Raw genomic sequence first — 136,756 nt, forward strand, 5'->3', positions numbered from 1 at the left:
GCCGACTTGCAATTTAAATCACTCATCATAAATTGGTTTAACTTCATATTTTTTTTAATCATAAATAACTTAATTTTTCAGTCATATAATTCATGTATTTATATTATTTTGGGAAATCTGACTTGCCAACCAATAAATCCATATGCGAGACATAATATTTAGGCTAAAAAGGTCATACAAACTCCAAAAAAATTGTCACCATTATCCCTTAATCTCAACAGCAACGCCTTTCATCCATTAGAATCCAAATGGATAATAATACCTTCTTTACGGGGGTGTTAGGTTTCTTCTTCTTCTTCTTCTACCTTCCATAATTAAGACCAAGCCCCTTTGGAGGATATATGCTGATTTCCAAGCCACAGCAAGGTCAAGGTTACAATATGATTGGTTAAAAAAACTCATCAAAAGCCTCTCTCTAAGTACTGGGATTCCTTTTGGCACTCGCTCTCTCTCTTTATTTTTAAAGGGAAACAGGCTTAAAATATGATGGAGTGATCTGTAATGTGTAGACACAGCCAAGCAAGAGCGATCATATCAAAAAAAAGAAGAAAAAAAAAAAATGTGATCAATTTCAATTTGATCAGGGTTGTGTGCACGACTAGGCCACAGAAGGCAGGTCGGCTCCACAAACAGATGCGAGGAAAGAAATATTTAAAAATTAAAAGGGAGTGATTGTATGAAGAAAAAAGAAAACAATTTATTCAACACTTTGCATCTGTTTGCTATTGTAGTAGGTTTTAAGTATTTTTTAAATTGATTTTTTTCAACGAACATACATATTAATATTTTTTTTAAAATTGTTTTTTTTTATATAGTTTTGATACGGGGATATAAAAAATTTAAAATTTAAATATAAAAAATATTATTTAAATATATTTTTAATTAAAAACATTATCCCCAGCAAACCACCCAAAAAAAAAAAAAAAAACCAAAAAAAAAAACCATCTCCTCCTCCTGGATAGAATATACTACTACTAGCTAGCGAACATGCTGCGAAACACGAGGCAACAACCAACCATCTTCGATAAATTTTGTGGGGAAAGCTCTTGATTGGATAAGAAGAGATGGAGACCAAGAAGAAGAAGAAGAAGGAAGATTTATATATTATTTATTCAATTGCTATTTAAAAGAAAATATATAGTGTGATGCATACATACTATTTCTTTTTCTTTTTTTGTATAATGGTATTTTATTTTAGATGAATTAATTATAATAGTCAGTCAAAACTTCTAGAAAGTGAAAAATAGAGAGAGCGAAAAGAAAAAGGATCGTGGTTTCTGTAAATTTTGTACATGGATGGTGGAGAGGAAGCTACGTATACCCAATAGTTAAGCACCACGACACCACTCTTTCCTGGATTAAATTAGATATTAACTCCACTAATCATGGGACACATAGCTTAATTTATGCTATCTTTCTTTGATTTTGATCATCACATAGCAATATCATGCTCTTGAAAAGACTCCATTTTCTATTCATATATACTTTAATTTATCATAATTAATTGTTTATCTCATTTCTGGCTGGTTACATGACAAGGATTCGGTTCAAATCTATATATAGAATGGCCATAAAGGCACATCATGTGAGTGACTGCAAATTGACTGATTAGATGCTCCAAACTTTGAATTAATCTAGTTATTTAATTAAAAATCTGATTTGCCTGTCCATACCATCCAAGCTTTTGCTTTGCTCGGTTATAAAATGGGTATGATTTTTAGAAGTTGTTTGGAACACGGCACAAGCAGTGTTTCACAAAAAATTTGATTATTTTTGCTTCAAATTATATTTTATTTATATTTTTAGATTTTTTTAATGAGTTAATATAAAAAAAATAAAAAAATATTATTTTAATTTATTTCTAAATAAAAAATATTTTAAAAAATAATTTTCTATCAAAATGTCACCCTAGTATGTGTTTGTCCTTGCATTAGCTATTGTGGTTTAATAAAATAAATTTTAACTAAACAATTGTTTTTTTTGCCGTGTTTAGAAAAAAAAAAGAAAAAAGAAAAAAAGCAATCTGTCTGAAAACACGGACACAACTCCAGTGCAACTCGTGATCAGAAACAGATCTCATTTACTTTCTTTGTCCATCCCTTTCTCATTTCTGTGGTCAAAAGGTCCGTAATTTTTGTGTCCAGAAATAGATTTCCAATCGATCACCGCCACCTGTTTCTTGCAAGTTGGGTTATAGTGTCGCATTGAAGAAAAATAGTGGCTAGTAAAAGTGTAATCTTTAACTATAGGAATTGTCTTTGACAATGTTATCTGGAAGTGATCTCTGTTGGCCCGCAACCAGACGCAAGACATATTCCATGATTCAAGCTCCATTTGGCTTTGAACTTTTACCCAACAAGGGCTAAGGTTAGATTGTCGGCTTTTCTTCTCTTGATCGTTTTCATGTTGTTCCAACCGACTTTGACTTCAACTATTTTGATTTAATTACTATACCCGTCTCAAACTCGTTAAGATAAATTTTACACGAGTAGAGAGAGATAAATTAATCAAATTTATAAAATTTGAATTAATAATATTTAAAAAAACAAATCTAAAATCTAATTAATTAGGCTAGAGCTTTTAGAATTGTTATCATTCTTTTTTGTTTGGTACAAGAAGAGAACACTGCTGACATCTTAAGAAGCATTTCTAACAGCATCAACATCGAGACATGTCGTGTTTGTCATAAGTTTTTATGAGTGATTCCATGGTTTTGATGTTATTAGGTAAAAGTAATTTTTTTTTAATAAAAAACCAGAGTTTCAACTTTATTGCAAACAAAAGGCTTAAAAGTTAAAACCTTGGTGGTGTGGTAGGATTCGGAATTGCCTGATTTAGGGCCCCTACTCATGGACCGACGAAAATCAATGTCAAGATTGACTCAATCATAACCTTTCTTGTTATTCCCTTCAAAGTTCAAACGGGCAGAATTAGTAGCAAACAATCCACTGTGATCGTATTAATCTATCCACAAGCATATATCTTCGTCAGGAATCTCCAGGCAGGATCCTCGAAGACTACTGTCAAGTAGTTGACATGGCCAGTGATTGGATGGAAGTGTCAAACTTCAGTGCAGTTGAGCTATAATGGTGGAATTTACTATTATTCTATAGCCTCAACTTGGTTTCCTCTATTTATTAATCTCTTCAAACTGCATCCACATTCTTGGCCATGGTTGCAACTCATACCCATGTACTTTAATATTCATTGGAAAATCAATAATTTCTAAGAATAAAAACATCGAGTTTTGAGAATTCCCGAACTGTTAATATGGCAAGAAATTTTAAAGAAAACCCCGAATTTTTTTTCCCTGGGAGCGAAATGAAACAACAAGGAGTTGTGACTTGAGAGACATTGAAAAGGCAGTTGAAAAATGAAATTAAGGGAAGGGAAGGCCCATTCTGTGTCTATTCAACCCTCGGACAGTGGCAGCTATGCAACCACCGTTACAGCTGTGATGGGTAATAGAGTTTAAATCGGTAGGTCCAGCTCGTACGGACCATAACATTCCGATTCCTCTTCCTTTCAAGCTTGAGAATTGAGATGGCTATTGGCTAGCTAAGCTTCGTGTTCAAGAAGAGTTCATGTGATGTGCATATACCTGGTCGTTTCTTGAAGTGGGACAGCCTCAGCTTCACATTTTCACGTGCACTCCATGAGCTTTCCCACAGAAATGGTGATTACTTGTCTGCTTGGCAGTTTTCTACAAATATAAAAAATAATAAATAGAGATTTTGCAACCGATTTTTTTTTTTTTTTCCATAGCAAATTGATATTAGCAGGCACACAACGATTACAACCTCTGCAGCCTTGAATATAGGAATAAAGTCTCCTTATAGTGTTGATACATTAGAGACAAATCAGCCTCCATAAATAAAGAATCCTGCAACTATGGAAATATAATTAAACGAGAAATCCTATAGCTATGGAAAGTCAATAGTTGCTTCTTTTAAAATATAGAATATCATATGCAATGTAGTATATGTAGTGTGCTCACGTTTGGAACAAAAAGTGTGTGCGTGACAGAAATAAAAAAAAATACAATTAAGTCTTTCTTCATCCATTTTCCATTATATATATTTTTTCTCTTAGCATCAGAGCTCTCTAGTGAGCACACACAAAACAGCACCATGATGAAGCCTCCAAGACTGTTCAATTCAGAGCTGGTATCTCAGCTCCAAAATTATGACCAATATGGTAGCTGGTTCTCATCTCATATAGACATGAAATAGAAACAATTCACTTAACAACTTGAATTTTATAAGCAGTAGCAACAATGCAATAAGCATCGCACACAACAACCCTCCTTAATACTTCGCAATAGCTCACATCAATTTTCATTCAATGGGAGAAGGTTTCAAGCCTAGCAACCCAGAGATCAAAACATGAGATATTTCACACCTAATACTCAACAATGAAACCTCCACCACTAGGAGAATATCGATCGTATAACCCAAACAAAAAAAGATCTTCATCGTTAATACAAATGCCAATATTGTTGCATAATGGATTATATTGCTAAAATCTGCTGGTGGTACCTAAACAAAAAAAAAATCTAGGATAATGAAATCCCACAAACACTAGCAACTTTTACACTAGAAAACACCGTTGCAAACACATAATAGACATCAGACATTGATGCCTCAAATTACATGACATGTAAGCCAAGTATATTAATTGACATGCAATAATATTTTGGTACTGATTCTATCATTATTGGTAACGAATTGTTCAACAAGTATTTTACCTTTACACTCCTGAAAAAACAAATATGGTTAAAAGTTAACACAGAATTACAAGAGAACTAGATATGACAAACATGGTAGAAAAGGTCGATCAGGCTATGTTTTTTTATTCTAATTTAGTTAATTTTTATTTTCTAAAGTGTTTTTTAAGGTTTATATGGTGTTCTAGAGGTGTTTTCAAGTAAAAATTAGCTAGAATTGAGTTTTAGGATCCAAAAACATGAATCCTGATTTTTCAATTATTTGAGGTAATGTGTAGTCTGTCTTTAAAAAAATTACAAGAGGGCACTTGAAGGAAAAAAAAAAAAAAAACACACTCGAGCATTTTCATTAAGGCCACATATGTAAGCCTAGCACATCAGCACTTAGCTTTTTTGTTTTTTACCCATTCTCATTAATTATTTCTATTTAGATATTGGTTTATATCCTCTCTCTTATTTCTTAAATAAATTGATTTTTTTTTTAAATAGTGATTGATTTGTTTTATATATTTTTAGTTGCATGATATTTCAAAGAGATTAGTTTGATTTATATTGATTTTTTCCTTCTTATTTTTTATAAAAACAGAAAATATTTGTTATTAGCAACAACTTTTAGATGCTAAGATAAAATGAATTAAAATGGTTAAAATAAAAGGAACTACCATTATAAAACATTTGTGGGTGCATTTATTTTTTTATTTCTACTATGAAGATTAACCTTTTGCTTTAATATTTAATTATTGCTAACAAATATTTTGTATTTATCAATTTATATATTTTTTTAGTTTATTTTATAAGGAATAAACAACATCTTTTTGTTTTTCATTTTTTTTAAATATGATATATGAAAATATATTCATAATGTACTCATTTTTTTTCACGTTAGAAGTTGACTTGAAATCCTACTCGCAACATAAATAATATGTTTACATTTTTTATTTAAGAAAGAATAATATTTTAAAAACATATCCTTAACATTAACATATTTTTTTATTATGTTCAAAAATTCATTTGGAATTCTATCAACAACGGCGGTGATAAAACTAGTGATGACTACTTAAATATAGATTTAAGCATGTATAAATATTTATATTTAAAAAAAAAATAGACATAAAAATTGTCATCTTAGTGATTTTGTTTGTGCCCATTAATTTGTTAATGGATTAGTTAATGATGATTCAAGTTCCAAGGAGTTGAAATAATTGGCTTAAATTAGAATACAAGTGGCATGTCTTGATGGGAAGAACGTATGAAGTTATGGTAGATTCCAATTTCCACCACACCAAACCACACCCATAATTTATAGGTTAGATATCTTTAATTAGGGGTTGATTTCATGATTTTAAGATATATATATATATATATATTCCTGGCTACACCTTTACCTACCATTATCCCTGTCCTGGTGGAGATCCGTTTGCCAAAAGAAGCACAGCTTTTTCCTATATTTTTCTGGTCCCTTTTCGGCCTCAATTTATTTTTCTAGCTAGTACGTGAGGTCTTGCAGCGATTATATAAAGAACATGGCAGTGCTAGTTTTTCCAATCAGAAGGAACGATAAAAGCTTGTGGCTGTGAGTTTTTTCGTGGAGAGAAAATTGAGAGATTTATTTATATCTTTCTCTCTAGGAATATCAGTGTAATTAACTAGGGTTTTGAGTTTATAGGTCTTTAGTGATTTATGATGGGGAGGTTATTTTCTTGGAAGGATTTTTTGAAATTGTATGATTATGTATTAATAATAATAATAATAATTGAAGTTTATGGACGTTAATATCTTATCAATCAAGTGTAATACCTTTGATTTTCCTCAATATTGTATTTCAAGTCTTACAATTCAATAATTAAGCCCAAGAATTCTTCTAAATTAGTAATAAAAACCACATGTTAATTATAAGCACCACTGCTTGGCTTGATAGGCAAATTATGACACATGAGATTACGAGGCCCTAGTCTTTTTTCCTTTAATATTCACTCGAGATTCACGTGTACGTAAATAATAACATCAAGGTAAACCATTATTATTATTATTATTATTATGAAACCTCCATCTTAACAAGTCAAATTGAATTTCGTTATGAATTGGATTGCTTTATAATATATCACGATATGATGAGAAATTGAGTGAGTGACGTTTGAAGCGTGTAAGTGCGGGGCCATCGATTTTCTGATATAAAAGGAGAGCAATGGCTCCATTTTTCTTTCCCTTGCTTTTGGCCATTGTTTTCAATACATAGCAGCAGACTACCCTTTTGTCCAGCACTACAAAACGCGTTCTCTTTAGCCCCTCATCTTTCTTTCAATCTCTTTGTCCCAACAATACATATTATTGCCGATTAGTGTTTTTCACCTATGGAAAATCAACAACAACGTCAGCCTTCGATGAAATCAAGATTCAGACGTGTCTGTGTCTTCTGTGGCAGCAGCCCTGGCAAGAATCCTAATTACCAGCATGCTGCTATTCAGCTTGGCAAACAACTGGTATGCTACAGTATACTACTACCTAGTACTTGCTACTTAGTACTTACCCTCTGCAGAAATAAAGCATCAGCTCATGTTACTGTCAGGGCTTCGACCTGGGCATGCCTTTCTCAAGAGCCTAGTCCTGTGTCAAGAACTTGAAATTAATTTGATATTTTGTTATTTTCCTATTGAGCAAGCTGCTTGAGGTTTGATAAAAGAAGCTGAGAAGCACAGTAGAGCAGAATAAGATGACCAGGGCTCCTCCTTTCAGGAGAAGAGGAGTCCTCTGCTTGTTCTGCTTTGCTAGAGTGGAAGGAAACTTAACAATTTTATCTAAATAATAATGGAGTATGGTTGTAATTATATTGTCTTGTAATGGACAGGTAGATTTTAGACAAATTAAAAAAAAAATAAACATTTTCAGGTTGAAAGGAACATCGACTTGGTTTATGGAGGAGGAAGCATCGGTCTCATGGGTTTGGTCTCTCAAGCTGTCTATGATGGTGGCCGCCATGTGTTGGGGTAATTCTTTAGCATCTGGTCTCCCTCTCCCTCTTTCATTCCTCTTTGTTTTGAGTTCTCGCTTTCCCTTTTTTTGCTGCAGAGTTATTCCCAAGACTCTTATGCCAAGAGAGGTAATTACTTTAAAATCATGCTGCTTGAAATCACTTGAAGAACAGGGAGTGTCAAGTCTAAGTCTATATATTCAGACCATTTGAGCACAGAATCTTTCTTAAATAGTGTTATAATCTCAGATTACAGGAGAGACTGTAGGAGAAGTAAAAGCTGTATCAGGTATGCACCAACGCAAAGCTGAAATGGCTCGTCAAGCTGATGCATTTATAGCCTTACCAGGTAACTTAATCATACTAAAAGACATTAATTTCAAGTTATAATTATGTTGATGTTAAATTATCTCGTACTGGTTCACGTGCACCACAGTTTCTTGTTTCTGTTATCTTCTTATTACATGATGAAAGCCAATCATTGAGCTCATAGATTTTACAATTCCCGAGATATAACTGTGAAGACATGTTGGATATCAGACATCATAGTAAATTTCACTCAAAATTCTCCGACAGGTGGGTATGGAACCTTGGAGGAACTCTTGGAGGTCATCACTTGGGCTCAGTTGGGAATCCATGACAAACCGGTAATGAAAACTTTCTCTTGGATGGTATATTTCATGCAAAATTGAACTTCAACCATAGAATGGAGCTCAGTTACTATGAGATTTTTTCAAGAAGTTATCTTCAAAAGAATGTTTTGTCAAAGTTATCACCCCATTTTAGTGGATGACACGAGTCGCTGATGAGTTGATTCAAGTTATTTCAAGATTTTTTTAAAAGAAAAGTTAAAATTGAAACTCAATTTTGATTAATCTGGCCGAGTTATCCTGCCAAGCGAAAAGAATTTAACAAATTAACATTACTCACGAACAATTACTGTGGAGTTGTGGTAAAAAGCAGCAAGAATATCAAGCATGGACAGGAATAAACAAAACAAAAATACCTTTCAATTCACTGTGGTAAGGGGGCTAAAAATAGTAAAAGAGACATTACTTTTTTTGAATTCAGGTGGGGTTGTTGAACGTTGATGGATACTACGACTCACTGCTATCATTCATAGACAAGGCTGTCGACGAAGGATTCATCACACCAGCTGCCCGTCACATTATTGTTTCTGCCCACACTGCCCAGGAACTCATGTGCCTGCTCGAGGTACAAATTTTCTTATCGTGATTCGTGCAACACCATTGTTTGTACTCATCAGAGCAGTCAAACGATCTAAACCGTCCATTCCTATGATAACAGGATTATGAAGCAGAGCATTCTGGGGTGGCGTCAAAGCTAAGTTGGGGGATGGGGCAGCAGTTGGGTTACACAGTAAAGTCTGATATCTCTCGTTGACTTGATCAGATAGATATATACTCCTAGACATGATGGAGAATTATTGACCATAGATTTTAGCAAATCTTTTAAGATACACACAACCATGCAGATGCGATTGTGAGCTCGAAGTGCCACCACAGTTTCTTTTAGTTTGCTGTGTGGATCAGATCATGATGCTAGCTATTTTTATTTTATTTAAAAAAAAAAAAAAAAATCTTTCCTGTTCTTGTCATTGTTTGTTTCATTTGTCAAGTAGAGTCTGGCCTGGCTAAACCAGGCCAGTGATTTTAATATTGCTAGTTTCCTATGTCGGTGTTACCAATTGTGTAATTCTATATATTTGTTGTTAAGCTCAATAAAAAAGAAAAAGAAGAGGAGAGAGCAGATTGTTGTTATATCTTGAATTGATTGGTTGTTATCTATCACTTTCATGGATGGAGATTGAAAGGGATTGTTCAAGAAGGGATGTTCAAGACATAATCAAGACAAGGATAAATAAGGGTATTAGAAGTTTTTATGGGCTAATAAAAAAAATATAAAACAATAAAAAAATATTTTCTAAAAATATTTTTTTACTTAAAAAATATTAAAATAATTGTTTTTATTTTTATCATTAACACATCAAAATCATAAAAAAATACTAAAAAATATTAATATAATACTTCTTCAAGATAAATATATTTTTAAAAAACACCCATAAACAAAAGTTATTGTACTCCTAAATAGGTGGAAATTAACCTTGTCTTAGTTGGATTTTAAGACATTTTTAAAAAGCTAGCATAGATTTTTCAAATTTTTTTTTTGAAAAACTAACATAATAAAAAAGATTTAGGAAATAAGAAGGGTAGAAAAATCGCAATTGAGAAATGTGGTATTTAAAAAATATATAGCACAACCTTGTTTGAATAGAGTATTTCTCAATTCTGGTTTTCCGGTGGTTGTGCTATTTTTCAATTTCTTTTTTTACCCGTGTTAGTTTGGAAAAACAACCGGATTTTAAGCAAATTTTTCGCAATCTTCACGATTATAAAGGGATATGAGTATGCAAATCCAAATTAATACACTGATAGACTCTTCTCCATGAGATGCTGAGACTAAGATAGCCTTTAAACGCCATGTAATTGCAATTGCTATTTTTCTTAGGCAGCAAAGGGTTTAAATTGAATTCGTTTTTTTTTTTTTACTCGGAACCGCTTTTCGAGAACTTCTTGAACGTACAAAAAACATCTTGAATGTTAAGTCCCAACAAACGTAAGGATTGTGATAAAGTAAAACAGATGTGGTTCACAGATGAGACTTTTTTGTCATCAAGATGGAGGCTTCACACAGGAATCGAGCTAGGTGGGGTGTTTGGGAGTCAAAGGATTCGGAAGAACAAGCTGTTCAAGTGAGTAATTGAAGGCACAAGGACACCTGTCCTGGACCGTACCAAGAAGGGCCATGGACAAGTGACTCGACTAGAGGAGGAAGGAGGAAAGGAATGGTGCCGAATGGTGCCGAGTGTTGTTGATTTGCCCTTTAAGCTCGGTGATGGTTCTGTTGGTGTTGTTAATAAGATTTAAGGCCTAGGGACAATGTACTTGTTAGTGCACGTGGAAATGAGTCAATGACATTTGCTTACAAGTTGCTGTGGAGAGAACCTTTTCGAACTCCATGGTGATCAACAGTTTTAATGGCGGGTCACGATTCTTGGTGGCGATGGTAGCTGGTAGCCATTAATAATAAAATACTTGTCAATGGATCTCTTGCTGCATTTGTTAGACATTTCTTTTCAATCAGCTCACTTGAGTATCCATTTCGACTTCTTTTCCTATTTTGATTTCTGGTTTCGGACAAGCATGTACTTGATAGTTATGTCGGAGTTTTGTATTCATAGTTGTTGATGGTATATGACAATGCTGAATCGGAGGGAGTCTCCATCAATACCTGTGTATGAGTCATCATGGCCTTGGTACCACAAATATCACCGAATCTTTCAAGAAGATGCAACTTTTCTCGGAGCTAAGATTTTTGCTTCAAAACTTGTTATTAAATAAAATGCATGATTTTTTTTTTTGTAGTAAAGGTTTAAAAATATATTAAAATCATATATTTTTTTATTTTTTAAAATTTATTTTTCATATTAATACATAAAAATAATCTGAAAATATAAAAAACTATTTTAAAACAAAAAAAATTATTTTTTTTAAAAAAACACTTTTAAAATATAAAAATAAACAAAAAAAACAAACAAACTTGGAATTCAAGCTTGCTTTCGTCGAGGAGGGTGGAGGGAGAGGCACTTTAACTTGTAACAAATATTTGTCCTACGTAATTCTCAAAAGGGAAACTAGAATGGTTCTCTCCTGCTGATGCATGGCGTGTTCTTTTTAAATGAAACAAACGTCACCTTAATCTAAAGACTAAGGGATTCCCCCACATATTTTCAGAACTTAAATTTTAGTTTCCAATTTGTGAGCAAGTTTCCTTTTGTTTTGTTTTTTTTATTCATCTCGTTTTATCAAAAATAAAATAATAATAATAATAATGCAAATGCTGTGCTGCCCTGCTCTTAAAAATCTTGTCTTGTGTTTTCAATTTCGACAGCAGAAGTTTTAACTAGAAAGGAGCAACAAATTGACACAAAATATACAGCATAAAAGCACAACACCATACGATTCCAACAAAATTGGCAGAAAACCACTGCAAGAACAACATTTATATTCAAGGCACTCCCTCAACAAGGAAAACGAGCTCCAAGCCCTAGAACCTGATCTCAAACCTCATTCTATGACAATGAAACAAATTAATGGACACTTATTTTGTGTTGAACAGCTCACAATCACAGCTAATATGACACAAACAGTGTGTACCTAATTATATACTAGGATTGATTCAGGTGAAAGATTGAACCACAGAAGAAGTGGTGACAAGACCTGACAGCAGGCCAACAATTAGAGCACTGTTATATGTGCTTGGTTCCGCCTGCATTGAGTTGTTGCGATCATTACTGATAAATGTTTCATTTAAGAAGGGACCACCAACAAGTGCTCCAGTTGCTTCGTTGGGATTCGGTTCCTTACTTTCAAGCCATTTCCAGCCATCCTTGCAACGAGTTGTTGCATCAGTTGGAATTGAAGCTCCCCTATGATGCACATATTGTGGATATTTATCACCATAACCGACAAGATAGCTCATTTTCATAGGATTATTTCCCAAGACATAATCAGCCTGGAAGAGAAAAATGCTGCATTATTATGTTTGCAAGGTATCATGGTTCTTGGACATGGTAGTTCATCACATCTTAAAAGTCTATAATGAGTAAAAACAGGTAAAATATGGGCATCGTACCTGAGATTTAGCAAATTTCCGAAGATCTGAAGGTTTATATGAATCTCCATTGCAGGATATCTTTGCAGTTCCTGAACTAAGCATGTAATCGCTGTAAAGAGCAGCTAAAAATGCAGAGGCAACGGGATGCTGCAAAGCATTCCATTGACTGACCCATATAAGACCACCTGTACCAATAACTGGAAATGAGGCCACAATAATTGGGTATAAAATTTTATTAAAAATTTGAACATGTGCCACCCATTTTGTATCTGAAGAAAAGTTGATGGCTCTGAAAAAGAACATTACCATCTGTTCTGCTCTTTGTGGCTGTTGGAGAATCTGGGATGAGACCACACATAACTGCCTCAGCCGTTTTCGTATACATTTGAAGGCCTGAGTTTGAGGTGTCTTTGTTGCCAAGGAAAGTTAGTCTGGACAACAAAACCTGCATCCAAAATAAATGAATCATTCTCTTAAGAAAGACAGTGATTTCAAATGCTGTTGAAGTATTCTACTTCACAGTTCAAGGCCAAGTATAACACGTCTTAGTTTCCCAAGAAATTAGACTGTGATATGTATCTGAAAGCATTCCAAGCAAAAGAAAATCTTGACTTGAGAAATTTTAGAGATGGTATCTTCAGGAAAGAAAACTCATTGAACACAAATGACACCAATAATTTTGTAAATTTTGGCATGATTTATAAGGAAAAGAAAATAACTCTGTCTTGGAATGAAATTAGTATGATACAAACATTCGTATGAATGTACCTGCGCTCCTGCAAGTTTGTTATCCCAACTGAACCATGTCGGACTTCCCCATTGAGCAAAGAGTTTACCACTTTGCCCAGTCACGTATTGAAGATATGATTTATCTCCCGTTGCATGATAGAGCCAACTAGCTGCCCACAAGAGCTCATCTCCATATCCTGTTGAGTTGTAATATGTGGCAACTTCAGGGATACTTTCACTATATAAACCTCTGTATTTGTCGGCAAACGTAAACAACTCTTTAGCATGCCTAAGAAGCGTGCTCGAATATGTGGAGTCGGATTTAAACACCAAAGATGCTGAAGCCATGGCTGCTGCAGTTTCAGCTGCAACATCTGTCCCTGGAAAAGATGTATTAACCTGAGTAAGTGGCCTCTTCTCGGTCATGTCTTCAGGTCTGTCCCAACAACCATGATCAGTATCAGGGTCACCAACCTGTTACAAAATGATAGCCAATTATATATATTAAATAGTTCACAGGTCGGATTCTGCATATAAAAAATAAAGTATACTAACATAGCTCTGGGAAAGTTTGCAGGTCACGTCATGATTCATCACTACTACCTTAATCAAATAACATAACTAGATTGGTTTAATCTTTTTTCAGCAAGGGTCCAATTTCAAGGAAGACCTTGACAATGGCATGAAAGAATGCCAAAACTTTGGAGCTCAAATAACTCCAGACAATCAGCCTAAATTTTATTCCACTGTAAGGGTTCTGGGTATAGCTTATTAAGGCTTGCAAATGGCATCATAACTTAAAATAGAAACATTTAGAGGCCATGGTATATGAACAAACTTGAATGTAGAGCACATTCGCTTCAGGATGCGCATTGATAAGGTAGTCAGTGATCCACTTGAGCGAATCCTTCGCCGGTTCCAACTGATTTACTACATTCATTTGATCTCCATACTCAAGGATGGCCCATGACAATACTGTAGCAGTAAAAGCCATTGGCAAACCAAACTTCATATGATCCCCAGCATCATACATGCCTTTTGAAAGATCTAATTTTGCTTGACTTCCATCTCTAAGAGCTGAATCCCCTCTCCAACTAATCTTGTTGTCTACCAACTTCCCAGCTGGATTAATCAAACAGCATCTTAGTGTCAACAATCATAACAAATAAGGTAATTACAAGGTACGAAATTTGCAATGCAATAAAAATAGACATGACCGGAGTTATCAAGACTAAAAAATTCAAAGAATAAGCTCAAGAAAATATCTTAAGTTGTGTTATCAATTCGAAACAACAACAATCAAAACTGAACACAAGTCGATTTCCTTCCTTCCTTACATTGCATCTTAATTTAAAAGAATCAAAATTGAACTCGTGTTCAAGAAAAAAGTTACTTTTATACTATATTGACTGAAAAAAAAAACAAGGGGCGGGGGCGGGGCGGAGAACTTACATTTTTGAATGTCAAAAAATTGCGTAGCAATTTTGAGAGCATCAGCATATTTCTTATCAGGAGCGCCAGGAGGCCCTGGAATTGGAGCAGGCCCTTCAGACTTCTCACTTTTCTTCTTAACTGTATAAACAATGGCACCAACAATCAATGCCAATATTACTGCCACGATAAACCACCCAAAGCACCCTCTAGAACTTGGCTTCACTCCCATTTTAACACAAATCAATCAATCAAGATCAAATCTTTAACGTCCAGATCTGAAGAAAATGAAATTCTAAGATAAAGGGCACTCCCAATGTGCTTGCATTGAGCGATGCCAGGAATAAATCTGGGGTTTTGAGAGAGAGAGAGAAAACAGAAATGACTCTGCAACTTGTTTCCTTTTTCTTTTCTTTTTTGCCTTTTGCTGGCTTTTGGGTGTTCAGGGGTGTTTGTTATTACATGTAAGCGAAACTGTAGTGCTAGAAATGCTTGCTTTAGGCGCCAGCAATCCTAATTAAGGTAGGTTAAGGTAGATCTAGGTCCGATTAGGGTATATTAGCCATTTGGCCCAATCAGAGCGTTTTGTTTGTAATCTTTGGCTCAAGACAAAAAGATTTTGTTTCCGATTAATCCTATGATTCAACCATGTACATTTCGGTCCCCATAGTTTAGTATTTCTCAATACCAATCCTAATTTAGCTATTTACTATTGAGTAGTTTACGAGATTAACCAAAACATTGTTACTATGAAACACGGCCTTCTTTTTCATCCGATTCTCTCTTACTGTCTTCCTTGCTTTTATACATGTGACAAGATTATTGTTGTTTTTCTATTAAAACTATGATTCAACAATGTTTCATTTCGACCCCATAGTTTAATATTTTTCAATGCTAGTCCTAATTTAGCTATTAATAAACTGAAAATTTACAAACTTAATACAAAATTTGATTTATTAAACACTTCTTTTTCAGTATTTTCTCTCATGCTTTCCTATATACTCTTATGCATGTGATAAGACACGACATATATTTTATATCATAATTTGGATGGAGTTAATTTGCGAGTGTTATTTAATTAATAATTGATGAAAATTAATATTGAGAAATTATAAATTGTACAGACTGAAATGAGACTTTACTGAATGTACAAGGACCAAAGAATATGTTTTTTCTTTTTTAAAAAGAAAGTTTTTGAAAGTTTCTGCATTGCGACTCATGAACATGGATACTGATCGTAAGGGCCGGATTTGCGCAAGAGATGGATGCTGACTTGGTCAATGGAGTACGGACTCATATCTGCCGTTGAACCATTGGACGGTTTGATATGGGCCGTTCAAATGGGTCACCGACAACTGGTGTTTGAAAAAGACCGTCGATCTGTTTATTCTTCGAAGCTGATCTGTGGATGATCCGTGTTCTCGAAGCAACCACCATAGGTGGGTATAGGCTTCAATGCAAGAAGTTGGGGTCAGATGTTGTGGTGTCCATTTCAGTGAAAGAGACACAAGATTGGAGCCTGCTTTTTTTTTTTTTTTTTATTAGAGTTGGTAAAGTGTGACGGTGACCCACTGCTTGGTGGTGAATGATGAGGTCCACGAAGATTAGCATGGTTCTATTGAAGTAATGTGGAGATTTGTTGGCCCAAATATAAAATCCCATGGGCCTTGCGCCTGAAACTTTTCTTATATTGGGCTTCTTTGTGTATATACTCTGTAAAGCCCGTTGTGTTGTCCGATTTGAGCCCCCACGACATACATAGCTACCTGGCCCAGGATCTAGCACATAAAAAGATCCTGACTTTTCGTTTTTATTTAAAACGACATCACTTTAATTTTTTTTAAAAAAATTATCGGTATTTATCCAACCGGTCCAGATCAAATCAAGTTCAACCAATCGAGTAGATTTTGATTAGATTAATTTAACTTAAAACGCGGTGTAAATTGGAGTCTAAATCTTGGTTTTTCTTAGCCAACCATCCGACTGGATTGGATTTACCACCTATGCAAAAAACAGATAAGTTAGTTGGTAAAGGACAATGTGTATTCTCGCAATTGAGGACGTGGGGTATCACGAGACAATGTGTTGGGTGGGAGGAAAATGACAGACGGTGCTTGCATTATATGGCAGACACAGTTCAGGATCTGAGATCTGTCCATGCGCATGTAAAACACTGTCCAAAGCTATTTCCTACTGTAGAGGATAAAAGTTAGCACAGTATGACGTCCATAAACAAAGAACATGAATTTGTATATCACTTGATCCTGAAGAGAGTGAAGTAATTGTGAGCCTCACCAGATTCTCCACGATTTTGCTCAAATCTCCAAGAGCTGCTCGATAGCAGTATTTATGGTCAGGAATCTTGGTTCTTCATGTTGCCTCTTTCCTCTGAGCCATAGATGAAAAGTAATAATCAGTACTCTAGCAATAACATAATTGTAGAGGATTGTCCACAAAGCCACAGACATGAACAGACCTTCACAACAGCACCACAAGGATTCCCATGTGAAAGAAGACACGTCATCCTTGAAGTTTTTTCCACATCATCAGATACCGATAATTTGAAAACTCGAAGGGTTGTGACTATGTGCATTGTTTTATCATTCCAAGCAACCCCATCTATGCTGTTGCTAGTTTGATAATTTTCAAGAATTGCTAGTTTGATAATTTTCAAGAATCGCCGTCTAATATAGCTGCAGTGCTGCACTGCTATGAAAATGTGATTCTGTTTGCGTGACTCTTCTCTATCTCCCCTTGTTCTTCTTTTTTGTTTAATTCCTTTCAATTATCATAACAAGAACACCCCTGCTTCTCATTATTCCCCAGTAGAATCAATACCACCTGACTCCCAGCAAATTGAGCTTGTGGACATTAGACAAAAGAAGGTGAAAGAAACGATGGAATCTGAAGGTGTTGATACAAAGAATGTTGATCATCTAGTCTTTCTCATTGCAAGCTGATTGGATCAACTTCAAAACTACTGCTCCTTCAGAGCTTCAATCATCATCCTTGAATTCTCTGTTCAAAATAAAATACACAGTTATGTTAGTAACACAATACAGACTTTAGGCATTCCCTAACTTACTGACTTGGATAGGATAAACTAGTTTAGACACAGTTTTCTTGTCACTTCCAAGAATTTTATGGAACAATGTCTGATTTTTCCTTGCCGATGTTTGCAAGGATGGGATTAGTTAGAGTAATTTAAATATACAAAGCAGCCATTAGTGTTTTTTTCTGTGTATAAGGGACGTGATTACTAGACTCGTACCTGCGATCTAGATACCGGGGTTGAATGCCAGAGCCTTGACATGTTGTGCATGTCAAAGAACCTACACCTTCACAATTGATGCATGGAGAGACTTCTTTGTCATCCCCACCTAGCTCCACTGTCACTGAGCCAGTTCCCAGGCAAAATCTGCATTTCTCTGTAAAAAGTAATCCAGTTACAAAGAACAACCATCAGAATCTGAACATGACAACATCATGTGCATATAATCGTCCAAATTCAGCTATGCCTCCACTCTCATTTGAATTTAAATCTAAATTTGAATTTCACCATCCCATCATTTCTTCTAATTAAAATTAATTAACAGCGCAGCTCACATAAATAAATAAATAAAATCTCGAATTTGGATTATTGTTACTCACGGGCACCACTACCACTGCAAGGGAAACATGGCTGAGTATTTTCTCGCTTTGCCTGCAACAAAATAAATCAAAACCATAAGGTACGACTTAGTGTCTGAAATATGAAATCATGCTGGATTGGCAACTACAAGAAGACTAACTTACAGCATTATCAATCTGGCTTTCATAGAAAACTGGAATGCCTATCCCAACAGCAATGCTCACGACCCCGACAGAAATTGCAACTATCTGGTTATGTTTTTTGTTTTTTCCAGAATTAACACTATTTACAACATTGCTACAACATGTTAAAAATTTAGGACGGAGATAAGGATAGAGAAAGAACCGTGTTCTGATCAAGATCAACAGCTCTGATGCATGGATGAGATACTGGTGACCGTTGATGATTGTTTCTTGGAGACTTGAAGGATGACAATGAAGAAGAAGAAATTTCTTGAAGATGGCAACATAGAAATGGTGAGTGAAGACGAGGGATTGAAGGTGCTACTGGCATTTCTGTTTCTTGTTTTCTCCAATTTTCAATGGACTGGCTGCCTCTGTGGATAGCATGCTAGAGCTTCGTCAATTGCAGCCTGGCGGGTGCCTCTGGGAGTTTTGGATATGTGGGGGACCGGGGACTGCTTTAAGCATCAACCACCAGACAGTTGTGAGTGGAGTGAGTTGTCCATCAGACACACTGTCCACGTGGCATTCATTCTATGGAGAATATTTTTTTTCTTTTTCTTTTTTGACTTTTGGACTATTTCTCAGAGCCCATGAGCTTGTGACTTCGGTGCTCAACGGCCCAAAGCCTCTGAGATTCTAACATGTGGATTTCAAATCAGAGTTTCGCAACCCAACTCGATGAGTGGGATTTCGTTTGTTTATTTATCAGGAGATCCTCAAAGTTATTAGGTCTATCACAGGGCAAGTTAAGCAGAGTTAATTCAATACTAAGCGTTTCGTTTTTTTCAAGTTTTTTTTTTAATTCCAATTATATTTAAATTCTATTAATTCTCAACTAGTTTAATTTAAATTTTAGATCATGTCAGATTTTAAATTCATAAATTATCTAATTGACCCATTAAATCAGGCTGAGTTTAATAATAAAAATTAAAAAAAAAGTCATTTTTCATTTCTAAATTCATTAGAAGACCTAGATATTAATCATTAAACTGTCTGATTGAGAATCAGTGGGTTACCCGAAAATTATTATATGAACTAGATTCTCGTGGAGTAAAATAGTTTGATTGGTGTAGCAAAATCTAGCCTTACTGCTAGCTGCTCAGGCAGATTCCTGTAGCTGGGTGGTTTGGTTTCTTTGTAATAATTCTTTTAGTGGAGGGTGATTTCTTTAATGCCACGAATAGTTGACCTTGAATAGTTGTTGAACACATCACGGGGAGATTGTTGCCAATCCCACGACCAACGGCCATAAAAATAAACGCAATGGGTCGTCTTATTTTGACCTTGGCATTGAGTAGAAGAATAATTGTACGAATATGATGACTTTTAAAAAAAAAATTTATTTAAAAATATATTAAAATTATTATTTTTATTTGTAAGAGATTAATTTTTTACATTAAGATATAAAATGAACCGAAAACAATAAAATAATATTATTCTAGCGAGTTATGAATTCAACACTCCTGGATATGATATACAGGCAAGCACAAAGCATTCATTTTATTTTACCGTTATCATTGTGTGCGTGCCGGGGGAGAGAGCGCTGGGAAAGAGTGAGAAATGAGAGTGACAGGGACACACCACCAAGCAGAAATAATTAGACGCACATGAGAGAATGACCATGATGTTGAATTGGGTCTCATGGCATTGGACCCTTGTCCCTTAAGAATGGACGTGGTGATGGACCAGCATATTTACTTTGAGAAACGTAGAATCCTAGGCCTTGGAAGCTTCCCTCCCCACATGCTTCCTTTTATCCTCTATCGTCCCTGAGGTCTCTCCTGGCTTTTCCCCTGGTTCTTCACTACTCAACAATGGCTACTTTTATGAGTTTTTCTTTTGGTTTGCTTGCAGTTGACACGCCATCGATCTCCCATGCCCTGAGGGACAGATCAGGCGTTGTGCAAAGATGAGGACTAGTGTCACAAGTTTTGCCTATTTCCCACACAGTAGCACCACTGTTCTAGCTAGGTACATGGTCTTCGATGCCATTTCTTGGTATTTCAAGTGAAGACTGTGCTCATCAAAGAACATTTTCCTTGGTTAGCCAATCCTCGGTGCTCAAACACATGCACCATGTCGGTTTGCTTCCTACCCTGTTTTTGGTGGAATATGGACTGAGCTTTGCCCATGACGTTCCATTAAAGGCGCATAGTGGCTCTTGTCCAGTGGACCATATGGCCCCAAGTAGGTGCTTAAGGTGAGTAGAGGCACTGGCTGGTCAATCCATCCACCCTCACAGCACTAGATATAAGTAAATGACTATCTATCTGCCCATGTGTGATGATAGATAAATTAACAGATATCACCTTTCAGTACAGTTAGGGCTCGAAAATGAAACGATAGGAACCAATTAAAGCTGACAAAGCAAAAGTCATCTGCCGGCTGGGAGCCTTAAAGGAGAGGTCACATTGTGCTGAATAAAAGTGATCCTTATTATCATAATTTACAATGGTAACAACCTATCGATTATTGGATTAATTTATGGATTACCAAGATAACTTGAATCGATTGTTTTTAGTTAAAATAATGTTGTTTTATTGAATTTATTAAACGGGGTCAACTAATAAGTTAGGAATCTATATATTTTTTTTTTTTAAAAATTCATGTTGATATCCGGAATAGCTTGCGTATACTATCTTGACTAATCTTATAGTCCTGAAGTTAATGACCATGTAAGTGATTAATAATAACCCTAAGATATATGGAATTTAAATTAGTAATTTTAAAAAAAACAAACTCAAAAACTGATCAATTAAACTATATTTCTCAAAATAATTAACTGAATGGTGTTATTTATATTGAATGGTGTTATTTATATTGTGTACTAACCCACTTAGCCAGTGAATGCCATCTCAAAATTAACTCACATCACCAAGCAGGCATCAAGAACCTATAGACGTTCTTGGTAGATGAAAAATTAATGGGCACTCAACAAGAATGAATTCGGGCAACTAAAGTTCCATGAGCAAGATTTAAAGCGCTTCCCACACGGGCCTGCCAAAAAAAAAACTAAACTTGGTGCCATATTATCACTGCAAGTGCTTTATATGTCATGCTTCAAATTATTGGACAATACCATATATGAAATAGTGGGCTTGATAATCCGTATCGACAAGAAAGCAATTAAGAAATAAATTAACAAGAGATTAGTTTGATGTCAGTTGGTGTAGTGACTGGTTCCCTTACAAATTGAACGGTGTAAATTAAAGTGGGAGAATTACTATTTACTCCATAGCGAAGAAATTCTACCCAAACCACCCTCAGAGACTATAATCCAATGCCATTTCTGAACAGACAATAGAATAAAGTATGGAGAAAAATAAAACTATGTTATGTATATTTAGAGTTAATTTGAAAACGCGAGCTCATTGGAAAATGCAAGCTCAACTGCGATGCAATTCACGTTTCCAGATTAACAATATTTCATGAATGCAGATTTTACTATAGTCGTACTCGTATTTTTAAATATATAATTAGCCGTAAAGTTAATGTTATAGATCTAATTAAAACATGCAAGATTCTTGATAGGAGGCAAAGCACTTTAGTATTTTTCACGCGGGAGTAAAGGGAAAGCAAAGAGCCAAAAAGAGTGAAATGAATAGGACTGAATTGAACCTTCACCTCAAGAAAGGAGGGCACGATAGCATTTTAAAAATAATAGGGGAGGCTAACGTTATTCTAGAGACCCCACTTTGTAATCTTCTAGAGTTTTTTTCTTATCCATAAACGATTAAATACTTTACTCATTAATAGGCAATTTATTCTCTTTCACACTTTTGCATATAGTAATGATAATAACACTGGCTGGTGATTGTCTTAGGTCACGTGGCTCACGATTAGATTAAATGGTTCAGATCCGGAAGCAAATGCATTCTGACTAAAGTCAACACACCTCTTTAGCAATGGATAAACTATTTTTTAGTCCCTGTAATTCCATGCATGTTGCATATTGGTTCCTAAAAATTGAAATTCAATCTTATAATCTTCCACAAGCCTGCATCCACATCCATGCTCTCTAATAAAGCCCTTTAGCTATCATAGATAGCATAAATATATTTTACCTAGAGCATTGATAGTTTTTTAAATGCCTCTTTAATTTCAGTTGTGTGAAATATATAGTAAACATTATAAGACTAATTAAAATTCAATTCTAATAATATCAAAAATATTACTCTAATTAACAATATCGACATTTCTTATATTCTTGTAAGAGCGTGTTTGAAAGTGTGGTAGCGGTTGCTTTTCAAATAACTTTTCGTGCCGAAATGTATGTAAATGATGTTTTTTATTTTTTAAAAATAATTTTTGACATCAACATATCAAAACGATCCAAAAAGTACAAACCGCACTCAATTTTAGTAAAAAAAAAAATTCAAATTTCAAGGGAACGCGGTTTGCACCGCGTTCCCAAACATATCCTAAGAAAACAAGTAGCGTTTGCTATAATCACTTTAATAGAAGATCATTTATCATTGAAGAAGACTAGCATAGTAAACCACTTACACACATATATAAAAAATAACAAAATAATACTTGTCATTTTATATCATAACCGGTATAAATATGATAGCTTTTTAAAAATAAAATTTTAGTTATTTTAATTAAAATTTAGTTAAGAATTAAAGAATATAAATGCAGATGCTTTTAAAGTAATATTTTATATTAAATAAGTGATGAAAACTTAAAAAAAAAATACTTATTTTTATAGATATGATAATATCTGTAAAATTTCCCTTCCACACTTAATCCATATTCATGACAATGCTTTGCAAAAACAAATCGTAAAATTCAAAACCACTAAAAATATATAAATCAAATAATGGTCTCGCAATTTGTTTCCATTAACTATATATATAAAAAAAAACAAGGTGAAACCTTCTCGAAACTACAAGGAATAAAGGATTATAGTACGAAGTTTAATTAAAGAGGTCAAAGTGAAATTATGAGAAATCTACAGGGGCTAAAATAAAATCTACCTTAAACTTTATTTTGCTATATACCCGTAGATGACAGTCCTGTCGTCCTTACACGTAATCAAATAGTAAAAAAAATTCAAACTTAAAAGAGAAGCGATAGCATACAACAACGTTACTTTACACTTGTTAAACCCTCTCAGATTCTAGAACACGTAACCAATCCGTTCATATTAACGGTGATCGAGCCCTAACGGCCACACCATCCTCGTGTATCTCGATCACACAAAAACATCTCTCTCTCTGCGGCTAAAATTAAAAGCTTTAAAAACGACTCTGCTGCTCTCTCACTCTCTCGCTTCCCCCTCCTCTATTTTTTCTCTCTAGCTCTCTATCTCTATCGCCAAGCCGACATCCTAACGGTTCGCTGTCGTAAAACGGCGGCGCCGGTATTTCCCTACGGAGGAGTCTCGACATCCTTTTCCATTTCTCGATCTCTCGAACTCGTTCTGTGCTCTTTACTAACTCACATTTTTTGATATCACTCTTTTTTCTGTGTGTGCGCCTCAAATTAAATTCGCGATAATAAAAATCGTCTTAAAAAGGTATTAAATATTCATATTTTATTATTTTTTTTGTAATATTATCTGAATGGCATTGTATTTTTATACTAGATAGATCGTTGCGGTTTTAAGTTTTGTTTTGGAGAGGATATTGGCATTGCGGTTGGATTTTAGCCTAATTTTTGTAGCTGTTTTTAGTATAATTCTGTTTTTGTTTTCGATTTTGATAGAAATCAAGTGTAGTTTTAGATAATTGAATTCCAGGTTTTTAATCGTCATAAAAAGGTATTAATTTTTTGGTAAAATTGAATTTTTGATATATCTATTTTCTGCTTTGTATTTTAAGCAATTCACTCTTTTTTGTGCGTGATAGGTATACAAGATGATTGGATCATTTCTAACAAGAGGGCTTGTGTATGTTTCCGGCGACCTAATTAATTCTTTTTCGCATTTGAACTTTAGATATGAGAACTAAAATGGTTACAATGTATTGGCAGGATGATTTTTGGCTATGCTTATCCAGCTTATGAGTGCTATAAAACGGTTGAATTGAATAAGCCGGAGATTGAGCATCTTCGCTTCTGGTGCCAGTATTGGTATTACACTGTAATTTGATGTTTGTGAATGTTTGAGTGTATTTTTCAGTGCTAGAAGTGGGTTTCATTTCCTCTATGGTTGCAGGATTTTGGTGGCTGTTTTGACAGTTTGTGAGAAATTTGGAGATGCTTTTATTTCATGGTATTGATTCTTAGCTTGAATCTAGATGCAATTTTTGTGTTCAACATGTCAATTGGCATTTTCATTTTGTTTTCTGTCTTGGTGGTGTCTTGAAGGGTTCCAATGTACAGTGAAGCTAAGTTGGCGTTTTACATATACTTGTGGTACCCTAAAACTAAGGTTTGCATTTATAAAGTGCTGATTAGAATGTTTTGCTCATGTATTTAAATCCTATCCTAATCTTCATTTTAATTGCCCCTCCTGTTTTCTCTGTTTCAGGGAACTAGCTACGTGTATGATTCCTTCTTCAGACCATATGTTGCGAAGCATGAGAATGAAATAGATCGCAGCTTGTTGGAACTGAGAACAAGGGCTGGAGATATGGCAGTTGTATATTGGCAAAGAGTTGCAAGTTATGGTCAGACGAGAGTTTTTGATGTTTTGCAGTATATTGCTGCACAGTCAACACCAAGGCCTCGCGCTGCTCAGGTAATGTAATTAGGAGTATATGATGTTATACTCTTGCCATTATCTCTTATATACAGTTTCATTGTGCTTATAGGGGCATGTAAATTAAACTAGCCAACCAAAGTAAGGTGCAATCCAATAGATGTATTCAAATATGGACTGCTTATAGGGGCATGTAAATTATAGTTGAAAGGTGTTCTCTCTCTGGTTTATAAGATGCAATCATGTAGCTGTCTTTCGTGGCATGACCAACTCTACTTGTCTTTGAGGTTTGACAAGGATCTATCAGCATCAATTGATGAATCGCTGCGCGGCTAGTAAATAACGTGGAATTAAATATGACCTGTCCATTTTGAACCTTGCATGTAGGAGATGGGAAGCTGCAATTGTGGAGTGGTGATTGAAATGATCCGTGCTGTCTTGTTGAGTTATACATGCTGTTACACTATCAGTTTTGTACTTATTTTGACTGTTTAAATCACAGCCACAACAGCAAGGTGCCAGGGTTCGCCAGCCTCCTCCTCCCAGTCGTCAACCTTCTACAAACCGCCAAGCAACTCCTGCACAAGCAGAGACCGAGGAACCTCCATCTCCCACTTCTAGCACGTCTTCAAGTCAAAACCAAATGGAAGTGGCAGAGGTGGCAGCAGGTCCTTCAAAAGTACTTGAAGCAGCGGTTCCTGCAACAGCTTCTTCAAATGCCCAAAAAGAAAATGCTGCTGCGTCTGAGGTTTCCAGCGAACCTAAACCAACCGAGGAAGAAGCGGCGGAGACTGAAGAAGCGCCGCCATCATCTTCAGCAAATGAAAATGAAAACACTGCACCAAAGGAGACTGTGATGGAGCAAACAATGCGGGTTACACGTGGCAGATTGAGGAAAACCCGTTCTGGAACAAACCGTTGAAGAGCGGTGTCAGCTCCCCCCTCCCCCCCAATTTTAGCACTCAGAACTAGCATGTAATCAGTTGGTTGATGGTGATGGGTATTGGATCCTTTGTGACATTGCTGTAAATTTGTCACCTTCTGTTTACTAATTCCATTTGTTGCTTTATTTTTTGAACTCAAGTTGGCAAATGTAAGGGTCTTGGGTTAATTAAGAGCTGATTGATGCAACCCTAAAAAGTGATGAAATAATTACGAAAATTTAAGCCGTTGAAAATGGTATATAAAGCAAGTTCAAATAATTGCATGACACCTGTGATGAACTCATGTGGTTGACCATGATTCACCCATTCAAGCAGACTTAGCACTCTAAAGAGAGTGCACGTATACCAGGTTACCAAAGAGAATTGCTATGAATTTTTTCATGTTAAAGAATATTCTAAGTAGGTCGGTTCGAATGAAAATGTTGCTTTAGGTATGGTGGCGGGTTAGAGATCCGGTTGTTGAGGCTAACAAATTTCACTGTTGATGGTTTGATTACGGTTGCTATCAAAGTTTGATTTTGATTTATCATTTAACCAAAGATGATGCTTGATGTGTTGGTATAAGATGTTTTTTAAAATATTTTTATTTAAAAATATATTAAAATAATATATTTTTATTATTATATTTTTATTTTGGACTAGTAAAATTACTAAAAAAAATTATTAATATGAAAGTTTTTTAAAAAATTCAAAATTTTTAAAACAATATAATACAACTACACTCCCAAAAGTTAATATCGACCAGTATAATCTGCGTTTCGGTGGAGGCTACATGCCATATGGACCTAATCTATGACATGAACTAGAGCTGTGGATTGGTATCGACCTCTGTAAATTGACACAGCATGGTGAGATTTTGATATCTCATGATGGAGCATGCTCGACGGAAATTTGGTGGATGGCACAACCACAAAGCCTCAACATAAAGCAAAGGCATCAAGAGTCTTGAAAGATTGCAGTTCCAATGTCTATTTTAGGCTCAACTAAAGTGAAATGCCTGATCATGCTATTTGATGATGCTGTCTGCTTAAGCAATTTAATATCAATAGTAGAAAAATAACAAGCTAGGTGAAGGCCGCTTCCTTGAAAGGTAAGGAGGACAAACACAGGATCTTTATTTATTTATTTTTTTTTTAGGGTAAAAGGAAGGGCTGTTATAAATTGAACTTTCCCTGATTCAAAACAGTAAATCAAAATTTTCTAGCATGCCATTGACTTTTCCTCCAATGCATATCGAAAATAATTATAACGGTAACAATACCTAAAGGAAGGACTTTCATGAATTTGAAAAACTTTTGACGTGCACAAGGTACGATTTGTAAATGGTTTGGCTTATGATTACTGGATAATTTAGTATTAGCACGGGCTTGATTACGTGCTTTAATAATTTTTATTCAATAAACTTCGAGCGCGCCTCGCTAAGTACTGCCTACAGTTCATTGGTCTGCTAGTAGAGTCAGTATCTGGGATGGAACTCCACTGCCATGTAAAAAGGGCTCAGTATTTACGGTAAAGTCTCCTTTTCGGGGAGGTATTGTTAAGCGAACTAGGAGGCTAAAAGCCTTCCTTTAGGGCAAATGATATTTTGCAGTGGACTGCTGTTTATCCAGAGATGGTGAGCACACTCACTCTCGGTGATGAGGACAGCTTCTGCAAGCTGCTTTGCTGCACTGTTGCGATGTGAACTTTAATCTTGATAATAAAAGCCTGCTCTCAATTGTTACCCCAGAAGAGGAGTAATCAGGATATGGAAATTCTTCGGAATATGGCATGAAAAATAAAATGATTTTTTGCGGAATTCAGTGATAATTAGAAGATTAGGCTGCTGACGGATGCAAGAGCCCAGTAGCCACACCCTCAGCTATTGAGCTTCTTTAATAGTGTGGTTGCGGTTACTTTTTAAATAGTTTTTCGTACTAAAATGCATGTTAATGATGTTTTTTTATTTTTTTAAAAAAATTATTTTTAATATCAGCATATCAAAATGATTTGAAAACACAAAAAAATATATTAATTTGAAATTAATAAAAAAATAAAAAAAATTTAAATTTTTTTAAAAATATTTTTGAAACGCAAAAACAAACGGACGATAAATTATAACCCATTAACACTACAGAGCTGTCGAGAAAATGGCCCATTTTTCCAACAAGGATTGTCTGGGTAGCTGATCAACACGAACAGGTAGATGGTTAAACGTCCACTGGCTCTTGAATCTCCAAGCCCAACATAGAGACCCAAGGCCGAGATACGGTCCTTCACATGGCGTTGCCTGATGATTAGATTCTGCTGGGCAGCGCCAACATAGTCACTAATCTTTTAAAAAATTAAAATCATTGCCATTAAAGGGAGAGAAAAAATCCAGCTGTAAAATTTAGACTTGCAAAAGTGGAGGGGATATAAAATTACCCTTCCGGGCATCTTGAAAGGCCTCCTGCCTGATTTTCATTTACACTATGAACTTCTCTTGACGTTCATTGCAGAAGCGACGAGGAGGCCATCCAAGAGGAAAACAATCCTCGATGTCAGTGGTATAGCTTGTGATAAACAATACGAAGGTCAGCGGTGATAAGTTAAGCCTCCGGATTCCTCATGGCAGATCCAGATATTTCAAAAACCAGAACTTAATGAATCAAACAAAGTTTTAAGAGAAACTATCAAACCACAATTCTGAAACGCTGACTGAATCATCTGTTGGGAACCAATAATAATCAATAATCTGCAACAGGATGGATCACATTCAAACAGGTTAGTCAAGTTTCCTTCCCCATATAACCAAACGCAAGAACAAGTGTATAGAAGTGCATGTGGAGGAGCAAAACTACAAATTAGTAAACTGTTATGAAGCCAATTTGAAGCTTCCAATATTTAATTTGCGTGGTCTACGAATTAACTTATAAATCCCAGATGCTTCTAAAGTTAGTGAGCTGAATGTCTCACAACTGTTTTTGCTACCCTGACACTCTGAAGACAACACTGCATCTTGCTCTCTGCATTGAATACTGTTCCAAGCAGTTGTATCCATTGGTTCAACATGCTCAGCAGTTACATCCTTGCCTTGTTTGGATTTGCTACGAACATCATCTAGTGGGCGTTATGAAACTGCACATCTGTTGTGAATGTTACCTCAAGAGATACACAGACAAGGGGTCCATTGGTGCTTCTAATAGTCATTTTGTATCGAGGGGAACCAATATCCTGCTCTTGTGAAAAAGGCATTACGTCAGATATCAATACATTTCAACAACTTTTAAAGCTCCACACTTGATAGTTGATACCTCTCATCATTATTGCAAGAAGTGTTTGGTTTTGCAGCCAACACTAATTGTTTTTGCGCTTGGGTGCATTTTAAAAATGTGTCTGGCTTGAAAAGGCACTGTATTAATTATTTTTTCTATGATTTCCGATGATTTTGATGTGTTATTGTAAAAAATAATACAAAAAAAATTTTAAAAAAAATTATTTTAATGTATTTTCAAGCGAAAAGCATTTTGTATCACAATACCAAGCACACACAAAATAGCCACCTAGAAAGTATCACTGAATTTGGGAAAGGATACCACAGAGATTTCAAAGAAATTCCCAGATTTGTGTACCTGGAAGCATGGAAGGCTGGTAATATCTTCTTCCATCAGAACGAGATAACTGAACAAACCAAGTAGGCAAATAAATCAAGAACCAATTTATATTGACACCTTAAATCAAGAACATTATTAAGGTAATTGATCTAAGATACCCAAATGGTCATGCTGGTATTTGTTGCTATGATCTTTCACTCTTCCATCACCTATGATGTAATTTTATTTTTGCTTGAACCATGTCATATAACTACTTAAAAACCCTAAGCTAGATAATCTCTCTTGCAATGTTCAACTTCAAGAGAATAAATATAGCATGATAAAATAAAATGCTTCAAAATCATATCAAACTAACTAACAAAATCCTGAATAATGAATATTTTTATAAACCAAAATCAAATAAAATAAATCATGTAGTTAATTAGAATATAAAAGTACCCGATTCTATTTGGGTATTTCTTGAAGTAAGCCTCGCATATGCTGAAATAAACAAGAATGATAATATGTCAGTGTATAAAATCAGGTGACCGAACATTTTCACACAATATTCATCAAATTTTAAAGTCACTTCTTTCATGATGAAGCTTATCATAGAAGTACAAAACAGGACTCAAGTTAGCAATTCAGCCAATTCCAGCAAGGTAATGAAAAAGATAAACTCATGAGCGATGAAGCAAGAGATTACCTTCTAGCAGAAGGTCACCTCAAAAGCACTCTAGGGGCATATTTTTTTTCCTTCTTAATCCTATATTTCTCCTGCAACCACACGGGACACAGCATATCAATTAATGACTTTTTGGCCGACCAAAATTTCATTTATTAAACAGCAAACCTACTTGAGAAAATGCTGTTTTCTTCTCAAATGTTGCACTGTTAGCAATGAGAGCTTCAATAATCTCATCACCTTTCGCACCCTGCCTGCACCAAACAAAGTTTATGATTTCTATCTTAAAGAAACAAGATCACACATCATGCTGTATAAAAACTGTAGGCTACAGCATCAATGTTTTTCTGGGACACCCTTATTGTACTCTCTATGGCTAGAATTTTCCGCAATGGAGCATTGAAGTAGTAACTGATTTGGCATAAAACCCAGAGAAGTAGTACCCGGAAGCAAGGTTGTTAAAATCGCGTTTTGACTCGTAAAATCGTTCGATTTTAAGAGTCAAAACATGCTTTACGTGCTGAATCGTTTGAAAAAATCGAAAATGAGTGAAATCGTTGAAATTGGGCCGATTTCACGATTTTAACAAAATACATGCACTGAAGTAAAATTCTCCCCCCATGCTCCAGCTGTCCGGCGCCTATTGGTTGTCTCATCCACAATTGACGACGACGACGCCTCCACCTCGATCGAGCTCCCTTTATTTTCACCATTCAGCTCCAACTCAAGCGCATCAAAATCATGGTCCACATCACCAGCTCCATCATCATAAGTACGCAACAAACCATCATACGTTAACCCTTTCTCCCCTTCAATAAACTCTCCCCTTTCTCCCCTTCAATAAACTCCCCTTCAATTTATTTATTATTTTATTTTCTGGCTGATTATTAATTAAATAAATGGAGTGGATTAATGAGGGCGGTAAGGTCATTAAAACTATTTAATAAGAATTACTTTAAAAAAAATTAATTGAAAATATAATAAAATAATATTTTTATTTTTAATATTATTACATTAAAATATTTAAAAAAAAAAAACTTTAATTTAAAACAAAATAAAAATTTAAAAATTTAATTTTTAAAAAATATTTTTAAAACATGAAACAAACACTTTAACTAATATTGTGAAATTTGATTGGTTCAACATTCTGATTAGAATTTAACCGACTCAGAATCTCAATATGAATTTTTATTTGAAGGCTTGAAATATGTATGAAGTTTTATTTGAAACATGTTTTTTAATGTGCTTGAACTATGTATGAATTTTTATTTGAAACATGAATTTTTTTAATGTATTTCAAAATTCCTTACAATTTTACGATTTTACGATCCGTTTTTACGATCCGATTTTGTGAAGGGCTTTCTGTTTCGTTCTAAAATCGTGATTTTTAAAACCTTGCCCGGAAGGTTCAAAGCTAGTTAGGAAAGTATAGACTTCAGGGTGATGAGAGTTTAGATTGTTTTCTCGAATATAAGTGTTTTTCTTATTTAAAAATTATTTTTGATATTATAATATTAAAATATTTAAAAATAAAAAAATAAAATAAAAAATCAATTTTTTTATAAAAACACTTTAAGAAAATAATAGCAAGCCGGCCCTCTTAAAAAAGAAAAACAGGCTTTTTTTAACTTTTATTTATCGGCCCAGACTAATTTCGAGTTTCATGGTATGGGCTTGTACAGTTATGGTCACGTTAAGTCATCGGCCCTCTCTAAACAAATTTGGACCAAGATTTCTGTCCTAAATCCCACGGTTTTTATATCATATCAATAGTCTACAAGATAATTTATAAATTCTAGATATTATTCTTCTTTTTAGATTTGTATTTTTATGATAAAACTCGTCGTGAGATTATAAATCCAAATATAAAACAATAGTTTTTTGAGAAAAAAGATATAACGGATTTAAGTTAAATAACAATACCAATATGTCATATCAGCTAAAATTCGATGACTTAAAAGCTACAAATATCATATATATTTTTAAAGTATTTTTTCAGAATAAAACCTGCTGTAAACAAGAAATAATATCTCTTAAATAACTAATCATATTTTGGGCCAACATGGAGTATTATGCCTCTTGTCCCACTACTCAAGAGTACAGATGAAGATAATTGGCCTGAAGGCTATTCCTTTTCTTGTCTTGTCTTGTCGCCGTCGCCGTCGTTGTTATTACTATCGTTATATTGATGTGAGAAGCCGATGCGAACTAGTCACGTAACCATTATTAGTTTTCAAAGAAACGGCATGGTGGCCTTTGAGTTGCAATTCCTGCCATGTTTTGCTCCCTGCGGGCCCTTGACCCCAAGAGTGAAGCCTGAAGGGAGCAGACCACTAAACCCCAACCGATATCTGCTAGTTAGACGAACCCCTTGAGGTTGCTCATAATAACAAGTTGTCTTCAAGCTTAGACGTTCACATGGAGGGCTGCAACCTAGCATTCTAGACAAGTTACTTTCAATAACTGGCACGATTGGTCGTGATCTCTCAACAAGGGCCAATACTCAACATTAATTACTGCTCTTAAGCACTGGTACTTCTATATAGACTTCATTGCCTCTGTCTCTTAGCAAAGAACGTGATGTTTCAACTAACAGTACTGGGAAAATACAATTACGATGCACATGGGTTCTTACACCAGAGCTTTATGCAGAGAGAAATTCCAAGCAAAGCCTTGAATATATAACGCTAGTGAAATAGTGATGCGTATCTGTTGAATTCAAGGCCAAGGATGGAGCTGAGAGGTTTAATTATCATAAATGACACCAATCATCAAACAAGAATATTTTATTTTCATCTGCAGACACATGACCAGCTCTATAAATTATAAAGTGAGTGATAATTAATTAATTGAGAGTACAGAGCTATGGCTTCGGTATTTTAATGATTAGGTTTTGATGAATAAATAAGATAAAACGTTTGCTGTACTTGCAAGATTATCATCTGGGTTGGTTCTTTAGGTGGAATTTTTTTTTTTTGTTTGTTTAATAAATAATTATTCCATAATGGTTCAGATACAGAGTGATCTGGTTCCCTGAGCTGGGGATGACAAGTGAACACCGCTTTCTCTATTATTATTTTTTTCCTTCTTAAGAGAATGGTTGGCCAAATCTATATCTGACTTCTAACAACTCTAAAGATGCCCTATTTTGCTTTGCTGTTTCTATTTTCTGTCCGATTCGCCTTACGTACAAACATACGCTTGGAAACATGAGATTTTGGTCCAATGGATCAAGTGCCAAAACTGTTCATCCACCAGTTGGCTTAGACTCCCTAAGCTGGGGAGGACATCATGCTTCACAATGTGGCAATGCTTGAGTATAGATTCGAGTCAAATTCCGTCACCTCGGAGTTGTTTCTAGAGGAGAAGGCTCTTTGTTTATCATAAAGAAAGATTTGATTGGAAAGTAAATGGAATTTAATCAAATCCCATTGTGTGGTCGCTGTAGTGTGTGCGTGTGGGTATACTTGATTGATGCTAGTTAACTTGTAGCCCATCCGACAAATAAGCTTTTCTTCTTGAAAGATTTCGGGTTCGAAGTTGAAAAAAACGCTGAATTGATCGAAGCATTGAACTATACATCACCAGCAGGTCATTTAGGCTGGGATTCTGGCATCGTAAGTGGATGTTTCTATTCGGTGAGCCATGATGTTTCTTTTCGGTGAGCCATGATGCCGAGTGGTGGGAGGCAATGCTGCCCAAAGTTAAAGTGACTGCTAGCTGGGTTGCTTTGGGCATTGGAGGAGGAACCGGGGGCACATTGCTCATTTTGTCCAGGGAAGTGGATAGCCGGAGACATAAAAAGAAGCGTTTTTGCCTCGAGGATTTCTATGCTTTCTCCTGTTTTTTTATGATGTCTTTGGCTCATGCTTTTTACCTTTAGCTTCCTTCGGAATCTGGACCCCACCAGGCTATGATTTGATGCATAAAACAACCAATATCCACGACTTTGGAGAATATCGGCTTAATACATGATAGGAACTGCCCGCTCGATCGAATTTATTGTTTACTTAATGGCAATGCTAACATAAAGTCATCAAGTCCACTAACCTGAAGAAGTAATCGAGAGCCAAGTCAACATTGCCGAAGTGTGTGGGTTGGAACTTAGGGAGTGTTTCATTGGCTTGTCCAGCATTCATCTATTTTGTAAAGCAAATTAATATGTTGTTTTACCGGTTCATTTTTACACATGAACTTTACTTTGTTATTAATTAACAAATATACTAAAATAATTGGGATTTTTCTTCGACTTCTTCGGCTCCTCCACTGATCATAATAATAATAATAATAATAATAATAATAATGAAGGAGCTCTCCCTTTTTTCCTCTCATTTCCATCCTTTTTTTTTATCTATTTGTCTTCTTGGACTTTCTTTTATTTAAATTAAATTTTTTTATGACTTAATTAAATAAGATTGAGTTTGAAATTATGATAGAAAGATCAAATTAAAAGTTAGAGGATTGAAATGTAAAACACATATAAAATATATAGTTAATTCTAAATTCATAAAAAAAACTTTATTTTGGTTTGAAAATTCATTTCATTTATTTGCAAGTCACTGAATTTGAGAAAGGAGGGAGAAATTTATCGATTGTCATGATTCTGATAATTAAAATGGTTAAATTTAGAGTTAAAGAATTCAATTCAACTATACTAGCCTGAAGGTGGTGGTTTATGACCTTCATCTTGCAGTAAAATGTTTAAGAGAGCTTGGAAAGTTTGTGATTTTGAGTTGTTTTTATGATTTTTAACTGATGCTTTATAATTTTAAAGTCATAAATAGATTTATTAAAGTTCTTATAGTGTTTTCATGTAAAATAATTAGTTCAAAGGGGTTATTTAATTTTAAAGTTGGAATCTCGACTTTCTAACAAGTTTTCAATCACCTAATAAAAAGTTTCAAGAATAAGGAAGATATATTTATGAATTATGTTTTATGAAATAAAGATTAAAAGGTTTAAAATACAAAATGAAAGTTATTAAAGACCACACTTGTCAAACATATATAAAATAATAATAAAAAATATTTCTTAAATATTTTAAAATGTTTCATTTATAATTTTATCAAAGACCACCTGTTCACCTTAAACCGGCTCCGGAGAGTCGTGTAACCCTAACAATATGAATTGCTTGGATTTATAGACATGTATTGTGACTGTTGGGTGCCAGATGAGATTGATTGTACTGGTGGCTAGAATTCATGGGGTTGAAAGCTCAACATTTCATAAAATAAGCAAACGTGGGAATATTATCTAAATCATTATTTATGGGCAAATATGATGAATTCATGAAAAAAACCTCTAACTTGCAAAACAAGTTTATGTATCAAAATAGAAGATCTTCCCGATACTTCGATTGATAAATATAAAAGGGGTGAAATATATACATAGAGAGAAAGAGAGCAGATGTGAAGTAGATAAAGTGATATATGGTATGAATTTGTGTGAGCCTGTATGAAATTCTATGTTTAAGACTTATTTTGCTTATTTAGTAATTGGGTGTATTTATATTATCAGTTATATGGAGATACATTATGAATACATAAAAAATATTTTTCTAAAAAGGTGTGTGATGTTGTTGGTTAGACGGGGTAATATATAAAAATATTTATTTTCTAAAAAAAAAAAGAAATCCTACATCAATTTATTTATGAATTTTATTGCTTTTCTTTTTTTAAAGTTCTCTTAGCTAGCAATTTCGGATCAAAATAATAACATGTCCTGATATCCATCTTATCTAACCGAACCCGAACCCGAACCCGAACCCGAACAGTGGGCCACAGGCTTATACAAAGCGGTCACAAAAGGGTCGTAAACGACACGACGAACCTGCTATAGAAACCTGGCCCATGCACAAAACGGTCAACCATCAAGTTGGGATTATTTTAGCAGAAGGCACCCTCACTTGTGTGAAAAAAACAGTAGATAATGCAAAAGGTGGAGTGAAACATAACTAGAGATCACTAGTTAACAAAACAAAGGCAGACCCACCCGTACGACACTCTCTTTGCCTCCTTATTACATATCCCGGATCCTCTCCATTACACAAAACTCTCTCATTGTTTCAAGCACTTTCTCCCTCCCTCCCTCTCTCTCTCATGTCATAATTAGTGCCAGAGATAACTCTATCTGCTACTCTTCTCTTCTGTCTTCTAATCTGCTATTGATGGCTGCACTTACCTTCTCACAAGAACAGAAAGAGACTCAAGAAAAACAGCCGTCCAGGCGCAGGCTAAAGCTGCAAAAGCAAAAGGAAAAGCAACCATCTTCATGGGACCAAATCAAGAACCTACTGACCTGCAAACAGATCGAAGGGTCAAGAGTACACGACCCATCAAAGAACCCCATTGGATACCCAAAATTCGGTTCTTCCTGCAGCTCAATATGTAGTTTCAAAGCCGTTGTTCATGGCAACACGAGGGTTGTTCATAGAGCTGACAACTCACCTGAAAGCAGCACAGTGGGTCAAGAAACTGGGCTACTGAGTCGGAAAGATGTAAGCGCCGGGTCATCGTCAACTCGGTCATTGGCGGGGTCAGGGAGATCCAACGGTGGTGTAACGCACTCCTCATCCTCTAGAGGCATGCAATTCAGGAAGCTTTCAGGTTGCTATGAATGTCACATGATCGTTGACCCTAGCAGGTATATTTCGCTTTCATATTCATTTTTTCCTCTTAATTTCTCATTTTCTCTTGAATATAACAAAAAAAGAAAAAAATATATAGAATATTATTTATTAATTTTGGGCTAAAAAAATCCAGATACCCATCTGCAAGAACCACAATTAGTGCCTGTGCTCAGTGTGGAGAGGTATTTCCAAAGATTGAAAGCTTGGAGCTTCACCAAAAAGTTCGCCATGCTGGTAAATTTTATTTTCATCTTAATTACAAGGAAATTTATCATTGATTACATTTTTTTGCAGAATTTTCTTATCCATTAGTATTTATTCACAATAAATGGTTGAGTTCTTTGTCCACGGAATTAAAGTTCCAACTTATTCAACTAATTTTTTTAGATTAATCAATAAAACCATTTTGCTCATGCAATTTTTTTTTTTTTTGAGGAGTATGAGCTTAATTGTAATTATCTTTTTCCACTTCACCTGTTTTTTTCTCTCTTTTTTCTGTCTCAGATTTTTTACTAGCCATTCACTCAAGAGCAGTGTTAATTATTTCAAATAATATCAATTATTTGATTGCTTTGCTTGCTTATTGTATTATAATAATAAATATATATATATATATAATAAAAACATATATAACTGAAAAAAAAATATAAAATAAATTTATATCATTATATATATAAAAAAAACATGTTCTTATTATTCTTGTATCGTCTAGCTCAAAAATTCAAAATAGGAATCAAACACTAAATATATAAAATACACTTCATCTTCATCGAGCTATTTATTTATTTATTTAAAGAAAAACTAATCCTTGATATATAGCATTACTGTTTAGGCAAAGAATAATTGTCACTTTGATGGAACTGTACACTATTACATAGCTTTTGCACTCAATCAATGAGTTAAACCTAGAGTTTGAAAATTTAACACAAAACCTTTCTTTTCATGATTGCTGTCTCCATGCTTTATTTCCCACCAAATTTGCTCAGACAGAACCCGTAAATTACTTTATTTTCCATAAATGTACTTTTAGTACATCAGCAACTTTGCCTTCATTTATTTAGAATTGTGACTGTGTTTAGTTTTTAAATAAATTTTATTTAAAAATATATTAAAATATATTTTTTTTTTTTTATTTTTTTAAAATCAGTTTATTGAAATGATCTAAAAATACTAAAAATTATTAATTTAAAATAAAAAAAAATATTTATAATTTAAAAAAAAAATTATTTTAAAATACAAAAACAGCTGCTCTCCTATAAAACAATTTTATTTTTCTGCCAACCATATAAGATGACATATATATAAAGTATTGAGAGATTGATTGATATTATTATTTTATAAAGCATTTTTTATTTAAAAATTTATTAAAATAATAGATTTTTTATTTTTTAAAAAATATTTTTGATATGAATATATTAAAATAATTTTAAAAATATAAAAAATAATATATTTTTAAAATTTTAACGAAATATTATTAAAAACACAATTCCAAGCAACGCTTTCAGACTGGACTCACACAGCTGTCCTCTGATGACAAAAAATTAATGGCCTGATTTTTGTCATGGAAGTAGCTGTTACGTCCCGTAACGTTAAATTTGCACGGACACTGAGCCCAATTTATTGCCATATATGTCCAGTATCGGAGCTGGGGCCAGAGGATTCGGGCCGAAATATCGTGGAGATCATCTTCAAATCAAGCTGGGTCAGAAAAGACAACCCATGCTGCAAGATCGAAAGGATATTAAAAGTCAACAACACACAACGAACGATCCAACGGTTTGAGGACTGCAGGGACGCAGTGAAGACACGTGCACTCAGCAGCACTAGAAAAAACCCCAGGTGCGCAGCTGACGGCAACGAGCTTTTAAGATTTCACTGTACAACGCTAACTTGCTCTCTCGGCTCACGGGGTTCGTCCAGCTTGTGCGGCTCAATCCCTGGCTGTGGAATATGCACCATAATAAGACACGGGTTTCAAGGCAAAGAGTGCAAAGGTGTACGCACCACGGCTAGTAGCGGTAGGGCCCATGACTCCTTGCTGGGATGTACGGACGAGCGCAGGGCCATGTTGGTGTGTCGTGTGATTGCTGGGAGAGTGAAGCGCGTGGCGGAGGATGCGCCGCCACCTGAGGAGGATGGGGCGTCGTCAGCTGCTGCTGGCTCATATGATTCTGTAGCCGGGTATGCTGGGATTTACTCGAATCTCGAGGAGTTATCTGTGTTCAATCCGAGGGCTATATTGCCTTGTTTTGTTGTCATTTACAAGGCTCTCGAGTCTTAGATTATTTCTTTGAGCTTGTTGTCTTGTTGTTTTCCCCAAGTAGTTTCCCTTCTCATGCTCAAAACCTATTATACCTCGAGCAACGGTTAGCGTAACTCTGCTAACCTCTGCAGGTATTTGTGTATATAAACCTTGACCGGAAGACTTCAGATTGGAGAGATTATTCACTATATTTCTTTTTCCGGTCAACGGTATTTTCCATACAGGTTTCGTCGAGTTAACCCCCATTGCTCCGCAAAAGCTCCTTCGATATCCTAAACCTAACCTCTTAAAAAAATGTTGCAATACCACGTAGAATAGATGCTTCATGCTAAAAGTTCAAACCAAATGATGGTTGCCTGGAAGGATGCTGAATTCAGACTTCATGTCGTGAGCATCTGCCTCGAGGAAAATAGAATATATATGCGTGCGTGTTTATCATTCCTGTATCTTAGCTAATTGGGCTGGCATCTTCAAACTGTTGGCGAGCTTCAATAAATTTATATAATAAGGATGCTGAAATCATATATTGCAATTTGATCATGTGGTGTTCAATCAGGAGAAGGAACAGAAATTTTTTTAAGATTCCGTTTGGCATCGTGGTTTTCATGTACTTTCATATTTATTCTAACTCCAAAAATTATTTTTTTTCATTTTGAAAAAGTTTATAAGAAAAAAAAAACTGTTTTTTCAGATTACAACCACAGATAAAATAAAATATCGGCACAAACAAACACACACTCTGGGAGCTGGAAACAGATTCATTGAAGTGTCACCTTCAAATGGACACCTTTCATTGTCTAAATAGCTCACCCAAATCTCTTTATTTGCCGGTGGGTCTCTTCTCCTATGATTTTATTCGAGACATTTACAGTAACTTGTCATGAGAAACAAAATTGAAGTCTTAAAGGGTGATTAATTAGGAGTGAATTATTTCAGAATGGATGGATTAGTGCAATCTTTTCATTCTTTCAATTAAGTGACATGCTCCCATATGCGTTCTTGAGGAGAGTAGTGGACCAAAATTATGAAGGGCCACGTGAAATTATCTTGAAATAATTGTTAGATGAGATGAAAAGTGGTGGGGAGGGAGGGTGTTCTTTGACCTTGACCAATCAACAATAGCCAAGAGAAGACTTATGCGTGCTGGCTTTATATAACACACACAGTGACTCGATTATAATTGCCTGCACATGCTTGAGCATATGCACATTCATTGTTTCTCGTTGTTTGCAGTGCTTGGATTTTGCAGGAGGTGATTAGAATATAGGAATAATTAAGGTCATGGCATGGTGTGTTTAAATCGAATGGGAGTTTCCTAGAATCATGATCGATGTAATCCCCGGTGAGATCACTGAAAACTTAGCACACAAATCAATATAATAATTTAAGTGACGAGGGTCCATGTATTCTTGTCTTGTGTGAAAGACAGACCAGCTAAACTTGCCTGCATCGGCTCGTAGCTAAGAGTCTAAGACTCGAGGGCTGTGAGCAGTAGCACGCGTTGACAGGTTGATGATTAGCCATTGATCTTAGATCGAGGCTTGGCCTCGCAGGACAGAACCTTTGGCTAGTAAACCAAGTACAAAAATATTATTACTATTATTATTAGAGGAAAACATTTAGATGCAAGATATTATTGTGCTGATTATTGCAAGATATTATTAGAGGAAAACCTTTGGCTAGTTAACCAAGATACAAAAATATATAGTTAATAAATAGAGATCATAGTTTTACTGAAAAATCTTTCTTAAAATCTTGATAAAGAACAAATTATAATTTATAATTTTTTTAAAAAAATTATTTTTTAAGCTGGAACTACAAAAGTTATTACAGTGACAAGCTCACACTAACGCAACTGCTGTGTTCTAGGATTCCTGTTTAGAAATTCCTTCTGTATTGACTCGCTATAAGATGTTTTGGGATCCTCCATCTCTACGGATTTATTTTCTGGGCTTTCAGCCTCACAAACCTAAGGCCTTCTAACAGGCCCGACTGTGTAAGGTTCAGGTATTACCCTACCAGATTGGCCCATAAAAAGCCCGTTTACTAAGCCCAGTTTATAGACTTTCTAGCAAATTTCAGTATTGTATCGAGGAGGAACTTTCGAGTGATTTCTATGATTAAGAAAAAGGTGTTGAGTATCCTGTTAAGCCTATCATGGCTACTTAATTAAGAATTAAAGTGAAAGAAAGGTGGTTAGCTACAGACCTCATTATTGTCCCGCCACTTAGATTATAGAAGAAAGTACAAGACACAATCATAGTTGTCTTGCAAAGTCATCATCTCAAGCCCTCCACTCTTAATGATATCATTGAACAGACTCTTTTAATCTCATCATACATGTTCTGTTCCTTTCAATTTTAAATTTAGTATATTTTTGTGTTTTAAAATATTTTTAAAAAATTAAATTTTATTTTAATTGAAAAAAAAAAAAACCAAAGGCTATTAATCTTTTCAATCGAGCTTTTTCATCTACTTTTTTTTGCCTTTCATTTCCTCGGGCCACTTTTGTCATTGGTCTCTTGATAGATGCATGCACAATCAAGCCAAGCTTTGGATTTTATGTAGTATGGACCACAAGACCAGTTGAACTTCAAATATGAAATACGAAACTGTTTTTTTAAATACCTTTTAAATTCTTTTTTGCTTTTTAATATATTGATATAAAAAAATGAGAAAATTAAAAAGATATATTTTAAAATAAAAATATTTTTGAAAAACAGTGAACACCATTTTATCAAATACACTATTCGTTGCTTGGATTAGAATTGAATAATCACAACAATTTCAGCTTTTGCTTATTCCCAATCAGCAGTGAATGATCAAGAGGGAGGTAGGTAGTTAATTACGAAGCCCTTCATTGAATGAACAGTAAAAATCTTGTCATTTATCAAGTCAAGGGTCATTTAGTTTCACATCATGACATTAATCACGAATCACTAATTCATTATCATATGCAATTCTATGCATGATTCAATCTATAATCACATTTAACACCATAAAAAGAAAATAATCACAGGTGGCTAATTATTAATCTCTCTAAAAAATAATAATTCTAAAATCATTTTATCTACTTGCAAATTGCTAACTAAATGACAATACATAAATGGTATATTCATTATTTTTTACTTAGTGTAATTATGATTGATTTTTAAAATCGTACTGTAATTTAAAAAAATATATTTTTTTATTTTTTTAAAATTACAGCATCAAAACAATTCAAAACATATAAAAAGTTAATTAAAAATTACACTCTTAAGGAAATCTGGTTTGCACCGCATTCCCAAACATTAGTGATTGATTCAATTAATAAATTTTGATATTTATACAAGTTTTGAATATTTGATTATTTATTATCATATATATATATATATATATATATAGAATACCAAACACCATAGAATACCAAGTTTGGAAACAAACGTTTGATATAATTTCACTAGGTCATAAAAACCTTTTTTTTTTCCTGATAATATAACTCTGAACCAGTGAAGAATCATGAACAGATATTAGTAATATTACATTTCTTACATTTGGTGAGCTTTTACATGGAAGCATCTTTATGCTTAGTTTTGCTTCGATAACAGGTGATTAATTATGAAACAAAGAAGGCCACGGCCATCATTCACCATGGCTTTTACTCTTCGTTTGAAGAAACCCCATCATACAAGATTACAGATTGGTTTCTTTTGAATGGATCGCAAGGAGACAAGACACATTTGATCCTTCTGCTGTGCTGTGAACTCGAGCCTTTCACCTCGTTCGAATCAGTAATCATTTACTACTCCCCCCCACCCACTATCCTCATGAGTTTGAAGCCGAAACCACGAGTCAAATTATTCCCTTTTGATGGAAATAGTTAAAACCATGAACCATCCGAGCTTTTTAGGTAATGGGAAGAGCAATCATGTTCATGAGATATCTCTCTAAAAGATCGTTTGACTGCTACATCATTGGTGCTGGTGTTTGAATGCTCGAGTTCTTAAATTTATTCTAACACTTGGGTTTTAACTTATGAACGCCAGTAACTTTCTTTCTTTCTTTCTTTCTGCGTAACTACTGGCCCTCGTTCAGTTACTAATGTTAGTTAATCATTAATATTAAATTCACCTCACCGAGTTGATTTAAGAACTAACTTAGCTGAGTTTTAAAAAAAAATATTTTCTAAAGAGTGTAGTATAGAAACAAAAAACATTGTTTGCATGAATACTTTGTTTGCATAGAATTGTTCTCTTAAAAAAAAATAAAAAAAATCTCATGTATTTAATAAGTGAATGTCATAATTGGATTTATATATATATATTCGGTTGGATTAGCATACTAATTTTAATTTTGATGGGATATTCTTCCATTAATCAAAACTTACCTTCATCTAATTGAACTCATGGGTCCACCATCTGGTTTGAGAACATCATTGAGAGGTAGGCAAGTGCCTTTGAAGTTTTCTTAAACTGCTTTAATCAGTTGAAGATAATCAAGAACAAACCCTAATAAACAATAACAACTTTGTCAGGACAAGTGAAGCCCATACAAATGATTTGGGCACATGCTACCTCTTTTCCCTCTCCTGCAATATGCTCTCTTTGAGCCTTCCCAAATAGAATAAACCCAGTGCTTGAAACCCTTCCCTCTTTTTATATCCCTACACCCAAACGACATACATGATTTGATTACACTTCCCGGAGGGTATCTGTCAAGCCAAGAGAAAAGAGAATTAATACCATGCACAAGCCTCAAAGAGACAGCTTTGTCATACAAGTAAGAGGCAGTAGTATTTATTCTGAAGCCCTTAGTGACCAGGCCCCTCAAGCTAGTAAGTTTAATTTCTCTGCCATGAAGCTTTTCAATCGCTTCAGGAAAATTCTCATGCGACTCGTGTTTTCGAGTCCAGCTACGTCAAGCATGGCTTCAAAGCAAAGAAGTTGTGAGAGATTTGATCCACCAAAGACTTCATGTAGCTCTTACTACTCGTCCAACTCACATTATAGTGAGGCTATTGCTGATTGCATTGAGTTCTTCAACAAGTCATCTCAGGAAGGGATTTTAGATGGTCGAAAATCTGATGTTTGGGTTTGATTATGTTTCCTGATGATTACTTTAATCACTTTCTTGCTTGGATTTTATTTGTTCTTGCTTTGATATATAATATACACGGTGGATACAAGAGTTAGGCATGCTGTTCTTGTTGGTTCTGTCAAGCACTTCTCTTCCCTGTTCTTTGTGGGCAACGTTTTGATGGTTGTGCTATGTTGTAAATCAATAATTTTGAGCTTGATATGAAGAATATCCTTTTCTTTTTCTTTCTCGTTTCTTTTTCCCTACATGGGCTGCCGTTTGTGGCCCAGATCTTTGTCTGAACACTGGATTTCTAGCAAAGCCGTCTCTGATGGGATTCCTGGCTCAGTAATGCATAGTTCAAAGTGTCCATAAGAGGCTTAGAAGTAAAGACCCTGAGATCCTTTAGCTCAACAACTATCAGAAAATGGGCCAAATGTGGCCTGTGACTCGTCTAAGATTTGTCTGCATACAATAAAAGGTAGCTCTTCCTCTTCCATCATCATTGCATAATCTCTCTCGTAGCTTGTGTGAACCTGCTAGCAAGCACCCACTTCTGATTCTTTCTTTTTTTCCTACTGATACAAAACTGTAGATATGTTTTGAAATTTCTTTTTCTTTTTCTTTTTAATGTAAATTTAAGATCCATTTAAGTTAATATAGTTCAAGAAGTAACAAAAACATAATGATTTGAACGTATTTTTATTACATAGACCTCGCAACCTTTTCAAACATCCATTTACAAGTCAACTTCAGCTACAATGGAAAGGGACTGAAAAGGTTGTATGAAAACTTTGGGGACTAGATTATCATTATTTTTAGAGCTGAAAGTATGTTAATTAAGGATGTGCTTATGCTGCAACGCGTGGAGATGAGCTTCATTTTCCGAATTTCTTAGAGAAAATCCCTCCTATTAGAGGGATCAAAGGCTTCTTCTTCTTTTTCCTTAGAGAAGGGTGCCTCTCTAGTGCTTCAACTCCTTGTGGCATTAGAACTTGTGTCAAGGAAGACGGATTAGCAAATGTCACATATCTCTTGTTTTGAAACTGTGTCCCTTCTTCATTCGATGTCTGCATTTTTACTTCAAATTCTGTTGTGTCTTCAACAACCTTGACAACTTCAATTTCAGATTCTACCAGTTGCCTTTCGACCTCACGTTCCTTCAATTGTTGAAGCTCTCTCCTTGTTCTCTCAAGTTCTTCTTGAAGCGAAGAAAGGCAATTTGCCATTAGCGTCCTTTGTTCTTTAGCTTTTTCGAGACTTTGTTTCGTCTCCTTTAGCTCTGCTGTGACTGTTCCAAGCCTGGAAGTGCCCTGCCCATATTCAATTCCTCTAACGTGCATCTACTTAAACAAAAAAAAATAAATTGAACATCATTAATCAATTAGAGCAACTCTAATAGAATCCATCCATCACCAATGTCAAAGATGTCGTCACCAATGGAGCCTTGGCTCGATCGAGATCTTCTTAGGTTCGAGAACCCATAGGATGCTTTGCTTACCGCCCTCTCCAATTAGACCTAAAGTGGTCACAGCCTATTCTATGACAAGGTCGCATGCAGGATGAGTTGGCTTCTCCTTGTCAAAAGCAATTGAGATTGATTCTTAAAGCTCTAAATAAACCCTACTAAATAATAAAATAATATCGCTATTGTTTATCAATTGGAAAAAACATTCAGTATATTTTTAACTTTATCCTATCACATGACAAGGAATAATTAAAAGTCTTAAATTCCGTCACAAGCAAGCATAATAACACTATGATCAAGTGAATGATAATTAACGAAATGTTAATAATCTCATCATCAATTACAATGAAAACATTCTAGTGATCTTCTCCATCTGCTCTAGCCCCATGACAATGTCAGTGTGTGTTCACTGTTACAGTTGTTAAGGGAGAAAATTGAAAGGAAAACAGGCAAAGTCTCCAACAAGTAACAACTAGTTCCATATAGGAACATAGGAGCAACACAATAATGTAATAGAATCATGAAACAAAAGCTAACCTCTTTGAGCTTATTGGCATAGAGCTCCTCAGCTAAAACTTTCTCCCCGAACAATGTGACGGCCTCTTTAACTGACCTGAAGGGTGCTCGAGTATCAATCTCAGCCCTCTGGAGTACGATCACTCCTTCTTCACCTTCCATGTTCTATATGTGCCTTCTTGTAAGGGAGAAATTAAGAGATCGAGAGCTAGAGATCAGATATTTCTGGGTTGAAGGAAAGATGGGAACGAGGATGCAGTTTTAATCTAGAGAAAAAGACAGAGACAGGGACAGGTTGGTTACAAGTAGCTAGGAGTGAATCTTGATTAGGGGAGACAATAATGTATGATAAGTAAATGTCTTGCGGGGGAGCTTCTTTTCTTCGCGTCCACTTCACTGGAATTCTTCAACTTCTGTTAATACTATTTTCGAGCGTGGAGGTGGTGGGTGGATGGACTTTTGCACAGTGGCGTCTGAGGAGCCCATGTTGATTCGGCAGAGGAGAGGGACTCTTCACCAAGAGCCAACGTTTCAAATGGGGCAATGCGTGCGTGTTAGGTGTTCCCCGATCCACATTCAAATCCATAATTGTATCAAGTTATCAACTAAAAAGCCCAATATAGCCATATTAACTCTAACCCATGATTATGGGTCCTAATTTGGGCTCTCAAGCCTGTACATATCTTCTGCCCAATAAAATGTATATTTATAGTAAATCTTTGTTAATAATTTTCAATAATATTTATTTACTGTACCACAACAGCTGTTCCCCCACCCTTAACAAATCCATTGTCCGTGACAATAAAATAATAAGTTACCACATACTACAACACTAAGAATCCAGTTAAAGTTCAGGTTTTTTAGGCTCTAAAAATTATAATTGATACAAGTTGATTAAAATTTTAAAACCTAACTAGAAAAAAAATATAATGATAAAATTTTAACTTGATCCAGTAATAAAATAAAAGATTATGAACAATTTGATTAGAAAAACCGTTTTACTAGCAAGAAATTCTTGGCGTAATTCCTTGTCACCGCAACCTATGATTTGGAGGCAATGAGCTGCATAATGTTACACAACATGCCAAAGAGAGCTAAAACATCTGAAGAGGACTCTCCAAAGGAGAACAAGGCACAGATGTTGTGTCAACATCGTCTTGTCCGCCCATTCCCCAGCTTTGTCCACTCCACCAAACCTATTTCCTCTAGCTAACATCGTTACATAAAAAATAACTAAACTAAAAAAAAATTTAAAAAAAAAAAGAAGAAGAAGGAAAAAACCACCGAAATAAACTAGAATGTAACGACCTTGGTTGTTAAGCTAGAAAAGAAACCGTTAACGGATTATTTTTATTTATTTTTTTAAAATTAAGTATTTTACTATTAATAATAAATCTTGAAACCTAACTGTGGAAACCTTCCCGTCAAGAAATAAAAGAGAGAAAACAACACTCACTGTTCGCTATGCTTTCTGTGTCCCTATCCCTGTCTCGGCCTCACATATTTATTTTTCTTTGTTTCTCTTTCTTCACGTTCTTTGATCTTACCGTCCACCCAAAATGTCGGTTGCCGCAACCACTTCACCGGCCGTTGGAACACTTTACGTTTCCCCTTCTCCTAGGAGCAGGGGCATGCCTCGAGTAACGATGGCTCTCCGATCTAATGTTGTTTCGGTAGGCTCGATCTTGACTAAGTTACAGCAAGACTGTGCAACTCCTTTACCGATCATTCGCGACGTGGCGGATTCCATGACTGCTGACATGCGAGCTGGGCTTGCTGTTGATGGTGGCAGCAATCTGAAGATGATACTCAGCTATGTTGATAGCTTGCCTAGCGGGTATTTCCAAAGTTAAAAGCTTAATGTTAATGTTTTTTGCTTTATTTCGTTGGCTTTTTGCTGAATTTTCTTCGCATGGAATGTATTTATATCTTATTCATGGAGCAAGCTAGGAAAATATTAAATTTCCAGTTACTTGATACAGAAAGAATAGCTATTATTGTAGTTAGTTGTTAGGTAGCTTGAAATTCATACCCAGAAACAGAGATGCCTACTAGAATTAAATTTTATGTAATTCATTGTTTCTTTGTTTGAAAGAAATGAGAAGGGATTGTTTTATGCATTGGATCTTGGAGGCACAAATTTTCGGGCGCTGAGGGTGCAGTTAGGTGGGAAAGAAGAGAGAGTTGTTGCCACGGAATTTGAGCAATTATCGATCCCTCAAGAGCTTATGTTTGGTACATCTGAGGTCTGTTTTTGCACAATTTAAGTCTGCCAGCACATTTGTTTATGCATTCCTTTTAATTGTTTTGTGTCTTGATACAGGAGCTTTTCGATTTTATTGCATCCACACTGGCTGGATTTGCAGAAAAGGAGAGCGAGAAATTTCACCTGCCGCATGGAAGGCAAAGGGAAATTGGGTTCACATTTTCTTTCCCTGTGAAGCAGACATCCATTGACGCTGGCATATTAATGAAGTGGACCAAGGGTTTTGCAGTCTCCGGAACGGTTTGTAACTCTGTATCCTTTAATTGTATATACAAGAAATACTTCATAATATTTTGGTGTCTCGACAATTCTTATCTTATTTCAAATGGGTTTAGTTTGAACTTATTTGATAGAATCTAAAGTAGAAGGATGTTTGTGTCGATAACTCATTTGTCGTATATAAAAATGGTTCACTTGTCTAATAAGCCTTCTATCAACTGGATTGTTGCAAACTGTCCCAGTTTAACCTACGTGCTTGTCTTCAAGTTCATTAGTTAGCTATAAACATAAACTTCCACTCTCATGTCTGGACACTTGCACTCTGAAGTAGTATCTTGCGTTAGAGCAGTTCTTTGTTTTACAGCATGAAGTGAACTCACTAATTCAAATTATGGAATAACCTGGCATGCCACGGTCTTTACAGGCAGGGCGAGATGTCGTTGCTTGTCTGAATGAAGCTATGGAAAGACAAGGAGTGGATATGCGTGTGTCTGCGCTGGTATTTTGTGCTCATTCCAGCATTCTCCAGGATAAACTTTCTGGCTTGATGAAATAATCTTTTATTATAAATTCATGCCAATTAATTAGGTTAATGATACCGTGGGAACTTTAGCTGGAGCAAGATACTGGGATGATGATGTCATGGTTGCTGTTATTTTGGGTACTGGAACTAATGCATGCTATGTAGAACGGACGGATTGCATTCCAAAACTACAGGGGCCCAAGTCTTCTTCTGGAAGAACGGTGCGGAAATTTTCCCTCTACCTCTTCTCCCTTCCCCTCCATCTCTTTCTATTTCTCTCATTTGAGGTTCTAAAACCATGGTCTTGATTTGAATCCTTAATTAGATGACATTCCCTTGCCTCAGATTATTAACACAGAATGGGGAGCGTTTTCAGATGGTATTCCTTTGACCGTGTTTGATAGAGATATGGATGCAGCTAGCATCAATCCTGGCGAGCAGGTAACTTTAGTTTTCTGTGTCATGGTCAATTATGTATACTATGCTGTCATAATTGGTTAAAATTCAAAATAACTTATACCTGGACAGATATTTGAGAAGACAATCTCTGGAATGTATCTAGGAGAAATTGCACGGCGAGCTCTAGTCACGATGGCTGGAGAAGGTTCTTTGTTTGGCAGGGCCGTCCCGAATAAACTATCCACGCCTTTTGCACTCCGGTAACTACATCTTGAAATTTCCTCCATTGTAATTTTAGAGTTTAAAGGTTCAAAAACTCACCATGAGTCACACTAACACACTGTTACTGTCTGGTCCAGTTATATACTTACATGCGATTAGCCCAATGTATTTCCTGCATGCTGAAGCATGTTCTCAAATGTATTATAGGACACCAGATATATGCGCAATGCAGCAGGACAATTCAGATGATCTTCAAGCCGTTGGTTCAATTCTACATAATGTAGCTGGGGTAACATATACTATTCTGCCACTCCTCTGATATTCACCCTTCTGACGAAATTGAGCGTAAAAACAGAATTTGCTTCCAGTGTGTGTGGATGCTCACGCTATCAATCAAGTGGGTTGATATTCAAAAAACAATTAATTAGTAACCTCTCGAGGTGCATTGTGCGTACACCTTGCTATTTAGTAGTCCTGCTTTTTATACAGTATGTTTGAACTAATGCCAATTGTTAACATCTGAAGCATGCATATCTGAACTTATATGTTCTTACTCAATCACTATTTTATTTAATCCCTTTTCAAGTTCAGGTTGAATCCAGCCTAAGTTCAAGGAAGATTGTAATAGAGGTTTGCGATGCCATTGTAAAGAGAGGTGGACGCTTGGCAGGTGCAGGAATTGTTGGGATTCTTCAAAAAATGGAAGAAGATTCAAAAGGTACCATCTTCAATAAAAGAACAGTGGTTGCCATGGACGGTGGATTATATGAGCACTACCCTCAGTACAGAAGTTACCTTCAAGATGCTGTCACCGAGCTTCTGGGATCAGAAATTTCAAAAAACATAGTCATAGAACATTCAAAGGATGGGTCTGGTATTGGAGCTGCTCTCCTAGCAGCCACAAACTCCAAGTATGATCATGATTTTTAGGTCAGCCAGCAACCGGCTAGCCATGAAGGTAATTTACTCCTATGTAATTAGTCTTTGATTAGAGTGAAGTAGTTGGGATTTGTAATGTGTACTTGAATTCGGAAACTAGGTTGAGAATAAGAAGACTTGTCCACGATCTCATTGTAATTCAAGAGAAATAACTGTGAGGTCACATTTCCTGGCTTATATGCACCCTAGCATATGGTGCAATTTTGTGTCATGTGTAATTCAAGTCAAGACCATATGTAATAAGAGTGTGATTTATGTATCTTCAAAATCAGATGCCTCATGCTTGCTCAATCAAGTCCTAAGTTTTTTCGGATAGTTTTTGGTAAGTGTAAGAGAAGAGATGAAGTGCATGTTTGAACTTGTTTTTTAAATGAATTTTTATTTGAAAAAATATTAAATTGATTTTTTAAAAAATATTTATTGATAATTTTGATGTATTAATTTTAAAAATAAAAAACTAAAAAAATATTTTTAAAAACCATTATATGATGCATTATTAAACACAAAAAATAATAACATATATCTATTTAAAAAATAAAAATTCATTTTAAAATTATTTAAGAATCAAATTTATTTTACTCATTCCTATCTTTAATTAAATATTTTTTATTTTTTATTTATTTTATGAAGCAATTATAAAGTGACTGGAATTCATTATTGGTGTATATTATTTTGATAATATATAATGAGCACCACTATATGTTTTAAAAAAGAATAAAAATAAAACATACCGATATTTCTCAATGTAAACGTTGAGATTTATTGAATTCTCAAAAACATTTTCCTAGAATAAAATCATATGACTTTTCACGAGGTGTACAGACTACAAGCAAATATTAAATTCTGAAAATTATAATATTGGAATTTACTTTCTTAGAAAATAAAAAGGCAAGCTGTCTGCGTTTCGTTAGACAAACACTGCGAAACGGCTAACATCAGGCTCGGCTCATTCATGTACTTGTGAAACACTTATACCAACTTTATGTGTGAACATCACGATAGCCGCAGATTAATCATATGAACACAAAGGGACAAAATTAGGAAATACATCATCGAGAAAGATAATAAGACGTCAAGTATCAGACGATTTACCTGTATGATGTAGTTACACGCTAGATCTCTCACTCTCGCCTCCTTTCCTTCGGCATCTATTCAACCTCGGAGACTCCCTGCGAAGACGAAAGCAATTCACGAGAAAAATCAAACATTTCTGCTCTCATCCCTCTCTAGATTCACTCTCTGCAAATAATAATTCTTGGAATTTCTTCGTTAATTCCTCTTTCGATCTTTCTAACAATGGTACTATTTGCAATTATCTTGTTAATGCATTTCTGCTTGATATCATGTTAATGACTGGTTTTTGACTTGGCAGATCCGGTTTATACTGCTGCAAAACAGACAAGGCAAGACTCGCCTCGCCAAATACTATGTTCCTCTCGAGGATTCCGAGAAGCACAAGGTCGAATACGAGGTTATGATCTTATTCATACTCTTTTCCTTTTGTTTTATTTTTTTAGGTTTTTTTTATGTTTTTTTTTTTAAATAATTTACAGGTTCATCGGTTGGTTGTTAACAGAGATCCCAAATTCACGAATTTTGTTGAGGTAAGTGATTTCTGATTCCTTTTCAATAGTTGAGCAAAATATTTGATAAAGAGAAGAAGCTAATTGTGAAACGGGAGCCTGTGCTTAAACAAGCCTTAATCCAATTGATTTGACTAGATGTGCTGAGGTTTTTCATTAATGAAAGCCATTAAGAATTGAACGTTTGATTGCTTTTCCCACAGTTAGTAATGAAATGGTTGTTTTAGTTTTACCTAAGGAATGTTTTGGTTGCAGTTTCGGACACACAAGGTCATCTACAGGCGGTACGCTGGATTGTTTTTCGCACTGTGTGTCGACATAACAGATAATGAACTGGCTTATTTGGAGTGCATTCATTTATTTGTGGAGATATTGGATCATTTCTTTAGCAATGTGTGCGAGCTAGATTTGGTGTTTAACTTTCACAAGGTTTGCAATTTTTCTTTCTTTTTGTTTTGATACTTTGACTTTAACCATGGTCGTCTTTTCTCTTGAAATTCTGTGTGCGTTGCATGCATAATTGATGTTTCCTTTTCCTACTTGTAATCATTGCCTTCTGGTCAAGTTAGCAGATCTATTACTTTATCACGAGTCCCTCAAAAGGAATTCACAGGCCTCATATTGGCTCTGATGATTCCCCTCACATGCGCACGCTTGCATGCGTGTTGCTATTGAGTAATGTGTTCTTTGCTGCTGTTTTTCTGATATACTGCTTTGTTTGATTTTCTGTTTCCTCCAAGGTTTATCTGATACTTGATGAATTCATTCTTGCCGGGGAGCTTCAAGAAACAAGCAAGAGGGTGAGTGTTTTCTGGAGTTTTATTTCTTCCTGGCATATCCAGCTCATAGGGAAACAAGTTTTTGCCCATTTCACACTGACATGTATAGAGTGCATGGTCTTCAAACATGCAACTAATACTTCATTTGTAATGTGCAGGCAATCATAGAGAGAATGGGAGAGCTGGAGAAGCTGGAGTAAGCATCTGCTCTGCAGTGAAGAGTGTTTATGAGTGTCAATTTGATCTTCCATTTTTTCCCTCCTGTGTTTGTTTGCCTTGTTCTTTATTGTTCAGCTGTTATTTCTTTACCCATTTTGCACAAGCCAGTTCTCACCTTGTAACATTACAGATTTTAGACAGAAATTGCTTCTTTTATCCTTCGTTTTCCATTGCCTCTGTGTCTCAATCTGCCTTTATGGAGTGAGTTTGTGTGAGGTTACTGGGGTGTTCATCTCATGTTCTTTCTTATAACATTCTGGATGTCTATAAAAAATTTGCAATCGTCATCTCCTGTAACTCGTTAATCTCGTTCAAATTGTACCTTTATTTCAAGTAGATGCCAGAGATTTAGGAGCCTAAAGCTGTGGCAATTGCCCAACAGTGCTCAGGAAAACGAGGAAAGTAATGGGTAGGTGAGAAGTTTGATAATGAATTTACCAAAGCAATAGCAGAGCTTTCTTGGCCTGCCAATAATCTAGCAAACACAACATTATAAAAAAGTTAGATCCTGAATTCTAAGTAGGAATAAATGCTCTCTGACAGCATGCCCAGTCCCTATAAGCTCGAATATTTTTTGAAAATTAGAGCTGGTTTTTTTTTTTAATGGTAAAATAATATAGTTTGAAAAAAATTGATAAAATAGTATATCATGGTTAAAAAACATACATTTCAAAAAAACAATTATGAAATTTAGGATAAAAATTAAAATAAAAGGAACAAAAAAAAATACTGGAAGTAAATTAAAGCTTTGATAATAACATTATTTGTATCATATATAGACGAGATGAATTGAGCAGCATCAAAAAAAAAAATCACCAAAAGTAAATAATTTGAATGTTGAGTTTTCTAATTACAACATGTACTAATTATTTTTCAAACTATATTATTTTATCAATATAAAAAAAAAAAAAAAAAAACCGTGGTAATAAGCAAAAACCATAAGCTAGCTTACAGGATTGAGGGTCCTCAAAAGAGACAACGACATTCTACAATTTCCTTTCTATTTAAATTTTCTTTGAAAATGATCAAGATGTACTACATGTACTTGTAAAAAGGCGACAGTACTAAACGTCGTCACCACTTGATCAGCTAGCTTCCCCGGCCTGCTGTCCTCCCCATTTCAATTTAACACCAAAGGATAACTTTGATGTTCATTCCCCATTTGATGGTGCCGAAGAATCACAGGTATTAACACACAGAATAAAATTATCTCACTGCTCATCTAATAGACAACAGCCTTCAGCCACCCCCATTCCCATTTCATAGGCTCTCGTTACAGAGTAATTGCAATGGCAGTGCACCACCAGTTCGAAACCCACCTCCAGTTTCTTCATAAACAGAGGAGAGATGGTGGTCTTGTCTTCTGACCCTAGCATGAGGAAATGTAGTAATGGTCATAAGCTGCTGCTGAGAGATTTGAGCGTACTTGGGACCAATTGCTTCTTGAGATGACGATGGAGGGATGATGGTTTGGGCGAATGATATCTGTGCAGGCGAGTCTTGCCTTCCATTTTGCCAGTTTGGAAATTGAGTCATAGCTGTGGAATTTCCAACTGTCCTATATTGAGCTGCTGTTAACTGAGCTGCCCAAAGCCGGTTTTGTTGTTGCTGTTGGTGCTGCAACTGCTGCTGCTGCTGGTTCTGTTTCTGTTGCTTCTTTGTGAAGCCCGTAGGACTTGCACGAGTACCACAGTTCAAGTTGCCAAGGTAGGAGGGTTGTTGAATCTGGGCCTAGATCAAGAATTGCGCCGTAAGTTGGCATATGACTCGAAAGGCAACTCAGTAACTCAATCAGGATTTGACTAAATCATGTATAGATGTAGTAGAATTTAGTGTGAATTTGGAGACCACAGATAACTCAGAAAAGGGTAAGGAAAAAATAAGATCATGTTGAAAATAAGATCACCGATTGGCTGGCTCCCTACGTTCACTAAAACTACCACGGCATCCCCATTTAATGGATGTAATATTGACTAGAATTGAGGGAGAGTTTCAAAACCACTTGTTCAATTTGTTGTTGAGTCATCAATGTAAATGCATACATGCAATCTAAGAGGCAAGGATAAAAACCTGCTGTGCTGCTGCAGGCTGATCAGGGTGAGATGAGGATGAGTAATATGTTTGGGACATAGGGAAAGGCACGGGTGTGGAATGTTGCTGTTGCAAATGTGAGTGCAGGTAAGGAAATTGCAGCTGAGCCGATTGTTCAGACCTCTTTCCAACCCCACTGGAACTGTTATTAGCTTCTAAGCCGCTCCCACCAGTTGACAAGGACAAGAAATTGAAAGTCTGCAAGAGAGTACAAATTGATGAAAACCAGTTAGAAAATATTAAACCATAGCTAAATTGACATCGCTAAATTTACCTGCTTCTGAGAATTGTGCACCCCAGATGCTGATGAAGCCTGTGGCTGATCTTGGAGTGTTTGTTGTAGAAGAGTACCCATTTCAACTTGATTTGAATTCTTGTCGCCTATATTAATTATGGCTCTAGCAGATGTAGCTCCATTCAAACCATTCCTGTTGCCATTGAAGTCGTTCATGGTCATGAATGCACCTTGCCTTAATATATCATTTGGCCTCGGTTGATTCAGATGTAGTGGCAAGCTGTCTTTGCTCTCCGGAATTTGTAAAACCCGAATGAGATGACTTATGTAAACATGAGTTGTGGACCTCTTCAATGATCTTTTATCGGTGCTGACTTTAGAAACCTGTACAAGTCAGAGTCCATAAGATAAACCGGTCATTAAGTTTGGAACAACCAATTCATGTGGGCAAGAGAAATAATCATTAGACTCAAGTCTTCCATCACCTTTCCAATAGACGAACAATTCTGGAATGAATTGGGCCTGGTAGCACCAAGAGCAGTATCCATCCAAGAAGGAAATTTGGTGGCAGAGGATCTGAGATAGGGAAAACTGAATGACAAATTGCAAAGGCATGGATGCTGTAAATGTACAAGATCAAGGGCATGGAAGAAAATTACTGTGATGAAGAACCATGATTGCATGCACCACTTGATACAGTTGAAGACAAACCTGGCCACAATGCTGGACCTTCAAATGAAAAAAAAAATCAATTATTTAATGTAGTCATAAACATGACAAAAATAATCTAATATCAAAGCTATTTCAAGCACATATGAGTCATAAGATGATAATTTCCCAGGAGCAGAAGTTTTACCATTGTTCTTGGATTGACAGATTGTGTGCCGTTGATCTAGTTGACTTACAGTTGTTGTCAGCCCCAATGCAATGTCTGGCTTTCTCTCAAGTGAGGTCTCCAACCGTGTGGAGTACTTCACTTTGCTGCAAGCTCAAAAAATGTAACGAATAAATAAACAAATGCCTTGAAGCTATAAATAAAGAAATGTATTTAACATAACCACCAAATGAAAAGGGAAAAAGAAAGCATACGGAGTATCTCGGTATTGCTCAGGGGCAATGAAAAGATTGATAGAATTGCACGATGACTTTAGCTCCTCCTGTTTAGCCAAAATAGTGGACAGATTCACTTGAGCAACACGACTGCCTAATTCACCTTGGATTTTATCAGTGGTCAAATAAGGTCGTTCTTGAGAACTAGGCTTGTTCAAACAATCAACTTTAGGAGTTTCGTGAAGCAATGTTTTCTCAGCAGCCTCGTCAATTCTCGGGAGGAAAATTGGATTCAAGTCCTCTTTTACAGCTACAGAATTCCATAAACAACATACTTACAACACAAAAGGTACAACAATAAAAAAATGGAGAAAAATAACAAAAAGAATCTTCAAAATCAGGGGAATTAGTCTCACTGGGCTCTTGCAATGTTGAAGGACTTGCATCCAAAGAAGTATTATCCAATTTACAGTCATTTTTAGGTTCTTCGTTGTCAGCGAACATTCCTGCCAAAGAATATAAGGTCTCCACAACTTCTTCCTCGTCTTTGGTTATTGGCCCACAGACAATCTGTTTTCTGGACCAGTCTGGGCTTTGTTGTTTCTACAAAAGCATTTTTAGCTTTATGTAAATTAAAGTGCTTAATGCAAAAGGAACTGGAACTTAAGAACTGAAATTGGGAGCTAGATATAACCACATTCAGTCTCGATTTCTTTAAACCATCCCTTTTGGGTGATTCCACTCCACTGTTAGGGTGGTTCAGCTTCTTTGAATCAGGAACATGTGGAGAGATAGATTCCCGATTGCGCTTCTTCATGGCTGAGAATGAAAATGGTCATATATCCACAGAATTAATTCCACCAAAATCGTGAAGAACTGATATTTAATTTATTGCTTATTCAGGAAAAGAGAAATGAAAGAAACTTTTCTGATTCATAAAAAAGCTGAAAGTATCTCCCTCGGAAAAGCAAGCTTGAGAATATTAAAGAACAAAAAGAAAAATCCCAAACACAATAACATAAAAAACGACTTGAAAAGATTCGATACACCATGAAGTGGAAGCATCAACATAATAAATAGAATTAAAAAGGACAACACAGAGAATCTTGCTTCCATAAAAAGAAAAGAAAAGGCAAAAAGCTCCAGTTTTGCTTCAGCTCCAATCCAAAATTCACTATGCCAAAAACAAAACAAAACCATCCGGGAAAAAAAAAGAAAAAAGAAAAGAAGAAGAAACTTCCAAGAAATACCCCCCACCAAAAAACACTTGATATCAAAAACCAGACATCCAACCAAATAGCCAAAAACCCCACCAAGAAAAATGAAGAAGCATTCAATTTCTGAATTGACAAACGAAACATCACACACCTGACCGTAGCTTCCTTGGAACAGTTGCATGATCAACACCATCGCAATCATCCAAAAACTGCTTTGGAATTCAACCAAAACATTAGAAAAGAAAACGAAATTATGAAGTGAAATTCGTACAGAAAAAAAAAAAAAAGTAAAATTCAAACAGGAATCTAATTAATGAAAAGAAAAAAAAAACGAAATTAATAAGTAAATTCCGTACACAAAAAAAGTAAACTTCAAACAGGAAACTAATTAATGAAAAGCACCTAACTCATAATTAATGGACTTACCTTTCTGGGAAGCTTGAATCTTTTGTTGCTAGTACTAACAGCACCAATAAAAGTAGACGGTGCTTGAACTTCTTCTTTGTCAGACTCCTCACAACCACCACCACCACCTCCCATCTCACACTTCTTTTCTTTCTCCACCTCGTAACTACAACTCCCTTTATTAATATTATTATTAACAGCACTCAATCTTTTAATTCTCTTCGATTTCTCCAAAGAAACAACAAAGTCACCACCATTCGAACCTTAAAAAAATCATAAAAAATAAGAGACCAGATACCTCTACTAGGAATAGCTAACAAAGCAGAGAGCATGGAATCATAGACACGCATTATCAGTGGAACTCTTATCACAAAATCAGAATATGAATAAAACAGAAAACGACAAATCTTCATTTGGGGTTTTGTTTATTTGTTTTTAAGTAAAAGACATGAATATTTTTTTCCTTGGGGACCAGAAATAATTAAATTTGAAATTTAGAAAAAGAAATCACCAGAGAGAAGCTTGTGTCCAGATTGCTTAATCTGTTGTCTTGAGAACCGACTGGCTCTTGGCCTCACGTCTTTACTCTTGTCCATTTCTATCATCTTTTAACCATTTTAACACACCACCACCACCACCACCAGCTCTACTTCTGCTTCCTCAAAGACCAAAAAAATCAAGCCAAAATAAGCCAAACCCAGATCTTTTCTTATCGTTGCTACTGTCTTTCTCTTCGCAATTTAAGCTTCTTCAATGGAACAAATACAAGTTAGATAACATTGACTATTGAGAGGAATACTGAAGGGGAGAGAGGGAGAGTTTTTGGTGTATTAGTTAGTAAGCGAAATGCAAGGCTGAAAATAACCGAAAAAATGGCATTTGGGTTTTTTGTTTTTGTTCCAAAGAAAGAGAAAGTTAATCAATTTAGTAGCCAGATATCTCTCCTCTTCTCTCTGTCTCTCTTTGTCTTGAAGAGCAGAGGATCTCTGTTTCTCTCGGAGAAGATGGAGATGAAGATAAGAGATAGAGAGAAATATAGCCGAGACAAAAAGCAAGAAAAGCCAAATAAAAAAAAAGAAGAAGAAGAAGAAGAAACAGAAAAGTAATTCGTTTCCTCGTGTTTAGAGAATCAGGTTCTTCTTCGTGAAATAAAGCACACACAAGACACGAACAAAGAACAAAGAAAGAGAAAAAATGGGACACCAAAAGAAAGTCTCAAAGCAGAAAGAAGGAGCAGAGCAAGCAAAAGGCAAAGCTCTTGAAAATTTTAAAGAGTGGGTGGATCTCACTCCTAAAACTTCTCCTTCATTACAATTAACATTAGCCCATCAATGCCATCAATCTCTCCTACACTACTCTACACACAATATCCTACCTAGCCTCCATTTCAAAAATCATCACTCCTTTCACTCAAGCCATAAAAGAAAGAAATGGGAAATGCGAGCAACAAGTAACAACCTTTAAATTCGAAGGAAAATCGAAGCCTTGGGCACACTAAAATCGTCTTCGTTAAAGCTTTACTTGAGAAGACGTCGTCACTTACTTCCAGCATTCCTTTATACACACTCCCAATTCTCTTGTAATTCCCAATCTCAACGGTTTCTATTCTCTACTCATCCGAAACCGTCCGATCAGTAGACTTGGGCTACTTACACGTGTCAGCCACGTCGGATTTAATATGCCCCCATCGTTTTCTTGTCGCTCCTTGACACTCTGGAACTTTATTCTCTAAGGCTACGGAAAACCTTGATGTAGTCCCCAAAGTTTTTAAATTATTAATGATTAGGTTAATTTTGATATCTTCGATGAAAATATTTAATTATCAAATTTAAATTTCATGTAAACTAGACTAAATTACTTAAATTACCATAAAATTTTAAAAGAGCCTATAAGAAGTCGAGAATTCAGCTCCTAAATATTTTTTGAATGACTCTTGAAGAGGTAATATTGTCTGGTATTTGTAATTTGATTGGTTTTGGGAAAATATTGACAATATAAAAAGATTTAGGGATAGGTAGATAATGAGGGTGACAGTTAGGGGCTAAATTGAAGGTTCCTCGATAAAATAATCAACGCACCTGATTCACTGAAAAATGAGACTTTTGATTCATCGATCAACGGTTACTATTGAAAAGGTCAAATACAATAGACACGAGGCACTGCCGTATGTCCGTACGAGAGATCAGTCTGTTTCTACTGTAAGAAAAAGAAATATACTGTATAAATTTTCTGCCTTTCTACGAAATTTAGATACTTAAAAAGGCCTGAATTCAGTCGCTGGTTTCTGATCTGACCCACACGCAAAAGAATTTGAAGGGAGTGCAGCGTGAGGTGCATTCACGCGCTGTGGAGAGAATTCGTGTTCGCTACTGGGAGAAAGAAGACGAGGGGTTCTAGAAAAAGGTAGCGCTCACGAGGGAGTGGAGGTGTTTTAGAATCGGCGATTAATCGACGTTGATGTGGAAATCGGTAATGCGTGCAGTGATGATGATTCGATGCTGTGCGTCTCAGCGTGGCATCGGGTCATGAATTATGCGTGACTTCCATTTCTTTTCAGCTGGTAAGTTTAACTTGAAATGACAGAAATAACCCCAGATGATAATTCACGTTTTCGCATAGCAACGGCTACATAACACAGAGTAGGATTCAACCACTTACGTAGTGCGAATTATATATTTTTATTTTTTATAAAAAAAATTATATTATATATTTTTTTAATATGTTTTTATAATTCCAAAGATATAAATTTAAATAAAAAAATAATATGTAAAGTAAAGGTCAGGTGTGGTGGGCTAGCAAGCCAGCCCGCTTGACCCATTTTATTAGGGCTCGCACGCGAGCCTTCCATGGCAGGCAAGCGTGATGCAACTTTTCAATTTTTCTGCTTGCAACTAGGCGATTTGACCATAATGTTTTTGAAAAAAAATCACACGACATATTGCTTGTTGAAGCAGATGACATGTTGTCCAATTTGCTTGGATTTTAGTCATCACAATGATCGGAAAAATCGAGGTTTAAATTGTTTTTTTATTTAAAAACTCATTTTCAACTCATGGATGACACAAAACACTTATAAAATATTGTAATAATAGTGATAAATATATATATTGCCTAAAAAAAACCACCTTAAAAACTAAAATAATCTCAAAATAAAAATAAACTCAAGCTCATATATGTGTTGTCATGAACTTTTAAGTTAGAAAAAAGATATAATATGAACTTTTATTGGTAAATAAAATCATTTGACACGGATATTATCTATTTTAGTGGTTTAAATCATTGTTAATAATATTTTTTTTCTTTACAGTTGGAATTTGATGATCTCTCTCCCCTCTCTCAATTAGAGATGAAAAAAATAAAAAAGGTTTATCAAAATTAGATTGAAAAAATATTAATATACTAAAATTATATAATTTATGTGATTGTTGAAGTTCAAAAACCAACATGCATCTTTTGTAAAACTTATGATATACCTATGTCTTTTTTATTTCAATTTCTCTTTTTATAATCTCACCTTTTTAGAACATATGAAAATTAATTGGTATTTGATTACAACTAAATCATCAGGAAAAAAAGTTTGAGAACCAAGTTAAAAAAATAAAAAAGAAATTACACAACTCATCTCAGTAAAATGATGAACAAGTGAACCTTGCATGGTAAAATACTAGGCCTTTTAAAGTTATACTTAATTGCATACTTTTTTATTTATTTTTAATGATAATTCGTAATTGAATCTGCTCTTGAATAATTCAGATGACCATCTCAACTCGGTCAGACATGATCAACTCAATTGTTGTTGTAGAGATCCGGCGAGAGGGATCCCAGTAATCATCATTTATGGCTATAAGTATAACGACTAAGGGTTCTAATCTCATTCGCTCTCATAACTTTTGTTTTTCAGTGTCAGTGTGAGTCAACCAAAATATATAATCGTTAAGTGTTCTTTTCAATCTCTACGCATTTCACCGGTCCACTGTAAATTCCTTTTGCTCCTGCCATCCCATAGCTCGGTAGTCTCCATCGTCTACCCAGTATTGAGCCCTGAAATTTGATGCGAATTTGGTGTATTGATTTTATTTTATCTTATTATACTAGCGTTACCTTGGAGACAATTAAAAAAAGAAAAAGAAAAAAGAGGAGCATTAGTTGATAAAGGCACATAGGCATGACATGGGTGTTTGTTTACCGGTAGCTTCTGCTTTAAAGCTAACCGCGTAAACCAAGCGTTTGTAACGTAAGAAAAGCTATTTTTTATTTAGTGGGTCCCATAATTTTTCCCATCAAACCATGTTTTGCAAAGCAGCTGAGAGCTGGTGCATAACAGTGTCTATTGCAGGTAATGACAGTGAATTAAATTCACATGTGAATTTAATTCACTTGTAATGCGAAGCATTAACCTGTCTGTTGGAATTTTTTTACTATTCACGCAAGCATAATTCATTGGAGTAGTTTTAATTTTTTTAAAATTATGCTATTTAATAACGTTACGTAAATTAAAAGAATATCGCATGATGACGTAGTATTTGTGGAATTTGATCACAATTCTAATTTTGTTTCTGATGATATTTTACCTGATTTTGTTGGCTCAAAAAACCATGGAAATAGTCCTTATTGGGGATGTAATATGTTGAAAAGAATTTCAACCACAGTTTTAACCAAACACCTATTTTTTCAAACCAACCTCAATTTACTTTTTATAAAAAAAAAATTACCACAAAAGCTACCGCAATACCAAACACACTTATAAGTAGCTGCATTATCTGATAGGTTGGACATGGCGCGGTTAAAGTGATGAGATTGCAGATGTCTACTGTTATAGGCAACGTAGCAAATAAATGGCAAGTGGGCCATGCTTGTATTGGGCTTGGAATGTTTATGATACTTAATTATGATCGTTACGAGTTTGATAAATTTTTTTGGTATAAAATAAAAAATAAATATGTAAATTTTTCTAAAATTTTTAATTATAAATCAAAAGGTATATGACAGTTATTTGTGTCAATAAATATAAAAAAATAAAATATTGACATGTTTATTCAACTTATCTAGCTGCAGGTAGAATAATTTTTTTTCAACATAAAAAAAATTAATGTGGGTATTATTAATAAAATTAAATATGTACTAAATTTACATAAAAACCAACTAAAATTAAATGTAAAGAAATTTAAATGAAATTAAATGTTTAGAGATAAAATTAAAATAAATAATTAAAAATAATTAAAAAAAAAACAATTAAAAGAATTGGCACTGAACTTGATATAAAAAATTCAATGAAAAGAAATGATCAAGTATAAAATCAATGAAAAATAAATAAATCAAGAAAATGATTGAAAACCAAAATAATAATTAAAAAAATTAACAACATTAAACAATCATGGATGAAATTAAAAGTAAAATTCAGTTAGAAACAGTCAATATAAATAAAATAATTACAATTAAAATAAGAATTACCAAATCAAAAGAAAAAAAAAAGAAAAACAATTCAACCCATACGGTATAGAATTTTAATTAATATTTTCTGTCTTGATTTTACGGGGCTAAGGCTTCCGAAGAATACAGCAACAGTTGATGCAGATAACGCTTTGATTACCGGAGCTAGGGGTTACCGGCTAGCGAATAGAAAGTTAACGTGCAATATATACACATTGTAAAGTCAAAGAGTGGTTAACTAGTTTTGAATTAACTAAAAACCCTGTTGATCGGTGCTCAGTGACCTGCCACTGGATTTATATCTGACTTTGTACTTGATCTGATCGGATCTACGCATCCTCGCTCGATTGATTTAATGGAGGCTGGGACAAAGGTCCTTCATCACAGAGTTGCTGGGACGTAGATCAGTAGCTGTGCGGTTGATAATGGAGGCTGTGTCAAATTACTCAGATCCGAACTTGTCACCCAGCTTAGTCCAAGCATTAGAATATCGAATTCCAAATCATTGCTGAGAGCCTCCAATTCGAAGGTTTTTTTTTTTTTTTTTTTCCTGGTATAATGACTTTGATGAATGCAAATAATCTGTGAATTTCCATTCTCAACATATTGCTAGGGAAAAGCAGTGTCAAGAAAGTGGAAGGAGAAGCCCTTGGCAATCTGTTGAAGATCACGAGCCTGTGACCACTGATCGTATTCTCACTGTCATTTTCATGCTGTCAATTTTTAATTTTTTCCAGCAACTTTTCTTTTCTCTGGGCAGACCCTTTTTCCGTCCTGTTTTCATGTTTGATGATGCAATCATTAGAAGACGAACGTGCCTTTAAATTTTATTTTTTAAAATAATTTTAATATATTAATTTTAAAAATAATTTTTACAACATAAAAAAATATTATTTTAATATATTTTTAAATAAAAAATATTTTAAACAATTCCAAATCAACATAGCTAATAATAACATCAATCTATCGTAAATGTGAGAAAAAATCTCTTGATATTCAATCTATATATAAAAATCATTTAAAAACATTTAAAATTATAAATTTAATATTTTTTTAAATAAATATATTTTTAAAACACATGTAAACATAATTTTCTCAAAAAAAAAAAACCTTCTCTTGAAAAAAAATGATAGGCCCATATTTTCTTTTCTCCACTTTTGTCTTACAACTTGCAGGCCCAATGGACCAATGTAGGAAAAGAATAAAATTGGTCCTTCCACGCTTGTACATTGCCGATTCCCATTCATAAATTGACATGGTCCCCCATCATTGCCCAAGAAAAATACAAACCTTGTAATTGGATTTTCTTGAATTATGCTCTCCCCTTCAAAACATACAGCAGATATGATTTCTATGCATAAAAAGTATCTCCACCCTTTTCTTTTCTTTTTCTTTTTGCAGAAAGCTACACCATATACCATAAAAAAAAAAAAAGCTAAATCCACAAATATATTCAATGCTTATCTTCACGTCCTCGTTCTAGTAATTCTTTATTATGTTTTTTTTGTATAAACGTGGTCGTTTTGTGCATCCTTATTCAGGTAATTGCAATCTCCATTATATTAAAGCAGCAGCAGGATGGCCAAAAGCTGTTCAAGGGCACTTGTGCTGGCCATGGTGAGTTGTCATGTTGCCATAGCAGGGACACACGTCATAGTTGCCGGAAGTGCCCGGAGGAACGCAGTTGCATCGATCACAGCAGGTACCGCACGCTCGGTGGCACAGGTTTGGCCTTGACGATAATTGGCACCTCACAGCACAAGCCGAAGCACAGTCTACAAGAAGAATTTGAGAAATTCATAATAAAATCTGTCGAATCAAATCAATCTCAGTGAACTTAATATATACCTATCTGCGGGGATGGGTCACTCTCCACCAAGCTCTTGATCACCTGGAACACAAGACAATAATTGGAGTGAATGGAGATCAAGAAATCAAACTGTAGGCAACATACAGCATGCTTCATGTGCTCAGACATGGCATTCAAAATGCTTAATTACCATATCAGATACAGCAAGGTTGAAGACGATTCCTACGAGGAGGACAGCAGCTAGAATCTTGAAGATGGCCATTGCTTTAAGACACGACTTTAAGGTTACCTTCTACTTCTAATGAGGTGTATTTATATGAAAGAATTCGCAAGGAGGACGGTAATAAACGGGGTGGTTGGTTTCTTGTCAAAGTAAAAATGTTGGTTCGATTAGGACTACTTAGTTTGATTGAAGTTAGGAGAATCACATGTTCGACAGAGACGGCTTTGTATTTGATTACTCTTAACGAACGATTGAAGGTTTGATTTCAGAGGGCGTTTATTTTCACGGTACACTCTGTTTTTTAAATTGTTTTTTTTTTTTTTTATCTAAAAAAATATTAAATTAATAGTTTTTATATATTTTGCAATGATTTTAAATTATAGATGTCTAGAATTTTAAAAAAATCTAAAAAAAACTGAACAATACTTTTATAAAAACATCTCCGTACGTACAGGATTCGTTTTTTGTCACTTTTACTGCTGCTTAAAGCATACGGGCGGAGCAAAAACGCAAGAAACATCTGTAGAACAGTAAAAGAGAACATCAAAAGTTTCCTTTGCCTTGGAGAAACCTCCAGGCAATAGGCATGCTAGGAGGTTTCCCCAAGGCAAAGGAAATCTTCAGTCTTTACATATGCATCGGTACATTTTCACTGATGAAACCCTCCAAGTTTCAACGCTGACATCACAAAGAAATATAAACAAGGAGAGTGCTGAGGATTCAAGTCTTCACCCCACTTTGCATGAGGATCAAGCTTGCTCGAGGTAATCTGCTCCTTGAACCCTATCATCTAATCTAATTCGATATTTAGCCCAAACTCTTGGTGCTGGACCTAGATGATAATTGGTCGGTAAATGACATGTCCACAACATGCCCACAAGAACATGGGCTTAGGCTATCAGCAATCGTTATGAGGCCTTCAAAATCCAAAATTGGGCTGCCCTGGGGGCAGAAAATCCCATGAGTCTGAAGACGGGTAATTACATAGTACTCTAAGTGTTTTTTATACCTTTTTTTTATATATATAAAATTTAATTAACTATTTTAATACGAGTAAGTTAAAAATATAAAATAAATATATTTTAATATAATTTTAAACAAAAAGCATCTTAGGTACCTTAAAACCCGGCACAACATCCCTTTGGGCTCGGGTGTGCACCTTGAGCCCAACATCCATACAACGTATTTGGATTTATTTTTTTTATTTTTAATGTGCTCAAGCCCAACACTTATCAAAAATTTTTTCAGGATCCCACACGTGTCACTTAATATTTTATATTGATTCAATATGAATTATTTAGAATATAATACAACTCAAAATATCACAATGATAAAATTACACTTTAGCCCTTTCTCTTAAAAACAAAACAAGAATCATAAGTTATAAAAAACTATGAATCTTTTAAATCAAAAGTTTATAATTTTTTTATTTTTAATATTTTAAGCATATATATTTTCAGAGTTTATTTCTTTAAAATATCATTGCAATTTCTTTCTTTATTAACTTTACTATTAGAGAATCCTCACTTCATTAAAAAAGACCCTTTGCAGGTACCACAACTACCGGTCACCTTGACTTACCGATTATTATCCAATACTAGTTATCAATTTTCTGGACTTTTCATATCAAGTTACCAGCTAAATAAATAAATTAAATTAAATTGTTTAAGCTAAAAGACCAACCATTTATTCAATACATCAATTTATTTTTAAACATTTTAAATTTTGAGACTCGTCGAAATGCAATAAGTCATGGACAAACAATAGAGAAACATAGAGAGTGTGAACAACATGAAGGGTGTAATAATTAGAGCATAAGATTTAGCATATTTTGATCAGCTTCAACGAGATGGAGAACAAGAAGAGAAATCATGAGAATTGAAGCAACCAAAGATTTTGAGATGGCAATCACTACAGGGTTTTAGATTAACTATAGCCCTTTGTTGTTTTAACTTCAAATTTTAGAGGAAGACTGCTTATTTATATCAAGGGAGTGAGGCACGGTGGTGAATAGGTTGTGTGGCCGCTAGCTAGCTAGCTGCAGCCGCAAGAGGCAAGAGCTGCACCTTCTCGTAGTGCTAGATAGTAAACGAAAGGTGGCGTGCTTCTTGGTGTCGTGATTTGTCAAGAATGATAAAATCTAAATGGAGAAAGCGCAAGCATCAAGGATACATGTCGTCTGAGTTATATAGAAGAACATATATACTTTGCAAGATCTAATCCGGAATTTGACCTAGTTTAGAATTATGATAGTTTGATTGATAAGTTAATATGTGATTTATTGAATAAATCTAAGTTAATTATTTTATTTAATTTTAAATTGACTCGGTCAAGTTTACCAAATTAAATTTAACATCTACAAATGTGTATATTTCTAGAAAGATATTTTTGCTCCACATTTACACAGTAAAAATGGATGTTGATATATTATTACGTGTATTATTTATTTGATGTTTAAGAAGAGACAAAATGAGTATTATATCTTTACATAATTTTGGGTTGTTCAACTATAATCAAATTAAATGTTTAGTAATGCTATACTTTTTAATTGAAAATATATTTTTATATTTCCTTTTGTTTTTAACATCAATATTTTAAAATAATAAAAAATATCAAAAAACATGAATTTAATATTTTTTAAATACAAAATAATTTAAAAATCAATATTAACCACGGAAAAAAAAAAACGCTCCCTTGTTAAGAGATTACATATCGAAAACAAGTACAGTTTTTAGATAATAGAAAACAGTAAAATTACAGAAACTTCATAATTAACAGTAGCAACCTGATTTTCCGGTTTACATATAAGAGCAGCATATTTTCTTGTATATTATTAAATCATGAGTGCTCGAGATTTGCTTCAAGGACACTTGCGTCTGCCGCCATGGGTAGTCAAGCTGGCGTAGCAGGGGCAAGCGTCATAGTTACCGGCCGTTCCCGGAGGCACACAGCTGCATCTTGAACAGCAAGTCCCACATGCTCTCTTGCACAGGCGTGGCCTAGATGATAACTGGCACCTCGCCTCGCAAGCGCTACCACAATCTGAGAAACGAAACCAGACGAGCATCATTAAGTATTAACGTTCTTTTTTTTTTTTTCAATTTTATCTCTCGCTAATCAAAATATTCATAATTGCATGTTTAAACAAAAAAAAATTGCAATTAAACCGAGTTTAAAAAAAAAAAATTTGTGGGGAGGCACAGCTGATAGATCATCTTTTAAACATTTAACTTGGCCAGTAAATTATATTATGAAGATTGAGATTACCGATTTTCGTAGGAGGGGAACTCGCAGCCAGATTTGAGCTCACCTGCATCAATACCAAGCAACATACTACTTAGATAAATGATATATAGCTAGCAAGACTTCACGTAGGTGAGCAATCAGTATAAAAATTAAAGGGAAAAACAAGAAATCAAAGAAAAGATAATTGAAGTGAAACACTACTGTATCATGATCAGCCTCGGCAAGTTGGAGAACAAGAAGAGAGAAGAAAAGTAAAGCAATCAGAAACTTGGTGATCATAGCCATGGCTAGAGAGCACAAGTACTGCAACGGAGCTCTCAGTCTCAAATTGAAACCTTAAACCTTGGCGTGCAAACCAAAGAGAAAGGGCCTTGGTATTTATAGCCATATGATGGTAGTAATGAATAAAGAGGCCGAGGTAGGTTTATGGAGGGACCAAATATTCTCGAAGTATTATTCCTATTTTACGCAGGGGGGAAAAGGTGGTATATAAGTATATGATCAGTATTGAGTTGTCAGGGACGTAGAGTGGAGCAGAGCCCTCGGAATCATCTAGGATGAACGAGGAAAGGGTTGAAAGTTTTCATGAATGAATTTAATTCAATAATTTAAGTTGTCAGTTAAGGTTTCAGGATATAATTTATATTATTATCTAACACATTTCTTTACGTAAAAGTCTTTTGGACTTGAAACTTGCATATGTATATATCACCTTATGTTTAATTTTATCAAATAAATAAAGATGGTAAGATTTGAAATCGTGATCATTAGATTATCAAGATTCTGATATTATATTTAAAAACTAATTTAATTTAATAATTTAAATTATTAAATAATATTTTAAAATATGATTTATATTATTATGCAATGAATTTTTTTTTTTTTTTTTTTTTTTTTTTTTTTTTTAGATTCCTTAGTGGATGCTCTTACTATCAAGAGCCCTGATGGTGTATACTACTTTTGCCTTCTCCAATTATTGTACTCGGAGATGTGGCACATCTTTCAGCATCAGAAAAGGTGAAAAAGGAAATCAAAGCTCGGGATGAAGATTGAGAATGCGTGAAAGACTAAAATACGGGTAATGGATCAAGGAAATAATTAAATAATCGAGAGGCTCGTGTTTAATGTGATTTTAGATATATTTGTGATATAATTATTTATATTCTGAAAATTCCACAAGATAGCAGACTAACAACTGTAGGATTGAAGTGAAAAAGCTTGCAAGCAGCCACATAAACGATTTATTTGAAGTAAATTAGAGATATATATGGCAATTAAGATTTTTTTGAATGTTAATAATTTTTAACTGTCATGAATATATGTTCAAATAATCGTTAATTAAAATAGATCTAATTAATAGAATCTCAACTAAATAAAATTTTAAAGAAAAAATATGAAAAAAAAAATAAAATAAAATATCAAACAGTATTAATTTGAAATCACAAAACAAGCCGTGCGTCAATCTATGTCATCAGTATGGTCTTGTGCCAAACCCCCTGTTCTTTTGTTGAAGTCCAATCTTTTGGGTGCCCTAGCAAAAATCTGTACTCCTGAAAGAGAAGCTGTCCCGTGCTTAATGGAGCCAAACTATCGACGTCCTTAGGAGGTCATAGACTCATAGCTAGGTTTTAATTTAACCAGCACAAAACTTAAGTTTCTGACAAGCTGAGAGCCCAAAATTGGCGAGCCTCGCTCGTTTTACCGATTCTATTTATGAAAGAAATATAAAGAAATGACAGGCAGCTATCACCTTTGCACTTGAAAGCTTCCTTTAAGAACCCTCCGAGAGTGACTCCTCCAGCTGTTCGAGATCATGGAACACAGGTGTGCTGTGTTCATGCACCGATGCCAGCACGGACGAATTACATTAATCTGGTAGGAGCCTCGAATATCATGCTAAAGTGTGTTTTTTTAAAAAAAAAATGGAATATTCGGATTAATTTATATGTATTTTGATTAATTTTTTTAAAATTTTAAAATTAATAATAATGTAAGTCTTCAATGACTCTAAAATATATAAAATTCAAACTGATAAATTTTTAAAAAGTAAATTTAGAATTTAATCAATTAAACTATACATTTTATATTACTATTTTGTTTTTCTTTCGGATAATAATGGACCACCTTGGGAATTAGTTAGATAGTGAAGGTGCTTTAATAATTGTTCCTAGGCTAGTGATTTAGGATGGGGATTAAGGTACCTATTGGATGATACTTTTTAATAATAAAAGAAAAGCACTGCTCCTAAGAATGGCTTATTTATTGAGAGGTGAAATAAAATATGCAAAAATCTCACTTTCTCATTTTTTATAGTTCATCAAATCACATTCACAATCACCTTCCAACCAGACAATCGCGTATGTCTTCTTACAAAAAATATTCAATCCTCAGTGGCAAGGTATATGATCCCAGTTAGTTTCATATCCCAAAAACAATTAGGAAAGAAAAGAAAACGAAAGCACCGGGGCAAATTTTTATTTTTTAGTTATGATTGGTTATTATCTTTATATATAAAAAAACATATTTTGTTTTAAATAATTTAATAATTTTTCAAACCAAAAATATTTTTAAAAACATTTAAAAATAGAAATAAAAATTAATTATATCAAACACCTCCTCTCAGAAGCGATGGGAGATTTTTGACATGTAAACATGGAAGTAATTGACTATGATATTATTTTAAAAAAACCATTCAGGTCAAAGTTTATTTCATCAAACTATGCTATGTCGGTGACTGCTCGAAACATTTACGATTTGAAACTAATATTAATTTCTCGATTGTGATTTGTCTACTATATATATGATAGAGCTAAACCCTGTCGTCTTTAACTCATTTATAGAGCGATGTGACTTGAACGGTATTCTTTGTATCAGGCATAAATCTTGGATAAGATTTCGAAACTAAATCCCAATTTAGGCTGCGTCTGTTTTTTGAAAATTAATTTTAAAAAAAAAATTAAATTTTTTTATATTTAAAAAAATTGATCAAAGAAAAATATTTTTCAATAAAAAAAAAATTAGCTTAGTTTTCAAGAAAGTATTTTTTTTTTATTTTGGACGGAAAACACTTTCCAGAAATTATGAAAAAATTTAAAATATCATATTATTTACTGATTATATAAAATTTAGTCCTCAAACTTTTGATTACTATATATATTTTATTTTGAATATTATTTTTTTAATTTTATCCCTTAGAATTTCATTTTTATATTAATTTTAGTCCTCATTTTTATAATTGTTAATTGCTTTTCCCTTATCATTTTTTAATTGAAATTTTTTATTTATCAAATTTGTTCTTTATTTTTTTATTGTCACCTATTTTATTTGAAATAATTTATGAAATATTAATTATTATTGTTTTAATTTCTTCATCTTTTAATTTTTTATTTTTTAGATTTGATCTTTATTATTTTGATTATTATTTATTTTATTTGAGATAATTTATGAAATTATTATTTTTTTTTCAATTCTATTCTCATTCAATATTTTAATTTGTAAGATTTGTTTCTTATTATTTTAGTAAACTTGAAAAAAATAAAATATTCAATAAACTATTTTCCAGCTCATTTTCAATGATATAATCAAATACTAGAAAGTATTTTCTAACTTATTTTTCATTACACTACCAAATATAAAAAAATAATTCACTTTCCCAAAAATTACTTTATAAAAAAAAAACAACTTTCCAACAAACAAACGGGGTTAAAGGTGTTTTGGAATTGTGGTAATTGTTATAATCAAAAGTATATTTATTTCGAAATGTAGTAAAGTAATATTTTTTATTTTTTTAAAAAATTATTTTTAATATTACAACATCAAAATAATCTAAAATATTAAATAATTATTAATTTAAAGTATAAAAATAAAAATAATTTAATTTTCTTCAAAAACATTTTCAAAAAAAAGACTTGTATGTAAAGCATATATAAAATACATGGCTTATTTCAAATTTATAAAATTTTCATTTTAGTTTAAAATTTCATTCTATTTATTTTTTAAATTTGAGATTGAAAATAAAAAGCTCTTAGAAAACAATAAAAAATATATAATTTTTTTTATTATCATAAAATTGACAATTTAAATAGCAAAAATTAGTGTAAAAAGCCAACCAGAAAATTTTGATAATGATGATTTTTTAATTTTTATTTTACTTGAAAAATAACTAGTATTATTTTTACCTCAAAAGTTTAGTCTGGATTTGTTTAGATTTTTTAAATTTAACTGGTTTTTTTTTAATGATTTTAAAATGTTTTTTAGTTAATATGTAATTTATAAAGGTTTTTTCTAGTGATTTTGACTTTTTTTAAAAGTAAAAACGACTACAAATTTTGCACTGTCTAGTATTGCATCGTATACCACACGAGCCCTGGGACTAGACGTGCAAAACAAAGAGAAAGGGTGTTGGTATTTATGGCTACATTTTGATAGCAATGATTAAAGGGGCCGAGGTGGGTTCATGAAAGCACCAAGCATTGTCATATTAGTATTTTTTTTATATATATAATAATACGCATAAGAAGGCAAAACAAAGTGTTGCGTCAGGATTGAGTTGTCAGGGATATCTGGTGGAGAAGAGTCCCTGGAACCGTCCAGGGGGAGCCAGGGAAGGGTCCAAATGAATAATAAAAAATTATTTTTATATTGACATATTAAAAAATTATTAATTTTAAAAAGATACTCGATCCTTAAAAAAAAAAAAATGCAAAAAACAATCATGAATTTTAGTAGTAGATGTTCCATCTACTGGTGCATGGTACTTTTGCGTTCTGCTTTTTCTTTTTTTCAATAACTTGCACACTTTCATGAAATAAAGAAATTAAAAACCTTCTCAATCATTAGGAAAGAGTTAAAGGAAAAAAATTCAGACATGCACGGAGCATAAAAGTTTAAACAAGATAAATTAAGAAAAAATCAAGAACAAATATCAAATAAACAACCAGATTATTGAGATATTATCAGTTTTGCATCTAAATTATTGGATTATTTTGATATCTCAATTAAATACTTATATTAACCAGTTAAAACTACATGTATAATTAAATGGTATTTATATTATCATCTCGTGGATCGTTAATTTTTATTCCAAGCAGTCCACTAGACACTCGATGGTCATGTGTTAAACTCCTTGTTGTTTTGTGACAGCCTAGTCTCTGCTGGCACCTCACAAAAACTATAGCATTGCTAGTAATGCCGTCCCGCTGTAAAGGTAATGTGTTGTAATATTATATTAGTTATTTTTTAAAATATTTTTTATTTAAAATATATTAAAATAATATTATTTTTAATATTAAAACAATTAAAAAACATGCGCCGCCATCCACGTAGAAAAACAGTGCCAAAATGGTGATGTCCTGAGGAGGTCTTATCTACTAAATGTAGGCTTTAAATTTAACTCAGACACAATGTTTTTATTGTGTCTGAGTGGAAAATTAAGTTCCTGACAAGTCTGGTCAGATCACTCGTGCAGCTTGTTAATTTTATGATATCAATATCATTATTATTATTAGTAGACCTGCACTAATCCAACATATTGATCTAGTAAACTCATTTTAAATTATTTTAAATTGAACAAAAATACATTGACATGTTTTTAAATAACCATGTTTTAATGATCCAGCTGTTTTTGTTGGATATAACCGGATCAATTCTGATAATATATATATATAAAAAAAGCAATAAAAATTTAATAAAAATATTGATTTAAATACTCATGAGTTGATATAATAATTAACTCAGATTATTTTTTATTTTGATTATAGAATTTCGTCTAACAACTATAACTAATAGCACTACCTTTTTTATTTGTGAAAAAAAGAAGAAGCATGCAGCTATCACCCGTGCGATGGTTGGCATTGTGCTAGTTGGCATTTTGATAGTTTTTATTATTATAATTTTTAAAAGCAAGTCTAGTAAAAAATCTAAACTATAGATTTTTTATAATTAATATTTAAAAAAAAATCAATGACACTCATGCAAAATTATAACGTGTTAATTAATCAAACACTTTTAACATTATAATTAAAACAAAAAATAATATCAATTGCAATTCATCTCAATACCAAATATATCCTAAAACTTCTTAAAAACCTTCCAACTATAACGCGACTCCGCCACGTGTACATGATCACACCATAGTAAAAGCTACAAGTTATAAATTTTTTGTAACTAATATTTAAAGAAATATTTTTTAATATAATCTATATATATACATATTAAAAATTATAGTTAAAATAAAATATAATCTTGACCGTAGTTATTAAACCCGATCATAGAGTTGACCCGGTTAAAAAGTTAGGTCCTAGGTTACATGGGTTGAATTGGATCAACTAAGATAAAAATAAAAAAAATATTTAAAGTTTTAATATTTCACGTGAAATAAATTAAAAATATTTCATATGAATTTATGATATATATAGCTATCCTATATGGAAAAGCTAAGAAACATTATTCGTGTGTGTACAGTTATCCCATGAAGAAAAAACAAGAAAACATCCATATGAATAGAGGCTATATGCATAGCTATCACACGTGGAAATTTTTTAAAATACTTCATGTTAATAAAAGCTATATATAAATGCACGCTATACATAGTTATCTCACATGGAAATATTTAAAGATATTAAAGTTAAGAAACTCTTTATATGAATGCACGCTATACATAGCTATCTCACATGGAAATATTTAAAGATATTTATGTGAGTAAAGGTTATATATAAATGGTTATCTGATATGTAAAAAATTAAGAAACGTTCACATGAATGAAGGCTATATATAACAATAAAACATGAAAAAGTTAATAAATATTTTATGTGAATATACACTATAAATATAATCATTTCAAGTAAAAAAGTTCAAAAAATATTTAAGGAGATGTAGGATATAAAAAAAATAATGTAAGGTATTCACAAATTAATTTTATATTTTTGAGTTTTTTTTTAAGCTTGATCTCACCTAAGTTACACCAGATTATTCAGGTTCGAAATTAACCCGACAAGTCATCCAAATTTAATCACGCTAATTATAAGCCCGAGTGAGCTTTAGCTTTTGAAAAGTGGAAACCCAATTAAAACCCTGAATCACTATGATTAATCCGTGTTACAAGCTCGAGCTTGTTTAACAGTGTGGTTATGGTTGTTTTTTCAAATAATTTTTTATGTCAAAATACATGTTATTTTTTTTTATTTTTTAAAAATTATTTTTTATATCAAAATATTAAATGATTCGAAAACACTAAAAATATTTTAATTTAAAATTAATAAAAAAAATTAATTTTTTTTAAACCATTTATAAAATACTGAAATAAACGTCCTACCACTCTACCTAATGAACCATGTAGCCTCCCAAGAAGCTCCCAAAAGTGACTCCGCCAGCTGTGCGGGACCGCACCACAGCTGTCTTATGTTCATGCACCTAGTGCTAGCACGCACGAACTGCATTAATGTAGCAGTCACGTCCAAAAAATCATATCACGGGTAATTTTGTTTTTGAAGACAGTAAAGGTCCCACCGAAGGCCCTTGATATTTTGTTCGGAGGCTAAGTAATTTAGGATGGAGATTAGGGTCCTTCTGGATAATGTTTGTCCACGCATGATAAAAAAGATAAGCATTGGCACTAGGATCGATCCTATCTTTATTCTTCCACCTGTCATATGTACCTATCAAAAAACATTAAACGGGAAGGCAAGTTGGCGAATTTACTGTTGCAAATATAAGCATTTTACGACGTCCTGTAACAATATAATTACTGTCTTGTCATCCCAAAAAAAAATAAAAATCAATGGTCTTGGTATTGGTAATACCAGTGAAAGTATTTTGATATTTTACCATTATTAAAAAATTAGTAAAAAATATAATGTCCTTTACAATTTTTTAAATACAGTAAAATAACTCAATTATTTCCAAATCAAGATTTTTGAAATTGATAGATAATGATATTTATGTGTTTTTACTTTTTAAAAACAAAATAAAATGACAACCTTACCTTAAAAAAAAAAAAGTATTAGGGGGCCTTTTAAAATATAGAGTCATAGAGTTTTCTTCTTTTAAAATAAAACATGGTCACGATATTTAAATATTATTTTTTATAAAAAAAATAATTTAGACCCGCGAAGTAACGCGTGGCATGTCCAGTAAAAACTCTATAATGAAATCTGTGTATCAACTGATTAGATAATCGAAAATTATCCCTAATTAATTTGTTTAAAATGTCATTGGTGGTTAAAGATTTTGTCACACTCCAATTCTTTTGAAATATAAGCATCCAAGTAGCTCGAAATTTAAGTTTCTCGGTCATTTAATACAAAAGTTTACTTTATCAAACTGCGGGACGCCAACGACATAAATTCGAAACATTTATTTCGAATTACTGTAGACTCGAGAATTAGCATGAACGCAGTTTTTGTACATATGTATAATTGTTATTTTTTTTTCTCTTTCGTCTTTTTTTTCCCTTTTTAAATTTATTTTTCCCCTCAATTCCAATCTATTTTTCTAACAATCAAATGGGTTTTCTTTTCATTGCTAAGTCAATTAAATTGAATATATAATTTAATTTTAAACTCAAACTAAATAAAAAGTTAAGTCAATAAATTTTTTGATATCAATTTATTATTTTTTTCAATTTTTTTCTCAATTTTTTTTATTAATTTACCGTATTGTTTTTGTATCTACCAAATTAACTCATAAGTTATGTCAGAGAATACATACAATTTAAATTTAAACCTGACTTTCCTGATTTAAAATCATACAAAAAAATAAATAAAAAAATTTCAAGATTAACCCACTAATTCAAGTAAATATAAAATAATTTTTTATCATCTAGATATTTTATTATATTTTAAATTCTTTTAATCCGATCGGCACAAAAAAGTGCTGGCGTGGAAACTAGCTGCAAGTAAAATATTACTCGAGTGTGATTGTTCTTTTTTTTAAAACATGATATACTCATCTTGTGTTTAATGAATATATCAAAAGATAGAAAATTCAAAATACAATTACAAAGAAGAAAATACAAATATACTTAAGAACCATCTTTCCATGAGCCCATTAGTGCTTCTCGCTATCAAGAACATAAATATCTGCATAAGATCGGAGTGGTGAACTTTGAATTCAATTTTTTGTTATCATCCCCAAGATTTGAAAGTTACTGAACGTCAGGTTCGATTTTTTTTTTTTTTTTTGTGGAGAATTTGGTTGGTCGATCAATTGGTCATGATTTGGATTTAAGTTCTGTGCACATAAAATAAATAAAAGAAAACAGAACTTTCCAAATAAAATTCTACATTTGCAATTACAATTTATCACAAATAATTCAGGACATATATTACAAACAAAAAGAAATGGAAAAGGAAAGTACAGCTTAATATCTATTAATTATTCGAACTCCGATGATTATTCTTGTTGCATAGCTTTTAATAAGCAGGCAAAGGCTGCTTTCAAGGACACTTGAGTCGGCCACCTCGAGTAGTCATGGTGGCATAGCAAGGGCAGGCGTCATGGTTGCCGGAAGTGCCTGGGGGGACACACTTGCATCGTGCACAGCAAGTCCCGCAAGCCCTCTTGCAAAGACGTGGCCTAGAGGATAAGGAACACCTAGCATTGCAAGCGCCACCACAATCTGCTTATAAATGCACGAATAATTTTATTAAAATGTGCTGATGTTTAAACAATAATTTAATTCGATCTTGATATATACATATATTAACCAATGAAATAGTTGCCATTTGACCAACTGACGACAACTGTGGGCAGGTTGAACAAATCACGTACCGATATTCTTCCCAGGAGTATAGCTTGCATCTTGAATATCAGAGTTCACCACCTGCACCAATCATCGATCAAACGCCATGTTATTTTGTATAATCTTGGAGGGTTCGACCTCAAAAACAACGAGAAAGAAATCAACTTGACAACACTCGAATCTAAAGGAGGAAATAAGCTGTATATAATAAGAAACAACACTCAAACCTTCTGGTCAGCTTCAACAAGGTGGAGCACGAGGAGAGATGCTACAAGAGAAACAATCAAAAGCTTCGATATAGCCATTGCTAGAGCTTTAACCAGACGACTCCGAGAGAACTTCTAATTTTGTTTGGAATTGAATTGAACTCTGCTAGTTTGATTGCATGAAAGGAGAGATAGGGTGTCGCTATTTATAGCCAGAGCACGATCAGCGAATTCAACTAGGTGGAGTAGGTGCATGGAAGGACGGGACATCCTGCTGGCATGCACATACGAAACTGAGAGCTGGTCTCCCACAAATTATAATATGGTAACTTGTTTTTTTTTTTTTTTTTTTTAATTTACGTGGGTGTCCGGGCCAGCTTGCGTGCACCACGACTAATCCCACGACTCACTGAACATCCTGCAAATCCAGTGAGCATGTAAGGCATCGCGGGGGTGACAGGCGTGCACGGTGAGGTTTGAATCCAGGATGCAGAGGAAGGGAACAAGTACCTTTAAGTACTAGGCTAAAATCTTAAGTGCAGTTGTTTCTTGTTATTAGGAGTTAGGACTTGGGGATGGGATAAATGGAGCAGTTGTTTTGTTGAGGTTTTTTTCAAAAAAAAAACCATAAGCATCCCTGCTTGCCTACACCGAGTATGCTTGAGTGTATGTATCCGAACCCATTAATAATTTAATTAATTAATTATAAAACATGCCTTTTATAGTCCAAAATAGCCTCCATAAATGGCAAGACTAATCATTTGGGAATTTTCCAAATGAGTCGTAGAAAATGCTTCGTTTTAATGTAAGTGTGTGTTTGATATTGATATTACTTATGAAACTCAGGAGCTATTTTAGGATTTTTTTTTTAATTAAATTCGATTATGTAATTGTTTATTTTTTTATTATATAATAAAAAAATAATTTTTTTAAAAAACCATGTTATTAAATTTTAGAAAATCCATGAACTTGTTGACGGGTTTGTAAAGTTTAACTTTTATTTTTTAATATTAAGTGATTAAGTTTCATAATTTATTTTGTTTTTCTTTTCATAAGATTATTATAATCTTAAAAAAAATCTAAACATTGGTTTGATATTTAATTTTATAATTGTTTATTTTTGTTATCATATAGTTAATAAATAATTATTTATATAAAAAAATAAGCTATTAATCCAAATAAAATCTATTACATAATTTGTAGATATTACAAATTAACCTGAATTATTCGATTCACTAAATTTAATAAATTTATCATTCATACATGATATGATTTTCTTTTTAGTTTCTAGTTTTTAATGTGACAGCTGTTACAGGATATGTACTACCTTGGGTCAGATGAGCTTTCGGGGAGCTACAATAATTACAAGCTTAGCTAGCGCCATAGTAGGAGATACCATACTGACTTGGCTTTGGGTTGGTTTCTCCGTGGACAATGCCACCTTAAATCGTTTTTTTAGTCTTCATTATTTACTCTTTATAATCATTTTTCTTTGGTATTGAATTAATCAGAAAAAAAAATTATACATTTTTTTATTATTTTTATAGGGTTATTATGATATTTAATAAACATTTTTTTAAAATTTTGTGCTTAATTTTACAAGCATCTAATATGATAATAAAATTAAATAAAAACTTTTTACAAAAACAAAAAAATTATTAAACTTATTGAAGTCTATGAACCAAATCGCAGGTTAAATTGAATGATTTACTTTGAATTATTTATCATACAATTTAATTAAAAAATCAAGCTAAATAAAGAGTTGAGTTAAGAAATTTTAAAACTAATCTACGTGTTTGAGTTTAATATCAATGCTAAAAAAGTCCCCCTACTTTTAATATTTTATTTTAAATTTAGAAAAAGAAATTGTATGATACGTAGCATACAAATGTACTGGTGGATACTAAAAATTCACTGGGTCTAGCGAACTGTTTTTAATTTGTTTTATTTCGAAAAAGAGAGTTTCACGTCAAGGACAAATTGGCTTTGCCAGATTACTCGCAATGGAGGGTTAAGTTGGACTCATTTTGATTAATTTAAATTTTATTTATTTTAGTGTTATTAAAAAATTATATAATTATTAATTTTAAAATTTATAAGATCAGTGGATTTAAATTAATTGGATATCCATGCTAATGCAAAAAAAATTAAATTTATTTATGATTTAATTATGATTTTGTTTATTTCAGTATTTTAAAAGTATTTTTGAAAAAAAATATGAATTTTTTTTATTAATTTTAAATTAATATATTTTAGTGTTTTAAATTATTTTAATGTGATAATGTTAAAAATAATTTTTTAAAAATAAAAAAATATTATTAATATATATTTTAATATAAAAAAATATTTAAAAGATAATTAAAAAAGTAATTGGAGGCACACTATAAAACAAATTTTATGTAAGCGAGTCAACCGAAAGATGCTGACAACATAAAGACAAAAGACTTAAAGCTGTAATTTTTCCATCAATCTATACAAAACCGTACCCAATTATCGCAGTGCACTGAATAGAGTTTATCTGCCGACACATTGACATTCAAACTTGGTTGCTTAACCTTCAAAATTAAGATCTTAGCACAGCAATTAAAGGAGCTTATTTATTTTTTTTATCTTGGGTTCAAATCTCACCGTGTATGCCTATCATCCCCGCGGTATTTTATATGTTCACTGGGTTTGCAGGATATTCAATGAGCTGTGGGATTAGTCGTGGTGCGCGCAAGCTGGCCCGGACATCCACGTAAATAAAAAAAAAAAAAAAAAGGGACTTCTTTCCCAGCATGATATGCCCAAGTGAATTGTATACTGTTCACTTTGCTAAAAATTTCCTCCACGCAAATGCTTAATTTTCACTTGAATTACTTATTGATGCATATACATTTTTTTATTATTATTATTGTGGGATTGTCTTTCGAAGGATGCCCACGGAGAGGATTACGACGCAAACAAGCACTGAGTTTAGATATATAAGAGTTTGATAAACTATCAAATTTATTATTTTTTAATATTTATGAGTATGATAATCTATTAGATTTACTGATATTAGATTTATATTTTCTTTTTTAACTTCAAAAAAATCTCAAACTTCCTATAATTATGAGTAGAAAATATTTTATCTTGACCAGTCAAAAATATTTTTACTCTATAAGTCAGAGATATTTTTATCCCGATAAAAAAAATATTTTATTCTAATACATAAGTTTTATCTTGACAAGATAAAGATATCTTATCTTGACGTTTGAAAAAAAAAATTTATCCTGATAAAATAAAAATAATTTACTAATAGGCTAATTTTTTTCTAGAAATTAAAAAAGAGATACGGGGCTATTAAAAAATTAAAAGATAACCTTTAGGAGGTCCAATTTTTTCTTCTCTATATTCATTATATATTCTAAAAAGTTATTTTTTAAAAAGACTAATTAATCTCTTCAAAAACAATAATTTAATTGTTTGAGAATCTCCAAACATATATATAATTTTTTTTTACAGATAATAAATATAATTAATCACTTAGCCAGTAATGTCCATGACTGATCGACGGTCATCCCATGTATCAACGTTATCCTACAAAATGTTTTACCCAAAATTACTTTATATGTTAAAAGATTAATGACCCAAAATTTTTACCCGAGAAGAAGAGAATTGGTGAGCCTCAGTCATCCTTGAATTACTTTGTAGAAATGGAAGGTCTCTTCTCTCGTTTTACAATAGTTTCTCATTTTCTTATGATGAACAAGTTAATCTAAAAATTATCCAAGGGCCTGTTGAGTTTGGCCTTATTTTCTTAATAAAACAGGAAAGTCTCAAGAAAAAAAAAGTAGCTTTGCAGAGAAAAATATTTTATTTTTTAATCAAAGCTAAAGTAGACTTTATGTAAAAGAGTTCTTCTACATATAAAAAAGGGGATAAAATATATTCTATAAGGAAAAACAAAACAATAAAGATGCCAGTGACAAATAGGAGGAATCATCAATCACTGCCATCACACATCAGCTGTGATGGGTCTACACTTTTTTTCTTTTATTTTCTTTATTCGAACTATAATTGCTATTATTTTTTAAAATAATTTTATATTAATTTAGTATATTTATTGATTTTTTTCCTTTTATTGATAGTTTATACACAATGCACACACAGCCGGATCATTTCAGAAGCAAACAGCTGTACAAAATGGGCCTTGAAAATGGTGCATGCCACAATTATACGAGATTGAGAGGGCAATAAATGTAGTGTTTTTAAAATGTATTTTGTTTATAAATATATTAAAATAATATATTTTTTATTTTTTAAATTTTAAGCAAATAACTTTTTGACTGCTCGAGGACACTATGATGCCACGTAAAAGCATTGATGGGGTCACTAATGAGCCGTTTCGATGTAAAGTGTAGAGAAACTATACTTGAAATGTAGAATTCAACCGAACTCACCAAAAGTGATTAAGGCATGAATTATATATATAAACACTTAAAATTATTATTTTAAAACCCAACTTCATCCAATAACTTGTTTTGGTGAATTGAAATAGCTGTGTGATCTAGACTGGGTTAAGTTCTAATAATAATAATAATAATAAAATTAACCTAATATAATCAAGTTAAAAACTTAAATTAATTTAAAACCCGATAAATTTAGAAAAAGTCCAGTAAAAACTGTTTTAAAAAAATTTAATGTTAACTTATTTTTTTATAAAATAAAAATAAAAATTAGTTTAAATCAACCCGGTCACTCAATCTAACCAATACTTGTTTCAGTTGTTTAAAAACCATGCTTAAAACCACCGACGGATCTCATTTCTAAGTGAGTGAAAGTGAGAATAGGATAGAAAGGGGGGATGCCACAAGTAGGGATGTGCATTATTCAGTTCAAAACCAAAGAACTAAAAAAAAACAAATTCTTTCCCTTTCTTTCGATCTCTATTATCAAGAAATAGTCAAGAAATGAAAATTTTTAATTAGAAATTCCTACTTGAAAAATAAAAAAAAAGAAACCTAACCAAACATTTTGTTTATAGAATTCGGTTTTTCATAAATTCAGTTCGGCTTCGCATTTCAAAAACCAAACTAAATAAACCAAAAACCATGGAGTAATCCATCAAGAGAAATTAATTCCGTTCGTGAAAATATTTCTATTTAATTATTAAGCTATCAAAATGCCAGCATAAAATGCGACCCAATTTTACAGTCCACCTACTACAACTCTAATGCCTACAAAAGATAGAACAAGCGTTGCACGCACTATCTGGATGGCTAAGAGCAACCAAAGCTAGCATCGTCCCACACTTCGCAGATTTTGCAAGGCAGACTAGCTTACACCACTCCTGAGGGGAGCCTTAGAACAAGCTGTCCACCAAGAACACTGCATTTATCCAAGCATGTGTTAGATGGATCATAAAGAACGTAATTTATATTTTCCAAAAAGAATGGCCATTACTCACCTCTTGACGTAGTAGTAGCAAAAATCAGCAAGAATAAAAGTCTGCACAATTTCTGAAAGTAGGACCATAAGAGGCCACAATCCATAGCCCAGTGCTGTCAATAGGCGTCCTCGAGTGTCCAGTACCTGTATATAGGTATGAAATGCATCCTCAGATATTCGTGGCTAATTGTACATGGTCATCCATGCATCACAAAAAAATGAAATGCATGGGGAAAATATGTACTTCTTTAGGCAGTTATATTAGTGTACTAATCAATCTCGTGGACAAAACATTACTCTATATGAAAGTCCTCTGCCTAGTGTTGGGTGAGGGTGCTACGGTAACAAACATCTGATGGTAATTGGCGATGCCAAGATGGATATCTAATAAGAATAGTTCATAATACAATGGCCATGCAATTTTCCAATAACATAACCAAGTTATATCCCAAATTCTATAAGCTGCATTGTCAAACCTGGAGGACCCAATGTGCACAACCCAAGAACCTGGCAACTCCGAGCGCAAATACATAATGTGCCGTGAAGGGTTCAACAATCTGAAATAATAAGAATGAAAGAAAGATGAGCAAGAATAGTCGTGTAAAGATCATGTACACATTAAAAGAAACAACCCAACAATAGCCTTAATTTGGGCATTGATTAAGAAGAAAGTTAGTTGGCGCACGTGTTTTTCTCAGCCATACCTTTGTGTTTTGCATTACTCGCAGCTGAGGCAACACTGAAATAGATTCAAGGTAAACACAAAAGGCCCAGCAAATCCTGTTGATTATGTTGTGATGTGTTCTTGGATGCATATACAAAGCTAGCATGGCACATGGTATCACCTGTTAGAAAGGAGAGAAAGCACATACTACGTGAAGAAAATACAACAAAGAGCAAACTGAGACAAAAAAAACTCGTGATCAAACTACATTGGAGGCCTGATTAAAAAAATTAACAAGAACTACCACACTGTAAGCAACTGGTACTGCTTTTTTTGCGGGTTTAAGACATCACAAGGCTAAGTATGAATCTTCCAAATTGATGATAACACCAATCTGAAATCTAGAATGCACAGAGAGCTGACCAACCATTTCAATAGGCACATATGAAGATGGTTAGTTTAAACTCATAGTATAGTCAAGGTTGTTTAGACTTACAGGATGAGCTAGCTGATTAAAGACCTACGGAAAAATTGCAGTTTAACTTACATGCTAAAGTAGGCACACTATCAGGTCCCTTATCACGATTGTTTTTGGCTAAACACATTTAAGTATGGTAAGCCATAGTGATTTATAATCTTGTTAAGGGCACAGCAAATTCAGGTTTATTTAACTTACTGGACTGGATTAGCTAACTGATCAAATACCCATGGAAACATTGCAGTTTAACTTACATGCTAGAATATAATTACTCAATAATCTTTACATCCCATGAAATCTCCCAAAAAGAAAAATAAAATAAAATCTACTTATGGATTATTTCAGTTCAACAAATGCATATGACTCACCAAATAGTAAATTGCAAAGTTATCTTTGCCTTCCATGTAACTGGACCTCAACTTGAAACGGATCATATAGATTACCCAAAGGGTTGTCAGCAACGTAGCTGAATCAAGTAGAGTGTGTATGTCATACTCCATGACAAAACTGCAATAGAGCCTAACAGCTAAAAATATAGCTGTTAGCTCCTGTGATTTCAGTGAAAGTCCTGCAAAGAGCTAAAATTAGAGAAGACCAGGATAAAGACAAAACAAAGGCCAGAGCTGTGTTGGTGCAAATTAGAGAGAAAGAATGCATGCTTAGTTGCAATGAGTTACATGAACGATATTGAAAATCACTACAATCACGAGACAAGTAGTAGCATCGACCAAGCAATTATCTATACATGATAGTTGATACGACGAAAATTAATCTTGCTTTTCTTCAATAAAAGCTATTTCTCCTAAACTAGCAATTTAGATCTTCACCCCTCAAAATAAATTCTTGACACTCCATAGACTTCACAAAATGAAAGGATAAATCACCATATACAGACAACAAGAAGATGACCTCGCCAAGTCACAATGCAAGATTAGCATAAATGATAAACCCCGTGACTGCTGCACCAGAGCCCTGTCATTTTTTAAGCAAAATTTGACTCAGTTTTCACGGTCTAAGATTTTCAGCCTGAAATATCAAGCAAAAGACCTTTTCCTCTCTCACACTAATTTAATCAGAAGACTCAATAGTCCTCTTTAATGGTTAAACAGAAATAATCCCAATAAACCAGACCTCTTATACTTTACAGCCACAAGTAAAACGAAAATGATCATAAATGGCAACTACATTTTACCTACAACAGCTTAAGAAATCAATTAGACCAACAAATCAAGAAAAAAAACCCTGACTCTTTAGCTAATCATAAAGTTTCAGAGATATGTTTCATATTTATTACCAGCACAAGTCTTCTCCTTCATGAGCTTGTAAATGAGAACAGAGATTCCAATAGAATGAACAACCTCAGCAGCAACAAAGAGGTTATCATGATCACGAACAACCATTCTAAGAAAAACCAAAGCCACCAACCCTGAAACCACCGCTAAAAAAGCCTTCATCTTTGGTGGTTGCCTCCTTACCCATCTCGCCACCGCCTGTATCGGTCTCCTCGTTGCCTTCATTCTATTCCTCTCCTCCTCTGGCTAAGACTCCTCTCCCTCTCCCTCTGCTTCTCACTCTGCGCTTCTAATTTTGATGTATCGGTCACGGGACAGTAAAGTGATAATGTACAATGTTTATGTTGTTGATGTTGTAATAAATATTCGATCCGTGGATAGTTGATGCCTAGAGAAGAGGTACACATGTGAAGTATAGGAGGGAGTCTTTCATCAATGTGAGTAATGTATTATAGCTCGTGGAATGGTGGAGAGTTTGGTAAGTAGCAATTGAATGTCGAACTACTTGTGTTTTGTTATTGTTTTGAGAAAGAAATATATTAAAATAAAAAATAAAAATATAGATAAAGATATCAAATAATTTGTTTCAAGAGTAATTTTAATTTTTTTTTGTATTTTTTTTAACTATTGATAGAACAAAGTATTTGAAAATGTAATTTTTAAACTTTTTTAAATGAAATGTGATTTTTTTATATAAAAAAAGTTTACAAATATATTGGTTTCTGCTTAGAAAAAATAAATTAGAAGGGATGATTAAAGATTGCTTGCTTTATTTTAAATAAGAATATAACGTTAAATAGCCTTAAATCATTAAAATAATAATGTTATATAGTTTATATTAATGTATAATCTAAAAATGTCATATGAGGTTCATTGTATCACTTGACTTTTGAATTTAACTATGAAAGTGTTTTTCTTGTTTTCGAGTAATTTATTTTAATTTCTTAATAAAAATATTTATGTAATGTATTTAATGCCATCTTTAGTTCAAAAAACACAACAAAAAGTCACCAAATAATTTAATGACGTTAGTTTAATGTACTCAACCTTATAACAAGGACCAAGCAATCTCCTGGTTTTCAAAGACAATGGGTTATCTTTATTTTTTTTTTTAAAAAAGGGGATGAGGAGTTAGTTTCTGACTAATAGTAAACTAATATATAGTTTTTTATACTAGTGATGAAAAAAAAAATTATATGAGGTATCGATTCTCTGTCTTCCTCTTTACTCATATTACTTTTTATTTTTTATTTTAACTTTGAAATTATATTTTACATTTTCACGTAATTTAATTTAACTTTTTAATTAAAAATTAAAAATTATATATTTAATATCAGTTTAATCCAAACAATATATTTAATATCAGTTTAATCCAAACAACACAACAATAAACTACTAAATAATTTAATGGTTTTACCCCACTTACTATTTAATCGCATAACATAATATAAAAGTCACACAACAACGTAGCAAGGATCAAACAACTTAGATTAAGGGTTAATCTATAACTAATAATAAATCAATGAGGTGTGATTACATCTTTATTTTTTTTTAAGAAAAAGGTGGGATCGAGGATTAGTCCAGCTACCATGAACTAATGCAGGATGCGTGCTGGATGATATTTTTCTTTTTGGTGAGGTAATCTCGATTAAGGTGAGGTGGTTGGTCCATCTTTTTTGCAAGGGCCAATGGAATCGTGCAATATGGTTGACAAATCTGGATAAAAGCACTTCCCGTTGACCTTATCCACCTCCCAAAGACGGATGCGAACATGGTACATCTAATATTATATTATTTTTTTATATCCATTGATTTGCAAACATATCTTTTAATTAAGAATATATTTAAAATAATTTTTTCAAGTAAAAATATTGTTTTGAAAACCATATAAAAAACCTTTTTTTTTTTAGTTTTTTCATGTAAAATGTAGTTTGCATGGTAAAAGCAACGCGTGGCCAAACGGGAGCTAGCACTTATATTGCATCGAGGGAGACAAGGAAAATCAAAACATGGAACTGATCACCTCTGTACTGTCTTCGTATGTATATCCAATAAATAATACTTCGACAGCCAAAAGAAAAAAATTAATTCCAAAGTCAAAGATTCACGGTCAAATTCTACCTTCCATTTGCTTGTTTGCACCCCTGTTTTTATAATTGAAGTCCTAGATGATCGATTCCATGGTATCATCAACCAACTAGCAAGGAAAAACTACCTATTCATTTTATTACGAGGGTTTTAATATACCTATTGGTAGTGAGGGAATCACTTATATATATATTTCTTTTGATGGTAAATATTATAGTCCTATTTTAAAGAAAATAAATAAAAGCTCAACATGTTTTTTATTGTTTGATTAAAAGAATTTCAGAAAACAATTAGTAAAGAGACTTTCTAATGCAGGTAAAAGTTAAACATAAGAATTTTTATGAGTGAAAGATAATACAGATGAGAATCTCAAGTTTACAGGTTTTGTTTTCTTTGAATGAATAATCCTCCAAGAGACTTATAAAATCTTAAATAAGTTAGAAATCACACCTCAAATTAGAAAACAAAGTAAAAATACAAAATTATAAAGAAAAAAAATATGAAATCCAAAAATAACATAAAAAGTCACAAAATCTACTAAAACCTGAGCATGAGGACAAGATTTTAAAAACCTTAAAATCTGATAGTTGGAGTAGCGATTCCATAAAAATTTGAGCTCGGTCTAATGGTTAGATAAAAAATTATGGTTTTTTTGAATTGTTATTTTGATTTAGTACAACCAAACTTTCTTTTGAATTTAGACTTATCTAATTAGTTTATAAACATATTCGCTAGGCCACCCATATAATTTTTTTGAGATAGATCCTCATTTATTTATAGCATACTCATATATACTTGTTCAAAATCACATGTTATCACAAGTTCAACTACATTAGTTTTATTCAATTTAGAATTAAAATAGGCTTATATTTTAAACTTGTCTTTATAAAGCCTAGACCACAAAGCATTGACCCGAGACCTGATTCAGTTAGGGTTTTTATTGGTTTAGGCTGGAGAAAAAATTAAAAAAGCAAAAATCTAGTTAATCTAATTAAAAATTTGAGTTAATCAGCAGCTTAATCTGAATTTGATCAAAATTCAGCTCTCAATTTGTTGATTTTTTTTGTGCTGTCAAAACTATATAATTTTGATTTTTTTAAAGGAAAATTAAATTCAACCTAAACCAAGTTTTCCAACTATAGTATTAGAGTAAAAAAAGAAATTTAGCTAATATGGACTTTTATTTAATTTTTTTATAAGCCAATAGACCCTATATTAAAACACCAAACTGAAAGCTGGAATGGAGCAAAAGAGAAAACAAAAACACCGGGGAAAACAAACCCCCCAGCTAGAACCACCTCACCAAAACAGAGCCTAAACAACAGTGTGTGTGAGATGGCAACAAAAAGATGGTGAAGTAGAAAACTGCAGAGAGCCAACCCATCCAAAACAGAAAATTTGGCCAACTAAAACCCCAGCACAGATGCAGACATGGAATTAGCCATCGAATATTTTTTAACGAGGAGTCACTAATCTATCTAACTACTCGAGCAAAGTGGAGGAAACTCACACTTGAGGAGAGCCAAGCTTAAGAATGATGTTTCATACCTCTATATAATAAACAAACACAGCAACCGCTCGGAGTCCTCGGTTTAATGTGACAGTTTTAGCACAGAAAAGAAGTTCCATATGGCATTTGGATCTATGCAAAGCTGCATTGATGATGGCCATTATCATAAAACTTAGAAAATGATGCTAGACAATGTCACCAAGTCCACGGAGCAGATCTTTTCACCGAGGGCTTCGTTTGTTTGTCTTGCCTCGAATGAAATCATGCCAAGATGGGATGGTTTCTTCCAGCATCATTTTGGCAACCAAGTACCCTGTAATCGTCGAAGCCAAGACGGATTATCCTTAGGAAGAGTTCATAATATTTGTAAAATCTATGCCCCCTTTGAAGAACTTAGCTGGAATTCACATGGCACCCTCAGACATCAATCCACCATTTGTGTTCTGCATCACTCGTAGCTGAGGCAACATTGAAATGGATTCGAAGAAAGCATTAATCCACCATTTCTAGCGGTGCATCTCATGATGGCTTTGTTTATACTCGTTTAGGCATTGTAAGCACAAGTAAATGATAAAACCTAGCAGGGTTGTTTGACTTACAGGACGAGCTGGGTAATCAAAGACGTATGGGGAAATTGTAGTTTAGCTCACATGCTAAAATGGGCAAGCCATTAGATCTTCATATATCACGATGGTTTTTGGATAAATTCATTTAATTGCTGTAAGCCAGAGTAATTGAGATGCTTGCTGGGAGCATAAAAAATCCAAATCTGAAGATCAAATGCGCAAATAGTTGTTGCCAATAATGGGTTCTTGGTCTGTGTATATTGGGGTCCTTGGAGTTTCTGTGGAGTTAGTTTCCAATGTTTTTGGGTTTTCAAGCTTTAATCACCTTCGGATACTAATCTCATCCTCTTTCGATGAGAGGATTCAAACTGTAATGAGATGTTTTAAGCAAAAGGCAATAAATTTAGAAATTCAAAAGAATTATGAAAGATCATACACTCATCACGACTTGGTAGTACACATGTCACATTCTGGATACTAATTTACATCACCACACACCACTCACATCACACACACAAATATATCATTCTAGTAAAACCAAGAATCTCTCACTTTCCGGGGACGAAGTTTGTGGCATATGCCCAGGCGTTGTTGTTAACTGGGTCAGCAAGGTGGTCAGCAAGGTTCTCCAGTGGTCCCTTTCCGGTCACAATGGCCTGGACAAAGAATCCGAACATTGAGAACATAGCCAACCTACCATTCTTGAGTTCCTTCACCTTCAACTCAGCGAACGCCTCTGGATCGTCAGCCAAGCCCAGTGGGTCGAAGCTTCCACCTGGGTAGATTGGGTCAGTTACCTCACCGAGTGGCCCCCCAGCAATTCTGTAACCCTCAACCGCACCCATCAAGACCACCTGTGTAGCCCAGATGGCCAGGATGCTTTGTGCGTGGATCAAGCTCGGGTTGCCCAAGTAGTCAAGTCCACCCTCGCTGAAGATCTGGGCTCCAGCCTTGAACCATACAGCCTCACCGAACTTGACACCGTTGCGGGACAAGAGCTCGGGGAAGACGCATCCAAGAGCTCCAAGCATGGCCCACCTGGAATGGATGACTTCAAGCTCACGGTTCTTGGCAAAGGTCTCTGGGTCAGCAGAGAGGCCAGCAGTGTCCCAGCCGTAGTCACCAGGGAACTCACCAGTCAAGTAGGATGGAGGCTCACCAGAGAATGGGCCCAAGTATTTAACACGGTCGGGTCCGTACCATGGGCTTCCAGAGGGAACAGGCTTGGTGGTTTTCCTCATGGAGACACGGCCGTTGCCCATGATCTCGGAGGAGGAGGGGTTGAGCTTCACCGCCTTGCCGGCTAGCGAAGGGGAGGAGAGGGCCATTGTTGCTGCTGCCATTTTCGAGCTGATGAGTAAACGTGTATGTACTTGTGATTTACGATTGAAGAGATGGTGTTTGGTGGTTGTGGGTTGTTGTTGACGGTCTTCTTTTTATATGATCTTGTGGAGAAGGTCCTTATCTTAGGATTTCTATGACTGCACTCTTATTGGTTGCTCACGTTTTCGAAGATCGATTCTGAATGTCGACCTGGCACTCTCTCCACCACCTATCATCTCCACGTCATCTTGGCTGCCAAAAAACGTATCCGAAATCTGGAGCAATGTTTCAAGATGTGTTTGTTCCAATAGAAATTTGCCACATATGCTTTTGGTCATCTCACAATCTATCTCTATTAGCTTGGAGGCAGCCATGAAATCTAACTTCATATGTTGTCTAATGTGCTCTACATTACGTTTGTAGCAGTTTTACCTCAAATTAGTGAGAACAGTTAGATTTATTGTTTCCTTCTGGTGGACAAGAGTTAAAAAGCACAAGACATGGTTGGTGTAAATCTTGCATCAATTTATCATATTGATTACAATCTGACAGCAATGCCAATTATCAGTTTTAGCAATCTCCACCAGATAAAATATAGGCCTCCAAGAAATTCTGGAAGAAGCATGGCTTTAATGCTTCTTGACATGAGAAAAGGATTGTGTTTTGAATGGAAAACTGGCCGGCTGCCATTATAGCTAGAAAACACTGACTGAATCCACCCCGGATGGAGAGTATCATTAATTTGGTTCAAGAAAAACAATTAATGAAGACGTTTTCTTAAGAAGAAGAAAAACTTGAAGTCATTTGATCGAGATATTCTTGGCTAGACAAGCCACAACCTCTCATTATTTTCATTTCAGCAGATATTTTGTGAAGCCATTCTACCAGCCACTCAATTCTGATAAAATGTATACGTGGAATACTTACAACATCAGAAATGAATCTAATAACATGGTGATTTAGAGGGTGCCAAGTAAGATAACAAGTACAGAGCCCAAAATCTAGGGCCTCCAATGAGATGAGAGATTCAGATACCCGAAGATAAGAGCTTCTGCTCTATAGGTGTAGCCCCGTGTAATCCAAGAATTTAGATACCACAGAGATAAAGGAACTCAAACGCATAGCTTCCTACAAATACCCGACCTTGCCAATACTCTCCACCACTAAATCGAAAGCTCAAAAAAAATCTAAACTGCACCCGCTCATCCAGCAATGGCAGCAGCAACAATGGCCCTCTCCTCCCCTTCGCTAGCCGGCAAGGCGGTGAAGCTCAACCCCTCCTCCTCGGAGATCATGGGCAATGGCCGTGTCTCCATGAGGAAAACCACCAAGCCTGTTCCCTCCGGAAGCCCATGGTACGGACCAGACCGTGTTAAATACTTGGGCCCATTCTCTGGTGAGCCCCCATCCTACTTGACCGGTGAGTTCCCTGGTGACTACGGCTGGGACACAGCTGGCCTCTCTGCTGACCCAGAGACCTTTGCCAAGAACCGTGAGCTTGAAGTCATCCATTCCAGGTGGGCCATGCTTGGAGCTCTTGGATGCGTCTTCCCCGAGCTCTTGTCCCGCAACGGTGTCAAGTTCGGTGAGGCTGTATGGTTCAAGGCTGGAGCCCAGATCTTCAGCGAGGGTGGACTTGACTACTTGGGCAACCCGAGCTTGATCCACGCACAAAGCATCCTGGCCATCTGGGCTACACAGGTGGTCTTGATGGGAGCTGTTGAGGGTTACAGAATTGCTGGGGGGCCACTCGGTGAGGTAACTGACCCAATCTACCCAGGTGGAAGCTTCGACCCACTGGGCTTGGCTGACGATCCCGAAGCATTCGCTGAGTTGAAGGTGAAGGAACTCAAGAATGGTAGGCTGGCTATGTTCTCAATGTTCGGATTCTTTGTCCAAGCCATTGTGACCGGAAAGGGACCACTGGAGAACTTGGCTGACCACCTTTCTGACCCAGTAAACAACAACGCCTGGGCATATGCCACAAACTTCGTTCCCGGAAAGTGAGCAACAAGAGAGTTTTTTCTGTGCTGGGACTATTGGCTTGTAATGTTAACTTGTGATGTAACGAGCTCATGAATTGAAACTTGCGCAAAAAGTAAACATTCTGTTTGGTCCCTTGAAAAAAGAAAGTCGTTTTTCCTCTTATTTTTCTGCTTCTTTGTTTTGGAAACCACCTCTCCCACACACACACTATAATAGGCTTCATTTAGGCATCAATCAAGAAGAAATTCTGCTGTCATCGTTCCCATATTTCCAAAATACATGCTCCATTTTGAAAAGGCTACTAGGAATGCACATGTTACTCTCAGTCATACCTTTGTGTCCTGTTGAATATGCGATGCTGTGTTCCTGGATAAGCAACCAAAGCTAGCACAGTACATGGAATCACCTGTTTGAGAGGAGAAAAGGCTCACGGTACATTAAGAAAAAAACAACATACAGCAAACGGCATTATAAACAGAATCAGTAATGCTATCTTTGTGCATTTAATCTTGCAAATTGATGGCAACACCAAAGTGAATCCAAGAATTCACATAACACGCTAATCAACCATTTCAGTGGGCACAGATCAGGATGGTTACGTTTAAACTCATTTAAGTATTGCAAGCACAAGTAACCGACAAAACCTAGCAGGGTTACAGTCAGGGATGTTTGACTTACAGGATGAGCGAGCCGATCGAAAAATCGCAGTTTAACTTGAATGTCAAAACACTCACACTGTTAGACCTCATCCCATGATGGTTTTCGGTTTAACTCATTGAAGGACTTGTAAGCCAATTGATAATCTTGCCGAGGGCATAATAAAATCAGGAATTTTTAACCTACTCGATTAGTTAACTGATGAAATACATATGGAAACATTGCAATTTAATGCTTTAACTTGCATGCTAAAATAAGATCACTCCATGACCTTTAAAATCCCATGGGATTTTCGAAAGGAAAAAAAAAGTGCTATCAATGGATTATTTCATCCCAAAGAACGCACACGACTCACCAAACAGTGAATTGCAGAGTTTATCTTTGTCTTCCACTTAACTGGACCTCAAGTTGAATCGGATCATATAAATTATGCAGAGGTTTGTCAGAAACGTAGCTGAATCAAGTAGATTGTGTATGTCATACGCCATGACAAAACTGCAATAGAGCCTAACAGCTAAAATATAGCTGTTAGCTCCTGTGATTTTAGTGGAAGTCCTGCAAAAAAAACTAAAATTAGAGAGACCGGAACAGAGAGACTAATTATGGCAGGAGTTTCAAGCATGAGATTTGCCACAAAACAAAATCTAGAGCAGCGTAGCTACCCGCTCCACAAATTCCTTTCCTTCATCATCTTGCTTGAGTAGAATCAAAGCACACCTTAGTGCCATAAAGAAGAGTGCTTGAATCTCAATAGGATATCCATACACACCCTTTAGTTTGTCTACTCCGGGATAAACAACAAGAGCAAATTGTGTTGTAAACCAACCATTCGCCGGTCGATCATACAGCATCCATCAGCACAGAGCAGAGTTGGGAAGGTGTCAAAGCCTTCTGACAGACACAGATTCAGGATAAGGCGCATACCCCTTTGACATTCAGGCATTTCAGCCAAGGAAGAGTCTCCTGTGGACTTGGTATATGCACGAAGCAATACAATCCACCAAAATCCAGAATCAACAGGAGCTACTCTTCCTATCGCACTCTCGCCAAAGTCAGCCATTAAAGTCTCAATATTTCTATCAGGATGATGGAGCACTTTAAAACTCGCTGGCATCACTCCTGCTCCTAGCTTGAACTGGTCTACCATTTTCTCACGTGACTGGAGATGAAGGGTTTTCAAGAGAAAATTCCTGACTACCTCGTGCTCCCCATTCATCAGAAAAGCTAAAGCACTATGTACAAAATCTCAAACAAATACCTGTCAAGTACAGGAAGAACAGCAGAGCTACTATGGATTAAGAATAGTCGAACAAGGCTCAAAAGGAACAGAAACTGAAGGGGATCGAATTTACCTGATCATAGTTGAGTTCTTCGACAGAATGGTCCAATGCAGCAATAGTCCCGACAGGTTGGCTCCGGAAGTAAACCAATGTTCTTCTCAACGATTCCCACGCATCGACTACCATGGGGTGTGATTCAAAACCACATGACCTTGGTGTATTAAAACCAGACCTTCTCCCTGCGGGAGACAAATTCTCAAGATGGTCTATTATGCGAAAGGAATTTTCACTAAATGATCTTTCATCGAAGGATCTCTTTCTCTCCACATTGACAGGTCTAGGCTTGTCAGACAATCTTAAGAATTCGGAATCAATTTCAAACATAGAGCCTGCTGCCCCAAAGCTTTTGACACTTCCATTTTGACACACATCCCTGGCAGAAATCGGAGACATCCTTGAAATTCTCAAACCAGTCACTGAAATAACAATCTAGACTTGATAGTATAATAACACCTGCTATTTATCAAAAGAAATGGGCATCAACGATTTAGTATAGTTATCAATATAGCAACATAGATTCAGAAAATTAAAGAAAATAGCATTCATACCAGTTGAGAGGGAAACAATGAACGTTAACTTTGATGATTAGCAAATGGAAATCGACCCTAAATAGAGTAACACTAAGATAACACAAACATATATAAAGGATAGAAGTAGGCTTAGGAAGTGCCGAGGATGTGCACGAGGAAACCTACACTGCCTTCGTACGCATCAACTAATGAAAAGAACATGCTTTATTCATGTCTGGCACTTTAATTTGGTACAAGAGGTGAAAATGTTGGCTTGCGTGGAAATCTTGTAAGATCCGGTAATGACTTGGGAAGTTTCATCCATTAACTTGTCTTTTCAAACTCTATCAGTGGCTAATAACTGGCATAATCACAACTGTGTTGAAGACTTAAAATACAAATTCATGGTAATGAACTTGCTAATCCTTTTCTTTGTTTCTCTAACGTTCTGTTTTGTTGTGGATTATAAGTCAATTAAACCTATAATCTGGGATAGAAGTTGAACGAATTAATATAGATTGATTCAAGTGATGCCATTTCAAAATTACAAGGAAAACGCTAAAACAACGTAATTTTGAAGATTTTTTTAAAATGTAAAATAAATTTTGATTAGATTAACCGAGTTTAAATAAATCAAGTCTAAATTAACCTTTTTTTTTATAAAAACCATGACTTGAAAATAAAATAAGCTTGTTGATTTAAAAAAGTCGAGGCAAATTTAATAATATTAATTATAAGGAAATATTTGAGAGTGTGGTAGTGATTGTTTTTTGAAATGTTTCTAATATATTAAAATAATATATTTTTTTAAAATTATTTTTGATATCAACACATCAAAATAATTTAAAAAAATAAATAAATAAATTTTAATTTTTTTTCAAAACCGTATTTAAAATATAAAAATATACATTCCGTGAGTCACCTTGAATGATAAATGGCAAATTGATTATGGATAGTTTTACGAGCCCAATGATAAGCCCATTTCCTTTGGAACGATGTTATTCATTCCAAATTAGATAAGGAAAATTTGTCGAGGATTTTTTCTGAAAATGGATGATATGAAAGTCTGAACATCAATGGCTTTTATTTTTATTATTCTTAGAAAATATTATAGTTAAGGCCCAATGTGGCCCAAATCACTCCAGTAAAGAAAGCCAATCTCCTTATCCTTTTCAATACGCACAGACACTACACTGAAACCCCTGTTTAGCGTTTTTTAAATTTACAACGGTCGAATCCGCTCTCAAACAGTGAAAGCCCTAAAATCACAATTATTCTTTTTTAATTCAAAAAACCTTCCTTTTCTTCTCCTCATCCTCCTTCATCTTCTATAAGGACGATTCAACAATGGGTACTTCAAATTGCACTCAATTAGTAACCTCAGATCGTGAAAAATGGGATAAAGTATTCGGTGGCCTAGTAAAATTACTAAAGAGCCAACAAGAACAGCTCGAAACTCTCTTAAAAGAGAGGCACTTTCTTGAAGATCGCATTAAAACACAACATGAAAGATGGGTTTCTGATATTCGTCTCTATGAAGATCATATTTCACAGGCAAGTTTACTTTCTTGTCAAAAAGTTTGGTTCTTTTTGGATTTTAAAATTAGGGTTTTGAAAACTTGGGTTTTTTGTGATTTCTTGTGTAGATTAATGGGGATTTGGTGGAGAAAGATATGGCCTGTGTGCTTGAGGCTGCGAAAGGTGATTTGATGTTGGGATTGAAGCAGAGAGAGGCTTCTCTTCACAAATCGAGATTAGGTCAGTGGTTTTTTTAAGGGTTTTATGAACTGTTTTCGTGATTTGTTTTGATTAATGTGAAAAGAAACGGAATTTGGAGAATTAGTATCGGGTTGCAAGTTCTAATTTTGAGATAACACTAATTAGGAATGAATAATAAAGGATTGCTCCTTTCTTTTTCTCCCTTATGTGCAATGCATTATGTCATTTTAATGGTGGAGTCTGTGGTAGGAACAAAGGGGGAAATTAGGTGATAGTTTTTTTTTTCAAGTGTTTTTATGCATTCTTTGTGTTATATGTAGAATATAAATGGGAAAAAAAAGAAAGAAATTTTGGAATTTACAGTTTGTTGGATGATTTTTTTAATTTAAGATGAAGCAAGGGTTAGATTATTTAATTTTTCGCCTTGTTGTATAAAGAAAATGAATGCTTTCTATGACTTTGGCGATGCACAAACAAAATGGGCAATACAATATGGTAAGACACTCTAGTACTTTGGATATCTTATTGGTATAGGAGTGATTCTCCATTGACAACTGTGGTTGAATTCAAGTGTTATGTCTAACTGCATATTAAAACACTTCACAGGTTTCATCCTTGCTGCCAACTTTCTTGTTTGATTCTCTTGACTCAGAATTATTAGTTTGTTATTTGGTGTTAATGCATGGTGAATTTCACCTAGATTATGTTGTTGGGAATGCACTTGTTCATGGATGGCTGTGTAATAAGTCCTTTACATATTTAATTATGCTATATTTGATTGGTGTTTGTAATTGCAGAGGAAACCGAAGATGAATTGGCAGATTTTCAAGCATGGTTTAGCTACCTCTCTCAAAAATTAAAAGTATGTTTTGTTTCATTTTTTGGTTCTTAGGGACTTTACTTTAAATACCATCGTGGGATTTTAATTCTCGGTTTGATTTTTATCAGGCAAATTCTGAAGAAACTGCCAATGGAAAGGGAGTTGGGCGTAGTGATAAGAAATCTGGTGGTGCTAAAAAGTTGGAAGCCAAAGTAGAAAGGCTAAAGCTTGAAAATGAGAAGCTTGTTTCTGAAAGGAATTCTGAAGTATCTGCACTCCTGAAAGAGAAAACTTTTGTGTGGAATCAATATAATATTCTAGAAAGCAATCTGACCAGTAAATTAAGGAGTAAAGAAGCTGAAGTTGAAAAGGCGAATGAGAAGATAGTAGAAGTTCTTGCCACCGCAGAGTTGCTCCAATCCTCTAATGATGAGAAGGATGAAATTATTCGTAGACTGAACACGAAGGTGGCCAAGATGGAAGCTGACGCAGAAAAATGGAAGGGAGAAATTTCCAAACTTTCCCAGGAGTTGGAATTTATTAGAAAGTCAAGAAGTGCTCAAGTTACATCGATAATGAAACCTTGCAGTGCACCAACTAGAACTTCAACTTCGGGAGTCAAAAGCTGTGGCAGAAATTTTAGCAATCTCGTTGACAGGAAAGTTCTGGCACCTATACTGGCCACTGTTCCTTCAAAAGGTTCTGACAAGGTACTTAAGAATCAATAGTGCACATACTAAGTGAGAAAGGGTGGCATGTCGGGTTTTTTTTTCCCCAGTATAAGATGATGACTAATTTGGCTTATGCATCATTGGATATCTAGGGACTATATAATCTTTTCATTTATGAAAGAACAAAAATATATAGTAGCTTTTAGAAGAACTATTGTGTCGGAAGACCATTAAATGCATCATTAGAGCTAAAAAATTATATGATTATCACATCAATAGCAACTTAAAAAGTGTCTGGGGAAAACTTGCTTCTTTTTTGTTTGTTCATGTTATCTTGTAGTCATATATAGATTGATAGTCAAAGTCGAATGTTGAATCTGCAATCTGCATGATTCCTTGTGATTTATTGCAAATACAGGACATTTTTTGTTTGTGATATGTTAAAATGAACGATAAACATGCGTGTTATCACATCATACTTTGATCATGCAAAGCTTAATTGTGATTAACGCCTTTTTTGTTGTCAGGGTAGCAGAAGCTTGAAGAAAAAAAGGATTGACATTTTGGAAACTCCGAAATTGTTCTCTTCTACCTTTGAAGTTCCTAAAGTGAAGGTCCCATATACTCCTGCCTAATGACCTTACCACACCATTCTTTAACCTCTCAGCTTAACAAAGTAGCAGCTTCTCTGTGTAGTTTCTTATTGAACTCTGATGATTGGCTCTGTAAAATTTTCTTTCTATATTATTGTCGATCTGATGTAAGTTAAGTTGTGTCATATCTCGAAGGAAAGCCATGCTTTCCTTCGATCTTATTGTGCAGTTTAAGTTGGCTGTAGTCCTGCTTAGTCTGTAGTGCTGACTTTGGTTAGCATTTGTAATGCCCCTTCATTGCAACATATACTCTTGTGCCCTTCTTCTACATCTTCTCGATAAAAAATGTTATAAAATACATGGATGATGCAAAGAGCTAGCCACTAAACGGGTCTCCATACAATTGGAGACCACATGGACTGAAAAGAAGACCTGTAATTTACCATCACAGCAAGCACCGCCACCAACACCGCCAATCCCCAAGGCAAGCTCCAGGTTCTATCACCCAAGTCATACGATGCTTGTGTTAGGAAGCGTGAAGGTCTCAAACTTAGACACCAAGGAAGCTGTTTGCATGTCCATTGAATGGCCTTTTCGTTGTATCCCCCCCCCCCCCCGATATATTCTTTCCTTGTAATCTTACTTTACTCTTGTCATGTGAATTGAAAAAATAAAAAATTAAATTGAATTGAATTTCTATCTTTCCATATCCATAGTTTAAATATTCAAACAATATATAATAGAAATATTTAATTCCTAATTTTTCTTTCGCTCCACTCTAATATCATTTCATAGAAATCCATAACATTATCATGCCAAACTCAGTGAGATTTTCACCATTAAAAACGATTTCTAGATTTTAAGACTATTGATAATACATATTAGTATATTACTGTTATATTATATATATAATATATAATATTATATATATATATTATATTATTAAATTACTTCTTTTATTGAATATGTTGATTTTGTAAATAAATTAGTTCTAAAATTTGATATGACCTTTCAATCAAAAGATTAATCTGTTCACCTCCTTAAAAAAATTAATTTTTGAAAAAAAATCTAATTAGCTAATGCTGATGAAGAAATTTATTATGCAACAACTAATTTCAAAAATATAAAATCCCTGTAAAACAATTCAAAAATTAATAAGGTAAATAAGATAAAAATAAAAGTTAAAGATAGAAAGATAATAAATAAGGAATTGCAATTAAGAAAGAGAAATCAAAAAATGTTTTAACTATAATTAATTGTTGTGTGAGCCATTAGTCTTACACATGTGTAAGTGGATCTCTTTCCTTTCTTTATATATAATCGTGTAAACAAATAGTTATTATTAATTATTTTAAACAAATATAGTTAAATTAATTTTAAAATATTAAAAATCAATTAATAAAATGAAAAAAATATTATTTTTCAATCAATAAATTAAGTTTTCATAAATATAGAGTAAAAAGATTTAAGGGTTATCAGTAAAATATTTTCCATGTAGAAATTTGAATATTTAAAGGTGCAAGGGAAACGGTGTCGTTGCGTCTAGATCGCTACTGCTAATGCTACTAGCTCCATACGACATCGCCTAGATATACAACACCCCTGAAACGAAGTGCTTTTTAGTTTTTATCTCACCAATCATCACAGCGTCTATACAAGCTCCATCAATCGTTCTCTGGGTTTTCTCTAAAAGATGCCTTCAGAGGATGCGAAACTCGCGAAGAAAGAAGAGGTAGTAAAAAAAGCGCCAGCAGGAGAAGAAGAAGATGAGAAAAAGAGCTTGAGTGCCATGCTCCAAGCCCGGAAAAAGAACCCAACAAATGCTGGTACTTTAACCACAAAATCTGGGTCCAAAGCTACCAAAGTCCGGAAAGAAGAGCCTCAAGATGATGATTTTGATGAACCCATTAAAGGTAAGGGCAAGGGCTCTTCGGGTTCTAGCTCTAAACCAGCAGCTAAAGTCAAGAAAGAAGAACCTAATAGTGATGACGACGACGACGACGACGACGATAAACCCATCTTCAAAAAGATCCCTGCTTCCAAAACTGATAAGGTATTTTGGTTTTGGCCTTTTTTCTTTTATCAAGTGTTTTATTTTTCTAAAGGTTACAGTTTTGGTCTTGCACTTTATAAAGGTTTAGTTTTTATTAGTCCCTGTGGCTTGTTGACAGAGAGAGAGAGAGAGAGTTAGGGAGCGAATTTCTTAAATTTCTGGTTTGAAATAGTGGGATTATTTTACTTTCCTGCTTTTAATTAGATGGAAGAATGGATTTTTTAATTGATGGGCGTGGTTTTGTTTTATTTTGCGGATTGGTTTGAGATAAAGGAGCTGAACAAGAAGAAAGTTAAAAAAGAGGAAGTTAATAAGAAGACAAAGGTGTATGTGGAAGCTGTGCAGATTGTGAAGAAGAGGGAGAGAAAGGTTTATGAGTTTCCTGGACAGAAGAGAGATCCTCCTGAGGAGGTAATGTAGTTTGTTTCATTTTCTTTAAGTTGTTTTCCTTTTATTTTCCTGATTTTTAAGGGGCTTGTTGGATTCTATGGTTGCAGAGAGACCCATTGAGGATATTTTATGAGACACTGTTTGAGCAGATTCCCGAAAGTGAAATGGCACAATTCTGGTGAGTCGTTTTGTCTTTAGGGTTCAGTCTCTTTGTTATCATACCATTATCTTGGTAATTGGAAAAGAAGTTTGCTGATAGTTACTAAAGGACTTGCTTGATCTTCTATGATGCGCTCCTTAACCATTCTGTGTACATTCACCATGATCTTGCAAACTCTTAATCTAGGATTATTGGAATGTATCATGCTGGCTTAACAAGCCATGGAATTGTTGAGCATTGATAATAAAGAGAGTGATAAAACCAGCACCAAAACCAAATTTAATCAGGAGTTTTAGAACATATGGGATAAAGGATGGCCCTGGATAGATTATATTCTTGATGGTAAACATAAAGGCATGCCTCCTGGTGATCAGGTACTGCAATGTTCGCAAATGTTGACATTTTATGCAGGAATTAGAAAGTGCAAAGGCTGTCAATGAGAATCTGCAAAAAAAGACTTGCCATGGTGTAGAAGTATTTAAAACATCGGTGCATAAAATCAGCTATTTTGATGCAAAATGGAAATCATAAATGTCCACTTAGAAACATAAACATACTTTGCAAGTGTGTACATATGTAGTTACCATATGTTTGGCCTATTTTTTCCCTCTTTCTAATGTGGCCAACAAGGATTAGTGCATCTAATTCCCTGTTCAGCCCCTGATTTGATGTTCAGTTCCTATGATGTAGAGGCCATATAAGAAATTGTGGACTAGTAACAGTGCCCTCAATGTAACCATATGACGAATGGTGTAGACTCTGTTGCTGTTGTATACTAACACAATCAATTCTTTGATACTTGAGTTATAATAACATCAGTGTTTATTTGCATAAATTCACTGGTAATTTCTAGGACATGGCATTTTTATGATCCATGTATATTTTATAAATGTTATGCTGCAATTTTCATGATAGACATTTATGGTTGGATAGCCATTTTTTATTGAACTCCCTCAAATTTGACACGCAAAATATGAAATTTGTCAATGAGCAATCACAACTCCTTTTTTCTCAAACATAGTCATGGGTTCAGCAAGAGGAAACCCAGCTGTTCATGGTAATCTCATAATGGTCATGGGAGGAGAAATGCATTTATCATGTATGGAATGTAGAACTGAAGAACTCAACATCAATATCAATTTTCTGAAAAGAATTTGAATTTGCTCTTGGTTCACCAGGTTGTTGTCCACCTTGGTTTTATCTCTGCTTCATCTTTTGTCACACCACTGAAAGTTTGGGTGTGATTGTTTATGTAGTTTAGAGGATGATCAATTGAATTCTCTGGTTAATCATGACCCTTTTCCTTCTGTAATCTATTGCAGCAATGACTCCATCTTGAAAACATGCATTAGTTTCAACTTTCAATCAAGTGGAAAGGGATAATATTGGTTTTTGAGTGATCCTACGAGTCTGTGTGTCGTGCATGTAGACTGACCCTTTTAGGATTTGAAAGTTGACTATGTCTCTAAAGATTGCACTTCTTGTTTAGAATTTAGGCCAAACAAGAACAAGTATACACATCATGTCATATAGCATGACGTGATCTTTTTGAATTTAGTTAATTTCAGCAAACTAATCTATGTGGTTATTGGGACTTTGGGAGTGCAATGATCATGTTCATTTCTTCGGAACTGTTGTCTGCTTTGTGATAAATTGTTGAATTGCAAGCCTTGTGATCATGATTGTACTTATCTTTTTGAGTATCGTCATGCATTTTTTTAAACAAAGCTGCATCTGAATGTATATGCAGGTTGATGGAATCTGGTTTGCTACCTTTGGAGATGGCCAAGAAAGTTCATGAGAAGAAACAGAAAAAGAACAAGTTCACTTCGCCAGTGAAAACAATTACTGTCACAAAGAAGACTCAGTCTACAACTGTTACAAAAAAGACACCATCTTCTGCAGTATCTTCAACGAAAACAAAGACAACAGACACCAAAGTTGTATCTTCAACAAAAACGAAGGCGACAGACTCCAAAGTTGCATCAAAACAGCCTAAGAAGCGCAAGGCTGGAGATGAAAGCTCCGAAGATGATTCTGATGAGGACTTCTTAATTACTAGGAAAAACGCAAAGAAACAGAAAACATCTTAGACTAACCAGCATTTTCTCATTTTAACTCGCTCGGGGACCGTTTATTGTTTTGACTAGTTTGTGGTTGCCAGTGCTGGATTTTCAGTGATTATTCATGTCCCCATGATTTTATTAAACATTGGATAGCAATCCAGGATTTTAAGAAAAGGTACCATGGGGTCATTTTCAGCTCAAGTTGGAGGATTTTTTTCCCCTTCTTTCTATATGGGGATTTTGCATAGAGAAACGTGGCTTTAAATAACACCAGTATTGCATATATTGTCATTACTCTCACGGTCGTGACCACATATATTAAACCTAGCATGGCGGGTTCACTTTGGATCTCCATGACCTTGGTTCTGTGTTAAAAAATTTGACTATTTCATTGACTCTTTTTATATAAAATAATGTTTTGTTTTTTTACTAAAAAAATAAAACAAAGTTAAAATAACTTGTCAGTCCGAGCTAAATTAACTTGTTTCTAATCTATTTAACCCTTAACTCGATTCTGGATCATCGGTTATTTTAGATTTAGTTTTTATGGATATGATTTAAAATCTTATCCGATAATAAAACCATCCATTATTTAAAATCTTCAGATTATAATACAATGAATATTCCACATCCGATTTTTAAACGAAGAGAATAGCCCGCTGAAATTAGACATCCAATCCGTTCCAGATTCATGCTGAAATTCTGATTATCTTATTATAAAAACTACCATGTGATTTTAGTATTGTGGTCTGATTTGTATTTTGCAGGAATTAGAATTTGGAATGGATTGGAAGTGAAACACAGCCACCCAATCCATTCCAAATTCTAATTCCAGTCATACAAATCAGACCATACCACTGATAACTTTCGAATGCGGGTATTAATTCGGTATCGATTGTTCATAAAAAGAGAAGAAAACAGTGCCAATCAGGCAATAAATTGATTGTGCCCTAAAAACTAGTTGCTTCTAGTCACTTTGCTTATTTTCTCTGTGCCAGAATCATTCCGCAAAGGGTTGATGGGCAACAATGTCATATGGCCTGGTTTATTCAACGATGACGAAGAAGAAGTTGCCAATACCTGACTGCAACTCCGAAAACTTGTGCCCAAGTTAGAGAGTGTTTGGTATTGCGTTTGTAACTGCGTTTCGTCAAATTTTGAAATTTTTTTTTTTTTTTTCTAAAATTGAGTTCGGTTTGTACTTTTTGGATCGTTTTGATGTGCTGATGTCAAAAATGATTTTTAAAAAATAAAAAAACATCATTGGCATGCTTTTCGGCATGAAAAGCTATTTGAAAAGCAACCGCTACCACACTACCAAACACGCTCTTAGAGTTACGTAGCAGTAGTAAACGTGGGAGAAGTTACAGGCATGTTCCTGTGCATAATACTGGTGAAAGGCCCATAAAAGTACAGATCGATGGACAAGAAAGTTCTAGCATGGTGGATGAAGATCGTCTCCAAGAGCCACCTCCAAGTTTGGAGCAGAAAGATAGACTGGTGAAAATCGAAGCTGACCCTTCAAGTCCCGAGGCAGCAACTGTTTGTGTTGAAATTTAAGTTGTTAGGATGAAGATTGGAGATATGATTTGTACGTGTTAGGGAGTGTGGTAGCGATTGCTTTTCAAATAGTTTTTTGTGCCGAAAAGTATGTCAATAATGTTTTTTTATTTTTTAAAAATCATTTTTGATATCAGCACATCAAAACGATTCATAAAGTACAAACCGCACTTAATTTTAGCACAAAAAAAAAATTGAAATTTTTTAAAAAACAGGTTCAACCGCAGTGCCAAACTTAAACAATTATCTAGAATTTATATTATTAATTATTTTTAATTATATATATATAAAAGAAATATAAAATTTAAATTTATAGCTATTTAATAATTAAAACTGTTAAACAATTATCTTAATCTAGAATTTCGAAGATATGCTTATAAATTGTGAGAGAGACTATCAAAAAGTATAATTAATTTATTAATTGAGTTATTTGGCCAACACAACTTTGATTACATAGGAAAGTCATGCCAACACTTCTTAAAGTTTGTTTGTTCACTGGTACGATTGAAATTGTATTTTATTTTAATTATATTCTGAAAGTATTTAATAATGATATATATATTATAGTTTTACATAGATTTTATTGAAAAAGTATTTCTTAAAATTTTAGTTTTTAAAAATTTATAGTTTATAATTTTTTTTAATATACCTTTTTAAATTGCAACCATATAATCTATAAGAACACTTTATTTGGTATTGTGGTAGTTTTTACTTTTCAAAATAATTTTTACTTGAAAATATATTAAAATATATTTTTTTATTTTTTAAAATTTATTTTTAACATTAACATATTAAAATAATATAAAATATAATTAACTGTAAATATTTTTTTATAAAAAAAACATTTAGCGATATTCTACAAAGTATAACAACGCCTTGTTTGGGAGGAGGGAGCGTGGAGGAAAAGAAAGGAGCTGGAGAGAGAATGGAAAGAGGAAGCTCATTTCCTTCCTCGGTAGCGCTATGGAAAACGGGGTGCAATGAACTAGAGAGTGGAGACAAAATCTCCCCAAATGGGCCCACCAAGACCATTCTCCTGAAAGCGGAGGAAAGGGGAGGGAATTTTACATGGAAAAAGACATTATTATCCTTATTTTTTCAAAGCAATTAAAATACCGCGTGCTTCTAGTTTCCACTTTCCAGAGGCAAGAATTCTTTTTCACCCTTTTAAGCAAATAAACATTATTTTCTCCGAATCTCCCCCATATTATCTCCCATCCAGACAAACCATTGTTATCGAACCGGTTTAAGATATTACTCAGCTCCGACTAAACCTTAAAATAATATTATTTTAATATTTTAAAACAAAACAACATAATTTTTTATAAAAAATTTAAGAAAATCCCTTCAATTTGATTTGATAAAGTTTAACGTGGATTTGAATGAGCCAAGTGGATCTGCTCAGATTAACAACAAGCCAAGTTCGAAGAAAAACCGAGTAATTTTGGGAAAGGGACAAGCTCCTACAAAAAGCTGAAAGAAGTTTTGGAAGAAGATTAATGAATGCTGTGATTCCAACGAGAAGGAAGCAGGAATTCAGGTAACTATAGATGGTTATTGATACTATCTGACACCGAGCCCTCTTTTCTTCTTCTCCTATATGTTGTTTTTTTTTTTAATAAAAAAATCACCGTATTAATATTACTGAAAATTATGTAAAAAAATTATTATTTTAATTTATAAATATTTTTTAAAATAAAAATTACCCCGATGATAAACCGGGACGTTATATCATACTGTTATTATCCTTTTATCTAATTGACGTGAAAAGTGAAAACAAAAACCACCGAGTGTTTTCTATGATAAATTTATGCGATGTCGCTTTACTTTTGTACCTCCCTTCCGCCTGAAAACGACCGTTCAAACTTTCTCAGATTGGATAGTTTCGTAGCAACTGGCAATCGAAAAGGCGACAGAGATTTTGCGTGGAAATGGCGATTTGTGGCACGTATCCGTCCATTTGCCTCTCGGTTTTTGACCCAGGATTTTCTTTTTAAGAAAAACTTTAAAGTAAAAAGTAATGCCCGCACCAATCAATCACAGGGTCTGAAAAATTGCCATTGCTAAGCTGGAGCATAGCTTAGTGGTCGTTAAAAGGCTATCTCGAGTTCAAATCCCCTCTTCCCACATCAAATTGCTCGGAACACAGCCTATCCCCTGATTCTTAGCTGAATTCCTAGACAGAGATTAATTCTTGTCCATTGAGTTCCTCGGACGTTACTTAACTTCTCCTTCATTTAATACTTTGATTTTTCTATTTTATGCAATGTAACGTCGCTGCTTTAACGAGAATCCGACGCTTTCCCTTCAAATATTATGAGTAAATTTGATTATTTTCAGGTGAGGTAAACCATCAGGTGTTCCTAGTTAAAACAACAAGCACACTATTAATCATTATTAAGATAATGATTAATTAATAGTGTGGTAGTAATTGTTTTTAAAAATATATTTTTTAAACATATTAAAATTATATATTTTTTATTTTTAAAAATTATTTTTAACATCAACATGTTAAAATAATTAAAAATTATAAAAACATAATTAAAAATAAAAGCTATAAAAAATAATTTTGAAACGCAAAAATACTTTTCAGCTTTTTATGATCGTTTTAAAAAATACAAGTTAATAATGACTTTCAAATTAGATTTCAATTGGTAAATTGATTTGAAAAATATGTGAATTTAAAATTGAAATTATCTCAAATTTAGAATAAATCAAAAAAATATTAGACTGACTAAAATTTTAGTAACTTGATAAAAATGGTATTAAGATTTTTTTTTTTAAAAAAAAAAACATTATTTTAATAAATGACCAACTCCAATTGACTTGATAATTCAATAACCAAGATTTTCTAAATCAATCATTAAACAAGTCTCAATTATGCCTATAAGTTTTAAATGAGAAGGGACACACGCATTGTTAGCTTAAGGAATGAATGTCAAATTCATGCTAAGCACATGCTTTTAATGTATATGTCGAGGTGTATCAATGTTTGCACTTAGCTTTCACTACCCAGCCTAAAATTCCATATATATTGTCTACCTTAATTTTGTACAGTAATCTCAATTTAATATTAAGTTTATTGAAAATAAAATTTTATAATTTGTTTTAATTTTTTTTTATGGAGTTATTTTAATTTTAAAATTAGATTTGTGGCTTCTACACATTAATTGAATTGACTAGGAGTTTTTGGATTTTTTTTATAATTATTTTTTAATATTGAATTAAACTAAAATCAAACTTTATAATCTATTTTAGTTTGTTTTATATAAAATTATTTAAATATTAACTAAAACCCACAATTTTCAATTAACTTACCATTTTATATTTGAATTATTTTATTAAATTTTAACTGTTCATAGAAACAGTTAACAAAAAGATTATTATTATTATTATTATTATAGTGAATAATAAGATTTTTTTTTATTAATATGGGTATTTGGATTAACTTACACGTATCTTAATTAATTTATAAATTTTAAAATTAATAATTATATAAATTTTTAATAATTTTAAAATTTATAAATTTGAATTAATAATTTTTAGATAGTAAATTAATCCAAGACTGTATACAAGCACATTATTATACACAAAGTCAAACAGTCAAATGTCAAGTCGAAGTCCTCTTATTTTCGGAAGTACATAGGAAAAATAATTTACTTGCCCGAATTTTTCTTAGCTTCCGAATTACTTGCTGAATTTTAACACTTGCAAACTCATAGTAAGTGGCTCAGTGACAGCAACTAATCCTCAATTCTTACCGCCCCTTCTACCCACGATACAAGGAAGCTAGATGGTTTCCACTTTCAAGTCTCCTCCATCTACAATACTGTCCCACTCATCTGTTAATAATAAATAGAAAAAAAAAATCAATATTCTTCATCATCAAAAGATTCAAAACCCTAGAACAGAAATTCATGCTCCCTTGTCACGACACGTGGCACGTTGCCATCCTTTTTCCTGTTTCATAAACAAGCGAAACCCTGTCTCCAAGTAACACAATCTCTCTCCCCCATCTCTCTCTCTCCCGCCCCTCCCTCGTATCTTCTCCTCTTAAAAAAATCCAATGTTTCTTTCTTGATTTCTCTCTCTCGGCGGAAGAGAGAGGCCCCCATTATTATTTTTTTCTCTAGTGGAGAAAAAAGAAAATAAAAAAGAGAGAGAAAGGGAGTTGAATTGATAGAAAGAAAGCAGAGAAACAATGGCGTTCAAGCACGATTACTGTAGTCTTTACGAAGATTTCGGAGGTGATGAAATTGAGGTTGCTGAAATCTTGTTGGATTTCCCTCGTTTAATTGCTGTTTCTAAGTATGGTTCTCTGCTTCCATTCTCATGGGGTGGTACAAGGCGGAGATCTGCGGAGGCCAATTTGGGTCCAAGATGCGCCGTTCACTCACCACCAACATCAGCGTCGCCTTCCCAAACACCGATATTATCTGTTCCTGTGGGCCCTGCTATTACTCCTCCTCCTCCCCCTGCTGTTGCTACTGAACCAGAGGGATCCATCACCGTCAAAGCTGAACCGGCGACTAGCCCTGCAACACCGCTTTCTTTCTCTCCAAGTGAATCCGATGAGAGGCCTAAGCGCTTGAAGAGGAAAGTCTACACTAAAAAGGTATGTTCTTTGAAATTCTGCTTCTCTGATTGTCCTTTTCAATCCCCTGTTTGGATATGATACGTGGCACTTTCTTGGTGAATTTTTTTTTTTCATGGGTTTTGATTGCTGGGATTTATCTGCAATTTTAGCTCTTTAATGGGTTTTAGATTCCTTTTGTTCTTCAGATTTGACCATGTTTTCTCTTTTACCAAAATAAAGATTCTCTGTTTGCTGATTCTCTTTTATTTTCTTGAATATATGCAGAGAAGAGAGGATTTGCTGAAGATTACAAACCAAATTATTGATAGCAATGAATTGTTAAGAGGGGTGAGTTTTCTTTATTTTCTTACTATTTCAAGATTCTGGGAACAAATCTTGTCCTTTTCTTGGATTTTTGCCATACATGGCATGCTTGCTACGTTATCTTCTGTTTTTAATTATGTTTTTGCTGTTCCTTTCTTTAAGCAAGCAAAACTACAGATGGTGTGGGTACTAATATATCCTTCATGATTCTGTGGAATTGTTTGAAACAGGAGATTCAAAAGGTGACTCGATATTATGAGCATTTGAAAGCTAGAAATTCCTTGTTGAAAGCAAGGAAACAAGAGGTAATCTATCTTTTTCCTCCTGATGAATCAATGCTCCTTTTTTAGTCTTTTTCATTGCTTTTTTTTATGCTGTTGAGTTTCTAAATCTTTTCTACTTTAATTATATTATTAACTTATGTTTTATGTTGAAAAAATTACAGCTAAACATGGGTGTTATTAAAAAAGAAGATCAGTTGAATCTTCCACGCATGAATTCAGTCCAATCAACTGTCAAATGCCCTCCTGTTGTTGATGATCAAAACCATGTTCCTCGACCCATGCCTGGCATCAGAGTTCATCATCATCATCAGCAGCAGCAGCAGCAGCAGCCGCCGTATATGGTGGATAGTAATGCCAACCATCAAGAAATGGGTTGTAATTATCCAAACCCGTATGGCCAAAGAGTGTCCTTGTTCCAATCTATCAGTGCCAGTGATGGCAGGGGCCCCCGTGGCATCCCTGATCTGAATCTAACTGTTGGGGAGCCTGTTTGGATGGACTCTAAACAACTGTTTGTTAATGACAGGAGTGCAGCGGTTAAAAGGGCCATCGCTGCTCAAGCAAGACAAAGAAGGAAGCTCATTTGCAAGGATAAGAGCTTTAATTCCTCTAGTAAATCACGATTCTCATTTAGATGATCTTGGTTTCTTCCTTGATCTCATTTCCCCCTTTAATCCATATGGTAATTAATATGAGATATGTTAGTGATTAGTGCGGTATCTAGCTGTAAATTAGAAAATCTCCCAAGGAGATGATTTTTCCCGAATTATTTGCTTAGGTTTATAAGAGCTGAAAGGCTCAAGGGTCCCCAGGCCCGCCCGTCTTTGCTCTCATTTATGGTCAATATTGCTAATAGTAAGGTAGTTTTTATTTTTATTTTTGTAGTTTTTATTTTTTATTTTTTAAGTATTGTTTTGTTTATTTAGTCTCTTTAATTGCTTATTATGATTTGGGTAAATTATAAAATGGTGTGATTTAATTTATTAATTTTAATTAGATGGCTCGGATTGACAAGCGACATGGATTCAAAATAACATGAAGAAAATAAGAATTGGAGGTAAAAAAAAAAAAAAAAAGTTCGAAAACGGATATGTAATGTAATTTTAACACAAGTGAATGAGCTATATTTGTAATTTTACATTTTTTATATAGGGAAAGATTAAAATTATTATTTTTATATTTAGATAATGTAATAAATTTATTTGTTGATATAGATTTAATATATATTTTTTGAGTTAACAATATAGCTTTTTTTTATTATTATAGTTTTTAATTTAAATAAAATAAAAATAACATTCTAAAATCATATTAGATGATTATTATAAATTATAGTTTTGATTTTCTATGAAAAATAATTGTAATCTTAGTGTTTTTTTTTTTTGTTTGAAAAATTTGACTATATTTTCAATAAATAAAAATGGTTCTTAGTTTTTTTTTATTGAAAAACAAAATAGAATAGAATAATAGTCTTATATTAGTGAACAACTCGAACCATGATTCAAACAATTATATTACTTTGAGTGAAATCTTGTCCATGATCCTCTGAGATAGGACACGAAATGTTTCAAAATTTATAAAGAAAATAGGCTAAATTACAATTATTGCAGGAATTTTTTTTTTTCTTATATCTATGATTCTTGATTAATTACTATAGTAGTAGGTCGGGCTGAATGATATAGTTTAGTCAGTGTTAACACAAAGACTTTGATCTAAAATGTGAAATTTCATTAGAGAGATAATAATCTTTTCTTGTGTAGATCCAATCTTGATCTTTCACAATATAGTAAAGTGGTTAAGAAGTCTCAATCAACTTAAGTTTTGGCACCGAAACTCTTAATCCTAGGATTTTGGACAATGTTATTAGATTTGATTGATTTGGTAATTCAACTTGGTAATCAATAACTTAATAATTGTAACCTCGAGTTTTAAATTAAATTAAGTAAGAGATGATCTGACAAAATTTGATAAATTTAAAAGGCTTATCCCTTTAATTTAATATTTTTTAAAAATATGTTATTTTAACTCAAAAAAATATAAAAAAGATATTATTTTAAATTAATCTACTAAATCTTGGGTCAAATCATGAGCCAATCCGGGTTGAATAAGTTGGATTTTTACTCTTATAATTAGTTAGCGAAGCAAGCTGCGCTCAGTTCTAGGTGCCTGCTTTCATACCCAGTTTTACTTTTATGCAATGAACTCCGTCAAATAATATTATATCCTCTCACTCTCTTACTCGTTCCTTATCCCTATCTGTGAAGTGATTTCATAGTTGTATTTGTGAATTTATTATTGCAAGTGGGATAGATTAAAGAGACAAAATGATGAGGATTGTATTGGATTATGGAAAGCACGCATTTATTTTAACTTATTTTAACGAGTGTTTTTTTTTAGATTTAAGCATATTGATAAAATAATACGATGTAAAAAATATTTCAAAACATAATATAAATTAAAAAGTTGCAAATAATATATATAATTTATGAGACTTGAGTGTCATTTGTGATCTTTTTAAATTAAAAAAATGTTGGATATAATTTTTTTTTTTAAATAAAACCCTGAAAACATATCAAAGCTTTAATAACAATTTAACCAATATTATTAGAAAAATTTTAACAAAACTAATTTAATAATATTAAAAAAAAATCACCGATAATAATTAAAGTAGGCCAAGTGAGCCTTGATATTTTTATATAATTTATTTTGCCCATTGTGTTCATCATTTATGCTTATTTTTATATCATTGAATTTAATTTATTAAGGCGAAACGAGTTTTCTAGCTATACTAGATGTCATTGCCCGCGCGATGCCGCGGGCTTGTGACATGCTTGTGCGTTGTTGTATGTTTGTGGAAAAACAAAATATATGAAGAAAAACTATTGCAATCCACAATGTTTTCAAGGAAAAAACTACAAAGCTAAATTCTTAACCAAATTAATATTTAAAAATTAAATTAACAAAAAAAATTTTGAAAAAAATTATAACAAAAAAAACCGAAAAGAAAAATAAAACATACAGGGAAAACACTGTAGCAATTTATAGTGTTTCATGAGCAAATTTGTAATTTTAATTCTCAACCAGCTCAATATTAAAAATAATAAAATTGATAAAGATAATTTTGAAAAAAATCATAATAAAAAAATTATATAGGGAGACACTGTAGCAATCATAATGTTTTTTTTTTAAAAAAAAAACCATGAAACAAAATTTTAAACCAGCTCAATATGAAGAAAAAAAAATCGAAAAAGATAATTTTAGAAAAAAAATCATAAAAAAAAAAAACCAATATGGAGAAACACTCTAGCAATCCATAATATTTTAAAGAAAAAATAACTATAAAGCTAAATTTCCATATTAAAAAAAAAAAATCAACAAAAACAATTCTGAAAAAAAAAAAAAAAAAAAAATGAAAAAAAGAAGAAGATAATTTTGAAAAAAAAATGAAAAAAAAAACATGTGGGAAAATTAATGTTGAATTCTCAACCAACTTAATATTAAAAAAAATCGACAAAGATAATTTTAAAAAAATACATGCGGGAAAACATTATAGCAAAACAAAAACTATATGAGAAACATTGTAACAATCAACAATGTTTTAAAGAAAAAAACTACGAAGTAAAATCAACAAAAAAAATTTTTAAAAAATAAGAAGAAATTTTTTTAAAAAGCATATAGGAAAATATTGTATTAATTCATAATATTTTAAGAAAAAAAACTAAAAAATAAATTTTCAACCATTTTAATATTAAAAAAATAAACAAAGATAATTTTGAAAAAAAAAACACAAAAAAAGGACAATCTTGAAAAAAAAAAACATCTAAAGACCAAAAAAATAAAAAAAAATGTGGGAAAAAAAAAAGAAAGAAAAAACAAAAAAAAAAAAAAAAAAAAAAAGAAGAAGAAGCATGTGGCGGGGGAAAGCTACAGTACTTTCCCACGCCATTTAGATTATTAGTTAACTAATAGTATTGTCCTCAAAGCTTCAATGTGATTACATGACCATTTTCTCCTCTCTTTTTTTTTTTTTTTTTTTTCTTTTAGAAAGTAAAAAATATATATACATAATATCTGCATTGGTAGTATCACATCCATTATCATATGTAATTAATTCACAACAAAATGAACAATCCCCTGCCCCGAGCACTCAGGGAAATAATTCCTGAGCGCTATTGAGAAACATCAATAGAAAGAAATACAATACAATTGGGACCCCTTTGTGGAGAGGTACCAACAAACATGAAATTTCTTATTCGAGTGCTCAATGGAAAAAACTAACGAGATCACCTTGCGGAACTGAGAATTTCAAAACAACAAAGAATATAGTGACAACCAGCAAGGGCGGCAGACTCGTCAAACCCCATTCCAGCGTTAAGGAAATAGCCACAATTCATATGCTTCTCAGTCATCATAGTTCTCCTCACCTTCCACCTCGTATTCACCATCTTCCTCAACTGTTGCATCCTGGTACTGCTGGTACTCTGCCACTAGATCGTTCATGTTGCTCTCTGCTTCAGTGAACTCCATCTCATCCATACCTTCCCCGGTATACCAGTGCAAAAAGGCCTTGCGACGGAACATGGCTGTGAACTGCTCACTCACCCTCCTGAACATCTCCTGGATTGACGTGGAGTTCCCCACAAAAGTTGATGACATCTTCAGACCCTTTGGTGGAATATCACACACACTAGACTTCACATTGTTTGGAATCCACTCCACAAAATATGATGAATTTTTGTTCTGCACATTAATCATCTGTTCATCCACCTCTTTGGTGCTCATCTTGCCCCTGAACATGGCTGAAGCTGTCAAGTAGCGGCCATGGCGGGGGTCAGCAGCACACATCATGTTCTTGGAATCCCACATCTGCTGGGTCAGCTCTGGGACGGTGAGGGAGATATACCCCTGGGAACCACGAGATGTGAGAGGTGCAAACCCTACCATGAAGAAGTGAAGACGTGGAAATGGGATCAGGTTTACAGCTAGCTTGCGAAGGTCAGAGTTGAGCTGGCCCGGGAACCTCAGACAGCATGTTACACCACTCATAGTTTCAGAGATCAAATGGTTAAGGTCACCAACTGCAAAATTGGGTAGAAAGAAGCTATGGTTTAGTATCAATGAAATAGAACTGTATTCTATCTAACGATAGTTAATCCAAAGGACAACTAGTAACTCACAGCTTGGAGTGCTAAGCTTTAGAGTCCGGAAGCAGATGTCATAAAGTGCTTCATTGTCAAGAACCATGCATTCGTCAGCATTCTCTACCAACTGATGCACTGAGAGGGTGGCATTATATGGCTCCACAACTGTGTCTGAGACCTTTGGTGAAGGGAAAACAGAGAATGTAAGCATCATCCTGTCAGGATATTCCTCTCGGATCTTTGAAATCAGAAGTGTTCCCATGCCAGAACCTGTACCACCTCCAAGCGAGTGGCATACCTGAAAGCCTGGTCAAGAAAAATTGAGACAAATGAGTTCCATCTTCCAACACAGAATAAACAAAAAAAATAAATAGCCAGCTTTCACCAAAACCAAACTGTAAAATATCAGCTTTCTTCGGAAAGTCAGGTTGGAGGATTGATAATTATTTCTTCCTTAAATCCCTCGAGACAAAGAAGTTGTTGATGGATGCTAGCACATACCCAAACAACAGTAATTTCAAAACAGTCAAAATGCCAAGCAGTCATGCACTCCCAGCAAAATCCTGAAGAGCATGAAGTTATGCAAGATCCAGACATGAACTCATGCAAGAACCAAAGGTTAACTACGGCTTTATACAGATAGCCTCCTCTGACCTGTCTCAAAGGTCTCGTGATTTCAAGTCATGATTTACTCGTTTGGCTAATCACCAATAGCAATTTTACATGTCCACCTTTTCGTCGTTCTAATGACAATCAGACATACATACTTATATAGATAATTTGAATCAACATTTAACATCAAAGAAGACAAATGTGGCACTAATTGTCGTTGCCGCTGTTCAAAATTCCTTTCCCATGTGTAATTCAGATCCAGATCCAGATCATAAACTACAGGCATGATTCCAGCCATTTTGACATGATTAACGGTGCTCTTCATCATGAAACATGGGAAAGGAATTTTAAATGAATGATTAGATTGTTTTTCTTTGTCTCTTAAAGCTCACTTACATGATTATTACTTTTTAGGGTGCGGTGCTCTAACTCCAAGATCTACTTTTTAGTGTCAGCATTATAAATGTAAAAAGACAAGTCGCTGCACTGTCCGGCTGGTCCATGATACCATAAAAATCAGACACCATCGTATCTGTTTGTCCAATTACATAGTAGAACAAGATTCATATCCTTCAGTATCCACACCAGACAAGAATGGGGTCTATTGATACAGCTCATCAGCCTTATCAACAACCCATAATATAAAAACAACCAAAACAAAGGAATAATTAATTAAGGATGGCAACAGCCCTAATGAGTAATGACCCACCAGCATATAAAAAAAATATAAAAAAAAATATAGGTGAGAATGAGATGATCAACAATGAGAAAGCTACAACACGAAATTGAAAATTGAGATAATTAAAAAATTATTTGTTCATAGTTTCTACAAATTGAAAAAAAAAAAAAAAAAACATTACATTCCGATTTCAAGGCTTGATTACGAGATTCGCAAAGTGAAATTAATTAACAATGAAAAATCTAAAATTAAAATAATACCAAAACATCAATGCTGACAAACATGGCTAGCAGAACCACCATAATTCAACAACTACAATAAATTGCAAAAAATAAAAAAACCCTGTTGGAGATATTTCCGAATTCTGCCAGTTATAAATTATAATATAAAGACAAAATCATTAAAATAAATCTTCAAAAAATCAACGAAAAAAAAAACTAATAATCGATCGATCTGTTAATCACATTCAGACAACTAATATAAAAAAAAAAAAGAAGATTTAAAAAAAAAAAGTTGAAAAAATACCTTGCAAGCAATCACAATTCTCGGCCTCTTTTCTGACAACATCTAGAACAGCATCTATCAACTCAGCTCCTTCAGTGTAATGGCCTTTAGCCCAATTATTACCAGCACCAGACTGTCCATGCACAAAATTATCAGGCCTAAAGATCTGTCCATACGGGCCGGATCTAATACTCTCCATAGTACCCGGTTCAAGATCCATGAGGACCGCCCTCGGCACATATTTTCCACCGGAAGCCTCGTTGTAATATACATTAATTCTTTCCAGTTGAAGATCAGACGACGCGGCGTCGCCTGAGTACTTCCCGGTAGTATCAATTCCATGTTCGTCGCAAATAACTTCCCAGAATTTTGAACCGATTTGGTTTCCGCATTGGCCTCCTTGAATGTGAAGGATCTCTCTCATCTTGTTTCGTTAATTTGTACAGAGAAACGGGTGACGAAGGAGAGAGGGAGGAGTTAACATATGGAGGGAGAGGGAGAGGCGGGGGTTAAAATGATACAAATAGGAGAGCGGGCAGGATATTTTCCAGGTGTTGTTCACGTGAGGGAACAGAGGAACAGGCGGATACTAACTAATTATTAACCACCTCTAGGGAGGGTGGGCACGTTAAGAAGGTGGGGCCCCGTCATTTGTGCTGTATGGGATCAGCGATCTGGATTTAAAAAAAAAAAACAAAACTTACAAGCTTGTCGGTTATTTTTTAAGAATTTGTTTGTGTAAAATATTTTACGTGTAATGCTTTATGGTGAAATGAGTTTTTAATATTTAATTTAAAAAATATTTTTTAGTAGTGATAATTTTTTTAAAAAATAATGGTGGTGATAATGAAATTGTAAAAGCAATGAAAATAGTGATAGCCTGGTAATAATAATAAAAAAAGATGTTGCTAAAATAAGAGGTGGTTGAAATAATTAATTGTAAATATATTAGAATTTGTAAAATAGGTTACGAGACTTTATAAATTTAAAATACTTTCTCATGAATGAACTAAGTTTTAAGGTTTATTGTTAAATATTTTTTATTAATTAATTTTCATGTAAAATATTTTACAAGAAATAAGCACAATTTTTTCATATAATTTTTAAATTTAAATTAATAGTGATAAAGTACAAATAAACACACTTGGTAGTTGAGTTAAATGTTAGGAGTCATGTGATACCATTTGAGTTTTTCATATTTAAGAATCAAATTTGAAAATAGAAACATAACACTTCTAAATCCAACACATAAATATATACATACACACACACATACATACATACATACATACATAATTTTATTTTATACTTTAGACAGGATCACTCCTATACCGTGTTGGGCCAAATTATCATCCCCAAGTGGATGCGGATCCGGGTCCACATAGAAATACAAACAGGCAGAGCCTAACAATACGAGATTTAAATGGATCAGAGGAATGTAGTATGTCATCATTGTTGCCTCCAGCTGGGTTCCACGGGGCGCCATAACTATTTAGGAAACCCCGACTTTCCTTTTTTACCATGCATGGAGGCTTAAAACATGTCGCCATGGAGATAATCAATGAAATTATAAAGAGTGCTTGGTGTTTTTATATCCAGAAAATCAGACAACTTCTGAGGTCGTTGAAAACTTTAATGCAGACACCATGAATGACCATTTTTTCCATCTCAACAGTCTGCCACTGAACTTTACAGTGCAAATCATGAGTTGAAACGAAAAGAGGATAGTACCAGTAGGCTTTTCAATGCTTTCACAATAAAATGAAAAGGTTACTTAACACCGAACTAATTACAACACGGGAGGAGGGATGGCCGTATTACTCCACCATGATTGAACATGGTACTAATTCATGAAGCGATTTTGGACAACTTGAATGGTGTAGGCTGCTGAGCATCAAGGAAAGATAACAGGTTCCCAACACATAGCTCTAGTGTTGAAGGTGAGATTCGTTGCAGTGCCTTTTGAAATTTAGCGACTCATCCACCAAAAAGTCACTGGTAAAATTGGATCACAGAAGCAAATAGCACACGAATGTGATTAGAAGAACAAGTTACTAACAAAAATAGGTAAGATTAAGAATTGAAAATAAATTGAACTCACGAGATCCGGTCAGCCATTTGTGAGGTTTCCCATCTAGGACTCCATGGATACTCTGTAATGAGAGGCGACTTGACTGGCATGCCAAGGGAATTGAAATGCTATACACAAATATTATAAGCCAGTCAAGGAGAGTATTTGCATGCAAACCATTTGCTCAGTCAATGATAGGAAATAAATGGTTCCATAAATTAAATGAGCTTCAATCATTACTGCTAGGTCTTATACCCAAATTGAGCAATTGATAATACAAGAGACTACCATCAGCAGTCGACTTGATTCTGATGGAGAACTTTCAAAAACAGCAAGCTTCTTATGCTTAATTTTAGTATAGAAACATCATACAATGGCACACAGAAAAGACATAAGACCCTTTGTGATGCAAATCAACCTGTATTGTTCAGGATGATAGGTCAATTCTAAATCTAGTCAAGAGCAAGGCCATGCTGCAAGTGCAAAATAGGAAATCAAGCATGTAATTGATGAAAGTATCTGGTGGGACCTGATCCTGCCACCTCCCATGACGAGGATCAATACAAGTATCCTTGGTAAATGGCACATATAAAAGGAATTTGCACCAGATTCATGTCTTAATATCCTTCTAGCAACACTTGCATGCACAAAAGAGCATGACAATGACATTCACAGATGAATAAATCCATAAATTTTAAACTGGAATAAAGAAATATGATCACCTGTGTACTTTGAAACATCAGAGAAGGCTGCTGTTTTGGAAAGTTGGTTGAAAGGAAAACATGCAGCTGCAGTTTAGGAAATCAAGTTCATATAAACAGCCAAGTGATGTTAAAACATGCACAGAAAAAAATATTTCCATTGAAATAACTTTCTAAGCTTTTCCTATCAGCTACATCCCCAGTATACAACTGACTACCAAACTTGATCTCAACTTAGGCTCTCATTTGTTTCATGTAAAATATGCTTCAGCAAAATATTTTTCTCATTTTCCATGTTTGGCTCACCTAGGAAAACATGGTCAAAGGAAAATATTTTACAGTCAAAGGAAAAGAAACTTAAAACAAGGAAAAACAACTCAGGGTTCTTAAGAGAAGAAAATATTTTACAAGACTTCCTTTGTCGTTAAATCCTGGCCCCATCACTAATTAATTCTTATGTTTTCTTTCTCATCATTTATTTTTCAATACAAGCCAAACACCAAACAATTATTGTCAAGTAGTTTTCACAGCCAAAGAATTAAAAGTAATGCATGCTTTACGTGAAGTAAAATGAGGCTAATTTTAGCATATTTTATGAAAATTTAACTGTTCTGTGGCAAAAAGAAAACCTTCAAATGCTTAGAGCTAACAATCTCCTTTGATATAGGCCTGAAAATATGATATAGTGAAGATCAGGGGCAAATACCTCCTGAAACAATTTAGGTTTGACATTCACTCTTTCCCTATGTTTATATATAATATTACAGAAACTTGCCCCGCCCCTTCTAATATAATTTACAATTGGAGAAGATCTTACTATACCATGAACGTAAAGGGTCCAGAGCAGACAAGATAAGAAGCCTTTCTGCAAAAAACCTGATAAGGAAAGCAATGGTTAACACCAGTCACTCTTGATGGATTAAAAAAAAATGTCTGTATACAAAGTGCCTAGGATACTTACTGGATCAGCTTCTAGTGGCCTTCCAAGCAGTGGGGCTAATGCCTCGATAAACTGCCTTCTAACATCAATTAGAGTAACTGCCTCTAAGACCTGCAAAATGGGAAAGAAGATCTTTTATTAGCAAAAATGGTAGGCGAGCAATATCTCAACTAAAAGGAATCACTGGATGGAAGAAATAAGCTAACCTGTCTCTGAAGGAGTTCTTCCAGGTGGGGAAGATATTCAGCCATGCACCTTTTCAGAAGAAAAGAACCAATAAAAACAAGTCATGCAAATCTTCATACAAAAAGCAACATGTACATATGACAAGACTTGAAGCAAAAATTATATGCATAGCTTACATTCCATCCAACCATGAAGGAAGTTTGACATCATCAATGGAAAACAGGGCTTTCAACTCAGGAGTGCACATTAATTTCAGACGAGGTGCTGAGGGAACAGATGCATACTTTCTACCAACAGGATATATAACCTGCACCAATCAAGAAAAGACTCACAAAACTATTGCAGTTGTGACACAAAATAAAAAGGAAAGAGAGAGAGAGAGAAAATGGGACAGAAAGAAGGAAATAAAAAGAATTCAAGGGAAAATTCAAATACAAGGATAGCAGAAGAAATATCCAACCTGTAAGTATATCTTTTGTGGATGGATCCAGGGGCATGCAGGCACCATTTTATTTATATTCATGTTCATTAAAGGCACTGCGAACTTAACCTCTTCTGGCTACACTAAAATTCAAAGGCACAGAAACCAGTGATGTAGTTAAATACCAACCTAAGCGGTGGATATGTTTGATCACTTCATAGAACCCAGTTAAAATAAATAAAAACGTTTTCATTTCAGCAAATACCTTTTCAACACCGGAACTCATATGCATTTCAATTCCCTGCAGCACAATGACTGGAGTTTCAGTGACATGTAGAAAACTAATCCCGATAGTACAAAGAAAAGCAGTGACAACAAAGTAACGATACAGTAATCTTTTCTACACAAAACAAGTAACTACCAACGATGTCCTAGCCAAATGTCAAGACATTAGCATTATACAAAAGATGCAAGTCAAAAAATTACCTCCCTCGACACAATAGTACTAATCTCAAACTTCAACCTATCATCATCAACTTCTCCCACTCGTTTCTCCTGGTAAGACCTATATTTATCCCTGGAAAACAGAATTTAAAATCCAGTCACAAGTCACGACCAAGACTAATAAAGTGTCAACACTACCCACTCCTAAGACATTCAGGTCCTCAACCTCAATTCAGTTACGAGAGCCAACAGCCGCGTAGGATCTTTATTGTTCCAATCGGTCAAACTGTTCTTAACTAGCCTCGAATCCCCGTCCTCACCGCACGGGACATGAAAGGGATGGAAATCTTCATCCTCAGCACCAAATATAACATCCGGTGCAGCTAATGGAAATTCAGCATTGTATATAACATCCCCTGTAATAAATAAATAGAAATCAAAATTAACCCTAACCACAATAAATGAGTAAACACTTGATCAGTTGATAAAAGAAAACAAAAACAATTATACTAACATTTCATGTAGTCTAAACAGTAAGGAATGAGCAATGTGAATCGATCAAGACTTCCAGGGAAGTACCTGGTGCCTGACCGTGCCTGCTCAATCTGCAAAACAAGCTAATTAAGCCAACATAACCCGAATTTGAAAATCGCAAAATTGCAAATCGGATTAGCGTTTTGTATAATACCTAGGGTTAGGGATTTGGGAGGCAATTTTTACCTGGATGGTGTGAGGATAGTGATTGAGGAGGTACTGGAGGTGGGCGGAGATGAAAGGAGGGAATCCATCATATGACATGGTGGTTTTGGAGGCAATTTGTCGGGTGGTTGGTTTCAGTAAATTCGTTGCGTCGCCGTTTATTGGGGACGGTGCTCACTCGCTCCTCTATGCGGTGTGAGCCTGCCTGGTGAATGCGTACGTTGCTGCCCCATCAGAAATAAATTGCCTAGTGCGTGACTCTTATCCAAAGTTAATTATTTTCCGTTTAGCTTTTATTTTTTAATGTTTTTAAAATTATATTTAATTTTTCTATTACTAATTTTGATATTCTATGTCAAAATTAAAAATATATATTTTTATACTTTTTAATTAAAAATATATATAAAACGTATCACTAATATAAATTTCATTATAATATAGCCAAACAAAACTTAAATCCGGATGTTATATGACTTCTTTTAAAACCTAAACTATAGAGTTAGTGAATTAACTTAAATAAATTAAAATGATTTTATTTATATTTTTTTAAAAGTTAAAATAATATTATTTTGATTTAAAAAAAAAATTAAAATAATTTTGAATGGATCATGGTTAACCATGTAATTGTTTGGTTTTAACTGTAATATTCTCATTTTATTTGATTAAAACTCAACTTTGATAAGATTTTAATAACAACGTTGTTGGCTTATTTAGGTAACAAACGACATCGTTGAATAAAGCAAAGGCCATTAAAACCATTTTGTTCTGTTAGGAATAATTTTGTACTTGTTCTTTTTGTATTTTTCCTCGCTTCCAAAAAAAAATTCGATTAATAAAAATTAGTCTATGTGTTTGAGATAAAAAAAAAAAATCAAGAAAATTTCTACGTCTTTTATAAACCACTAGCTTTGATACCCGTGTAATATCGCGGGTTATTTTTTTTATAAAAAATATTTTAAAAAATAAAAATTAAAAAATTTTAAGTTTTTCTGCAAAGTTATACCCAAGAATCTTGGGTTTGGCTGCAACGCCTGGCCTAAAAGTAATATTTATAATATTAATAATAAAATTAAACTTGCATGACCCAATTTTAAGTGAGCCTGACTGTAACACCAAACCCAAGAATATTGGATGTGGGTCTGGCTATAAGGTCGTGTCATAAAAGTGTGATAATTAAATAGATTAATTAAAAAAACAAAGAAAAAAAATCAACAAAAAGAAAAAAACTAATGAATAAAAAGAAAAAGAAATTGAATTAATTGGGTTAACATTTTAAACTAGGTTATCCTGTAAAACCTGAGATTTGTGTCATGAAAGTTTGATAACTAAATAGAAAAAAAAAATGATGGGTTTACCCATAATTAATTGGGTTAACCCATCAAGCCAAGTTAACCCGTCAAGCTCAGGATATATGTCATGAAAGTCTGATAATTAAATAGAAAGAAAATTAATTTTAACAAACTAAATTAAATGAAAAAAATAACTTGTCAAATCAAGTTAACCCATCAAACCCGAGATTCGTATCATGAAAATATAATAACTAAATAAAAAAAATTAAGCATTAACAAAAAAAATCAAACAAAAAAAATCATTAAAAAAATTAAAAAGAAAAAAATAGTCATATAATATAATACAATATAATAATTATTATAATGAAAAAACGTGGGGAAAACTAAAGCTAAAGCTAAATTCTCAACCAACTCAATATTAAAAAAATAAATTTAACAAAGATAATTTAAAAAATAAACATGTGGGGGAAACACTGCACTAAATAAAAAACATGTAAGGGAAACACTGTAGTAATCCATAATGTTTTTTTTTTCTTTTTGAAAAAAAACTGCAAAGCTAAGTTCTCAACCAGCTTAATATAGAGAAAAATCGAGATCTATATAATAAAAGTATGATAACTAAATAAAAAAAAAATCACATTAACAAACTAAATTAAACAAAAACAATTCATTAAAAGAAAAAAAAAAAAAAAAAAAAGCAAAAAAAAAAAAACCCATGGGCAAAACAAAAAAAAAAAAAAAAAAAAAAAGGTCAAGTGTTTCATTGTGTGCACAGTGATACATTATATGTAAAAAACAGAAGAAACAAAAGTGAGGGAAAAAAAAAAACAAACTTGCTACAGTGAAAAAAACATTTAAAAAAAAAACAAAAGCAAAAGCAAAAAAAAAAAAGAAGGAAAAACTACTACAGAAAAAAAACCAAAAACAAAAAAAAATGCCACAGAAGAAAAAACAAAAAAAAAAACAGCTTTAGCTACAGTGAAAAAACATGACCCGCGCGATGCCGCAGGTCAATTTTTTTTGCATAAAAAATATTAAAAAAAACTAAAATCTAAATGCATTAGGTTTTTTTACAAAGTTATATTTAAGAGTCTTAGGTTTGACTGTAACGCCTAACCCAAATGTAATATTTATAATAACATTAAACTTGAAAGACCAAAGTTTAAGTGGGTCTAGCTGCAATACAAAACCCAATAGTCTTGGATATGAGTCTAGTTGCAAAGTCATGTCGAAAGATATAATACTTAAATAGATTAATTAAAAAGAAAAAAAAACAAAGAAAAAAAACCAACATGAAAAAAAAACTGAATTAACTGGGTTAACCCGTCAAACTTGAGATTCATGTCACGAAAGCCTGATAACTAAATAGAAAAAAAATTAATATCAACAAACTAAATAAAAAAAAAGTTAATAAAAAAAAATAAAGGCATCAACATTTTCACCATGGACTGTATTGTGCAGTCCATAATGAAAGACATAAAAAGAAAAAAAAAAGCAAAAAATAATAATTAAAGACATCAGCCTTTTCACCGTGGACTACATACAATATTAAAAGATGAAATCGAAAAAACAAAATTAATAAGGAAAAAGAAAAACAATCTGAATCAACTGAGTTAACCCGTCAAACCTGGGATCCGTGTCATGAAAGTCTAATAATTAAACACAAAAATTTTAATATTAAAAAACTAAATTAAAAGAATAATTACAAAACAAGAAAATGAAGAAAAAAAGATTTTAAAAAAAAAAAGCATCAGCTTTTTCACCATGGACTGCACTATGCAGTCCATAGTGAAAGGCTTAAAAAGGAAAAAAAAACAAAAAAAAACAAAACAAAGGCATACGCAACGGAGTTATTTTTTTTTTCTTGCATAAAAAATATCAAAAAATACTAAGATTTAAGAGTGTTATGTGCTTCTGCAAAGACATACCCAAGAGCCTTTGGTCTAGCTACAACGCTTGATCCAAGAGTAATATTTATAATAATATTAAACTTGCATGACTCAAGTTTAAGTGAGTCTGGTTGTAACACCAAATTCAAGAGCCTTGAATGTGGGTCTGGTTGCAAGGTCGTGTCATAAAAGTGTGATAATTAAATAGATTAATTAAAAATAATAAAAAAAAACCAACACGAAGAAAAAACCTAATGAAGAAAAAAAAATCTGAATTAACCGGGTTAACCTTTCAAACTAGGATAATCCGTCAAACCTTGGATTCGCGTCATGAAAGTTTAATAACTAAATAGAAAAAAAAAATTGACGGGTTAACATGTCAAGTTTGAAATACGTGTCATGAAAGTCTGATAATTAAATAGAAAGAAATTTAACATTAACAAAACAAACTAAATGAAAAAAATTGATTAAAAAGAAAAAAAGCAAAAAAAATAAAATGTATAGTTAACCAGTCAAATCAGGTTAACTCGTCAAACTCGGGATCAATTAACAAATTAAATCAAACAAAAAAAATTAAAAGGAAAAAAAAACTAAGAAAGAAGCAAAAAAAAATCCATAAAGGCATAAAAAACAAAAAAAAAAATACAAAAAAAAACAAAAACAAAAAATAATATATAATAATAATTATTATTATTATATATATATTATATAAGTATAATTAAAAGGCGTGGGGAAGCTACAGTGCTTTCCCCACGCCTTTTAGAGTTTTTTAATATACTAATTTATAAAATCAGTGACATTATTTTGAGAGAGAGAAAATGAATACACAAATTTAATTTTATTTTTTTGATTCATTTAGGTTGTATGAACCAGTTTGCGTGTATCTTAATTAATCATCATAGCCCTGAACTTAACGATCAGGTAAATCTCTAATTGCTATCAATATTAACAATCTTATGGCTCAAACCTGAAATCACAGAAAAAATAAATCTTTTAATTCTAAAATTTTTACCATTAAATCACTTATTAGATGATTTATTTCACTGTGATGTTGTTGCGCAAGCGGGTCTCCAAATGTAAGGTTGAAAGTTTTGGCAGTAAATATTACACAAAATAAATTCTAAATACATAATTATTTTCATAGAAAAACTTATAAATCTATTGTTTAGAAAATAATTGACAATATTATCAGTCATAACTAAACTCATTTAATAGACAATCATAACTAAACTCAATTCAGAGTAGTGGATATTTTCGAGATAGTCTAAAGATTTTAAGAGCTATGAGCACGAATAATGTATATGAAATTTTTGAAAAGTTCAGTGACCTTCTCATGAATAGGATTTATAAAATTCGTGAACCAAGCTCGTCAATAACGTTATTTAAAATTCACGAGCTTTGATATTCTAAGAGAGAAAAAAATACTATCCAAAGAAGGAAAGCTTGCGTATTAGATTTTATTCAAATCAATGCAAGATTTTTGTTTTAAGTAATTTCATTTCAAACTTGCATCATTGATGATTAGATATTATATATAAAAAAAAAGTTAATATCCTTTGTTGGCAGAAAAATATTTTTTTTAAAAAAATAGTTTTTATAAAATATAAATTATTGAAAAATAGATTATTTATAATGTCATGTTAAATAAATTGAAAAAATAATTTTAAATATTTTGTTATGCCATGAAAAATTACCCAAAATTAACTCATTAATGTTTTTTTAAAGTTTATTAAAGACATATAGATCAAATTTAACAGATAATTTTTTTAAAAAAATGATAAAATTTAAAAAATTCAATATCATGATTTCCAATAAAAATAATAACACTTAAAAGAAAATTATTAGATTTGACAGATAAAAAAATAAAAAAAATAAAATTAATTTTTTTTAATTTTATAAATTAATTAAAATATAACAAATAAAAAATAACAAAGTATTTATTCATTTTACCTTGTTGTTTTCTAAAAAAAAATTTATGAAAGTGTTTTTCAGATAAAATAAAATAAAAATATTATTTTTAGGACCAATTTTTACTCTAGCTGAAAAATATTTTTTCCTCTTAATTTTTATTAAGATTACCAAATATTAGATGGAAAGCGGGAGAAACTAATTTCATAAAAGCGTTTTCCTAGAGAAAACAGATTTTTTTTTTTTTATTGTCGAACACCCTCTAAAAAAAATATTTCCAATACAAGAAAACAAGTTAATAGATATTTTTGATCTAGAAATAAAAAATCTTTCTTTTAAAAACATTAAATAAATAATAATATAAAAAAGATTATATTACTGTTCAACCGCATAACCCATGCACGGGGGTCCACAGATGTTAGCACACAGCAGTGTACCGTTCATACGAGCGTCTGAGGGGATAAATCCTCGAAATGACAGAAATCAAAGAACAGGGACAGGATCGTCAAACACAAAGATAAAAACCCTAAAAACAAAAGCTCCAGCTTCCTATAAATAAAGTGCAGCACCAGCTCCTTGGATGCAGTTCAGACGTGCCGCTGCGGTTTACAAAAGACTGGAGTTTCTCCCATGTCTCCATTCACATCTTCATCCCTTTCTTCTCTTTACGCCTTTTGTTTTTATTTCCATTACTTGTTTTGGCTGTGGAATCAAGTGATGAATTTGGATTACAAATTTCTCACGACGGTCGTCTGAGACACATCGTGTCAATTTTGATGTAATGATCCAATGTTTTCTGATGATTTCGTCTTGCTCTTGTTCTTCTAAGTAATCATAAGTTTTTTCCTACTTAGTTTTCTGTGATGGGGCGAGCATCGTGATGATAAGTTTGAATTTGTCCGATCAATTTCATGACAGGATTATTTACCTCCTACTCATACTGAATGCTCGCTCATCACTGATTTCTCGATACTTTTTTTCTTTTTTGTATTTTATGGGTTAATAATTCTTTTATCATCAAGCTTTTCAGCAGCCTTTTCTCCTTTTTTTAAGAACAATCAAATTTATTGGCACTATGAGGATTTAATGTGGTACGAGGTCGAAAGATCTATGAAATTTGTAACTCATAGTCCTTTTCATTCTGAGTGCGCAGTTCAATCTGTTTATGCATCTTGCATATACCCAGAAGCCCCGAATTTGTTTTCAACAGAGATTGCCTCTTTTCTCTTCATATAACCTGGTTTTTGGGCATGTCTGGTTATTCAGAAAAGTTGGAGGAAGCTTTTTTTTTTAAGTAAATTGATAGGACAATGTGGGATGTGGCCAAGCTGCCGGGACTACAATTTTTGGATACCGACCTGAATGAACATGAAATTTTTAGACCTAAATTAGAAGGTTTGAAAGTAAGATGAGATTTTGGTATGATAGTATGAAACTCTAAATGCTGATTCAATCAAGAAAGACGGAATCACGAACAAAAACAGATCTATGGATATCTGTCACCCTCCTCTATGATGTCCTCCTTTCCAAATCGGTGAATAAAAACTCGGACAAATTTCATTGCTTTTGCTTCCTTTATCAGAAAAAAGATATCCCCAAGATGAAATTCTAATTGTCTTTGTTTTCCAAAATAGGAGAAATCCTCTAGTCCAATGACCAAGCCTGCAACCAGATAGGAGAGAAAATGAGTGATCCACTGGAGAACTGTACCTCTGTCCATTAAAGTTGTTCAAACAATGATAACGAGCTGTTTAACCTGTATCTTGCCATCAGAAGTGCCAGCATAAAGCATTGCACCGTCCATATCTGATGTTAAGCATGTAATTCTGGCGTGCCACCCATTTCCTACTTTGATGGAAGCAACTCTTGTAACTCTTTCCTTTAACCAAACCTCAATGATCCCACTTTTCGTGGCTGTGAAAATGAAGTCGCTGTTGACAGCAATTCGCTGAATGTCGAATCCAGTTGAGAAGGATCCTGTTACAGTTTTGCTCGAGTGAGAAAATACCTGCCATGCACGGAAATTTGTTCACTTGAATAAATGATCTGTTCAGACATATTTCATGAACAATCTCAGATCAGTTGTTGTTGCTTACTTTCCCTGCTGTTCCATCAACCGCTGAACCACCAGCAAACAGGAGACCATCTTGAATTTGTAGGGAATAAATACTTTGTTTCCCCAGCAATTTTCTTGTTCCAGAGTAGAATGTGGTTGATGTGAAATTGATCAAATCCACCTCCTGGATACTGTAACCAGAGACGCCACAATATAATGTATCCCCTGTCATAGCAAGGCACTTCACCGTTCTGTTGAAGTTTATATGCTTTGGAACACCTGACCAGCTGTATACCTGTGAAAATACAATTTTTAGGAAACCAGAATCTGTCAACCGCTAAAGACTGCACAGTTCGGTTTCAGTTGTTGAAACATGAATGGGTAGGCGTCACTTGCCTTAACTCCTGCTCCTTGAGAAACAAAGCATGCAACTTTACCATTAGCTGTCAACTCGTATACTGCCTCTTTCACATCATGAACTTGAATACAATGAATTTCTTCAGGTTTAATTGCCCAAACCTGCAAAAGAAAATGCAGGAAAATGACCGTTTCAAATGAATTAGGTACACAATTTATCAGACAATGGATTATGCTGTCTGATATTCCTTCTTTCGGTGGTTCATTGAAAAGGGTAGCATAAATATGAGTTCTTTTCTACAACTACAACGCATGAGATAGCAACATGTGTTCTTACAGGAGACGGAGTAATCTAAGATTCAAATAGCTAGAAAGCAGGGAAAAAACTGGAAGTACCCGAATGGTTTTGTCCAAGGAACCACTGTACAATTTGTCTCCTGAAGATGAAATACAGAGGCATGTTACAGCTTTTGTATGTTCACGAACTTCTTGAATCAACCTTAGAACACTCTTTCCAGCATCCCACACCTAAAAGCGAGTGTTGGTTAGTTATAACATCAAGTATTCATTAACACATGCAACTGGTAATTGTATTAATGCACGGGGAAGAGGGTCAGGTAGATTGTACCTTGATGGTTCCGTCGGAATGGCTGCTAATAACACGACCTTTAAAACGAAGCAAAGACAGCACTTCACCATTGGCGCATGATTCTACCTCAACCACTTCGGTGCAGTTCCACAACTCTGTCTAAAATACAGATTAAAAAGCCTAATAAGCTCATTTTTTTATAGCTAATCTGAAGAAGCCAAGGACATGGTTTCCCAATCCCACTTACTGCATTGACAGATGACAAATTCATCAAGGATTTCAGTACATCAGTGATCACTGGTGAATTTCTCTTAAGCTTTCTCAAGGTGCTGTAGATGCATTTAGCATACTTTCCGAGCTCTTCAAGTGCAGCTAAAAATCAGAAAAGTTTGAGTTCAGCAATTATTTGTGCATATTCAAAACTTTGTTAAGAATTCTCACCTACACTAATCTTACCTGGGTCACTTACGAAGGTTCTTAATGCAAGGGTTGCCAAAATCTTCTCTTCCATGTTTCTAGTTGATTGGAGGACATTTATAAATTCATCAAGCAAGGATTTACGAGCCGCACTTTTTACACCAGTATCAGGAAGAACTGAAAGCATGTATATGAGCCATGTGGAGATGACAAGACATGATTTTGCCGTCTCTAAGGAATTACTCTTGAAGCACTCCTCTAAAGCTTTAAAGATGGAGCCCTTTTCATGATTGCAAAGAACAAATGCCACTCTTTTCTCCCAAGAACTTACTGCTTTCTCTTCATCTTCCTGCACAAAAGCATCCAAGGCTCAGAATCATCACAGAATTTAATAGAACAGGGTTCCATGTTCCATATCAAACTTAAGCAAAAACCGCAAACCATTGTTTCAGCTAAAAAAAATTCTGCTAAATCATTTTCATTCTTCTTCAGCTTCTCTGCCTTCATCAAAGCATTGTAAGGTCGATCATATCCTGCAATCTTCAGTAGCCAGGCTTCCATGTAAGTACCCCCAGTTGAAGTCCGACGTGCAGAAATAGAAACTAAAGCATCCAGAGCCATCATCTGAGAATTAGAGAAGTCCTTTCTGTGCAGCGCTTCAATTAAAGCCTCTACAGCTTCTTCCCTGTAAATGCTCATCTTTCGCGGCTCAGCCTGGAAATTCAACCCATAGAAACCATGGTTAGATATCCAAGTTTTCCTGTTAAAGTAAGTGAATGATGTCAGAGAATCAAAGCAAACCAGGAGATCAAGCTGAAGAAGAAGAGTGGCAAGGGAAGGTTGCCGCCTCATGGGAGCCATTTGGAGATACACAAGAAAGGTGTGCATGGTACTAAATGCTCCTTCATCTTTAATTATCTGCAATATCTGATTACTGAATGTCCTCCTGAAACACCATGGAAAAGGCAGAACATTCAGTGTCGGTATTGGAGATGATGTTGAAAAAGAAGAAACAGGCAAATCTTTAGACATTTGTGTTTGAATTTTTCTACTTTTTCAAGTTGTAGCATTACAGTAGCACATTTTTACCTTCAACCATCCAACTATTAGCTGCTGGAAGAAAATATAAACAACATTCAAAGTATATTGCAGAAGGGAATATTTGATGTGTACCTGTTTAACTGAACTAGCTCTGAGAGGAAGTCAATACATAAGCCTCTCACGCTATCATCCCCGGAGTGAAATAATTCAAGAACAGGAGATAGTTCGATTGTACTTGCTATCGAGTACCGGGAACTTTTATCAGCACGCATGCAACAGAGAAGTATCGAAATAATTGACTTCCTTCCTTCCACTCTATCCAAACACTTGACTAGCGCTGGAATTCCATTTGCACAGATAACATCAAAAGCATTGACAGACCGGCTGTTTTCATCCCCACCCGTAAGCAAGTGTTCAAGCACTGCTATAGCAGCGTCCTTGGGCTCTATTGCAAATTGAAAATCATCTAAATCTTCAATTTTGCTCTGGATTGACTGGACAAGTGAGGGTATAAAGTTGTGAGCTGAAAGCTGAGCAAAAGCTGGCCTCAGCTGGTATATCAGAACAACAGCCTCAGCAAGGCCATTTTTGAACAAAGCAGCTAGGCAATCAAAATCAGAATCTACACTGGTTAGAATCTCTCCGACACTTTCATCTGAAAATGTTAACTCAGAGAGAACGTAAAGTGAAGTTTTAAGAGCATCTCTGCTTACAGAAGCAGAGAGTATTTCTACAATCCCATTTACAATAGTTGGCTCGGATAAATATGAAAGAACTGCAGGATCAACCTTTGAGTCCTTCCACAATTTGGCTACTGCTGACACCGCTGCTTCACATTCTTCTAAGTTTTCTGAAGTACAGAGAGATGAAATATAAGGTTTTAACCCATTGATGATTGTTTCAATAGTATCTTGAGAAATTACACTGGTTGGTGATGTGGATACTTTTGCTCGGGCAAATCTTTTGCTCCTCTGATGCAGGTGACTATCTGTACTGTTACGAGTACGAGTATGACTGGAAGAATAAAATGTTCTGGATGCAGTAGACACCAACAAATCTTCTCTTAAGGAGGAGGGGCTGAATGAATTCCTTGGTGTTTCAGAGTACGAAAATTCCTGAGCAAGCTCTGGATGCTGCTCTTTCCAAGATGTTATGAGTCTCTTCAAAACATAATTTGTTTTGGGCAGTGAGTTTGCAGAGAGAGGTCGGCGAGTAATAGGGCATGTCGTGTTTCCTCTTTTCACCCATTCTTGAATTGCTTTTCTCTCATAAGTATGGCCAGTTTCAAGGGTAACTGGATCATTAAAAAGTTGGCCTGTGATAGGGCAAACAAAATCTTTTGGTGGTCTTGAACGGGGAGTCAGCATCTCTGATGTAGGAAGTGAAATGTAGCTCTGGCTTCCTTCATCACTCTCAATAAGTGAACTGCATAATAATAATAATAAAAAAAAAGATGTATATTTATCAATACTAAAAGGAAAAGAACAGCTTGAATACTGTAAAAGATAGCCTAAAGAAAAGAGAGAAATTTTTATCTACCTATTCTCTAATATTTGGTTGTTGACATTGTCATAACTCATCCTCCTTGTTCGGCTACGGTTCTTCCTGGCACTGCTCAGCAGACCCTAGATTGCAAAAATGCTATCAGTATAAATGAAATGTTCCAAGTTCGGATGGAATTGGCAAGAACTCATCAAAATACAAGGCAAAAACATACTATCACTTCACCATCTGAGTCTGGTGAGCTACTGCTGTAATCTATTCTCAAGCGTGGAGAATCAGGCAACGAGGTAGCACTAACAGAATCCGTAGCACGGGATGACAGAAGCGGTAACATTGTTGTAGGTTGTTTTTTAGACTGCACAACTGGATCAGGAGAACTAATCTTTGGCGAAGTTCTAGGGGAATTTATAGGAGAGAATATTTTGGGAGAATGCTTTTGGCTCTTTGCTTTAGCTAGCCTTTTGCTTAGTCCAATTTCCTTAATCTCAGTTGATTCTATGTTGCGAAGAGTTACTAACTTCTGATTTTTATCTTCAGAATCAATAAAAGTATCACTCCGCTCACAATCAGAATCGTTTTCTCTGTCCTCAGGCATGGCCTCCTGACATAATAAACAAGAACACAGCACAGAATCAACTATAGTTCATCGCAATGTGACAATTGTAATATAATTATCAGTCTTACTTGATGATCACATATAACAGACTCTTCCAAATTAGGTGACAGGTTTGAAATTATCCTCAATCTGATCACAAGCACATCCATCATAACAATAACAAGTTAGAGCCTTGAAAAAAGAAAATGTTCAGCGTGGATGTACAATAAAATAAGAACCAGAACATGCAAATGGCTGTATTCATACGTTCCTGACTGAATAGTACTTTTTCATTTTCGATGCTGGATGAAGACTAACCTGCTTTCTGCTCTCACACCATGTTTAGATCTAAGAACTGGAGAGAAACCAGCACTTTTAGGCAAGATGGGACCAAATTTCACATAATCAGGAATCGGCCGGCTAACCTCATGCAAAGGAGTTACTGGTGGATCTGCTATCGGCAACATTGGAATCATCTTCTTCCTTGTTGTTGAGTCAGAATTCATGCAGTCCTTGTAGTATTTAGCAAAAAGCCGCGTATTTTCATCCAAGGATTCCCTGTAAAGCTCCTCCAGGTTTTGCAATTTTTCCACCTGATCTGGCCTCATTGAATATATCAAAGACTCATTGAAGAACTGATCCAAGTCAGCAGTAAATGAAAAATCAGAAGAATCAGGAATTACTTCCACCATAAGTCTGTGTCTAGCTTCAGAATACCACCCAGCAATTGAGCTCATCTGTGGAAGAA

The 136,756-nt window shown here is 34.0% G+C and overlaps 22 protein-coding genes, 1 long non-coding RNA gene, 2 other non-coding genes and 1 pseudogene across 39 annotated transcripts in view; 12 read left to right on the forward strand and 14 right to left on the reverse strand.

Annotated features, from left to right (window-relative positions):
* The first annotated feature begins 6,935 nt into the window (after nt 1–6,935).
* LOC118062043 (cytokinin riboside 5'-monophosphate phosphoribohydrolase LOG1) lies at nt 6,936–9,475 on the forward strand. Its single transcript, XM_035075718.2, has 7 exons — nt 6,936–7,206; nt 7,613–7,710; nt 7,793–7,823; nt 7,944–8,043; nt 8,271–8,341; nt 8,766–8,909; nt 9,003–9,475. Exons 1-7 carry the CDS (start codon nt 7,078–7,080, stop codon nt 9,096–9,098), a joined length of 669 nt encoding a protein of 222 aa, XP_034931609.1. The 5' UTR covers nt 6,936–7,077; the 3' UTR covers nt 9,099–9,475.
* Nucleotides 9,476–11,709: 2,234 nt separating this feature from the next.
* Nucleotides 11,710–15,039, reverse strand: LOC118062036 (endoglucanase 2). The gene is made up of 6 exons (XM_035075710.2): nt 14,574–15,039; nt 13,960–14,243; nt 13,161–13,595; nt 12,699–12,837; nt 12,411–12,577; nt 11,710–12,290 (listed from the first exon to the last, which is right to left on the reverse strand). Exons 1-6 carry the CDS (start codon nt 14,782–14,784, stop codon nt 11,955–11,957), a joined length of 1,572 nt encoding a protein of 523 aa, XP_034931601.1. The 5' UTR covers nt 14,785–15,039; the 3' UTR covers nt 11,710–11,954.
* Nucleotides 15,040–15,630: 591 nt separating this feature from the next.
* LOC118062046 (protein SPA, chloroplastic) lies at nt 15,631–18,805 on the reverse strand. Of its 4 annotated transcripts, XR_012169999.1 has the most exons (7): nt 18,529–18,805; nt 18,348–18,431; nt 18,204–18,255; nt 17,824–17,980; nt 17,029–17,570; nt 16,848–16,940; nt 15,631–16,745 (listed from the first exon to the last, which is right to left on the reverse strand). XR_012169999.1 is itself a non-coding variant. In XM_073409596.1 (5 exons), the coding sequence occupies exons 1-5, from the start codon at nt 18,694–18,696 to the stop codon at nt 17,549–17,551; spliced, it is 483 nt and encodes a 160-aa protein (XP_073265697.1). In that variant the 5' UTR covers nt 18,697–18,805; the 3' UTR covers nt 15,634–17,548. The 4 variants fall into 4 exon arrangements, 1 of the variants encoding a protein (XP_073265697.1); XR_012170000.1 differs by having other exon boundaries at nt 15,634–16,940; nt 18,216–18,255; XR_012169998.1 differs by having other exon boundaries at nt 15,636–16,940.
* Nucleotides 18,806–23,611: 4,806 nt separating this feature from the next.
* LOC118062039 (putative HVA22-like protein g) lies at nt 23,612–26,092 on the forward strand. The gene is made up of 7 exons (XM_035075714.2): nt 23,612–23,889; nt 24,221–24,261; nt 24,345–24,443; nt 24,529–24,585; nt 24,681–24,744; nt 24,844–25,053; nt 25,517–26,092. Exons 2-7 carry the CDS (start codon nt 24,230–24,232, stop codon nt 25,934–25,936), a joined length of 882 nt encoding a protein of 293 aa, XP_034931605.1. The 5' UTR covers nt 23,612–23,889; nt 24,221–24,229; the 3' UTR covers nt 25,937–26,092.
* A 2,531-nt stretch (nt 26,093–28,623) lies between these two features.
* LOC118062053 (uncharacterized) lies at nt 28,624–30,464 on the reverse strand. Its single transcript, XR_004689700.2, has 5 exons — nt 30,370–30,464; nt 30,219–30,289; nt 29,972–30,013; nt 29,552–29,600; nt 28,624–29,153 (listed from the first exon to the last, which is right to left on the reverse strand). It is a non-coding gene; the product is annotated as an uncharacterized lncRNA (long non-coding RNA).
* Nucleotides 30,465–36,162: 5,698 nt separating this feature from the next.
* LOC118062038 (uncharacterized) lies at nt 36,163–39,309 on the forward strand. Of its 2 annotated transcripts, XM_035075713.2 has the most exons (4): nt 36,163–36,839; nt 36,959–37,059; nt 38,463–38,664; nt 38,746–39,309. In XM_035075713.2, the coding sequence occupies exons 1-4, from the start codon at nt 36,364–36,366 to the stop codon at nt 39,104–39,106; spliced, it is 1,140 nt and encodes a 379-aa protein (XP_034931604.1). In that variant the 5' UTR covers nt 36,163–36,363; the 3' UTR covers nt 39,107–39,309. The 2 variants fall into 2 exon arrangements, with proteins under 2 accessions (XP_034931604.1, XP_034931603.1); XM_035075712.2 differs by having other exon boundaries at nt 36,165–36,839; nt 38,463–39,309.
* A 4,304-nt stretch (nt 39,310–43,613) lies between these two features.
* LOC118062048 (uncharacterized) lies at nt 43,614–44,388 on the forward strand. Its single transcript, XM_035075725.2, has one exon. The coding sequence runs from the start codon at nt 43,811–43,813 to the stop codon at nt 44,162–44,164; it is 354 nt and encodes a 117-aa protein (XP_034931616.1). The 5' UTR covers nt 43,614–43,810; the 3' UTR covers nt 44,165–44,388.
* A 427-nt stretch (nt 44,389–44,815) lies between these two features.
* LOC118062044 (WEB family protein At1g75720) lies at nt 44,816–46,602 on the reverse strand. Its single transcript, XM_035075719.2, has 2 exons — nt 46,149–46,602; nt 44,816–45,486 (listed from the first exon to the last, which is right to left on the reverse strand). The coding sequence occupies exons 1-2, from the start codon at nt 46,287–46,289 to the stop codon at nt 45,022–45,024; spliced, it is 606 nt and encodes a 201-aa protein (XP_034931610.1). The 5' UTR covers nt 46,290–46,602; the 3' UTR covers nt 44,816–45,021.
* An 832-nt stretch (nt 46,603–47,434) lies between these two features.
* LOC118062037 (hexokinase-2, chloroplastic) lies at nt 47,435–50,986 on the forward strand. The gene is made up of 9 exons (XM_035075711.2): nt 47,435–47,964; nt 48,223–48,373; nt 48,451–48,633; nt 49,037–49,111; nt 49,201–49,356; nt 49,481–49,576; nt 49,664–49,794; nt 49,964–50,045; nt 50,348–50,986. The coding sequence occupies exons 1-9, from the start codon at nt 47,687–47,689 to the stop codon at nt 50,684–50,686; spliced, it is 1,491 nt and encodes a 496-aa protein (XP_034931602.1). The 5' UTR covers nt 47,435–47,686; the 3' UTR covers nt 50,687–50,986.
* A 789-nt stretch (nt 50,987–51,775) lies between these two features.
* On the forward strand, nt 51,776–53,432 carry LOC118062047 (AP-2 complex subunit sigma). The gene is made up of 6 exons (XM_035075723.2): nt 51,776–51,994; nt 52,068–52,166; nt 52,249–52,299; nt 52,534–52,707; nt 53,019–53,078; nt 53,216–53,432. The coding sequence occupies exons 1-6, from the start codon at nt 51,992–51,994 to the stop codon at nt 53,255–53,257; spliced, it is 429 nt and encodes a 142-aa protein (XP_034931614.1). The 5' UTR covers nt 51,776–51,991; the 3' UTR covers nt 53,258–53,432.
* Nucleotides 53,433–54,077: 645 nt separating this feature from the next.
* LOC118062034 (uncharacterized) lies at nt 54,078–59,800 on the reverse strand. 2 transcript variants are annotated; one of them, XM_035075709.2, is made up of 12 exons: nt 58,786–59,800; nt 58,296–58,537; nt 58,021–58,078; nt 57,350–57,471; nt 57,069–57,255; nt 56,692–56,962; nt 56,459–56,583; nt 56,262–56,331; nt 56,088–56,178; nt 55,642–55,986; nt 55,347–55,565; nt 54,078–55,007 (listed from the first exon to the last, which is right to left on the reverse strand). In XM_035075709.2, exons 1-12 carry the CDS (start codon nt 58,877–58,879, stop codon nt 54,537–54,539), a joined length of 2,295 nt encoding a protein of 764 aa, XP_034931600.1. In that variant the 5' UTR covers nt 58,880–59,800; the 3' UTR covers nt 54,078–54,536. The 2 variants fall into 2 exon arrangements, with proteins under 2 accessions (XP_034931600.1, XP_034931599.1); XM_035075708.2 differs by having other exon boundaries at nt 57,347–57,471.
* A 5,187-nt stretch (nt 59,801–64,987) lies between these two features.
* Nucleotides 64,988–65,842, reverse strand: LOC118062052 (gibberellin-regulated protein 11). The gene is made up of 3 exons (XM_035075728.2): nt 65,705–65,842; nt 65,553–65,595; nt 64,988–65,479 (listed from the first exon to the last, which is right to left on the reverse strand). Exons 1-3 carry the CDS (start codon nt 65,774–65,776, stop codon nt 65,298–65,300), a joined length of 297 nt encoding a protein of 98 aa, XP_034931619.1. The 5' UTR covers nt 65,777–65,842; the 3' UTR covers nt 64,988–65,297.
* Nucleotides 65,843–68,414: 2,572 nt separating this feature from the next.
* On the reverse strand, nt 68,415–69,369 carry LOC118062050 (gibberellin-regulated protein 1). Of its 2 annotated transcripts, none has more exons than XM_035075727.2 (3): nt 69,185–69,369; nt 69,005–69,047; nt 68,415–68,779 (listed from the first exon to the last, which is right to left on the reverse strand). In XM_035075727.2, the coding sequence occupies exons 1-3, from the start codon at nt 69,266–69,268 to the stop codon at nt 68,598–68,600; spliced, it is 309 nt and encodes a 102-aa protein (XP_034931618.1). In that variant the 5' UTR covers nt 69,269–69,369; the 3' UTR covers nt 68,415–68,597. The 2 variants fall into 2 exon arrangements, with proteins under 2 accessions (XP_034931618.1, XP_073265304.1); XM_073409203.1 differs by having other exon boundaries at nt 69,245–69,359.
* Nucleotides 69,370–78,245: 8,876 nt separating this feature from the next.
* On the reverse strand, nt 78,246–79,116 carry LOC118062049 (gibberellin-regulated protein 1). The gene is made up of 3 exons (XM_035075726.2): nt 78,950–79,116; nt 78,752–78,803; nt 78,246–78,599 (listed from the first exon to the last, which is right to left on the reverse strand). The coding sequence occupies exons 1-3, from the start codon at nt 79,025–79,027 to the stop codon at nt 78,418–78,420; spliced, it is 312 nt and encodes a 103-aa protein (XP_034931617.1). The 5' UTR covers nt 79,028–79,116; the 3' UTR covers nt 78,246–78,417.
* Nucleotides 79,117–84,009: 4,893 nt separating this feature from the next.
* LOC118062040 (uncharacterized) lies at nt 84,010–87,199 on the reverse strand. The gene is made up of 6 exons (XM_035075715.2): nt 86,777–87,199; nt 85,851–86,050; nt 85,045–85,185; nt 84,817–84,897; nt 84,360–84,484; nt 84,010–84,280 (listed from the first exon to the last, which is right to left on the reverse strand). The coding sequence occupies exons 1-6, from the start codon at nt 86,997–86,999 to the stop codon at nt 84,232–84,234; spliced, it is 819 nt and encodes a 272-aa protein (XP_034931606.1). The 5' UTR covers nt 87,000–87,199; the 3' UTR covers nt 84,010–84,231.
* Nucleotides 87,200–91,319: 4,120 nt separating this feature from the next.
* On the reverse strand, nt 91,320–92,364 carry LOC118062042 (chlorophyll a-b binding protein 3, chloroplastic). Its single transcript, XM_035075717.2, has one exon. The coding sequence runs from the start codon at nt 92,279–92,281 to the stop codon at nt 91,487–91,489; it is 795 nt and encodes a 264-aa protein (XP_034931608.1). The 5' UTR covers nt 92,282–92,364; the 3' UTR covers nt 91,320–91,486.
* Nucleotides 92,365–93,363: 999 nt separating this feature from the next.
* On the forward strand, nt 93,364–94,409 carry LOC118062041 (chlorophyll a-b binding protein 3, chloroplastic). Its single transcript, XM_035075716.2, has one exon. It carries the CDS (start codon nt 93,474–93,476, stop codon nt 94,266–94,268), a length of 795 nt encoding a protein of 264 aa, XP_034931607.1. The 5' UTR covers nt 93,364–93,473; the 3' UTR covers nt 94,269–94,409.
* Nucleotides 94,410–94,569: 160 nt separating this feature from the next.
* On the reverse strand, nt 94,570–96,637 carry LOC118062266 (probable alkaline/neutral invertase B; annotated as a pseudogene).
* A 1,193-nt stretch (nt 96,638–97,830) lies between these two features.
* Nucleotides 97,831–100,884, forward strand: LOC118062032 (uncharacterized). The gene is made up of 5 exons (XM_035075705.2): nt 97,831–98,307; nt 98,400–98,511; nt 99,270–99,334; nt 99,421–100,002; nt 100,491–100,884. The coding sequence occupies exons 1-5, from the start codon at nt 98,101–98,103 to the stop codon at nt 100,596–100,598; spliced, it is 1,074 nt and encodes a 357-aa protein (XP_034931596.1). The 5' UTR covers nt 97,831–98,100; the 3' UTR covers nt 100,599–100,884.
* A 1,284-nt stretch (nt 100,885–102,168) lies between these two features.
* Nucleotides 102,169–105,426, forward strand: LOC118062031 (uncharacterized). Of its 2 annotated transcripts, none has more exons than XM_035075703.2 (4): nt 102,169–102,609; nt 102,877–103,020; nt 103,107–103,177; nt 104,910–105,426. In XM_035075703.2, the coding sequence occupies exons 1-4, from the start codon at nt 102,250–102,252 to the stop codon at nt 105,250–105,252; spliced, it is 918 nt and encodes a 305-aa protein (XP_034931594.1). In that variant the 5' UTR covers nt 102,169–102,249; the 3' UTR covers nt 105,253–105,426. The 2 variants fall into 2 exon arrangements, with proteins under 2 accessions (XP_034931594.1, XP_034931595.1); XM_035075704.2 differs by having other exon boundaries at nt 102,170–102,609; nt 102,883–103,020.
* A 5,273-nt stretch (nt 105,427–110,699) lies between these two features.
* On the forward strand, nt 110,700–112,845 carry LOC118062030 (uncharacterized). The gene is made up of 4 exons (XM_035075702.2): nt 110,700–111,400; nt 111,647–111,709; nt 111,916–111,990; nt 112,131–112,845. Exons 1-4 carry the CDS (start codon nt 110,987–110,989, stop codon nt 112,605–112,607), a joined length of 1,029 nt encoding a protein of 342 aa, XP_034931593.1. The 5' UTR covers nt 110,700–110,986; the 3' UTR covers nt 112,608–112,845.
* Nucleotides 112,846–116,031: 3,186 nt separating this feature from the next.
* LOC118062029 (tubulin beta chain) lies at nt 116,032–119,464 on the reverse strand. The gene is made up of 3 exons (XM_035075701.2): nt 118,924–119,464; nt 117,144–117,413; nt 116,032–117,044 (listed from the first exon to the last, which is right to left on the reverse strand). Exons 1-3 carry the CDS (start codon nt 119,324–119,326, stop codon nt 116,368–116,370), a joined length of 1,350 nt encoding a protein of 449 aa, XP_034931592.1. The 5' UTR covers nt 119,327–119,464; the 3' UTR covers nt 116,032–116,367.
* Nucleotides 119,465–120,464: 1,000 nt separating this feature from the next.
* On the reverse strand, nt 120,465–124,613 carry LOC118062027 (uncharacterized). 5 transcript variants are annotated; one of them, XM_035075699.2, is made up of 13 exons: nt 124,386–124,613; nt 124,245–124,270; nt 123,892–124,081; nt 123,708–123,798; nt 123,487–123,522; nt 123,261–123,359; nt 122,977–123,107; nt 122,821–122,869; nt 122,636–122,725; nt 122,497–122,550; nt 121,696–121,761; nt 121,004–121,101; nt 120,465–120,897 (listed from the first exon to the last, which is right to left on the reverse strand). In XM_035075699.2, exons 1-13 carry the CDS (start codon nt 124,454–124,456, stop codon nt 120,831–120,833), a joined length of 1,068 nt encoding a protein of 355 aa, XP_034931590.1. In that variant the 5' UTR covers nt 124,457–124,613; the 3' UTR covers nt 120,465–120,830. The 5 variants fall into 5 exon arrangements, with proteins under 5 accessions (XP_034931590.1, XP_034931588.1, XP_034931589.1 ...); XM_035075697.2 differs by having other exon boundaries at nt 124,180–124,270; XM_035075698.2 differs by having other exon boundaries at nt 124,354–124,613.
* A 5,544-nt stretch (nt 124,614–130,157) lies between these two features.
* LOC118062310 (small nucleolar RNA Z161/Z228) lies at nt 130,158–130,255 on the forward strand. Its single transcript, XR_004689731.1, has one exon. It is a non-coding gene; the product is annotated as a small nucleolar RNA Z161/Z228 (small nucleolar RNA).
* Nucleotides 130,256–130,322: 67 nt separating this feature from the next.
* On the forward strand, nt 130,323–130,394 carry LOC118062307 (small nucleolar RNA Z105). Its single transcript, XR_004689728.1, has one exon. It is a non-coding gene; the product is annotated as a small nucleolar RNA Z105 (small nucleolar RNA).
* A 452-nt stretch (nt 130,395–130,846) lies between these two features.
* The window catches only part of LOC118062026 (putative E3 ubiquitin-protein ligase LIN-1), a 6,783-nt gene continuing 873 nt past the window's right edge, over nt 130,847–136,756 (reverse strand). For 2 of the 4 annotated variants that reach the window (XM_035075693.2, XM_035075694.2), the window contains 14 exons: nt 136,327–136,756; nt 136,098–136,158; nt 135,628–136,014; nt 135,450–135,535; nt 134,043–135,335; nt 133,671–133,815; nt 133,311–133,583; nt 132,909–133,218; nt 132,700–132,824; nt 132,492–132,611; nt 132,260–132,391; nt 131,903–132,025; nt 131,547–131,801; nt 130,847–131,458 (listed from right to left, as the gene is read on the reverse strand). The exon at nt 136,327–136,756 is cut by the window's right edge. In XM_035075693.2, the coding sequence (XP_034931584.1) occupies nt 131,180–131,458; nt 131,547–131,801; nt 131,903–132,025; nt 132,260–132,391; nt 132,492–132,611; nt 132,700–132,824; nt 132,909–133,218; nt 133,311–133,583; nt 133,671–133,815; nt 134,043–135,335; nt 135,450–135,535; nt 135,628–136,014; nt 136,098–136,158; nt 136,327–136,756 (4,019 nt within the window). In that variant the 3' untranslated portion in view covers nt 130,847–131,179. The remainder of the gene's footprint in view (nt 131,459–131,546; nt 131,802–131,902; nt 132,026–132,259; nt 132,392–132,491; nt 132,612–132,699; nt 132,825–132,908; nt 133,219–133,310; nt 133,584–133,670; nt 133,816–134,042; nt 135,336–135,449; nt 135,536–135,627; nt 136,015–136,097; nt 136,159–136,326) is intronic. The other 2 variants (XM_035075696.2, XM_035075695.1) reach the window with 2 other exon arrangements.

The sequence above is a fragment of the Populus alba genome, chromosome 5 (genome assembly GCF_005239225.2).
Source record: "Populus alba chromosome 5, ASM523922v2, whole genome shotgun sequence".
Classification (NCBI taxonomy): Eukaryota; Viridiplantae; Streptophyta; class Magnoliopsida; order Malpighiales; family Salicaceae; genus Populus; species Populus alba.

Coding starts and splice junctions, on each gene's coding strand:
- LOC118062043 (XM_035075718.2), top strand. CDS start 7,078: ATGGAAAATCAACAACAACGTCAGCCTTCGATGAAATCAAGATTCAGA. Junction 7,711..7,792: donor GGTGGCCGCCATGTGTTGGG/GTAATTCTTTAG, acceptor TTTTTGCTGCAG/AGTTATTCCCAAGACTCTTA. Junction 8,044..8,270: donor TGCATTTATAGCCTTACCAG/GTAACTTAATCA, acceptor ATTCTCCGACAG/GTGGGTATGGAACCTTGGAG.
- LOC118062036 (XM_035075710.2), bottom strand. CDS start 14,784: ATGGGAGTGAAGCCAAGTTCTAGAGGGTGCTTTGGGTGGTTTATCGTG. Junction 14,244..14,573: donor ATTTTTTGACATTCAAAAAT/GTAAGTTCTCCG, acceptor TGATTAATCCAG/CTGGGAAGTTGGTAGACAAC. Junction 12,291..12,410: donor GGAAATTTGCTAAATCTCAG/GTACGATGCCCA, acceptor TTTCTCTTCCAG/GCTGATTATGTCTTGGGAAA.
- LOC118062046 (XM_073409596.1), bottom strand. CDS start 18,696: ATGCCAGTAGCACCTTCAATCCCTCGTCTTCACTCACCATTTCTATGT. Junction 18,432..18,528: donor TTGATCTTGATCAGAACACG/GTTCTTTCTCTA, acceptor AAACATAACCAG/ATAGTTGCAATTTCTGTCGG. Junction 17,571..17,823: donor CCCCGGTATCTAGATCGCAG/GTACGAGTCTAG, acceptor TATTTTGAACAG/AGAATTCAAGGATGATGATT.
- LOC118062039 (XM_035075714.2), top strand. CDS start 24,230: ATGATTGGATCATTTCTAACAAGAGGGCTTGT. Junction 24,444..24,528: donor CGCTTCTGGTGCCAGTATTG/GTATTACACTGT, acceptor CTATGGTTGCAG/GATTTTGGTGGCTGTTTTGA. Junction 24,745..24,843: donor TGTGGTACCCTAAAACTAAG/GTTTGCATTTAT, acceptor TCTCTGTTTCAG/GGAACTAGCTACGTGTATGA.
- LOC118062038 (XM_035075712.2), top strand. CDS start 36,364: ATGGCTGCACTTACCTTCTCACAAGAACAGAAAGAGACTCAAGAAAAA. Junction 36,840..36,958: donor ATGATCGTTGACCCTAGCAG/GTATATTTCGCT, acceptor AAAAAAATCCAG/ATACCCATCTGCAAGAACCA. Junction 37,060..38,462: donor CCAAAAAGTTCGCCATGCTG/GTAAATTTTATT, acceptor ATATATGTCCAG/TATCGGAGCTGGGGCCAGAG.
- LOC118062048 (XM_035075725.2), top strand. CDS start 43,811: ATGCACAAGCCTCAAAGAGACAGCTTTGTCATACAAGTAAGAGGCAGT.
- LOC118062044 (XM_035075719.2), bottom strand. CDS start 46,289: ATGGAAGGTGAAGAAGGAGTGATCGTACTCCAGAGGGCTGAGATTGAT. Junction 45,487..46,148: donor ATGCCAATAAGCTCAAAGAG/GTTAGCTTTTGT, acceptor TTGTTTAAGTAG/ATGCACGTTAGAGGAATTGA.
- LOC118062037 (XM_035075711.2), top strand. CDS start 47,687: ATGTCGGTTGCCGCAACCACTTCACCGGCCGTTGGAACACTTTACGTT. Junction 49,112..49,200: donor ATATGCGTGTGTCTGCGCTG/GTATTTTGTGCT, acceptor CCAATTAATTAG/GTTAATGATACCGTGGGAAC. Junction 49,357..49,480: donor AGTCTTCTTCTGGAAGAACG/GTGCGGAAATTT, acceptor CCCTTGCCTCAG/ATTATTAACACAGAATGGGG.
- LOC118062047 (XM_035075723.2), top strand. Junction 52,300..52,533: donor AATTCACGAATTTTGTTGAG/GTAAGTGATTTC, acceptor TTTTGGTTGCAG/TTTCGGACACACAAGGTCAT. Junction 52,708..53,018: donor TGGTGTTTAACTTTCACAAG/GTTTGCAATTTT, acceptor GTTTCCTCCAAG/GTTTATCTGATACTTGATGA.
- LOC118062034 (XM_035075708.2), bottom strand. CDS start 58,879: ATGATAGAAATGGACAAGAGTAAAGACGTGAGGCCAAGAGCCAGTCGG. Junction 56,584..56,691: donor GAGCAATACCGAGATACTCC/GTATGCTTTCTT, acceptor TTGAGCTTGCAG/CAAAGTGAAGTACTCCACAC. Junction 56,179..56,261: donor AATCATGGTTCTTCATCACA/GTAATTTTCTTC, acceptor TCCCTATCTCAG/ATCCTCTGCCACCAAATTTC.
- LOC118062052 (XM_035075728.2), bottom strand. CDS start 65,776: ATGGCCATCTTCAAGATTCTAGCTGCTGTCCTCCTCGTAGGAATCGTC. Junction 65,596..65,704: donor ACCTTGCTGTATCTGATATG/GTAATTAAGCAT, acceptor CTTGTGTTCCAG/GTGATCAAGAGCTTGGTGGA. Junction 65,480..65,552: donor TGACCCATCCCCGCAGATAG/GTATATATTAAG, acceptor TTCTTCTTGTAG/ACTGTGCTTCGGCTTGTGCT.
- LOC118062050 (XM_035075727.2), bottom strand. CDS start 69,268: ATGGCTATGATCACCAAGTTTCTGATTGCTTTACTTTTCTTCTCTCTT. Junction 69,048..69,184: donor CCGAGGCTGATCATGATACA/GTAGTGTTTCAC, acceptor GTATTGATGCAG/GTGAGCTCAAATCTGGCTGC. Junction 68,780..69,004: donor TTCCCCTCCTACGAAAATCG/GTAATCTCAATC, acceptor TTCGTTTCTCAG/ATTGTGGTAGCGCTTGCGAG.
- LOC118062049 (XM_035075726.2), bottom strand. CDS start 79,027: ATGGCTATATCGAAGCTTTTGATTGTTTCTCTTGTAGCATCTCTCCTC. Junction 78,804..78,949: donor TTGTTGAAGCTGACCAGAAG/GTTTGAGTGTTG, acceptor TGATTGGTGCAG/GTGGTGAACTCTGATATTCA. Junction 78,600..78,751: donor TACTCCTGGGAAGAATATCG/GTACGTGATTTG, acceptor ATTTATAAGCAG/ATTGTGGTGGCGCTTGCAAT.
- LOC118062040 (XM_035075715.2), bottom strand. CDS start 86,999: ATGAAGGCAACGAGGAGACCGATACAGGCGGTGGCGAGATGGGTAAGG. Junction 85,186..85,850: donor ACTTTGCAATTTACTATTTG/GTGAGTCATATG, acceptor CCTTTCTAACAG/GTGATACCATGTGCCATGCT. Junction 84,898..85,044: donor GAGTAATGCAAAACACAAAG/GTATGGCTGAGA, acceptor TTATTATTTCAG/ATTGTTGAACCCTTCACGGC.
- LOC118062042 (XM_035075717.2), bottom strand. CDS start 92,281: ATGGCAGCAGCAACAATGGCCCTCTCCTCCCCTTCGCTAGCCGGCAAG.
- LOC118062041 (XM_035075716.2), top strand. CDS start 93,474: ATGGCAGCAGCAACAATGGCCCTCTCCTCCCCTTCGCTAGCCGGCAAG.
- LOC118062032 (XM_035075705.2), top strand. CDS start 98,101: ATGGGTACTTCAAATTGCACTCAATTAGTAACCTCAGATCGTGAAAAA. Junction 98,512..99,269: donor TCTTCACAAATCGAGATTAG/GTCAGTGGTTTT, acceptor TTGTAATTGCAG/AGGAAACCGAAGATGAATTG. Junction 99,335..99,420: donor ACCTCTCTCAAAAATTAAAA/GTATGTTTTGTT, acceptor GATTTTTATCAG/GCAAATTCTGAAGAAACTGC.
- LOC118062031 (XM_035075703.2), top strand. CDS start 102,250: ATGCCTTCAGAGGATGCGAAACTCGCGAAGAAAGAAGAGGTAGTAAAA. Junction 102,610..102,876: donor CTGCTTCCAAAACTGATAAG/GTATTTTGGTTT, acceptor GATTGGTTTGAG/ATAAAGGAGCTGAACAAGAA. Junction 103,021..103,106: donor AGAGAGATCCTCCTGAGGAG/GTAATGTAGTTT, acceptor CTATGGTTGCAG/AGAGACCCATTGAGGATATT.
- LOC118062030 (XM_035075702.2), top strand. CDS start 110,987: ATGGCGTTCAAGCACGATTACTGTAGTCTTTACGAAGATTTCGGAGGT. Junction 111,401..111,646: donor GGAAAGTCTACACTAAAAAG/GTATGTTCTTTG, acceptor GAATATATGCAG/AGAAGAGAGGATTTGCTGAA. Junction 111,710..111,915: donor GCAATGAATTGTTAAGAGGG/GTGAGTTTTCTT, acceptor TGTTTGAAACAG/GAGATTCAAAAGGTGACTCG.
- LOC118062029 (XM_035075701.2), bottom strand. CDS start 119,326: ATGAGAGAGATCCTTCACATTCAAGGAGGCCAATGCGGAAACCAAATC. Junction 117,414..118,923: donor GAATTGTGATTGCTTGCAAG/GTATTTTTTCAA, acceptor TTTCTTGACCAG/GCTTTCAGGTATGCCACTCG. Junction 117,045..117,143: donor AAAGCTTAGCACTCCAAGCT/GTGAGTTACTAG, acceptor CCAATTTTGCAG/TTGGTGACCTTAACCATTTG.
- LOC118062027 (XM_035075697.2), bottom strand. CDS start 124,463: ATGTCATATGATGGATTCCCTCCTTTCATCTCCGCCCACCTCCAGTAC. Junction 123,108..123,260: donor CACAAAAGATATACTTACAG/GTTGGATATTTC, acceptor TGATTGGTGCAG/GTTATATATCCTGTTGGTAG. Junction 122,870..122,976: donor CCTTCATGGTTGGATGGAAT/GTAAGCTATGCA, acceptor TCTTCTGAAAAG/GTGCATGGCTGAATATCTTC.